This window comes from Panicum virgatum, chromosome 3K (assembly GCF_016808335.1).
Source record: "Panicum virgatum strain AP13 chromosome 3K, P.virgatum_v5, whole genome shotgun sequence".
Lineage (NCBI taxonomy): Eukaryota > Viridiplantae > Streptophyta > Magnoliopsida > Poales > Poaceae > Panicum > Panicum virgatum.
This window is the reverse complement of record NC_053138.1, coordinates 9,310,168-9,452,462: the sequence shown is the minus strand read 5'-3', so window position 1 is coordinate 9,452,462 and position 142,295 is coordinate 9,310,168. Positions and strand designations below refer to the sequence as shown.

Sequence of the window (142,295 nt, the reverse complement as noted above, 5' to 3'; positions counted from 1 at the left end):
GCACTTAGTTTTAATCTTATTTCAATTGCTCAATTGTGTGATCTTGGACTAACGTGTGCCTTTGACAAGAATGGTGTTGTAGTAACTCATGAAAAAGACAAGTCATTGGTATTCACGGGGTTTAGGCATGGCAACATTTACTTGGTGGATTTCTCTTCAAAGCAAACAAGTACCATGACATGCCTCTTCACCAAGTCTTCTCTTGGGTGGCTTTGGCATAGAAGAATTGCTCATATTGGCATGAGCAACCTCAAGAAAGCCCACAAGAGAGGGATGATCACCGGCTTGAAGGATGTCACGTTTGACAAGAACAAGCTATGTAAAGCATGTCAAGCCGGGAAGCAAGTTGCAACACATCATCCCATCAAGACGATGTTGTCTACCTCCAAGCCGCTCGAGCTACTACACATGGATCTCTTTGGTCCAACTACATACAAGAGCATTGGTGGTAACCTCTATTGCTTAGTAATCGTTGATGATTTTTCACGTTACACTTGGGTTATGTTTCTAGGCGATAAGGGTGAAACTCCGGAACTCTTCAAGACATTTGCAAGAAGAGCTCAAAGGGAGTACAACTCCCCAATTGTGAAGATCCGGAGTGACAACGGCACCGAGTTCAAGAACATGAAGATTGAAGAATGGTGCGATGAAGAGGGCATCAAGCATGAGTTTTCCGCCACCTACACGCCTCAACAAAATGGAGTGGTGGAAAGAAAGAACAAGACTCTCATCACCCTAGCTAGAGCAATGTTGGATGATTATGGCACGTCCGAGAAATTTTGGGCGGAAGCAATCAACACGGCGTGTCATGCATCCAACCGAGTGTATCCTCACCGACTCCTCAAGAAAACTCCATATGAGCTCATCACCGGGAAGAAACCAAATATATCATACTTTCGGGTCTTTGGTTGCAAATGCTTCATCTATAAGAAGAAAAGGCTCGGTAAGTTTGAAAGTAGATGTGATGAAGGTTTCTTTCTTGGTTATGCATCAAACTCCAAAGCATATAGAGTATTCAATCAAACCTCCGGGTTAGTTGAAGAAACATGTGATGTGGAGTTTGATGAATCTAATGGCTCCCAAGAGGAGGTTGTTGGCTATGAAAATGTAGGTGATGAGGAGATCGATGAAGCTTTGAAGAAGATGTCCATTGGGGATATCAAGCCGGAAGAGGTGCATGAAGACAATGATCAAGGGGGAGGACCTTCCTCATCTACACCAAGCACCTCCACGGCGCCCCAAGTGGATAAAGATCAAGAAAAAGATGATACACAACCTCAAGAAGATGTGCCAACACCAACAACCCAAGTTCAAGAACAAGAAGAGCAAAGTGTTCCACCACAAGCACAAGTCACTCATGATCCACCCCAACAAGCATCAACGCAAGTACCGCTAGTGAAGCATGGTCGCATCTCCAAGGATCATCCAATTGGTCAAATCATTGGTAGTCCTTCCAAGGGAGTAAGAACTCGCTCTAAACATGCTTCATTTTGCGAACATCACTCGTTTGTTTCTTGTATTGAACCCACTAGCATAGAGGAAGCGCTTGAGGACTCGGATTGGGTGATGGCCATGCAAGATGAGTTGAACAACTTCACCCGCAATGAAGTTTGGGTCCTCGAAGCTCCTCCAAAAGACAAGAACATCATCGGCACCAAGTGGGTCTTCCGGAACAAGCAAGATGAACATGGGGTGGTGGTACGCAACAAAGCAAGACTTGTGGCAAAAGGGTTTTCTCAAGTCGAAGGTTTGGATTTTGGTGAAACTTTTGCTCCGGTCGCAAGACTTGAAGCTATCCGTATCCTTCTTGCTTACTCTTCACATCATAACATTAAGTTGTATCAAATGGATGTGAAAAGTGCATTCTTAAATGGTGTTATTAACGAACTTGTTTATGTTGAGCAACCTCCCGGGTTTGAAGATCCGAGGAATCCTAACCATGTTTATAGGTTGCACAAGGCACTCTATGGGCTCAAACAAGCTCCAAGGGCTTGGTATGAGAGGCTTCGTGACTTCCTAATCATGCAAGGCTTCAAGATCGGGAGGGTGGACACCACGTTGTTCACAAAAGACGTCAACGGGGATCTTTTTATTTGTCAAATTTATGTTGACGATATTATCTTTGGCTCAACTAATGATTTGCTAAGCCATGAGTTTGCTACCATGATGTCTAGGGAATTCGAGATGTCCATGATTGGCGAATTGACCTTCTTCCTTGGTTTTCAAGTCAAACAAATGAAGGAAGGGACATTCATCCATCAAGAAAAGTATACCAAAGATATCTTGAAGAAGTTCAAGATGGATGAGTGCAAGCCAATCAAGACACCCATGGCAACAAATGGGCATCTCGACTTGGATGTGGACGGTAAACCGATTGATCAATCCCTCTATCGTTCTATGATAGGGTCTTTGCTTTACCTTACCGCATCTAGGCCCGATATAATGTTTAGTGTGTGCTTGTGTGCCCGCTTTCAAGCTAACCCAAAGGAGTCACACCTTTCGGCTGTGAATAGGATCCTTCGGTATCTCAAGCACACTCCTAGCATAGGCTTGTGGTACCCCAAAGGCGCTAGTTTAGATCTCTTGGGATACTCGGATTCGGATTTTGCCGGAAGCCGTGTGGATCGCAAGAGTACCTCCGGGGGTTGCCACTTGCTTGGGCGTTCTCTAGTTTCTTGGTCAAGTAAGAAGCAAAATTCCGTGGCTTTGTCCACCGCGGAAGCGGAATATATAGCGGCCGGTGCATGTTGTGCCCAAATCCTATATATGAAGCAAACCCTTTTGGACTTTGGTGTGAAACTAGATAGGATCCCACTCCTTTGTGACAATGAAAGTGCCGTAAAAATTGCCAAGAATCCAGTTCAACACTCTCGCACAAAGCACATTGATATTCGCCATCACTTCTTGCGTGATCACGAAGCCAAGGGGGACATTTCCCTTCAAGGTGTGAGATCCGAGGAGCAATTGGCGGATATATTCACAAAACCTTTAGACGAGAGTACCTTTGTTAGGCTAAGAAATGAGCTCAATGTGTTAGATGCGGCAAACGTCATGTAAGTTGCCATGTCATATAGAAAAATGCATACATATAGGACACTTGTCTAACCATGGTAAGATAGTGATGAGCAAGGGTTTAGCTAGAGGTGGTGGTCCACTTGTTTTTCCTCTAGGCTTGTAGAAAGGCTCATCATGAAGAAGCTTCCCGTGGGTTCAAACTTGACAAGTAGATCTTAATTTATTGTTATGCATTTCTTGTCATCTAGATGTGCACTTCATGTTTACTATACTTTCGCATGTGGTTGTAGTTTGCATCATCATTGCATGCGTAAGGGTCACAAAGGAGATCACTTGATGAAAATGAGACTTGTTTTCATATACAAGATCTTAATTCATGAAAAGTGAAAAGAGCAAAGTGTTAGGTGCGTTATTGCCTAGTGAGCAATGTCATGATGAGTTTGAAGCTTTCTATCTTCAATATTCCTATGACATGGCTCATACATTTTATTTGGCGTTTTGTCTCTCTTGCGGCTTTTCCTTGTGTTTGAAAAGAAATTTATTTAAGCAAGTGTGCTATCCTATTTATTTTGAGGGGTAAAGTCGCCTATGCAAGTCCATTAACTTGAGTTTATTTGAATTTTATAAGTTTATTGGACTTAGCATAGAAGAGTGAGCTGAGTGTGGGGTTTTTGGCTTCACCGGTTAAACCGACGTTCAATGGAGCATCATCATCGGTTTAACCGGCGTTACTAAGTTTTGTCTCAGCTCAGTCAAGTTTCAGGCGTTCAACCGGCGTATACAAAAGTCAGAGCATCGGATCAACCGGTGATAGTAAATGCAAATCAGACCTAGCAATCAACCGATGTTTTGATTTATCAACCGACGAGTATACTCTTGACATCATCGGTTCAACCGGCGTTCAGTTTCAGATCTGCAGAAGCCTCGGGTGAACTACACCGACGCAATCAACCGGTGATCAAAACCTAGGCGTCGGATCGACCGGCGTTAAGAAAAATCGTGGGCCCGCCTGTCATATATGTCTCTTGCCCGCGCTGCCGGCCTCTGTTTCGCCCGACTCTCTCACGCCGCCGCCGCTCGACTCGCTCCTCTCGCGCCGCCGCCTTCCCTCCGCGCCGCCACCACTCGCCGCCGCTCGCCTGCACGTCGAGTCGCCGCCGCCGCGCCCTCGCGCTCGCCCAGCGCCGCCCGTGCGCACCGGCGCCGCCCGCGCAAACGCTCTGCGCCGCCGCCTGCGCGCGTAGCCGCCGCCGCCGCCATCACGCCAGCCGCGCGCGCCTCCGTGCTCCAAGCGCCGCCGTGCTCCACGCCGCAGCCGCAGCACCACGCCGCAGCCGCAGCCCCACGCCGCAGCCGCAGTTCCACGCCGCAGCAGCACCCGATCAGCGCTCACAAGGTGCTCGACAATTTGCTTGTTCGAGATGGGTCGCGAGAAGAGAAAGGGAAAGGAGGTCGTGGTCGAGAAGCCCGCTCGCAAGCGGACTCGTGCAGAGAAGGAGGCCGAGAAGGCCGAGATGGTGGCCAAGGCCGCCGAGGAGCAGGCATCAGGCCGCGCTCGTCCGTTCCAGATCAGGGAGGACCCCAGAGGCAGAGGCAGAGGCAGAGGCAGGGGCATGGGCAGAGTGAGAGGTGCCAGGGCCACCAGAGCCGCGACAGCAGCAGCAGCAGAGTCAGATCAGTCAGATACAGCTGCAGATTCAGATTCAGAGGCAAAGCAGTCCGAGCAGTCTCAGGGGCAGAGCACACAGGAGTCACCGACTCTACGACGGTCTGGCCGCACTCGGCAGACATCCCCAGCAGCAGAGACTTCACCAGCGACCGAGCGTCGCACTGGACCGAGGACGCGAGGAGGTCACTAGCCACAGGAGCCTCGGAGGTCCACAGCTGCAGCAGCAGCAGCTCGTAGAGCCGAGGCCCTAGAGGCCGAGCGCGCAGTGTTCCGTATGGACACTGTTGTGCGTCTGGAGCCAGGTGTGCTGCTCCAGAACTTGACCCGAGCCAATGCGGCCAAGGTCAAGAGGCTCAGGTGGAGTGTTGACGAGGAGGTCTGGTTCCCGGTGACCCGAGATAGCAGAGTCGACAGGAGGTTCTGGACTTTGCTACAGGCCAGTTTCTACGAGACCTACCAGAGGCGGGGCCACCGGATCTTTCAGCACAGGGTTCTTGACTGGGTCTCACTGAGGACAGCCGCAGGGGGAGCGGATGTGAGAGCACACTTTGCTCACTTCAGAGGTCTGCCTAGACTGCTAGAGATGGAGCAGAACCGTTATATCGAGGACTGGGTCAGAGTGTTCTACGCTACAGCTTGGATAGCCCCCGAGCGCAGAGCCGTACACTTCATGTTTGGAGGGCAGGACTTTGGTTTGTCGAGGGCGACCATTGCTGGTATTCTTGGAGTTGACCTGGTCGACGTCTCGCTGCACGAGAGGGTTTACGGGGACTCAGATCCACCCCGCAGGGCGATGGTTGGCGGGATTGCTCCTTCTCACGAGGCGATCACTCAGTGCTTCCGCCAGCCGTTCCCAGCCTCTTACGCCAGAGTGCCGAGCTTGCTGACCCCAGAGGCTTACGCTGTTCACATGGCACTCCGGAGGACTCTGTTACCGAGGAGTGGCTACCCAGAGGGGTTTACGGGACTGCAGCAGCTCCTGCTTCTACACATCCTCACTCACGAGCCGTTTGACATAGTTGACTTTATTCTGGCTGAGATAGAGGATGTGATCACAGACGGGATGGGTGTGGTGCGACAGTTTCCCTATGCGCACTGGATCAGTTACATATGCTCTATGATAGTGCCAGCAGAGTCACCCATCAGTGCTCCTTACCGTCACGACGAGGCTCCCAGGTTCCCTGTCTACCGACCCACAGCTCCACAGGACAGGAGGAGGGGCAGACACGCAGATAGAGCAGCGATGGCTCGACTGTCACCGGAGGTTCAGGCACGAGTGGCAGAGGAGGATGAGGCACTCCTAGCAGCAGAGGCACAGCTTCCCGGGGGAGATGATGAGATTCACTGGTCTGAGCTTGAGTCAGACTCCTCCGACGACGTTGAGTACTTTCCTTCAGCTGCCCCAGCCAGTCACGATCACGAGGCAGGAGGTTCAGGACAGCCAGCACCTCCGACTTCAGCAGCTGCTACAGTCTCTGAGTCTCAGGTGACTCAGCCGTCCGAGCTCACTTCACTACTACAGCAGCTCGTGACCCAGCAGAGAGAGGACAGGCTTGCTCAGGAGGAGGCCAGGAGAGCCCATGAGGCCCAGATTGCTGCTATACAGAGAGAGGCCGCCCGAAAGCGGGCTGCGACCGAGGAGCGTTTTGTCGGGCTTATCGACAGAGTTTCACAGAGGACAGACGCTCAGTTTCAGCAGATGCAGCAGGGGATGATGGCGATGTTCGGGATGATCTCACAGCTTTACTCTCACACCGGACTCGCCCCGCAGCAGCCAGGACAGTCAGGCCTTCAGGGTGTTGGAGCACCTCAGCTTGCCGTCACACCAGCTCCTCCTCCTCCAGCTCCTACTGCAGCTCCAGCTACCTCAGCGACACCGGAGACCACGTTCTCGATGTCAGCACTCTTTGGGTCTGCCGGTCGTCCGCTCTTTTCACCACTGCCGGCGACCACACTCTTTCAGGACTCACCGCCAGCGGTTCAGTCGGTCGCCCTCCCCTCCTCACTTCAGGCAGCACCTTCAGGGGGAGGAGCAGTAGAGGAGTCCCTGCTTCCACAGTCGACGCAGCCGGCAGCCTCAGCAGTCACCTCTTCAGATATTGATACTTCTTCTGCTGACCCGGTTACGACTTCTACGGATCCTCTACCAGGCAGTGCCAGCACGAGAGCCTCCACGACAGTTACTCCCCCAGTGAGCTCAGACCCAGACCAGCAGCTTCCGTCTGTCACCGAGGGTGAGAGTTCTCCGTCCGACGACGACGACCCGGACCGCTTCGTCGCCGTACCACGACAGCACGACCCGTAGCTCGCCTTTTGGTGCTTTGATGCCAAAGGGGGAGAGGTGTTAGGGTGAGCACCAGAGTTAGGGGGAGGGTAGAGCTAGAGAGAGCTCGTAGTTATCAGGACTTTGATTCTTTGTATCACATTTGGTGTTAATTCATGGATATGTACATTTGTCGCTTGAGTATGCCGTTCTTTGAGACATATCTATGGATTTCGTTTGAGCCGTTGAGCTCTTTGGTCCTGCTTTCGAGTTTGCTTGTGTTTATCCTGCTTTATCTTTCTCGCTCTCTCGTTATTTATGTTTGTGTTGTCATCAATCACCAAAAAGGGGGAGATTGTAAGCATCTAGGCCCTCAAGGTATGTTTCGGTGATTAATGACAACCATTATTGTAACTAATGAGTTTGTGCAGCTTAATAGATCATTATCGCTCATTTGGTTGTATGACAAAAGAGGCCCCTCAATTTCAGTTATTCTAAAAGGCGATCTCCGTTTTCAACTTATATATGTCAAGGCTAAGGATCTTTCTAGTCCTAAGTGTCACAAGGTTGAGAAGGACACTTAGGTTAGTATAGGTTTATAGTTTTATAGTGATCGCACTATTAAGAGGGGTTAAGGCTTAGTAACTTGAGCATGGACATGGTCATTTGAAAATGGATGCACACTATGGTCACTCAGGTTTCTAGAAGTTCAAATAAGTGGTTCTCAAACTATATCTCAAGAATATTTGGATTTCATTCAAGACTCAAATCAGAAAAGACAAAATCAGAAAAAGTTCTATTCACCGGATTAACCGACGCTCTCAATTTTCTATACGTCGGTTAAACGAAGTCAGCAGAGTCTGGACAAATTCAATACACCGGTTAAACCGACGTGTTTGAATTTAACGTCGGTGCATTAGTCCAGAGTTGGTTTTTCCAGGGCAATTCAAGTTCTATTCACCGGATTAACCGACGCTGTTTGAATCAAGACGTCGGTGCAATTGACCAGTGAGATGGTTTTTTCAGAGGAATTCAAAAGTTGTACTCACCGGTTAAACCGACGATAGGTTTGAGTTAACGTCGGTGCAGTTGTCCAGAGACTTGATTTTTCAGTGGTTCAGTGGACAACTACACTCACCGGTTAAACCGATGCTACGTCGGTTAATCTGCCCCAGTTGTAACGGCTAGTTTTCAGAAAAGGCAGTGTACATTCACCGGTTAAACCGACGATGACAATGGGGGATACGTCGGATTAACCGGCGCTACGCAGTTTTCTGGCAGCTTTTCTCCAACGGCTCTATTTGTGTGAGCTGCCTATATATACCCCTCCAATGGGTCATTTCGCCCACTCTTGACACCAGGCAACATCCAAACACTCATACCATAGTCAAGAGCCACTTTGAGCTTCATCATTCACATACTTGTGCTTTCAATCAATCAAGAAGCAAGATTAAGGACTTGAGTAGAGAAAAGCTAGTGTGCATCCATTCTTGGTGATCGGTTCTTGCTCAAGTGAAGGCCTTAGCTTGTTACTCTTGGTGATTGGCATCACCTAGGCGATCTTGGTGATCGGGGTGTTTCTCGCGGAGCTTGCCAAGGATTGTGGGAGCCCGGAGAAGAAGATTGTACGTGGCTTGAGCTCCACCACGCCGGGATGGTGAACGGAGACTCTTAGTGAGCGCCCAAGTCTCGGTGACATGGGAGGTGACAAGACTCTTAGTGAGTGTCACAACGTGGACTAGGGGTGTGTGCCAACACATCGACACCACGGGAAAAAATCCGGTCGTCTCTTGTCCACTCTCTTTATTCAAGCATTTTCTTTCATGCAATTTACTCATGAGCTTGACTTAGAGATCATAACTTAGCTCTACCTTGCTAGGCTTTACTTTGTTTTTATCTCTCTTAGCTTGTGTAGGTAGTTTAGTTATCCGGTTGGTGAATTGGTGCCCTACTAGTATTGCATAGGTTAAGGTTGCTTTACCTTGCTTTAGAATTTGAAAAAGGCCCAATTCACCCCCCCTCTTGGTCCATCGATCCTTACAATTGGTATCAAAGCCTCGTTGCTCATTTGGATTATTAGGCTTCACCGCCTAGAGCTATGGCCAAGATGGGTGGTTCGCCGCCTCACTTCGAGGGCAAGAACTTTGCCTATTGGAAAGTTCGCATGGCCGCATACCTTGATGCGATTGCCCCCGAAGTGTGGTTGGCCACTAAGACCGGATTCACCGGAACTCCCACCGCCGAGCAATTAAAATGGAATGCAAAGGCTAGAAATGCAATTTTCGAAGCCATTAGTGAGGAAGTCTTTGCTAGAGTAAATGGCATGGACTTAGCAAGTGATATATGGAAAGAGCTAATTGAAATTCATGAAGGCTCCACAAAAGTCCGTGAACAAAAATATCACTTGTTTAGAGCTAAATATGATTCTTTTAAAATGCTTGCTCATGAAAATTGCAATGATATGTATTCCCGCTTGAATGTCATTGTCAAGGACATTAATGCTCTTGAAGTTTCCAAAATTGACAGTGGCTCCATCAACCGCAAGATTCTCATGCTCCTTCCGAAGCCCAAGTACAACATTATCAATGCTATGCTTCAAAAGGAGAATCTTGATACAATGGAAGTGGGAGAGCTTGTGGGCGAAATTCGCGCTCATGAAATGAGTATCCTTGGTATGACAGAAGAGCCAACAACAAGCAAATCAATTGCTCTCAAAACCAAGGTCAACAAGCACCGCAAGCTCAAGATGATCAAGCAAGAATCTAGCTCAAGCAATGAAGAAGAAGATCATCATGAAAGCTCATCCGATAATGAAGAAGATGGGGAACTTGCTCTCATGATGAGAAAGTTCACACGCTTGAGCGACAAGATAAAAAAGAAGGGTTACAACTTTGACCCCAAAAGAAGGATGTTCCGGTATAGGGAAGATGTCAAGTACAAAACATGCTACAATTGTGGGGAAAAAGGACACATCTCTCCCGATTGCCCCAAGCCGGACAAGAGAAAGAAGGATAACAAAGGCAAACATCGCCATGATTCAAGCGATGATGAAGAAGATGAGAAGAAAAACAAGAACAAGAAGCTTGAGAAGAAGAAGAGCCATGACAAAAAGACCAAGCTCTTCCCAAAGAAAAGGGGCAACACCAAGAGAAGCTTCTTGGTGGAAAAGCAAGAGTGGGTGACCGATGTTTCATCAAGCGAAGAATCAAGTGATGAAGAAGACATAGTCACCATCGCTCTCACAAATGAAGAACCATCACTACCTCCACCTCCAATGTGCCTCATGGCCAAAGGTAACTCTAAGGTATGTGAGAGTGAAAATGATAGTGATGATGAGCTTGACCCTAATGAGTTTGCTAATCTCATTAATGAGTATACATCCGTCATCAAGAGGGAAAAGGGCAAAGTCAAGGTTCTTGAGAGCACTCGTGCCAAGTTAGAGCTTGCCCACTCCGATTTGCTTGGCAAGTACAATGACTTGCTCAAAAAGCACAATGAGTCACTTGTACTTGCTAAGCAAGTTGAAGAGAGCCACAAAAAGCTTAAACAAGAGCATAGGGAGTTGGCTCACAAGTATCAAGAACTTGAATTTGCCTATGAAGCAATTGACCCAAGTCTTGAGAACTTTGCTCATGAAACTATTGAGAAGGTCAATGCTTCTACTTCATGTGATGACCTACTCATTAATGCAAATGCTACTAATGCTTTGCCCGAGCTTACACCTTCTAGGGAAAAGGAATTGATGGATCAAGTGGCAAGCCTCAAGAGTAGTGTGGAGAAGCTCTCAAGAGGAGAATACATCCACAAGGAAATTCTCTTCAACAATGCACGTGACTATGGCAAGAGAGGTCTTGGTTCATTTCCGGAGCCAAATCAAGGCACTACTCCTTCTCCGGAGATCAAGATTAGCTTCATCAAGGAAGTTGGATCATATTGCCAACATTGCCAAGTCACCGGGCACCACACTAGGGAGTGCACTTTACCATCACGTCCTCTTCCTAAATTACCCAAGAATTACTCTTCAATGTTTGAAAATAACCATTTTCTCTTGAGTAAAGTGAAGGGCAAGGTGAAGGCTAAATTCATTGGCAAACTCACTAAGGAGTCAAAGAAGAAGCTCCCCAAGCAACTTTGGGTCCCAAAAGCTCTTGTCACACATGTGCAAGGCCCAAAGCTTGTTTGGGTTCCTAAAACTCAAAAGTGAATTCTCATGTGTGTAGGTGAACTACAAAGCCGGTGGAAAACATTGGGTACTTGATAGCGGTTGCTCTCAACACATGACCGGCAATGATAGCATGTTCACCTCCCTTGAAGACCCCGGCGATCATGAACACGTCACCTATGGTGATAACTCAAGGGGAAAAGTTTTAGGTTTGGGTAGAATAGCAATTTCTAAAGATTTATCTATTTCTAATGTTTTGTTTGTAGAAGCACTTAGTTTTAATCTTATTTCAATTGCTCAATTGTGTGATCTTGGACTAACGTGTGCCTTTGACAAGAATGGTGTTGTAGTAACTCATGAAAAAGACAAGTCATTGGTATTCACGGGGTTTAGGCATGGCAACATTTACTTGGTGGATTTCTCTTCAAAGCAAACAAGTACCATGACATGCCTCTTCACCAAGTCTTCTCTTGGGTGGCTTTGGCATAGAAGAATTGCTCATATTGGCATGAGCAACCTCAAGAAAGCCCACAAGAGAGGGATGATCACCGGCTTGAAGGATGTCACGTTTGACAAGAACAAGCTATGTAAAGCATGTCAAGCCGGGAAGCAAGTTGCAACACATCATCCCATCAAGACGATGTTGTCTACCTCCAAGCCGCTCGAGCTACTACACATGGATCTCTTTGGTCCAACTACATACAAGAGCATTGGTGGTAACCTCTATTGCTTAGTAATCGTTGATGATTTTTCACGTTACACTTGGGTTATGTTTCTAGGCGATAAGGGTGAAACTCCGGAACTCTTCAAGACATTTGCAAGAAGAGCTCAAAGGGAGTACAACTCCCCAATTGTGAAGATCCGGAGTGACAACGGCACCGAGTTCAAGAACATGAAGATTGAAGAATGGTGCGATGAAGAGGGCATCAAGCATGAGTTTTCCGCCACCTACACGCCTCAACAAAATGGAGTGGTGGAAAGAAAGAACAAGACTCTCATCACCCTAGCTAGAGCAATGTTGGATGATTATGGCACGTCCGAGAAATTTTGGGCGGAAGCAATCAACACGGCGTGTCATGCATCCAACCGAGTGTATCCTCACCGACTCCTCAAGAAAACTCCATATGAGCTCATCACCGGGAAGAAACCAAATATATCATACTTTCGGGTCTTTGGTTGCAAATGCTTCATCTATAAGAAGAAAAGGCTCGGTAAGTTTGAAAGTAGATGTGATGAAGGTTTCTTTCTTGGTTATGCATCAAACTCCAAAGCATATAGAGTATTCAATCAAACCTCCGGGTTAGTTGAAGAAACATGTGATGTGGAGTTTGATGAATCTAATGGCTCCCAAGAGGAGGTTGTTGGCTATGAAAATGTAGGTGATGAGGAGATCGATGAAGCTTTGAAGAAGATGTCCATTGGGGATATCAAGCCGGAAGAGGTGCATGAAGACAATGATCAAGGGGGAGGACCTTCCTCATCTACACCAAGCACCTCCACGGCGCCCCAAGTGGATAAAGATCAAGAAAAAGATGATACACAACCTCAAGAAGATGTGCCAACACCAACAACCCAAGTTCAAGAACAAGAAGAGCAAAGTGTTCCACCACAAGCACAAGTCACTCATGATCCACCCCAACAAGCATCAACGCAAGTACCGCTAGTGAAGCATGGTCGCATCTCCAAGGATCATCCAATTGGTCAAATCATTGGTAGTCCTTCCAAGGGAGTAAGAACTCGCTCTAAACATGCTTCATTTTGCGAACATCACTCGTTTGTTTCTTGTATTGAACCCACTAGCATAGAGGAAGCGCTTGAGGACTCGGATTGGGTGATGGCCATGCAAGATGAGTTGAACAACTTCACCCGCAATGAAGTTTGGGTCCTCGAAGCTCCTCCAAAAGACAAGAACATCATCGGCACCAAGTGGGTCTTCCGGAACAAGCAAGATGAACATGGGGTGGTGGTACGCAACAAAGCAAGACTTGTGGCAAAAGGGTTTTCTCAAGTCGAAGGTTTGGATTTTGGTGAAACTTTTGCTCCGGTCGCAAGACTTGAAGCTATCCGTATCCTTCTTGCTTACTCTTCACATCATAACATTAAGTTGTATCAAATGGATGTGAAAAGTGCATTCTTAAATGGTGTTATTAACGAACTTGTTTATGTTGAGCAACCTCCCGGGTTTGAAGATCCGAGGAATCCTAACCATGTTTATAGGTTGCACAAGGCACTCTATGGGCTCAAACAAGCTCCAAGGGCTTGGTATGAGAGGCTTCGTGACTTCCTAATCATGCAAGGCTTCAAGATCGGGAGGGTGGACACCACGTTGTTCACAAAAGACGTCAACGGGGATCTTTTTATTTGTCAAATTTATGTTGACGATATTATCTTTGGCTCAACTAATGATTTGCTAAGCCATGAGTTTGCTACCATGATGTCTAGGGAATTCGAGATGTCCATGATTGGCGAATTGACCTTCTTCCTTGGTTTTCAAGTCAAACAAATGAAGGAAGGGACATTCATCCATCAAGAAAAGTATACCAAAGATATCTTGAAGAAGTTCAAGATGGATGAGTGCAAGCCAATCAAGACACCCATGGCAACAAATGGGCATCTCGACTTGGATGTGGACGGTAAACCGATTGATCAATCCCTCTATCGTTCTATGATAGGGTCTTTGCTTTACCTTACCGCATCTAGGCCCGATATAATGTTTAGTGTGTGCTTGTGTGCCCGCTTTCAAGCTAACCCAAAGGAGTCACACCTTTCGGCTGTGAATAGGATCCTTCGGTATCTCAAGCACACTCCTAGCATAGGCTTGTGGTACCCCAAAGGCGCTAGTTTAGATCTCTTGGGATACTCGGATTCGGATTTTGCCGGAAGCCGTGTGGATCGCAAGAGTACCTCCGGGGGTTGCCACTTGCTTGGGCGTTCTCTAGTTTCTTGGTCAAGTAAGAAGCAAAATTCCGTGGCTTTGTCCACCGCGGAAGCGGAATATATAGCGGCCGGTGCATGTTGTGCCCAAATCCTATATATGAAGCAAACCCTTTTGGACTTTGGTGTGAAACTAGATAGGATCCCACTCCTTTGTGACAATGAAAGTGCCGTAAAAATTGCCAAGAATCCAGTTCAACACTCTCGCACAAAGCACATTGATATTCGCCATCACTTCTTGCGTGATCACGAAGCCAAGGGGGACATTTCCCTTCAAGGTGTGAGATCCGAGGAGCAATTGGCGGATATATTCACAAAACCTTTAGACGAGAGTACCTTTGTTAGGCTAAGAAATGAGCTCAATGTGTTAGATGCGGCAAACGTCATGTAAGTTGCCATGTCATATAGAAAAATGCATACATATAGGACACTTGTCTAACCATGGTAAGATAGTGATGAGCAAGGGTTTAGCTAGAGGTGGTGGTCCACTTGTTTTTCCTCTAGGCTTGTAGAAAGGCTCATCATGAAGAAGCTTCCCGTGGGTTCAAACTTGACAAGTAGATCTTAATTTATTGTTATGCATTTCTTGTCATCTAGATGTGCACTTCATGTTTACTATACTTTCGCATGTGGTTGTAGTTTGCATCATCATTGCATGCGTAAGGGTCACAAAGGAGATCACTTGATGAAAATGAGACTTGTTTTCATATACAAGATCTTAATTCATGAAAAGTGAAAAGAGCAAAGTGTTAGGTGCGTTATTGCCTAGTGAGCAATGTCATGATGAGTTTGAAGCTTTCTATCTTCAATATTCCTATGACATGGCTCATACATTTTATTTGGCGTTTTGTCTCTCTTGCGGCTTTTCCTTGTGTTTGAAAAGAAATTTATTTAAGCAAGTGTGCTATCCTATTTATTTTGAGGGGTAAAGTCGCCTATGCAAGTCCATTAACTTGAGTTTATTTGAATTTTATAAGTTTATTGGACTTAGCATAGAAGAGTGAGCTGAGTGTGGGGTTTTTGGCTTCACCGGTTAAACCGACGTTCAATGGAGCATCATCATCGGTTTAACCGGCGTTACTAAGTTTTGTCTCAGCTCAGTCAAGTTTCAGGCGTTCAACCGGCGTATACAAAAGTCAGAGCATCGGATCAACCGGTGATAGTAAATGCAAATCAGACCTAGCAATCAACCGATGTTTTGATTTATCAACCGACGAGTATACTCTTGACATCATCGGTTCAACCGGCGTTCAGTTTCAGATCTGCAGAAGCCTCGGGTGAACTACACCGACGCAATCAACCGGTGATCAAAACCTAGGCGTCGGATCGACCGGCGTTAAGAAAAATCGTGGGCCCGCCTGTCATATATGTCTCTTGCCCGCGCTGCCGGCCTCTGTTTCGCCCGACTCTCTCACGCCGCCGCCGCTCGACTCGCTCCTCTCGCGCCGCCGCCTTCCCTCCGCGCCGCCACCACTCGCCGCCGCTCGCCTGCACGTCGAGTCGCCGCCGCCGCGCCCTCGCGCTCGCCCAGCGCCGCCCGTGCGCACCGGCGCCGCCCGCGCAAACGCTCTGCGCCGCCGCCTGCGCGCGTAGCCGCCGCCGCCGCCATCACGCCAGCCGCGCGCGCCTCCGTGCTCCAAGCGCCGCCGTGCTCCACGCCGCAGCCGCAGCACCACGCCACAGCCAGCAGCCCCACGCCGCAGCCGCAGTTCCACGCCGCAGCAGCACCCGATCAGCGCTCACAAGGTGCTCGACAATTTGCTTGTTCGAGATGGGTCGCGAGAAGAGAAAGGGAAAGGAGGTCGTGGTCGAGAAGCCCGCTCGCAAGCGGACTCGTGCAGAGAAGGAGGCCGAGAAGGCCGAGATGGTGGCCAAGGCCGCCGAGGAGCAGGCATCAGGCCGCGCTCGTCCGTTCCAGATCAGGGAGGACCCCAGAGGCAGAGGCAGAGGCAGAGGCAGGGGCATGGGCAGAGTGAAGAGGTGCCAGGGCCACCAGAGCCGCGACAGCAGCAGCAGCAGAGTCAGATCAGTCAGATACAGCTGCAGATTCAGATTCAGAGGCAAAGCAGTCCGAGCAGTCTCAGGGGCAGAGCACACAGGAGTCACCGACTCTACGACCGGTCTGGCCGCACTCGGCAGACATCCCCAGCAGCAGAGACTTCACCAGCGACCGAGCGTCGCACTGGACCGAGGACGCGAGGAGGTCACCAGCCACAGGAGCCTCGGAGGTCCACAGCTGCAGCAGCAGCAGCTCGTAGAGCCGAGGCCCTAGAGGCCGAGCGCGCAGTGTTCCGTATGGACACTGTTGTGCGTCTGGAGCCAGGTGTGCTGCTCCAGAACTTGACCCGAGCCAATGCGGCCAAGGTCAAGAGGCTCAGGTGGAGTGTTGACGAGGAGGTCTGGTTCCCGGTGACCCGAGATAGCAGAGTCGACAGGAGGTTCTGGACTTTGCTACAGGCCAGTTTCTACGAGACCTACCAGAGGCGGGGCCACCGGATCTTTCAGCACAGGGTTCTTGACTGGGTCTCACTGAGGACAGCCGCAGGGGGAGCGGATGTGAGAGCACACTTTGCTCACTTCAGAGGTCTGCCTAGACTGCTAGAGATGGAGCAGAACCGTTATATCGAGGACTGGGTCAGAGTGTTCTACGCTACAGCTTGGATAGCCCCCGAGCGCAGAGCCGTACACTTCATGTTTGGAGGGCAGGACTTTGGTTTGTCGAGGGCGACCATTGCTGGTATTCTTGGAGTTGACCTGGTCGACGTCTCGCTGCACGAGAGGGTTTACGGGGACTCAGATCCACCCCGCAGGGCGATGGTTGGCGGGATTGCTCCTTCTCACGAGGCGATCACTTAGTGCTTCCGCCAGCCGTTCCCAGCCTCTTACGCCAGAGTGCCGAGCTTGCTGACCCCAGAGGCTTACGCTGTTCACATGGCACTCCGGAGGACTCTGTTACCGAGGAGTGGCTACCCAGAGGGGTTTACGGGACTGCAGCAGCTCCTGCTTCTACACATCCTCACTCACGAGCCGTTTGACATAGTTGACTTTATTCTGGCTGAGATAGAGGATGTGATCACAGACGGGATGGGTGTGGTGCGACAGTTTCCCTATGCGCACTGGATCAGTTACATATGCTCTATGATAGTGCCAGCAGAGTCACCCATCAGTGCTCCTTACCATCACGACGAGGCTCCCAGGTTCCCTGTCTACCGACCCACAGCTCCACAGGACAGGAGGAGGGGCAGACACGCAAATAGAGCAGCGATGGCTCGACTGTCACCGGAGGTTCAGGCACGAGTGGCAGAGGAGGATGAGGCACTCCTAGCAGCAGAGGCACAGCTTCCCGGGGGAGATGATGAGATTCACTGGTCTGAGCTTGAGTCAGACTCCTCCGACGACGTTGAGTACTTTCCTTCAGCTGCCCCAGCCAGTCACGATCACGAGGCAGGAGGTTCAGGACAGCCAGCACCTCCGACTTCAGCAGCTGCTACAGTCTCTGAGTCTCAGGTGACTCAGCCGTCCGAGCTCACTTCACTACTACAGCAGCTCGTGACCCAGCAGAGAGAGGACAGGCTTGCTCAGGAGGAGGCCAGGAGAGCCCATGAGGCCCAGATTGCTGCTATACAGAGAGAGGCCGCCCGAGAGCGGGCTGCGACCGAGGAGCGTTTTGTCGGGCTTATCGATAGAGTTTCACAGAGGACAGACGCTCAGTTTCAGCAGATGCAGCAGGGGATGATGGCGATGTTCGGGATGATCTCACAGCTTTACTCTCACACCGGACTCGCCCCGCAGCAGCCAGGACAGTCAGGCCTTCAGGGTGTTGGAGCACCTCAGCTTGCCGTCACACCAGCTCCTCCTCCTCCAGCTCCTACTGCAGCTCCAGCTACCTCAGCGACACCGGAGACCACGTTCTCGATGTCAGCACTCTTTGGGTCTGCCGGTCGTCCGCTCTTTTCACCACTGCCGGCGACCACACTCTTTCAGGACTCACCGCCAGCGGTTCAGTCGGTCGCCCTCCCCTCCTCACTTCAGGCAGCACCTTCAGGGGGAGGAGCAGTAGAGGAGTCCCTGCTTCCACAGTCGACGCAGCCGGCAGCCTCAGCAGTCACCTCTTCAGATATTGATACTTCTTCTGCTGACCCGATTACGACTTCTACGGATCCTCTACCAGGCAGTGCCAGCACGAGAGCCTCCACGACAGTTACTCCCCCAGTGAGCTCAGACCCAGACCAGCAGCTTCCGTCTGTCACCGAGGGTGAGAGTTCTCCGTCCGACGACGACGACCCGGACCGCTTCGTCGCCGTACCACGACAGCACGACCCGTAGCTCGCCTTTTGGTGCTTTGATGCCAAAGGGGGAGAGGTGTTAGGGGGAGCACCAGAGTTAGGGGGAGGGTAGAGCTAGAGAGAGCTCGTAGTTATCAGGACTTTGTTTCTTTGTATCACATTTGGTGTTAATTCATGGATATGTACATTTGTCGCTTGAGTATGCCGTTCTTTGAGACATATCTATGGATTTCGTTTGAGCCGTTGAGCTTGGTCCTGCTTTCGAGTTTGCTTGTGTTTATCCTGTTTTATCTTTCTCGCTCTCTCGTTATTTATGTTTGTGTTGTCATCAATCACCAAAAAGGGGGAGATTGTAAGCATCTAGGCCCTCAAGGTATGTTTCGGTGATTAATGACAACCATTATTGTGACTAATGAGTTTGTGCAGCTTAATAAGATCATTATCGCTCATTTGGTCATATGTACAAAAGAGGCCCCTCAATTTCATTATTCTAAAAGGCGATCTCGGTATTCAACTCAATTTATGTCAAGGCTAAGGATCTTTCTAGTCCTAAGTGTCACAAGGTTGAGAAGGACACTTAGGTTAGTATAGGTTTTATAGTTTTAGTAGTGATCGCACTATTAAGAGGGGTTAAAGCTTAGTAACTTGAGCATGGACATGGTCATTTGAAAATGGATGCACACTATGGTCACTCAGGTTTCTAGAAGTTCAAATAAGTGGTTCTCAAACTATATCTCAAGAATATTTGGATTTCATTCAAGACTCAAATCAGAAAAGACAAAATCAGAAAAGTTCTATACACCGGATTAACCGACGCTCTCAATTTCATACGTCGGTTAAACGAAGTCAGCAGAGTCTGGACAAATTCAATACACCGGTTAAACCGACGTGTTTGAATTTAACGTCGGTGCATTGGTCCAGAGTTGGTTTTTCCAGGGAAATTCAAGTTCTATTCACCGGATTAACCGACGCTGTTTGAATCAAGACGTCGGTGCAATTGACCAGTGAGATGGTTTTTTCAGAGGAATTCAAAAGTTGTACTCACCGGTTAAACCGACGATAGGTTTGAGTTAACGTCGGTGCAGTTGTCCAGAGACTTGATTTTTCAGTGGTTCAGTGGACAACTACACTCACCGGTTAAACCGATGCTACGTCGGTTAATCTGCCCCAGTTGTAACGGCTAGTTTTCAGAAGAGGCAGTTTACATTCACCGGTTAAACCGACGATGACAATGGGGGGTACGTCGGATTAACCGGCGCTACGCTAGTTTTCTGGCAGCTTTTCTCCAACGGCTCTATTTGTGTGAGCTGCCTATATATACCCCTCCAATGGGTCATTTCGCCTACTCTTGACACCAGGCAACATCCAAACACTCATACCATAGTCAAGAGCCACCTTGAGCTTCATCATTCACATACTTGTGCTTTCAATCAATCAAGAAGCAAGATTAAGGACTTGAGTAGAGAAAAGCTAGTGTGCATCCGTTCTTGGTGATCGGTTCTTGCTCAAGTGAAGGCCTTAGCTTGTTACTCTTGGTGATTGGCATCACCTAGGCGATCTTGGTGATCGGGGTGTTTCTCGCGGAGCTTGCCAAGGATTGTGGGAGCCCGGAGAAGAAGATTGTACGTGGCTTGAGCTCCACCACGCCGGGATGGTGAACGGAGACTCTTAGTGAGCGCCCAAGTCTCGGTGACATGGGAGGTGACAAGACTCTTAGTGAGTGTCACAACGTGGACTAGGGGTGTGTGCCAACACATCGACACCACGGGAAAAATCCGGTCGTCTCTTGTCCACTCTCTTTATTCAAGCATTTTCTTTTCATGCAATTTACTCATGAGCTTGACTTAGAGATCATAACTTAGCTCTACCTTGCTAGGCTTTACTTTGTTTTTATCTCTCTTAGCTTGTGTAGGTAGCTTAGTTATCCGGTTGGTGAATTGGTGCCCTACTAGTATTGCATAGGTTAAGGTTGCTTTACCTTGCTTTAGAATTTGAAAAAGGCCCAATTCACCCCCCCTCTTGGTCCATCGATCCTTACAATTGGTATCAGAGCCTCGTTGCTCATTTGGATCATTAGGCTTCACCGCCTAGAGCTATGGCCAAGATGGGTGGTTCGCCGCCTCACTTCGAGGGCAAGAACTTTGCCTATTGGAAAGTTCGCATGGCCGCATACCTTGATGCGATTGCCCCCGAAGTGTGGTTGGCCACTAAGACCGGATTCACCGGAACTCCCACCGCCGAGCAATTAAAATGGAATGCAAAGGCTAGAAATGCAATTTTCGAAGCCATTAGTGAGGAAGTCTTTGCTAGAGTAAATGGCATGGACTTAGCAAGTGATATATGGAAAGAGCTAATTGAAATTCATGAAGGCTCCACAAAAGTCCGTGAACAAAAATATCACTTGTTTAGAGCTAAATATGATTCTTTTAAAATGCTTGCTCATGAAAATTGCAATGATATGTATTCCCGCTTGAATGTCATTGTCAAGGACATTAATGCTCTGAAGTTTCCAAAATTGACAGTGGCTCCATCAACCGCAAGATTCTCATGCTCCTCCGAAGCCCAAGTACAACATTATCAATGCTATGCTTCAAAAGGAGAATCTTGATACAATGGAAGTGGGAGAGCTTGTGGGCGAAATTCGCGCTCATGAAATGAGTATCCTTGGTATGACAGAAGAGCCAACAACAAGCAAATCAATTGCTCTCAAAACCAAGGTCAACAAGCACCGCAAGCTCAAGATGATCAAGCAAGAATCTAGCTCAAGCATGAAGAAGAAGATCATCATGAAAGCTCATCCGATAATGAAGAAGATGGGGAACTTGCTCTCATGATGAGAAAGTTCACACGCTTGAGCGACAAGATAAAAAAGAAGGGTTACAACTTTGACCCCAAAAGAAGGATGTTCCGGTATAGGAAGATGTCAAGTACAAAACATGCTACAATTGTGGGGAAAAAGGACACATCTCTCCATCCCCATTGCCCCGCCGGACAAGAGAAGAAGGATAACAAAGGCAAACATCGCCATGATTCAAGCGATGATGAAGAAGATGAGAAGAAAAACAAGAACAAGAAGCTTGAGAAGAAGAAGAGCCATGACAAAAAGACCAAGCTCTTCCCAAGAAAGGGGCAACACCAAGGAAGCTTCTTGGTGGAAAAGCAAGAGTGGGTGACCGATGTCTCATCAAGCGAAGAATCAAGTGATGAAGAAGACATAGTCACCTATCGCTCTCACAAATGAAGAACCATCACTACCTCCACCTCCAATGTGCCTCATGGCCAAAGGTAACTCTAAGGTATGTGAGAGTGAAAATGATAGTGATGATGAGCTTGACCCTAATGAGTTTGCTAATCTCATTAATGAGTATACATCCGTCATCAAGAGGAAAAGGGCAAAGTCAAGGTTCTTGAGAGCACTCGTGCCAAGTTAGAGCTTGCCCACTCCGATTGCTTGGCAAGTACAATGACTTGCTCAAAAAAGCACAATGAGTCACTTGTACTTGCTAAGCAAGTTGAAGAGAGCCACAAAAAGCTTAAACAAGAGCATAGGGAGTTGGCTCACAAGTATCAAGAACTTGAATTTGCCTATGAAGCAATTGACCAAGTCTTGAGAACTTTGCTCATGAAACTATTGAGAAGGTCAATGCTTCTACTTCATGTGATGACCTACTCATTAATGCAAATGCTACTAATGCTTTGCCCGAGCTTACACCTTCTAGGGAAAAGGAATTGATGGATCAAGTGGCAAGCCTCAAGAGTAGTGTGGAGAAGCTCTCAAGAGGAGAATACATCCACAAGGAAATTCTCTTCAACAATGCACGTGACTATGGCAAGAGAGGTCTTGGTTCATTTCCGGAGCCAAATCAAGGCACTACTCCTTCTCCGGAGATCAAGATTAGCTTCATCAAGGAAGTTGGATCATATTGCCAACATTGCCAAGTCACCGGGCACCACACTAGGGAGTGCACTTTACCATCACGTCCTCTTCCTAAATTACCCAAGAATTACTCTTCAATGTTTGAAAATAACCATTTTCTCTTGAGTAAAGTGAAGGGCAAGGTGAAGGCCAAATTCATTGGCAAACTCACTAAGGAGTCAAAGAAGAAGCTCCCCAAGCAACTTTGGGTCCCAAAGCTCTTGTCACACATGTGCAAGGCCCAAAGCTTGTTTGGGTTCCTAAAACTCAAAGTGAATTCTCATGTGTGTAGGTGAACTACAAAGCCGGTGGAAAACATTGGGTACTTGATAGCGGTTGCTCTCAACACATGACCGGCAATGATAGCATGTTCACCTCCCTTGAAGACCCCCCGGCGATCATGAACACGTCACCTATGGTGATAACTCAAGGGGAAAAGTTTTAGGTTTGGGTAGAATAGCAATTTCTAAAGATTTATCTATTTCTAATGTTTTGTTTGTAGAAGCACTTAGTTTTAATCTTATTTCAATTGCTCAATTGTGTGATCTTGGACTAACGTGTGCCTTTGACAAGAATGGTGTTGTAGTAACTCATGAAAAAGACAAGTCATTGGTATTCACGGGGTTTAGGGCATGGCAACATTTACTTGGTGGATTTCTCTTCAAAGCAAACAAGCACCATGACATGCCTCTTCACCAAGTCTTCTCTTGGGTGGCTTTGGCATAGAAGAATTGCTCATATTGGCATGAGCAACCTCAAGAAAGCCCACAAGAGAGGGATGATCACCGGCTTGAAGGACGTCACCTTTGACAAGAACAAGCTATGTAAAGCATGTCAAGCCGGGAAGCAAGTTGCAACACATCATCCCATCAAGACGATGTTGTCTACCTCCAAGCCGCTCGAGCTACTTCACATGGATCTCTTTGGTCCAACTACATACAAGAGCATTGGTGGTAACCTCTATTGCCTAGTAATTGTTGATGATTTTTCACGTTACACTTGGGTTATGTTTCTAGGCGATAAGGGTGAAACTCCGGAACTCTTCAAGACATTTGCAAGAAGAGCTCAAAGGGAGTACAACTCCCCAATTGTGAAGATCCGGAGTGACAACGGCACCGAGTTCAAGAACATGAAGATTGAAGAATGGTGGCGATGAAGAGGGCATCAAGCATGAGTTTTCCCGCCACTTACACGCCTCAACAAAATGGAGTGGTGGAAAGAAAGAACAAGACTCTCATCACCCTAGCTAGAGCAATGTTGGATGATTATGGCACGTCCGAGAAGTTTGGGCGGAAGCAATCACAACACGGCGTGTCATGCATCCAACCGAGTATATCCTCACCGACTCCTCAAGAAAACTCCATATGAGCTCATCACCGGGAAGAAACCAAATATATCATACTTTCGAGTCTTTGGTTGCAAATGCTTCATCTATAAGAAGAAAAGGCTCGGTAAGTTTGAAAGTAGATTGTGATGAAGGTTTCTTTCTTGGTTATGCATCAAACTCCAAAGCATATAGAGTATTCAATCAAACCTCCGGGTTAGTTGAAGAAACATGTGATGTGGAGTTTGATGAATCTAATGGCTCCCAAGAGGAGGTTGTTGGCTATGAAAATGTAGGTGATGAGGAGATTGATGAAGCTTTGAAGAAGATGTCCATTGGGGATATCAAGCCGGAAGAGGTGCATGAAGACAATGATCAAGGGGGAGGATCTTCCTCATCTACACCAAGCACCTCCACGGCGCCCCAAATGGATGAAGATCAAGAAAAAGATGATACACAACCTCAAGAAGATGTGCCAACGCCAACAACCCCAAGTCCAAGAACAAGAAGAGCAAAACGTTCCACCACAAGCACAAGTCACCCATGATCCACCCCAACAAGCATCCACGCAAGTACCGCTAGTGAAGCATGGTCGCATCTCCAAGGATCATCCAATTGGTCAAATCATTGGTAGTCCATCAAAGGGAGTAAGAACTCGCTCTAAACATGCTTCATTTTGCGAATATCACTCGTTTGTTTCTTGTATTGAACCCACTAGCATAGAGGAAGCGCTTGAGGACTCGGATTGGGTGATGGCCATGCAAGAAGAATTGAACAACTTCACCCGCAATGAAGTTTGGGTTCTCGAAGCTCCTCCAAAGACAAGAACATCATCGGCACCAAGTGGGTCTTTCGGAACAAGCAAGATGAACATGGGGGTGGTGGTACGCAACAAAGCAAGACTTGTGGCAAAAGGGTTTTCTCAAGTCGAAGGTTTGGATTTTGGTGAAACTTTTGCTCCGGTTGCAAGACTTGAAGCTATCCGCATCCTTCTTGCTTACTCTTCACATCATAACATTAAGTTGTATCAAATGGATGTGAAAAGTGCATTCTTAAATGGTGTTATTAACGAACTTGTTTATGTTGAGCAACCTCCCGGGTTTGAAGATCCGAGGAATCCTAACCATGTTTATAGGTTGCACAAGGCACTCTATGGGCTCAAACAAGCTCCAAGGGCTTGGTATGAGAGGCTTCGTGACTTCCTAATCATGCAAGGCTTCAAGATCGGGAGGGTGGACACCACGTTATTCACAAAAGACGTCAACGGGGATCTTTTTATTTGTCAAATTTATGTTGACGATATTATCTTTGGCTCAACTAATGATTTGCTAAGCCATGAGTTTGCTACCATGATGTCTAGGGAATTCGAGATGTCCATGATTGGCGAATTGACCTTCTTCCTTGGTTTTCAAGTCAAACAAATGAAGGAAGGGACATTCATCCATCAAGAAAAGTATACCAAAGATATCTTGAAGAAGTTCAAGATGGATGAGTGCAAGCCAATCAAGACACCCATGGCAACAAATGGGCATCTCGACTTGGATGTGGACGGTAAACCGATTGATCAATCCCTCTATCGTTCTATGATAGGGTCTTTGCTTTACCTTACCGCATCTAGGCCCGATATAATGTTTAGTGTGTGCTTGTGTGCCCGCTTTCAAGCTAACCCAAAGGAGTCACACCTTTCGGCTGTGAATAGGATCCTTCGGTATCTCAAGCACACTCCTAGCATAGGCTTGTGGTACCCCAAAGGCGCTAGTTTAGATCTCTTGGGATACTCGGATTCGGATTTTGCCGGAAGCCGTGTGGATCGCAAGAGTACCTCCGGGGGTTGCCACTTGCTTGGGCGTTCTCTAGTTTCTTGGTCGAGTAAGAAGCAAAATTCCGTGGCTTTGTCCACCGCGGAAGCGGAATATATAGCGGCCGGTGCATGTTGTGCCCAAATCCTATATATGAAGCAAACCCTTTTGGACTTTGGTGTGAAACTAGATAGGATCCCACTCCTTTGTGACAATGAAAGTGCCATAAAGATTGCCAAGAATCCAGTTCAACACTCTCGCACAAAGCACATTGATATTCGCCATCACTTCTTGCGTGATCACAAAGCCAAGGGGGACATTTCCCTTCAAGGTGTGAGATCCGAGGAGCAATTGGCGGATATATTCACAAAACCTTTAGACGAGAGTACCTTTGTTAGGCTAAGAAATGAGCTCAATGTGTTAGATGCGGCAAACGTCATGTAAGTTGCCATGTCATATAGAAAAATGCATACATATAGGACACTTGTCTAACCATGGTAAGATAGTGATGAGCAAGGGTTTAGCTAGAGGTGGTGGTCCACTTGTTTTTCCTCTAGGCTTGTAGAAAGGCTCATCATGAAGAAGCTTCCCGTGGGTTCAAACTTGACAAGTAGATCTTAATTTATTGTTATGCATTTCTTGTCATCTAGATGTGCACTTCATGTTTACTATACTTTCGCATGTGGTTGTAGTTTGCATCATCATTGCATGCGTAAGGGTCACAAAGGAGATCACTTGATGAAAATGAGACTTGTTTTCATATACAAGATCTTAATTCATGAAAAGTGAAAAGAGCAAAGTGTTAGGTGCGTTATTGCCTAATGAGCAATGTCATGATGAGTTTGAAGCTTTCTATCTTCAATATTCCTATGACATGGCTCATACATTTTATTTGGCGTTTTGTCTCTCTTGCGGTTTTTCCTTGTGTTTGAAAAGAAATTTATTTAAGCAAGTGTGCTATCCTATTTATTTGAGGGGTAAAGTCGCCTATGCAAGTCCATTGACTTGAGTTTATTTGAATTTTATAAGTTTATTGGACTTAGCATAGAAGAGTGAGCTGAGTGTGGGGTTTTTGGCTTCACCGGTTAAACCGACGTTCAATGGAGCATCATCATCGGTTTAACCGGCGTTACTAAGTTTTGTCTCAGCTCAGTCAAGTTTCAGGCGTTCAACCGGCGTATACAAAAGTCAGACCATCGGATCAACCGGTGATAGTAAATGCAAATCAGACCTAGCAATCAACCGATGTTTTGATTTATCAACCGACGAGTATACTCTTGACATCATCGGTTCAACCGGCGTTCAGTTTCAGATCTGCAGAAGCCTCGGGTGAACTACACCGACGCAATCAACCGGTGATCAAAACCTAGGCGTCGGATCGACCGGCGTTAAGAAAAATCGTGGGCCCGCCTGTCATATATGTCTCTTGCCCGCGCTGCCGGCCTCTGTTTCGCCCGACTCCTTCACGCCGCCGCCGCTCGACTCGCTCCTCTCGCGCCGCCGCCTTCCCTCCGCGCCGCCACCACTCGCCGCCGCTCGCCTGCACGTCGAGTCGCCGCCGCCGCGCCCTCGCGCTCGCCCAGCGCCGCACCGTGCGCACCGGCGCCGCCCGCGCAAACGCTCTGCGCCGCCGCCTGCGCGCGTAGCCGCCGCCGCCGCCATCACGCCAGCCGCGCGCGCCTCCGTGCTCCAAGCGCCGCCGTGCTCCACGACGCAGCCGCAGCACCACGCCACAGCCACAGCCCCACGCCGCAGCCGCAGTTCCACGCCGCAGCAGCACCCGATCAGCGCTCACCAGGTGCTCGACAATTTGCTTGTTCGAGATGGGTCGCGAGAAGAGAAAGGGAAAGGAGGTCGTGGTCGAGAAGCCCGCTCGCAAGCGGACTCGTGCAGAGAAGGAGGCCGAGAAGGCCGAGATGGTGGCCAAGGCCGCCGAGGAGCAGGCATCAGGCCGCGCTCGTCCGTTCCAGATCAGGGAGGACCCCAGAGGCAGAGGCAGAGGCAGAGGCAGGGGCATGGGCAGAGTAAGAGGTGCCAGGGCCACCAGAGCCGCGACAGCAGCAGCACCAGAGTCAGATCAGTCAGATACAGCTGCAGATTCAGATTCAGAGGCAGAGCAGTCCGAGCAGTCTCAGGGGCAGAGCACACAGGAGTCACCGACTCTACGACCGTCTGGCCGCACTCGGCAGACATCCCCAGCAGCAGAGACTTCACCAGCGACCGAGCGTCGCACTGGACCGAGGACGCGAGGAGGTCACCAGCCACAGGAGCCTCGCAGGTCCACAGCTACAGCAGCAGCAGCTCGTAGAGCCGAGGCCCTAGAGGCCGAGCGCGCAGTGTTCCGTATGGACACTGTTGTGCGTCTGGAGCCAGGTGTGCTGCTCCAGAACTTGACCCGAGCCAATGCGGCCAAGGTCAAGAGACTCAGGTGGAGTGTTGACGAGGAGGTCTGGTTCCCGGTGACCCGAGACAGCAGAGTCGACAGGAGGTTCTGGACTTTGCTACAGGCCAGTTTCTACGAGACCTACCAGAGGCGGGGCCACCGGATCTTTCAGCACAGGGTTCTTGACTGGGTCTCACTGAGGACAGCCGCAGGGGGAGCAGATGTGAGAGCACACTTTGCTCACTTCAGAGGTCTGCCTAGACTGCTAGAGATGGAGCAGAACCGTTATATCGAGGACTGGGTCAGAGTGTTCTACGCTACAGCTTGGATAGCCCCCGAGCGCAGAGCTGTACACTTCATGTTTGGAGGGCAGGACTTTGGTTTGTCGAGGGCGACCATTGCTGGTATTCTTGGAGTTGACCTGGTCGACGTCTCGCTGCACGAGAGGGTTTACGGGGACTCAGATCCACCCCGCAGGGCGATGGTTGGCGGGATTGCTCCTTCTCACGAGGCGATCACTCAGTGTTTCCGCCAGCTGTTCCCAGCCTCTTACGCCAGAGTGCCGAGCTTGCTGACCCCAGAGGCTTACGCTGTTCACATGGCACTCCGGAGGACTCTGTTACCGAGGAGTGGCTACCCAGAGGGGTTTACGGGACTGCAGCAGCTCCTGCTTCTACACATCCTCACTCACGAGCCGTTTGACATAGTTGACTTTATTCTGGCTGAGATAGAGGATGTGATCACAGACGGGATGGGTGTGGTGCGACAGTTTCCCTATGCGCACTGGATCAGTTACATATGCTCTATGATAGTGCCAGCAGAGTCACCCATCAGTGCTCCTTACCGTCACGACGAGGCTCCCAGGTTCCCTGTCTACCGACCCACAGCTCCACAGGACAGGAGGAGGGGCAGACACGCAGATAGAGCAGCGATGGCTCGACTGTCACCGGAGGTTCAGGCACGAGTGGCAGAGGAGGATGAGGCACTCCTAGCAGCAGAGGCACAGCTTCCCGGGGGAGATGATGAGATTCACTGGTCTGAGCTTGAGTCAGACTCCTCCGACGACGTTGAGTACTTGCCTTCAGCTGCCCCAGCCAGTCACGATCACGAGGCAGGAGGTTCAGGACAGCCAGCACCTCCGACTTCAGCAGCTGCTACAGTCTCTGAGTCTCAGGTGACTCAGCCGTCCGAGCTCACTTCACTACTACAGCAGCTCGTGACCCAGCAGAGAGAGGACAGGCTTGCTCAGGAGGAGGCCAGGAGAGCCCATGAGGCCCAGATTGCTGCTATACAGAGAGAGGCCGCCCAAGAGCGGGCTGCGACCGAGGAGCGTTTTGTCGGGCTTATCGACAGAGTTTCACAGAGGACAGACGCTCAGTTTCAGCAGATGCAGCAGGGGATGATGGCGATGTTCGGGATGATCTCACAGCTTTACTCTCACACCGGACTCGCCCCGCAGCAGCCAGGACAGTCAGGCCTTCAGGGTGTTGGAGCACCTCAGCTTGCCGTCACACCAGCTCCTCCTCCTCCAGCTCCTACTGCAGCTCCAGCTACCTCAGCGACACCGGAGACCACGTTCTCGATGTCAGCACTCTTTGGGTCTGCCGGTCGTCCGCTCTTTTCACCACTGCCGGCGACCACACTCTTTCAGGACTCACCGCCAGCGGTTCAGTCGGTCGCCCTCCCCTCCTCACTTCAGGCAGCACCTTCAGGGGGAGGAGCAGTAGAGGAGTCCCTGCTTCCACAGTCGACGCAGCCGGCAGCCTCAGCAGTCACCTCTTCAGATATTGATACTTCTTCTGCTGACCCGGTTACGACTTCTACGGATCCTCTACCAGGCAGTGCCAGCACGAGAGCCTCCACGACAGTTACTCCCCCAGTGAGCTCAGACCCAGACCAGCAGCTTCCGTCTGTCACCGAGGGTGAGAGTTCTCCGTCCGACGACGACGACCCGGACCGCTTCGTCGCCGTACCACGACAGCACGACCCGTAGCTCGCCTTTTGGTACTTTGATGCCAAAGGGGGAGAGGTGTTAGGGGGAGCACCAGAGTTAGGGGGAGGGTAGAGCTAGAGAGAGCTCGTAGTTATCAGGACTTTGTTTCTTTGTATCACATTTGGTGTTAATTCATGGATATGTACATTTGTCGCTTGAGTATGCCGTTCTTTGAGACATATCTATGGATTTCGTTTGAGCCTTTGAGGGTCCTGCTTTCGAGTTTGCTTGTGTTTATCCTGTTTATCTTTCTCGCTCTCTCGTTATTTATGTTTGTGTTGTCATCAATCACCAAAAAGGGGGAGATTGTAAGCATCTAGGCCCTCAAGGTATGTTTCGGTGATTAATGACAACCATTATTGTGACTAATGAGTTTGTGCAGCTTAAAGATCATTATCGCTCATTTGGTCATATGTCAAAAGAGGCCCCTCAAATTTCATTATTCAAAAAGGCGATCTCGGTATTCAACTCAATTTATGTCAAGGCTAAGGATCTTTCTAGTCCTAAGTGTCACAAGGTTGAGAAGGACACTTAGGTTAGTATAGGTTTTATAGTTTTGTAGTGATCGCACTATTAAGAGGGGTTAAGGCTTAGTAACTTGAGCATGGACATGGTCATTTGAAAATGGATGCACACTATGGTCACTCAGGTTTCTAGAAGTTCAAATAAGTGGTTCTCAAACTATATCTCAAGAATATTTGGATTTCATTCAAGACTCAAATCAGAAAAGACAAAATCAGAAAAAGTCTATTACACCGGATTTAACCGACGCTCTCAATTTTCCATACGTCGGTTAAACGAAGTCAGCAGAGTCTGGACAAATTCAATACACCGGTTAAACCGACGTGTTTGAATTTAACGTCGGTGCATTAGGTCCAGAGTTGGTTTTTCCAGGGAAATTCAAGTTCTATTCACCGGATTAACCGACGCTGTTTGAATCAAGACGTCGGTGCAATTGACCAGTGAGATGGTTTTTTCAGAGGAATTCAAAAGTTGTACTCACCGGTTAAACCGACGATAGGTTTGAGTTAACGTCGGTGCAGTTGTCCAGAGACTTGATTTTTCAGTGGTTCAGTGGACAACTACACTCACCGGTTAAACCGATGCTACGTCGGTTAATCTGCCCCAGTTGTAACGGCTAGTTTTCAGAAGAGGCAGTGTACATTCACCGGTTAAACCGACGATGACAATGGGGGGATACGTCGGATTAACCGGCGCTACGCAGTTTTCTGGCAGCTTTTCTCCAACGGCTCTATTTGTGTGAGCTGCCTATATATACCCCTCCAATGGGTCATTTCGCCTACTCTTGACACCAGGCAACATCCAAACACTCATACCATAGTCAAGAGCCACCTTGAGCTTCATCATTCACATACTTGTGCTTTCAATCAATCAAGAAGCAAGATTAAGGACTTGAGTAGAGAAAAGCTAGTGTGCATCCATTCTTGGTGATCGGTTCTTGCTCAAGTGAAGGCCTTAGCTTGTTACTCTTGGTGATTGGCATCACCTAGGCGATCTTGGTGATCGGGGTGTTTCTCGCGGAGCTTGCCAAGGATTGTGGGAGCCCGGAGAAGAAGATTGTACGTGGCTTGAGCTCCACCACGCCGGGATGGTGAACGGAGACTCTTAGTGAGCGCCCAAGTCTCGGTGACATGGGAGGTGACAAGACTCTTAGTGAGTGTCACAACGTGGACTAGGGGTGTGTGCCAACACATCGACACCACGGGAAAAAATCCGGTCGTCTCTTGTCCACTCTCTTTATTCAAGCATTTTCTTTCATGCAATTTACTTATGAGCTTGACTTAGAGATCATAACTTAGCTCTACCTTGCTAGGCTTTACTTTGTTTTTATCTCTCTTAGCTTGTGTAGGTAGCTTAGTTATCCGGTTGGTGAATTGGTGCCCTACTAGTATTGCATAGGTTAAGGTTGCTTTTACCTTGCTTTAGAATTTGAAAAAGGCCCAATTCACCCCCCCTCTTGGTCCATCGATCCTTACAATTGGTATCAAAGCCTCGTTGCTCATTTGGATTCATTAGGCTTCACCGCCTAGAGCTATGGCCAAGATGGGTGGTTCGCCGCCTCACTTCGAGGGCAAGAACTTTGCCTATTGGAAAGTTCGCATGGCCGCATACCTTGATGCGATTGCCCCCGAAGTGTGGTTGGCCACTAAGACCGGATTCACCGGAACTCCCACCGCCGAGCAATTAAAATGGAATGCAAAGGCTAGAAATGCAATTTTCGAAGCCATTAGTGAGGAAGTCTTTGCTAGAGTAAATGGCATGGACTTAGCAAGTGATATATGGAAAGAGCTAATTGAAATTCATGAAGGCTCCACAAAAGTCCGTGAACAAAAATATCACTTGTTTAGAGCTAAATATGATTCTTTTAAAATGCTTGCTCATGAAAATTGCAATGATATGTATTCCCGCTTGAATGTCATTGTCAAGGACATTAATGCTCTTGAAGTTTCCAAAATTGACAGTGGCTCCATCAACCGCAAGATTCTCATGCTCCTTCCGAAGCCCAAGTACAACATTATCAATGCTATGCTTCAAAAGGAGAATCTTGATACAATGGAAGTGGGAGAGCTTGTGGGCGAAATTCGCGCTCATGAAATGAGTATCCTTGGTATGACAGAAGAGCCAACAACAAGCAAATCAATTGCTCTCAAAACCAAGGTCAACAAGCACCGCAAGCTCAAGATGATCAAGCAAGAATCTAGCTCAAGCAATGAAGAAGATGATCATCATGAAAGCTCATCCGATAATGAAGAAGATGGGGAACTTGCTCTCATGATGAGAAAGTTCACACGCTTGAGCGACAAGATAAAAAAGAAGGGTTACAACTTTGACCCCAAAAGAAGGATGTTCCGGTATAGGGAAGATGTCAAGTACAAAACATGCTACAATTGTGGGGAAAAAGGACACATCTCTCCCGATTGCCCCAAGCCGGACAAGAGAAAGAAGGATAACAAAGGCAAACATCGCCATGATTCAAGCGATGATGAAGAAGATGAGAAGAAAAACAAGAACAAGAAGCTTGAGAAGAAGAAGAGCCATGACAAAAAGACCAAGCTCTTCCCAAAGAAAAGGGGCAACACCAAGAGAAGCTTCTTGGTGGAAAAGCAAGAGTGGGTGACCGATGTTTCATCAAGCGAAGAATCAAGTGATGAAGAAGACATAGTCACCATCGCTCTCACAAATGAAGAACCATCACTACCTCCACCTCCAATGTGCCTCATGGCCAAAGGTAACTCTAAGGTATGTGAGAGTGAAAATGATAGTGATGATGAGCTTGACCCTAATGAGTTTGCTAATCTCATTAATGAGTATACATCCGTCATCAAGAGGGAAAAGGGCAAAGTCAAGGTTCTTGAGAGCACTCGTGCCAAGTTAGAGCTTGCCCACTCCGATTTGCTTGGCAAGTACAATGACTTGCTCAAAAAGCACAATGAGTCACTTGTACTTGCTAAGCAAGTTGAAGAGAGCCACAAAAAGCTTAAACAAGAGCATAGGGAGTTGGCTCACAAGTATCAAGAACTTGAATTTGCCTATGAAGCAATTGACCCAAGTCTTGAGAACTTTGCTCATGAAACTATTGAGAAGGTCAATGCTTCTACTTCATGTGATGACCTACTCATTAATGCAAATGCTACTAATGCTTTGCCCGAGCTTACACCTTCTAGGGAAAAGGAATTGATGGATCAAGTGGCAAGCCTCAAGAGTAGTGTGGAGAAGCTCTCAAGAGGAGAATACATCCACAAGGAAATTCTCTTCAACAATGCACGTGACTATGGCAAGAGAGGTCTTGGTTCATTTCCGGAGCCAAATCAAGGCACTACTCCTTCTCCGGAGATCAAGATTAGCTTCATCAAGGAAGTTGGATCATATTGCCAACATTGCCAAGTCACCGGGCACCACACTAGGGAGTGCACTTTACCATCACGTCCTCTTCCTAAATTACCCAAGAATTACTCTTCAATGTTTGAAAATAACCATTTTCTCTTGAGTAAAGTGAAGGGCAAGGTGAAGGCTAAATTCATTGGCAAACTCACTAAGGAGTCAAAGAAGAAGCTCCCCAAGCAACTTTGGGTCCCAAAAGCTCTTGTCACACATGTGCAAGGCCCAAAGCTTGTTTGGGTTCCTAAAACTCAAAAGTGAATTCTCATGTGTGTAGGTGAACTACAAAGCCGGTGGAAAACATTGGGTACTTGATAGCGGTTGCTCTCAACACATGACCGGCAATGATAGCATGTTCACCTCCCTTGAAGACCCCGGCGATCATGAACACGTCACCTATGGTGATAACTCAAGGGGAAAAGTTTTAGGTTTGGGTAGAATAGCAATTTCTAAAGATTTATCTATTTCTAATGTTTTGTTTGTAGAAGCACTTAGTTTTAATCTTATTTCAATTGCTCAATTGTGTGATCTTGGACTAACGTGTGCCTTTGACAAGAATGGTGTTGTAGTAACTCATGAAAAAGACAAGTCATTGGTATTCACGGGGTTTAGGCATGGCAACATTTACTTGGTGGATTTCTCTTCAAAGCAAACAAGTACCATGACATGCCTCTTCACCAAGTCTTCTCTTGGGTGGCTTTGGCATAGAAGAATTGCTCATATTGGCATGAGCAACCTCAAGAAAGCCCACAAGAGAGGGATGATCACCGGCTTGAAGGATGTCACGTTTGACAAGAACAAGCTATGTAAAGCATGTCAAGCCGGGAAGCAAGTTGCAACACATCATCCCATCAAGACGATGTTGTCTACCTCCAAGCCGCTCGAGCTACTACACATGGATCTCTTTGGTCCAACTACATACAAGAGCATTGGTGGTAACCTCTATTGCTTAGTAATCGTTGATGATTTTTCACGTTACACTTGGGTTATGTTTCTAGGCGATAAGGGTGAAACTCCGGAACTCTTCAAGACATTTGCAAGAAGAGCTCAAAGGGAGTACAACTCCCCAATTGTGAAGATCCGGAGTGACAACGGCACCGAGTTCAAGAACATGAAGATTGAAGAATGGTGCGATGAAGAGGGCATCAAGCATGAGTTTTCCGCCACCTACACGCCTCAACAAAATGGAGTGGTGGAAAGAAAGAACAAGACTCTCATCACCCTAGCTAGAGCAATGTTGGATGATTATGGCACGTCCGAGAAATTTTGGGCGGAAGCAATCAACACGGCGTGTCATGCATCCAACCGAGTGTATCCTCACCGACTCCTCAAGAAAACTCCATATGAGCTCATCACCGGGAAGAAACCAAATATATCATACTTTCGGGTCTTTGGTTGCAAATGCTTCATCTATAAGAAGAAAAGGCTCGGTAAGTTTGAAAGTAGATGTGATGAAGGTTTCTTTCTTGGTTATGCATCAAACTCCAAAGCATATAGAGTATTCAATCAAACCTCCGGGTTAGTTGAAGAAACATGTGATGTGGAGTTTGATGAATCTAATGGCTCCCAAGAGGAGGTTGTTGGCTATGAAAATGTAGGTGATGAGGAGATCGATGAAGCTTTGAAGAAGATGTCCATTGGGGATATCAAGCCGGAAGAGGTGCATGAAGACAATGATCAAGGGGGAGGACCTTCCTCATCTACACCAAGCACCTCCACGGCGCCCCAAGTGGATAAAGATCAAGAAAAAGATGATACACAACCTCAAGAAGATGTGCCAACACCAACAACCCAAGTTCAAGAACAAGAAGAGCAAAGTGTTCCACCACAAGCACAAGTCACTCATGATCCACCCCAACAAGCATCAACGCAAGTACCGCTAGTGAAGCATGGTCGCATCTCCAAGGATCATCCAATTGGTCAAATCATTGGTAGTCCTTCCAAGGGAGTAAGAACTCGCTCTAAACATGCTTCATTTTGCGAACATCACTCGTTTGTTTCTTGTATTGAACCCACTAGCATAGAGGAAGCGCTTGAGGACTCGGATTGGGTGATGGCCATGCAAGATGAGTTGAACAACTTCACCCGCAATGAAGTTTGGGTCCTCGAAGCTCCTCCAAAAGACAAGAACATCATCGGCACCAAGTGGGTCTTCCGGAACAAGCAAGATGAACATGGGGTGGTGGTACGCAACAAAGCAAGACTTGTGGCAAAAGGGTTTTCTCAAGTCGAAGGTTTGGATTTTGGTGAAACTTTTGCTCCGGTCGCAAGACTTGAAGCTATCCGTATCCTTCTTGCTTACTCTTCACATCATAACATTAAGTTGTATCAAATGGATGTGAAAAGTGCATTCTTAAATGGTGTTATTAACGAACTTGTTTATGTTGAGCAACCTCCCGGGTTTGAAGATCCGAGGAATCCTAACCATGTTTATAGGTTGCACAAGGCACTCTATGGGCTCAAACAAGCTCCAAGGGCTTGGTATGAGAGGCTTCGTGACTTCCTAATCATGCAAGGCTTCAAGATCGGGAGGGTGGACACCACGTTGTTCACAAAAGACGTCAACGGGGATCTTTTTATTTGTCAAATTTATGTTGACGATATTATCTTTGGCTCAACTAATGATTTGCTAAGCCATGAGTTTGCTACCATGATGTCTAGGGAATTCGAGATGTCCATGATTGGCGAATTGACCTTCTTCCTTGGTTTTCAAGTCAAACAAATGAAGGAAGGGACATTCATCCATCAAGAAAAGTATACCAAAGATATCTTGAAGAAGTTCAAGATGGATGAGTGCAAGCCAATCAAGACACCCATGGCAACAAATGGGCATCTCGACTTGGATGTGGACGGTAAACCGATTGATCAATCCCTCTATCGTTCTATGATAGGGTCTTTGCTTTACCTTACCGCATCTAGGCCCGATATAATGTTTAGTGTGTGCTTGTGTGCCCGCTTTCAAGCTAACCCAAAGGAGTCACACCTTTCGGCTGTGAATAGGATCCTTCGGTATCTCAAGCACACTCCTAGCATAGGCTTGTGGTACCCCAAAGGCGCTAGTTTAGATCTCTTGGGATACTCGGATTCGGATTTTGCCGGAAGCCGTGTGGATCGCAAGAGTACCTCCGGGGGTTGCCACTTGCTTGGGCGTTCTCTAGTTTCTTGGTCAAGTAAGAAGCAAAATTCCGTGGCTTTGTCCACCGCGGAAGCGGAATATATAGCGGCCGGTGCATGTTGTGCCCAAATCCTATATATGAAGCAAACCCTTTTGGACTTTGGTGTGAAACTAGATAGGATCCCACTCCTTTGTGACAATGAAAGTGCCGTAAAAATTGCCAAGAATCCAGTTCAACACTCTCGCACAAAGCACATTGATATTCGCCATCACTTCTTGCGTGATCACGAAGCCAAGGGGGACATTTCCCTTCAAGGTGTGAGATCCGAGGAGCAATTGGCGGATATATTCACAAAACCTTTAGACGAGAGTACCTTTGTTAGGCTAAGAAATGAGCTCAATGTGTTAGATGCGGCAAACGTCATGTAAGTTGCCATGTCATATAGAAAAATGCATACATATAGGACACTTGTCTAACCATGGTAAGATAGTGATGAGCAAGGGTTTAGCTAGAGGTGGTGGTCCACTTGTTTTTCCTCTAGGCTTGTAGAAAGGCTCATCATGAAGAAGCTTCCCGTGGGTTCAAACTTGACAAGTAGATCTTAATTTATTGTTATGCATTTCTTGTCATCTAGATGTGCACTTCATGTTTACTATACTTTCGCATGTGGTTGTAGTTTGCATCATCATTGCATGCGTAAGGGTCACAAAGGAGATCACTTGATGAAAATGAGACTTGTTTTCATATACAAGATCTTAATTCATGAAAAGTGAAAAGAGCAAAGTGTTAGGTGCGTTATTGCCTAGTGAGCAATGTCATGATGAGTTTGAAGCTTTCTATCTTCAATATTCCTATGACATGGCTCATACATTTTATTTGGCGTTTTGTCTCTCTTGCGGCTTTTCCTTGTGTTTGAAAAGAAATTTATTTAAGCAAGTGTGCTATCCTATTTATTTTGAGGGGTAAAGTCGCCTATGCAAGTCCATTAACTTGAGTTTATTTGAATTTTATAAGTTTATTGGACTTAGCATAGAAGAGTGAGCTGAGTGTGGGGTTTTTGGCTTCACCGGTTAAACCGACGTTCAATGGAGCATCATCATCGGTTTAACCGGCGTTACTAAGTTTTGTCTCAGCTCAGTCAAGTTTCAGGCGTTCAACCGGCGTATACAAAAGTCAGAGCATCGGATCAACCGGTGATAGTAAATGCAAATCAGACCTAGCAATCAACCGATGTTTTGATTTATCAACCGACGAGTATACTCTTGACATCATCGGTTCAACCGGCGTTCAGTTTCAGATCTGCAGAAGCCTCGGGTGAACTACACCGACGCAATCAACCGGTGATCAAAACCTAGGCGTCGGATCGACCGGCGTTAAGAAAAATCGTGGGCCCGCCTGTCATATATGTCTCTTGCCCGCGCTGCCGGCCTCTGTTTCGCCCGACTCTCTCACGCCGCCGCCGCTCGACTCGCTCCTCTCGCGCCGCCGCCTTCCCTCCGCGCCGCCACCACTCGCCGCCGCTCGCCTGCACGTCGAGTCGCCGCCGCCGCGCCCTCGCGCTCGCCCAGCGCCGCCCGTGCGCACCGGCGCCGCCCGCGCAAACGCTCTGCGCCGCCGCCTGCGCGCGTAGCCGCCGCCGCCGCCATCACGCCAGCCGCGCGCGCCTCCGTGCTCCAAGCGCCGCCGTGCTCCACGCCGCAGCCGCAGCACCACGCCGCAGCCGCAGCCCCACGCCGCAGCCGCAGTTCCACGCCGCAGCAGCACCCGATCAGCGCTCACAAGGTGCTCGACAATTTGCTTGTTCGAGATGGGTCGCGAGAAGAGAAAGGGAAAGGAGGTCGTGGTCGAGAAGCCCGCTCGCAAGCGGACTCGTGCAGAGAAGGAGGCCGAGAAGGCCGAGATGGTGGCCAAGGCCGCCGAGGAGCAGGCATCAGGCCGCGCTCGTCCGTTCCAGATCAGGGAGGACCCCAGAGGCAGAGGCAGAGGCAGAGGCAGGGGCATGGGCAGAGTGAGAGGTGCCAGGGCCACCAGAGCCGCGACAGCAGCAGCAGCAGAGTCAGATCAGTCAGATACAGCTGCAGATTCAGATTCAGAGGCAAAGCAGTCCGAGCAGTCTCAGGGGCAGAGCACACAGGAGTCACCGACTCTACGACGGTCTGGCCGCACTCGGCAGACATCCCCAGCAGCAGAGACTTCACCAGCGACCGAGCGTCGCACTGGACCGAGGACGCGAGGAGGTCACCAGCCACAGGAGCCTCGGAGGTCCACAGCTGCAGCAGCAGCAGCTCGTAGAGCCGAGGCCCTAGAGGCCGAGCGCGCAGTGTTCCGTATGGACACTGTTGTGCGTCTGGAGCCAGGTGTGCTGCTCCAGAACTTGACCCGAGCCAATGCGGCCAAGGTCAAGAGGCTCAGGTGGAGTGTTGACGAGGAGGTCTGGTTCCCGGTGACCCGAGATAGCAGAGTCGACAGGAGGTTCTGGACTTTGCTACAGGCCAGTTTCTACGAGACCTACCAGAGGCGGGGCCACCGGATCTTTCAGCACAGGGTTCTTGACTGGGTCTCACTGAGGACAGCCGCAGGGGGAGCGGATGTGAGAGCACACTTTGCTCACTTCAGAGGTCTGCCTAGACTGCTAGAGATGGAGCAGAACCGTTATATCGAGGACTGGGTCAGAGTGTTCTACGCTACAGCTTGGATAGCCCCCGAGCGCAGAGCCGTACACTTCATGTTTGGAGGGCAGGACTTTGGTTTGTCGAGGGCGACCATTGCTGGTATTCTTGGAGTTGACCTGGTCGACGTCTCGCTGCACGAGAGGGTTTACGGGGACTCAGATCCACCCCGCAGGGCGATGGTTGGCGGGATTGCTCCTTCTCACGAGGCGATCACTTAGTGCTTCCGCCAGCCGTTCCCAGCCTCTTACGCCAGAGTGCCGAGCTTGCTGACCCCAGAGGCTTACGCTGTTCACATGGCACTCCGGAGGACTCTGTTACCGAGGAGTGGCTACCCAGAGGGGTTTACGGGACTGCAGCAGCTCCTGCTTCTACACATCCTCACTCACGAGCCGTTTGACATAGTTGACTTTATTCTGGCTGAGATAGAGGATGTGATCACAGACGGGATGGGTGTGGTGCGACAGTTTCCCTATGCGCACTGGATCAGTTACATATGCTCTATGATAGTGCCAGCAGAGTCACCCATCAGTGCTCCTTACCATCACGACGAGGCTCCCAGGTTCCCTGTCTACCGACCCACAGCTCCACAGGACAGGAGGAGGGGCAGACACGCAAATAGAGCAGCGATGGCTCGACTGTCACCGGAGGTTCAGGCACGAGTGGCAGAGGAGGATGAGGCACTCCTAGCAGCAGAGGCACAGCTTCCCGGGGGAGATGATGAGATTCACTGGTCTGAGCTTGAGTCAGACTCCTCCGACGACGTTGAGTACTTTCCTTCAGCTGCCCCAGCCAGTCACGATCACGAGGCAGGAGGTTCAGGACAGCCAGCACCTCCGACTTCAGCAGCTGCTACAGTCTCTGAGTCTCAGGTGACTCAGCCGTCCGAGCTCACTTCACTACTACAGCAGCTCGTGACCCAGCAGAGAGAGGACAGGCTTGCTCAGGAGGAGGCCAGGAGAGCCCATGAGGCCCAGATTGCTGCTATACAGAGAGAGGCCGCCCGAGAGCGGGCTGCGACCGAGGAGCGTTTTGTCGGGCTTATCGATAGAGTTTCACAGAGGACAGACGCTCAGTTTCAGCAGATGCAGCAGGGGATGATGGCGATGTTCGGGATGATCTCACAGCTTTACTCTCACACCGGACTCGCCCCGCAGCAGCCAGGACAGTCAGGCCTTCAGGGTGTTGGAGCACCTCAGCTTGCCGTCACACCAGCTCCTCCTCCTCCAGCTCCTACTGCAGCTCCAGCTACCTCAGCGACACCGGAGACCACGTTCTCGATGTCAGCACTCTTTGGGTCTGCCGGTCGTCCGCTCTTTTCACCACTGCCGGCGACCACACTCTTTCAGGACTCACCGCCAGCGGTTCAGTCGGTCGCCCTCCCCTCCTCACTTCAGGCAGCACCTTCAGGGGGAGGAGCAGTAGAGGAGTCCCTGCTTCCACAGTCGACGCAGCCGGCAGCCTCAGCAGTCACCTCTTCAGATATTGATACTTCTTCTGCTGACCCGGTTACGACTTCTACGGATCCTCTACCAGGCAGTGCCAGCACGAGAGCCTCCACGACAGTTACTCCCCCAGTGAGCTCAGACCCAGACCAGCAGCTTCCGTCTGTCACCGAGGGTGAGAGTTCTCCGTCCGACGACGACGACCCGGACCGCTTCGTCGCCGTACCACGACAGCACGACCCGTAGCTCGCCTTTTGGTGCTTTGATGCCAAAGGGGGAGAGGTGTTAGGGGGAGCACCAGAGTTAGGGGGAGGGTAGAGCTAGAGAGAGCTCGTAGTTATCAGGACTTTGATTCTTTGTATCACATTTGGTGTTAATTCATGGATATGTACATTTGTCGCTTGAGTATGCCGTTCTTTGAGACATATCTATGGATTTCGTTTGAGCCGTTGAGCTCTTTGGTCCTGCTTTCGAGTTTGCTTGTGTTTATCCTGCTTTATCTTTCTCGCTCTCTCGTTATTTATGTTTGTGTTGTCATCAATCACCAAAAAGGGGGAGATTGTAAGCATCTAGGCCCTCAAGGTATGTTTCGGTGATTAATGACAACCATTATTGTAACTAATGAGTTTGTGCAGCTTAATAGATCATTATCGCTCATTTGGTTGTATGACAAAAGAGGCCCCTCAATTTCAGTTATTCTAAAAGGCGATCTCCGTTTTCAACTTATATATGTCAAGGCTAAGGATCTTTCTAGTCCTAAGTGTCACAAGGTTGAGAAGGACACTTAGGTTAGTATAGGTTTATAGTTTTATAGTGATCGCACTATTAAGAGGGGTTAAGGCTTAGTAACTTGAGCATGGACATGGTCATTTGAAAATGGATGCACACTATGGTCACTCAGGTTTCTAGAAGTTCAAATAAGTGGTTCTCAAACTATATCTCAAGAATATTTGGATTTCATTCAAGACTCAAATCAGAAAAGACAAAATCAGAAAAAGTTCTATTCACCGGATTAACCGACGCTCTCAATTTTCTATACGTCGGTTAAACGAAGTCAGCAGAGTCTGGACAAATTCAATACACCGGTTAAACCGACGTGTTTGAATTTAACGTCGGTGCATTAGTCCAGAGTTGGTTTTTCCAGGGCAATTCAAGTTCTATTCACCGGATTAACCGACGCTGTTTGAATCAAGACGTCGGTGCAATTGACCAGTGAGATGGTTTTTTCAGAGGAATTCAAAAGTTGTACTCACCGGTTAAACCGACGATAGGTTTGAGTTAACGTCGGTGCAGTTGTCCAGAGACTTGATTTTTCAGTGGTTCAGTGGACAACTACACTCACCGGTTAAACCGATGCTACGTCTGTTAATCTGCCCCAGTTGTAACGGCTAGTTTTCAGAAAAGGCAGTTTACATTCACCGGTTAAACCGACGATGACAATGGGGGATACGTCGGATTAACCGGCGCTACGTAGTTTTCTGGCAGCTTTTCTCCAACGGCTCTATTTGTGTGAGCTGCCTATATACCCCTCCAATGGGTCATTTCGCCCACTCTTGACACCAGACAACATCCAAACACTCATACCATAGTCAAGAGCCACTTTGAGCTTCATCATTCACATACTTGTGCTTTCAATCAATCAAGAAGCAAGATTAAGGACTTGAGTAGAGAAAAGCTAGTGTGCATCCATTCTTGGTGATCGGTTCTTGCTCAAGTGAAGGCCTTAGCTTGTTACTCTTGGTGATTGGCATCACCTAGGCGATCTTGGTGATCGGGGTGTTTCTCGCGGAGCTTGCCAAGGATTGTGGGAGCCCGGAGAAGAAGATTGTACGTGGCTTGAGCTCCACCACGCCGGGATGGTGAACGGAGACTCTTAGTGAGCGCCCAAGTCTCGGTGACATGGGAGGTGACAAGACTCTTAGTGAGTGTCACAACGTGGACTAGGGGTGTGTGCCAACACATCGACACCACGGGAAAAAATCCGGTCGTCTCTTGTCCACTCTCTTTATTCAAGCATTTTCTTTCATGCAATTTACTCATGAGCTTGACTTAGAGATCATAACTTAGCTCTACCTTGCTAGGCTTTACTTTGTTTTTATCTCTCTTAGCTTGTGTAGGTAGTTTAGTTATCCGGTTGGTGAATTGGTGCCCTACTAGTATTGCATAGGTTAAGGTTGCTTTACCTTGCTTTAGAATTTGAAAAAGGCCCAATTCACCCCCCCCTCTTGGTCCATCGATCCTTACAACAAGATAAATAATCTCTATGTCAGAAACATAGAGTAGATCTTTATAGTAGGCAATGTAAATTGCTGCCTAAGCACGGTCTCTGGGCAGAATAATTCACAAGGAATTAAACGCAGCCTTTGCTTAGGACTCTACTATCTTGTGTAATAGCAAAACAATATGATGATAAAGAGCAATCCAAAACCTTTTTTTTATTAAAAACACAACGTAGGTAATCATCATGTTTCAGAGAAATAAGATGTAGACCTCTCAGTAACAGGTGATTAGATCACTGCTATGGCACGGTCTCAGGGCAAAATAATTCACAATGAATTAAGCGCAGCCTTTGCCATGGACTCTATTACCTTGTGTTAATTAATCAAAATAACCAAGATATGTATATAGCAAATTTTTTAATCCATTAAAGATGAATAATCTTTAATGATATTCATGTCTTAGTTAAATTGTAACTAAGTTACTAGCAAATTTAACTTGTATGTGGTGCAAAAATGTGTTTTGGGTGCACCAATATACCCGATTCTATTACAAAATTACAAATGTAACATATATGTTAGTGCAAAACAAGGGGTTGGATGCACCAACATAGTTCAATTGAATTATCAAAGTCACATATGTAAAGAACATAATAGAATCAAGATGGCGTTGTAATATAATATAATCAAACCATAAAATATATTATAAAGTCAATATCCAAGCAACAACAAAGCACAAAGTGCTATAGTTAGTTAGTAGCATTAATTATGCAAAATCCCGTAGGATCAAAGCAAAAAAAAATATTTCCTACATTAGCCCTCGTAGCAAAAATGGTTTGACAGCCATTTTGCCCTATTGACTTAGCCTCACATGAGCCTAATTATATTCAATCTTAATTAACTATTAATTAATTAAGAGAATTCGATTTTGTTGCAAGTAAAAATATTTGCCAAACAAAATTGACAAACTATGTATATTTAGACATGAATAAATTTCTGGTCTTTGAAAGAAACCATGTATAGAGTAAAAATTCTACCATACTGATTAGATCCATGATGAAATCAGGAAATCATAGACATTAAAAAATACGTCTAAATATTAACATAGTAAATTAATTGCAATATATTATTATGATGTTATTTATGAGAATCGATGCGTTTCAGTAAAATATTTATTTACAATAGGTAAATAATTTGCATCATAATTTATTTAGATCAGAGCAATTATATAAGGTATAAATGCAATATATATTGCAGTGTTATATGGAGGGCTAAACAGAATAATTTAGGGCCTCAAATATAAATATGCAGAACTAAATAATCTAAAACATAAATAGATAAAGTTTTAGGAGCCATTTTATAATTCTGCATGGAAGAGAGAGGGGATGGGCTTGGCTTGGCGCGGGCGGCCTGTTGCTGGCCCATTGACTCGGCTCGGCCCAAGTAGGAAATGAACCGTGTGTTTGGTTCTAGGGTCGAACTGGGTCGGGACAGGTTCGACCCAGTTGGACCCATGTTTGGTTAGGGGGTTCATATGGGTCGAGTTCAACCTGGAGGGGAATATACCCACTAGATGCGGGTCAGGGTGATTCCTTCAAAACCAACGGACCACTCCGACCCACTTCCCTCCGCGCCGTCACGTGCGTCGCGCGTGAGCCTTCAGCCACCCCCAATCCTTATCCTCACCCTCACCCTCCCATGCACACCCCCGCTGGATCTCGCGAGTCGCGACGCCCCTCTCTGGCAGGCGAAGCTCCGCCTCCCTGCTGGTGCATCCCCGCTCCCTCCCCTTCTCATTTTTCCTGGCTGCGCCTCCCCCTTCCCTCCTAGCTCGCGAGCTGAACCGTGCCGCCCCTGTTCTTCCCTGCAGGCGCCGCCCCTCCCCGTCTCCCCTGCCCGCGCCGGCCTGGCGGACCCGTCCCCTCCCCTCCCTCGCCGCGGCGACCTAGTTGCACCGGCCCTCATCGTCGTCACCGCATCTCCAGCAAGCCGGCCTTCTCCTCCACCACCGAGCATCAATGAGCCGCGCCATCCTTCTTCCGCCCCAAGGTAAGCAAATCCAAACCGATTTGCTGATTCTCATGTGTGGTGCTTGCTAGATTTGGAACTAATTTTGCTACAACAATGGGTATACATGTATATGTTTCTAGATTTGGAACTATGTCGTACCTATATTATTGTTGTTGTCATTGTTATGTTGTAGATGGATAAGAAGACCAAGGCTGTAATTTGCGCTGCTGTTGCACACATGTTGTTATCAATGGTGGCCGTGATTATTCAGTCTAGAAAATGTAAACGGGGTGAAAGGACTGCTGGTATTACCTATGGGCCTATGGAGGAAAGGGATAGGATGAGAATAGAATACCTAAACAATAAAATTTGGAGGGATGACACAGTTTGTGTGAACATATTAAGACTTAATAGAGACAAGTTCTTTCGGTTGTGCAGTCTTTTTAGAGATCGTGGTTTGCTTAAAGATACCATTCATGTGTGTGTTGAGCAACAAGTGGGCATGTTTCAAAATATAGTGGGACACAACCTTAGGAATAGGTTAGTTGGAACTAATTTTGATAGATCGGGAGAAACAGTTAGCCGTTATTTCAACAAAGTACTCCATGCTATTGGTCAGTTTAGGGGGGGGGATTAATTAAACCCCATCTTTGGACACTCCAAGCAAAATTGCAGGGAACTACAGATGGGATCCAAGCAAAATTGCAAGTCAAGAACCATTTGAAAGCATGGTAGAAAAGGTTTGCAAAGATGACTTAAGAAGTTGAGTGTTGTACTATTTGATGAAGATAATTGCATGATTACTCTTGACGCTGAGCACTACAATAACCATATTCAGGTAATCTATACTCCATTTTATCATCATTAGGCTCATGCTGAATTTTCAGATTTTGTTGACTAATATGTAGTACATTCTAGGATCATAAGGCTGATGCTGAGTTCTTTAGCAAGCCCCTCCTGCACTATAGACAGATGGAAACAATATTTGGAAATAGCATGGCCACAGGAAACTTTGCAAAGGACTCAAGTGCACCTCTAGGAAGAGACGATAATGATGCTGACAGCCAAGAGGCGGAGGATACTGGATATGATGCAAGTGAAGGTACTACTCAAGGGGCAACATCTAGTGCTAGCAGACCCAGCAAGAGGGCAAAGTTAGCTGAAATCGAAGAGGAGGGGCTGATTGGTGCTGTCAAAAGTGTAGGTAAATGTTGGAGTAATGGGCTTGGCCCATTTATTCTAAAGCAATAAAAGAATTTAAAGCCCACTATTAATGCTAGGGAATCAATGTTTAATTCCGTACCGGAAATTGAGGAGGATCTCAACCGACTTAAAAGGTGGACTTCTTGTACACCACTTGTGAAGCCGGTAAGAGGAGGACGGTGAACCACACGCGCGCGCGCGCTCGCTCGCCTCGCCGGGCCGGGCCGGGGCCGTGGCCGTGGCCGTGGCCGTGGCCGTGGCCGTGGCCGAGGCCGAGGCCGAGGCCGAGGCGAGGCGCGGCGCGGCGCGGCCGGCCGGGCGGGCGGCGCGGCGCGGCGCGGCGCGGCGCGGCGCGGCGTGGCGCGGTGTGATGTGATGGCTATTTTGCCGTTGACAGCAATTAATCGTGCGATTAAACGTGCAATTAAATCTGTAATTAATGGCCATAACCGCATCACCTAAATGACTCTGATGGTGTCCAGGTTCAACGAACCTGAGCACCTGAGTCACTATATAAGGAGTGCCATGCCCCTCATCCATCCTACACCAGAGCACTGAGGCAACTCGGCTCCTCTCTTCTCCCTCTCCAGTTGCAACAACTGAGTTCCCCAACGCTAATCTCTGCGCGCACAGAATTAGCGTGAGCAGGCCTCCGAAACCTTGCTCGCCTTGAGATCCTGCACGGGATAGGCGGGCAATCAGGTTTTTGGGTAACGCTTTAGCGTGACTGCTCAAAAATACTAAGGCTTTGCCCGATTGTACGACTACTTCCTGGTGGACGAGCCGAACAACTACGTCGACTACATTCTGGTGGCCGAACGACTACGTCGACTACATCTTGGTGACCGTTCGTGGGACTGCACTGCGAACATCTTCCTGCACCGATTTAGTTCGACTACTTCGACTGAGGCCAACCGAGTAGATGTCTACTCCAGTTGGTAACAGCGCAGCCAATGCCTCCGGCAACGGCCCCGCTTTAGGGTACTCCCTAAAACTTTGGTTATTTATATTGTTTATGCTTATATGTGTGATAAGTATAAACATGTTCACATGTTTTCTTTTACTCCTTAAAGTCATAGAAATATTGCTAGTTTATACATCTAATTTTGGAATTAAAATATACCGAAAATTGCCTAGATATCTAACAATCCAAAAACCTGATTGTGTTAATAGGCTTTCGGTATCTAGCTTTGCTGCATCAATCAAACCATCACCTTTTGATGGTTCAAATTACAAACGTTGGCAAGAGCGGCTTATACTGTGGTTAACACTATCGAGAGTGATCCATGTGAAAGAGGGTAAGCCTGAACAATTCTCTCCAGAGGAAGGGAGTGCGTTCGATGAGGCTGATATCCTCTTTCGAGGCTTGATCATTAGTGTTCTCGGTGATAACCTGGTGGATTCTTATATCCGGCTGCCAACTGGCAAAGCTTTGTGGGATGCTCTTGAGGCTCAATATGGAGTATCTGACGCCGGGAGTGAGTTGTATATCATGGAGCAGTTCCTTGAGTACAGGATGGTCGAAGACCGTTCTGTAGTGGAACAGGCTCATGAAATACATACTCTGGCAAAAGATCTCAAAAATTGCAGCAAAGAGTCCCCATGTGTGTTACCCAATAAGTTTGTGGCTGGAGGTATAATCTCTAAGCTGCCACCTTCTTGGAGGGACTTTGCTACTTCTCTAAAACATAAGAGACAGGAGTTCACAATAGATGGACTCATAGGGACTCTTGATGTTGAGGAGAAGGCGAGAGCAAAGGACATACGTGGGAAAGGAGTTGTTGGTGCTTCAAGTGCCAATCTTGTTCAGAAGAACAACTTCAACAAGAACAAGAAAAAGCCACCGCAGAACCAACCAAAGACTAAGAAGACAACCACTTTTAAGAAGAAGAAGAAGACGGGAGCTTGCTATGTATGCGCTAGTACGGATCACTTTGCTGCAAAGTGTCCGAACCGCAAAGGCAACAACTCCGCCAACATGGTTATTAGCGAGCCTGGAGGAACTTCGGGGTACGGTAATTTATTACCTACTGTTCTTTCAGTCTTTGGTTCACCCGAGTGGTGGGTTGATACTGGTGCTAATATTCATGTTTGTGCTGATGCTTCTTTGTTCTCTTCTTACCAGACCGGCGGGACTTCCTCCTTGCTGATGGGGAACGGATCACATGCGCGTGTTCTTGGTGTTGGTACGGTAAATCTGAAGTTTACTTCGGGGAAGACCGTGCAGCTGAAGAACGTGCAGCATGTCCCCACCATCAAGAAGAATTTAGTCAGCGGCTCTCTACTGTGTAGAGATGGTTTCAAATTAGTCTTTGAGTCCAATAAATGTATCTTGTCTAAGTTTGGTACTTTTGTTGGAAAAGGTTATGAAAGCGGAGGTTTGTTCCGTCTTTCTTTGTCAGATGTTTGTAATAAAATTGCATACAATGTTATTAACGTTGATGAAACAAATGTTTGGCATTCGAGGCTTTGTCACGTTAATTTTGGTTGTATGATGCGCTTAGCTAATTTGAGCTTAATTCCAAAGTTCACTTTTGTCAAAAATTCTAAGTGTCATGTATGTGTTGAATCAAAACAAACTCGTAAGCCTCATAAGACCGCGGAGGCAAGGAGCTTGGCACCCTTAGAATTAATTCATTCCGATTTGTGCGAAATGAATGGAGTGTTGACAAAAGGTGGTAAAAAATATTTCATGACTTTGATTGATGATAGTACTAGATTTTGTTACATCTATTTGTTGAAGTCAAAAGATGAAGCTTTACACTACTTTAAAATCTATAAAGCTGAAGTAGAAAACCAACTTGAGAGAAAGATCAAAAGAGTTAGGTCAGATCGTGGTGGCGAGTATTTCTCAAATTTATTCACTTTATTTTGCGAGGAACATGGTATTATTCATGAGAGGACGCCTCCCTATTCACCTCAGTCAAATGGGGTTGCCGAAAGAAAGAACCGCACTCTAACGGATTTGGTTAACGCCATGTTAGATACAGCGGGACTTTCCAAGGAATGGTGGGGTGAGGCTATATTGACTGCATGTCATGTCCTAAACCGTGTTCCTACAAAGAATAAAGAGATAACTCCTTTCGAGAAATGGGAGAAGAAAAGGCCAACACTGTCATACTTACGTACATGGGGTTGTTTGGCAAAAGTGAGTGTGCCAATAACCAAGAAACGTAAGCTTGGACCTAAAACTGTGGATTGTATCTTTCTAGGTTATGCTATTCACAGCGTTGGATATAGATTTTTAATAGTGAAATCTGGAGTACCTGACATGCATGTTGGTACTATAATGGAGTCCAGAGATGCTACATTTTTTGAAAACATTTTTCCCATGAGAGATGAAACAAGTTCATCTAGGCAAGAGTTCATCAAGGATGATGGCTCTGCTGAGCCGATAGAACACAATGAACATACACTTGTAGAAAATTCTGAGGAGGATAACAATGATGCTCCGAGAAAGAGTAAGAGACAAAGGACTGTAAAGTCTTTTGGTGATGATTTCATTGTATACCTCATAGATGATACACCCAGAACCATTGAAGAGGCATATTCATCTCCTGATGCTGACTATTGGAAGGAAGCAGTAAGGAGTGAGATGGATTCTATTATGTCTAATGGAACCTGGGAGGTCGTTGAACGTCCTTATGGATGTAAACCGGTTGGATGCAAGTGGGTGTTCAAGAAAAAGCTTAGGCCAGATGGTACTATTGAAAAGTACAAGGCTAGGCTTGTGGCCAAGGGTTATACACAAAAAGAAGGAGAAGATTTCTTTGACACTTATTCACCAGTTGCCCGATTGACCACAATTCGAGTGTTACTTTCCTTGGCAGCCTCTTATGGTCTTCTCGTTCATCAGATGGACGTTAAGACGGCTTTCCTCAATGGAGAGTTAGAAGAGGAGATCTATATGGATCAGCCGGATGGGTTTGTATCAAAGGGTCAAGAAGGAATGGTTTGTAAGTTGTTAAAATCTTTATATGGTCTCAAGCAAGCGCCTAAGCAGTGGCATGAAAAGTTTGATAGAACTTTGACCTCTGCCGGCTTTGTTGTGAACGAAGCTGACAGATGTGTGTACTATCGCTATGGTGGGGCTGAAGGAGTGATTTTGTGCTTGTATGTGGATGACATACTGATCTTTGGCACTAGCCTTAATGTGATTAAGGAAGTCAAAGAGTTTTTATCTCAAAATTTTGAGATGAAGGATCTGGGAGAAGCTGATGTTATCCTTAATATAAAGCTGGTAAAAGAGATCAATGGTGGGGTGATTCTTACACAGTCTCACTATGTGGAGAAGGTGTTAAGTCGCTTTGGTTATAGTGACTATAAACCTGTCTCAACACCATATGATGCCAGTTTAATTCTTAGAAAGAACAAAAGGATAATGCGAGATCAGCTGAGATATTCTCAGATCATTGGTTCATTAATGTATTTAGCGAGCGCTACAAGACCTGATATCTCGTTTGCTGTAAGCAAACTGAGCCGGTTTGTTTCAAACCCGGGAGATGATCATTGGAAGGGTCTTGAAAGAGTAATGCGCTATCTGAAGGGGACAATGAACTATGGAATTCACTACACCGGGTACCCAAGGGTACTAGAAGGGTATAGTGATTCAAATTGGATTTCTGATGCTGATGAGATAAAGGCCACAAGTGGATATGTGTTTACACTTGGTGGTGGAGCTGTTTCCTTGAAGTCTTGCAAGCAGACCATCTTAACGAGGTCAACTATGGAAGCAGAACTCACAGCATTAGATACCGCCACTGTTGAGGCTGAGTGGCTTCGTGAGCTCCTTATGGACTTGCCGATAGTTGAAAAACCGTTACCGGCAATCCTAATGAACTGTGACAATCAAACGGTAATTGTCAAGCTGAATAGTTCAAAGGATAACATGAAGTCATCTAGACATGTGAAAAGGCGGTTGAAATCTGTCAGAAAATTGAGAAACTCCGGAGTTATAGCCCTGGACTATGTTCAGACGGCTAAAAATCTGGCAGATCAGTTTACAAAGGGTCTTTCACGAAATGTGATAGACAATGCATCTATGGAATTGGGCTTGAGACCCACGTGAGTCATTCTATAGTGGAAACCTGTCCTATGTGATCGGAGATCCCGTGAATTAGGATGGTGAAACAAAACTAAAGTCTGACTGTGAGAAGAGAACCTTTGTGAAAAGGGCTCATTCCGTGTATAAGGTGCATTTCTCTTCTAATCTGTATGGCAGGTTGGTCTATACCTTAATGTGTGCCAGGTGGTTTCTTTTAAACAAATGAGTTGTTTTCTTGAAACAAAAGATGTTGTCCTACAGAACATCTGAAAGGAACACACCTATATGAGTTTGATCACTGGTCATGGTCTATGAGAATTGGGTATTCTCTAGAAACTCATGAAGGGCCTGGAGTATGACTTATAAGCTCCAAACCGCGGGGATGCTTTTGCAGCCTAGTACCAGTGTAGGGCTCTGGTCAAACTTGTTTGCACAAAACTGGCAATTCAAGGCATAGTCCATTGCACAGTTGTGAATAAGTGTAGCCTTTGTCCTAGATGGAAGTTCAACTTAACAGTCTCTGTCGAATACTGGTATATCAAAGAGAGAATGAGGGTATTTCTAGTGTGGCTTGAATTTCTTGGTGGGGATTGTTGGAGTAATGGGCTTGGCCCATTTATTCTAAAGCAATAAAAGAATTTAAAGCCCACTATTAATGCTAGGGAATCAATGTTTAATTCCGTACCGGAAATTGAGGAGGATCTCAACCGACTTAAAAGGTGGACTTCTTGTACACCACTTGTGAAGCCGGTAAGAGGAGGACGGTGAACCACACGCGCGCGCGCGCTCGCTCGCCTCGCCGGGCCGGGCCGGGCCGGGCCGGGGCCGTGGCCGTGGCCGTGGCCGTGGCCGTGGCCGTGGCCGTGGCCGAGGCCGAGGCCGAGGCCGAGGCGAGGCGCGGTGCGGCGCGGCGCGGCGCGGCGCGGCGCGGCGTGGCGCGGTGTGATGTGATGGCTATTTTGCCGTTGACAGCAATTAATCGTGCGATTAAACGTGCAATTAAATCTGTAATTAATGGCCATAACCGCATCACCTAAATGACTCTGATGGTGTCCAGGTTCAACGAACCTGAGCACCTGAGTCACTATATAAGGAGTGCCATGCCCCTCATCCATCCTACACCAGAGCACTGAGGCAACTCGGCTCCTCTCTTCTCCCTCTCCAGTTGCAACAACTGAGTTCCCCAACGCTAATCTCTGCGCGCACAGAATTAGCGTGAGCAGGCCTCCGAAACCTTGCTCGCCTTGAGATCCTGCACGGGATAGGCGGGCAATCAGGTTTTTGGGTAACGCTTTAGCGTGACTGCTCAAAAATACTAAGGCTTTGCCCGATTGTACGACTACTTCCTGGTGGACGAGCCGAACAACTACGTCGACTACATTCTGGTGGCCGAACGACTACGTCGACTACATCTTGGTGACCGTTCGTGGGACTGCACTGCGAACATCTTCCTGCACCGATTTAGTTCGACTACTTCGACTGAGGCCAACCGAGTAGATGTCTACTCCAGTTGGTAACAGCGCAGCCAATGCCTCCGGCAACGGCCCCGCTTTAGGGTACTCCCTAAAACTTTGGTTATTTATATTGTTTATGCTTATATGTGTGATAAGTATAAACATGTTCACATGTTTTCTTTTACTCCTTAAAGTCATAGAAATATTGCTAGTTTATACATCTAATTTTGGAATTAAAATATACCGAAAATTGCCTAGATATCTAACAGTAAAGACCTTGCAAATGCTATACAAATGGTTGCTCATCCGGATGACCTGCCACCAGACCTATTTCCAATGTTGCAGAGCATGCCTGGTTTCAATTCAGCCCACATATCTTATTACTTCCATTATTTGGTTGCGAACCCTAGCATTGGTAGAGCTTTCTACGCCCTGCCATGAGAGAACAAGTTAGATTGGGTTTCAATGTACATCGCTGAGAAGTTTCCTGGACAATAATGACGATTTGGATGAGACACATGTTTCTTTTGTTGGGCTTTGTACCCTATGATGTGTAAGCCTTAACCTTATATCTTGTAAGGCTTGAATTTGACGTATTGCCTTGAACTATATATACTTAAGTAAGGCTTGAACTTGCTATATCCTATATTAGTTGTGGCAGCTTTGTAATATGATTTAAGGAAGGTTTGTACCGTGAACTAGCTATATTATTATGACGTATGATACTGCAATTTCATTACTACTATTTGAATCATGTTGTGTCTTATGGTTTCAACTATGGTAAACTCACCAAGAAGGTGACCATATTCCCTGATCAACCCTCATCTCTCCATCCAAACAAGAGATGGAGTCACTCTAACCCACTTTGTCCTTGCAACCAAACAAAAAACTAGGTCCAACTCAATCCAATAACCAAACATGAAACTAGGTCTGACCCAACCCTGAAATCAGGAATGGACCCAACCCATCTCCAAACCAAACACATGGGAAGAGAGGGGCGCGGTTCGGGTTGCATCCAACCCCCACCCCACGAACGGCCGCCGCCTGCCCAGGGGGCGCCGCCTCTTCCTGCCCTTGGAGCCCGCCGACGCCCCATGGTGCCACCGCCGCCGCCCCTTGGTCGCCGCCCCTCCAGCCCTTTGCGCCGCCGCCGTCGTCGGGGCCTCTTGCCGGCTGCACCGCCGCCGATCTTTGTGCGCCGTCGCCGGCCGTTTGGGCGCCGCCGCCGGCTGCTTCAGCACCGCCGCTTGCGTGCCTCCCAATGCTGCCGGCGAGCGCCGCCTTGCGCCGCCGAGTGCAGCGCCATGGAAGGCGTCGTTCTGTGCTGCACCGCCGCCTCCATTTATCTTCTATCTTGGCTCCGCGTCGTGCCCCCATGGCTTGCTGCCGGCCTCCGGACCGGAGAGCCCCTGGGTGGCGGGGCGCGGCGGTGCACAGCCGCGACGCAACCGAGTGGTGGGTGGATGCCGTCTCTGGTGGTGCGGGGATCCTCGTCGATGGCGAGTACCCTGGTGGCCTGGCATCCAGTGCCCCTGGTGATTGGTGAAGCGGCGTTTGCGACCAGATCGGCTATGAAGTTCCGCAGGGTGATGGCTATGGCCTCTGGCGAAGAAGCGTCCGCTCAAGTTGCGGAAGCAGGAACCAGGGCGACGTCCAGTTTTTTTCGAAGTTTAGCCTCGTGGCCTTGTTCTTCTCAGCGGGTGCAAGTTCCAAAGTTGTGAGGCCAACAGGCCTTGGCCTTCTCCAGCGCTCAGTTCTTGGCGAGAGGGTCGACTCGGCGAGTTCTTGTCTCAGTTGGTTAGAACATCGTGCAGATAACGTATTGTAAATGAAAGTGAAAATATTGTCCTCTCTATTGATTGATTGTGTTTATATACAAGACCAAGAAATAAGAGCCCAAGGGACATGTCTCTTTGGGTTGACCCATTCATGAATAGTAACTTCATAGTGACATCATAATGATATCATTAATTTAATTAATTACTTAATTATAGAATTGATCACTAATTCCTAATTCTTTCATAACAATGATGATCCCTCTCGCCGGCACCTGGAGCTCAGGCACGCACAGGGTATGGTAGGACGTCTGAAGCTCAAAGATGCCTGCTGGATACGCGCTGAGCGCTAACAATAAGATAACACTTTCGTCAAAAGAAAAACAATAAGATAATACTGTAAGAAGCTACATGCAAGTGTCTTGCAAATTAAAGGTAGGTAGCTAGCTAGCCGCTGCTTCTCTTCACATGCGTGGTTTTTTGTAGGATGCCAATCATTGATGATGGAGGAGGATCAGTGGCTGATAAAAGAACAATAATACATCGGATGCTTCCGTCCCCTCGTTGGAAGGCACGATGTGAATTCTTATCTCCGTGTCTCCGATCCTTGGGGCAGCCCTGCCTTGCTAATTATTTTTGACTAGTCTATCAACCCGTGCTCCCGCACGGGCTATTTAAAAATATCTAATAATTATCTATCTCACGCTCTCTTTAACCAATTAAATATTCTAATATAGTATTATAAAGATACATATTTATCATTATGTAATTATAATAAATGTAATAGATTTAGTTACTAACAATATTTTCTCACTTTGCATCATACTTCTATATATATGTTTGATATGTATTTAATTGAACACTTTGTTTGAGCTATGTGAACAATATGAAAATTGGTATTCTTATCTCTTCTCTTATACATGAATATATGGTGACACACATTATGATTAGTATTTTTATATAAATAATAACATAAATAATTTACTAATAATGATAGAAATAGTAATCTAAAATTTTATATTGATGCGCTTTAAGATTTTATTATAATGATATAATTTTGATTCAGATTTAAGGTTTATTTTAATTTTATATTATGATATCATTGGATAATATATACAAAAATTTAGGGGGTTATTTGATATTATTTTACAATGGCATAAGTTGGTAATTACATGAAGATTAGGGGGTTACTTAGATTATTTTTTTATAATGGCAGAAGTGGGTAATTTAGATACATGTGTAGGTGGTTACTTTAGTTTATTCTCATAATGACAAAGGTGGGTAATTTATTAGAAAAGATAATAGATCCAATGGCTATTATGATTAGAGTTATCGAATTGATGGCTAGATATTTCTGATTTTTTTTTGAGAATTTGTTGGATTTATCTATTTTTTAGACTATCCACCTAAGATCCTAGGTGGTATCACCTGAAGACTTCAAAAGGAGCCTCCAATTAGTAATAGTAAGATTGTTCGATCGATGGTGTTATTATATATCCTTAATTTTAATTGCTTTGTTTGTTTAGTTTTCATACCATGCATGGCATACTTAATTATTATGCTTGTACTCCCTACATTATTCAAATAATTCGTTCAACTTTTCTGATACCAAATTTGACCACTTGTCTTATTTAAAACAAATTTTAAAATATTTTTTTTATTGTGATATACTTTATTAATAAAAGTTCTTCAAGAATAACTTAAATTTGACTATATTTGCACAATTTTTGAATAAGAAAAATGATCAAACTAAAAGAATCAAACGAATTATAATTTGGAATGGAGGGTGTAAGTGTCTTTTGGTAGCTTTCGTTCTTTTGATGTTTATAGGCTGTGTTTGTGAATTGCATGCAGATTGGTCTTTCAAAAAAGAAAGAATCCAAGACAATAGGCTGTGGCGCAGGTACGTGTCAATCAACCATTCAACCTTATTACTCGTTGACATCGATCTCGATCTCCTGCCGTTGTGCGCTCTGCGGCGTTGAAACAAACATCACGAACTGAACTCGCAATAATTATTCCCTTTTCCCTGTTGAATGAAAGTAAACACCGACCGGATTTGTATATGCACACGCAGTGCAGGTACAGTGGGGGCTCAAGGGTCAACCAGTCTATCACATCAGGCGAACCTGGAAAACCAAATAAATGGCATCGAAGAATACGTGGTGGGCGGGGGATCGATAGAAGAACAGATCGACCAGACCACTTGTCAAGATAGCAACGCAGCGCTGCTGCTGCTGCTGCGTGGCCACCCGGCCGGGAAGCTACAACCGCACGTGTCCGGGAGACGACCAGAGAGAGGCAGCAGACGAACGTTGCAGGTAGCTACGACGTGGCGCGCCTGCCGCGCCCCGTAACAAAGGCATCATCTCCCCGGCCGGGGGATGGCTAGCTAGCAGGGCGGCTATCTCACCAGTCGTCGTCGTCGTCGCCCGCGCGCGTGCGGGGCGTGCGGCCCTTCACGTGGGGCGTCGACCTGATCTCGGCCTTATCACCACCCACCTTCATTCTCGCCAGCGATCGAACCTCGACTGGCCGGGCCGTCTCGTCGCCGACGGGGACGCGCCGAGAGAGACGGGCGCGGCGCCGGGAGCCCGTGGCTGGCGATCGATCGATCGATCGTGAGGCGCGGCACGCAGGGAGCCGAGGAATCTCGCCGGGTGGGCCGGCCGGCACGCGTGTGGCCGTCGATGGGGACTAACGCGCCGCGCTAGTCGAGAGGAAGGATGGCACACTTATGCGCCGTCATTTTCGTACGGCCCCGAAAGGGGATCGAGCTGCCGGCCGGCCGGCCTGCCGACCACTTATGCCTATTTGCACAAGCGAGCCTGCCGCGCCACCCCTGCGCTCTGCGCATCTCATTCTGGGCTCCGTGCAAGAATCTTTCGTAGTTTCGTACATGTTCATCAACAAGATGCATGGCCTATAGATCGTTGCTGTACTACAGCGGCCGATCGATATCGAGCGATCGCACGCGCTGAAACTGAAGCGCGACCATCCGATTTACTTTGGCGCGCGGACCACATGTACAAGGTAGGTGTCCAATGGGTCATCAGTCGATCGTGCTGTCAGCAGCTGACTAGCCGAGTGATATCCATCGATCGATTCTCTGGTCCTTATTCCTAGTACTACCTCTCGTCTCTTTCGTCGTCCTGTCGGGAGATGCCCTTCGTTCGCTTTCTCAATCGGGCTCACACGGCTTAGTGGCTTACCTCGGCTCTCTTCTCGTCCTCCGCTTCCATGTCTGGTTTGAAAAATCGGGTGATGCGTTATCTTCTTGCTCTTTACCTTTTAATTTGATAATTGGATTTGTGGAATGGAATAGGTTGATCCTTCACCATCTCATCCCTCATAATGCACATGGCTAGCTTAATGATGACAAATAAGTTCATCCCGCCAAATGTAATGGGATCATGTTCTAGGTAAAAAGCTTGGAAAATAATGGTGAGTGGTATAAACTCACATAGCAGAGTCCGCTCCTCCAAAAAAAAAAAAACAAGATAATCTCCCCCCTATATTTCTCCTTTTCCACCTGGCCACGTGCTCCTCTTAGGCAAGAATGGAAGGTAGGTTGTAGGAGGAAGATGCCACGAAATGGCTATATATTGTGCTATTTGTGCTGGCGGTTACTTAAGTGGCCCGCTAGAGGAAATGATGTCCAATTCCTATGGCGATTGCTTAAAGCCGCCAGCAAAGATGGATCAGTGCCACTGGTCTGTAAGCGGCCGGCCACCTACCCATTTGTGCCGGCTGTTGGGCAAAACCAACCGCCAGCTCCCTAAGGCCAGTCTCAGTGGAAGTTTCATAGATACAGATAACCGTGCCAGATGAGTTTTATGGTGATGAAACTCTTCTCGCATCCCATGAAATTCCATGCTTCTCTCTCCTTGTCACATCAGCAAAATTGATGACATTTAATATCATGAAATCCTCCATGAAACCTCCATTGAGACTGGCCTAAATGGGAGGCGCCACCTGTACTAGTGAACTCATCATTTTAAGGTGGTTTCTCAAACACCATATAAACTTAATTACCATCTGATATACTTTCGCCATGAACCACGGGTTGAGATGAATCAAGCTCAGGCAGGAGAGCATTCTATTCTTGCTCATATTCCTCGTGACCCACATCTCTCTATCCACTATCCTCTGAGATATCCTTCCATCGCTTTCCTCCATGGAACTAGCGGCTCGCACTTCTCCTCCACCAGTCTCCCTATGCTAATGTGACCAATTTGCCTCGTCATCGTTGCATAACATACTGGTGATGTGGCTCATGTCACCATCGTCGTCATGGCGTGTGGCGTATCATATCAGCGGTAGTAGAAGAGGCAAATGCGTAAGCAGAAGATCTTTGACTGAAATTTCTTGAAAGCATATTTAGTCCAACAAACTAGAGTTGAGGCATGGAGATGCTCGTGAGTTGAACTAAGAAAAGAAAAAAGATTGATTTGAAAATTTCGATTCCATGACTCAACGACGTTGAGCCTAATTCAATTCACTGGATTCCATGTTGAACGAACGTCTTGATTTCAAGGTAAAAAAAAGTTTGGACTTGATTTTTGTACGAAGTTTTGAGGTTCAGTGGGAGATTTATCATTAATGAATGGGATGAAGTGGGCGTTGGCAAGCACCTCCCGAAATTTATTATTACTTCTTTGCACATATATATTGAAGACAACAATTTGGTACTTTGGTTTGTGTGTATAGTCAAGCTACATATTTTTTGCTGTGTGGAAGTAATGTTAGTACAATTTTTTCCTTAAGCCATAGTTGAAGTTAGTGAAAAGTTCAAATTACACCCTCGAACTATCGCAAAAGTCCGATTTTTAAACTTCAACTATAAAATTGGATAACATAGACTAACTGTCGAAACCAGGCAAATTCAGCCCTTAGGTGGTTTTCAAGATGGTTTTGTATTTTTTTTTAAATTAAAAAAACTAATTAGATCTAAAAATCAAAACTAATTCATTTTAAATACAAAATTTTTGAAACTAATACCAATTTTTTTCTAAAAATATAACCTATCTATTATTGCTCTATTTGAGTCTTGGTTATTCAAAAATAATAGACATAACTATAAGAAACCAAATATTATAAAAATAAAAAATTGAATCTGAATAATTGAGAAGTATCGTGACAATAGATAGGTTAAATTTTTAGAAAAACTTTGATAAACATTTCTTATTTTTTGATTTAAAATGAATTAGTTTTTTTAGATAAAAGAAACATCTCCGGCTTCTGCAGCCGCACACAGCCAAATTTTTACAAATTCTCAGCACACAAGCTGATAAAATAGAGTGAAGAGTATACAAACGACTTAAGGAATTAAAAGCAAAATCTATTATTGATTCTCCACCCATTCTTGGGAAAGATATCCAAGGCGACGACCTCCAAGGAATTAAAATGAATTAGTTATAATTTTTAGTTTAAAATTGAATATTTTTAATTCTCACAAAATGGAAAACTAACTTCAAAACCACCTAAGGGGTTAAATTTGTCCGGTTTCAATAGTTGGATGTCGTTTGTTTTCCGGTTTTATAGTTGAAGATTGTAAATTGAATTTTTATGATAGTTTAAAGTTGTAAACCGGACTTTTCTCTTGAAGTTACTAGAGAAGTTAAATTTGGGGATCGAACTAAAGCCAGTGTCGTTGATATTTTGAAATGAAGGGAGTAGAAAACGCGAAAGCGACACTTCACTACGGTATGATGTAGCTCCTGTACTAACAGAAAGCAGTAAATCTTCCTAGGTGAAATTTGTCCACGCGGCTCATGCTAATGCAACGCAATAAGGCACCTATAGTGTGCACCAAAAGCGAACCGTGGATCAAGAAAATCGAACAGAGTACATAGTCGCTGTCGGCGTTTGTGTGTCAAAATAAAAATCGCATTCTGCAGAAGCGTCGAACCGAGACGAATAAAGAATTGGACGTGCCCAGCAAGAATACGGAGACGAACAGGGTGCGGGCTCACGGGCAAGTGCAAGACCTGACACGTGGACTAAGATATGCGGTTTTTCTTGAGTGGTGGGCCCATCCACCGATGCTCACGATGTGGACTGCGAACGCTCGTACAGGTTGCAGATTACAGAGCAAAATCGCTGAGACACTGGAGGCGCGCCAATGCACGGAGCAAAAATGATCCCCAGTGCAAGCTAAGCGAGAGGAGCACGCAGCTTTAGATCCTCCGCTGATCCGCCTGGCCAGCAGGACACGGCTTCGTCCCCACAGCGCCGTACGCGCCTGGCCGCCGGCCGGCCGGCTTTTGATCCGCGCGCGCCGTGGCGCGGCGCTGGCCGCTGGTTTCGCCGGGCGTTCACGTGCTCGCTCGCGTCGCGGCGGTCGCTGGGGGCCTGTGGGCCGCCGCCGGGACAGACAGCGCACACGGGCACGGCCCGGCCGGACCACCACCACCACCGGCACCGACCCGCCCCCGCCGTCTTGTTCCGCCGACGCAACAGCGCCGGGGCAAGGCAAAGGCAAAATCGTCTGCGGCGCTACGCTGGGTGGCCATCCTCATCAGCCCCCACAACTCCTTGTCCTCTGGGGCACGGCGCGCGGGCGAGGCATGGTCCGGCGCTCTGGTCCCCGGGCCGGCTGTCGCCGTCGCCGTCGGTCCAAACGTTTGCGCTGTATCTGCATTGCATCCATCTAGTACTGTGGAGTGCCAGTAGTATCTTGCAATTTCTTTTTATTCCGAGCACATGACTGTCTTTGTGCGCAGCATGTTTGCATCTACCCTGCTATCTTGAACACAGTAGCTTTGAACGGAATAATCCGAGAATTCCTTTGAAATTTTACACCAAACGTTTTGGTTTTTCTCCGCTTGTGGGGAAAGATCTCCTGTTCAAATTAAAGGCCTGCAACATCTTGTTCGGGCTGCAGTAACTTGCAACCCTTTTCTTTTGGCGTGGCTTCCATTTTTTCTTGATGGCTTAACTTGAGCTATATATATGCGATCGGAGCCTATGTCGTTCTATATACGAAGAAAAAAAAAGAGAAAAGACTTGAGTAGGTTGGGCCATATACGACATGAATGAGCTGGGCCTTAACCAGTCCAAATCCTTGACCCAACATGGTTAAAAGGCCCATTAATTTCGCCACTATCCATGAATGATGACGGAATTTTACAAGCCCACGTAGGATGGGCCCTCTTTCAAAACAATAGAAGGTACAGAATGAGCCTAACTCTAGCCCAATAGATACAGGACGCGAGACGATGTCCACACGGAGGGCCTTTGTGAGTGGTTACGTTTAAGTCCTGATTGGTTCCTCTTAAGTCACTGCTTATAAGCTGAAAAGTGAAATAAATAATTTATTTTACCAAACAGCACTAGCTTGCTATAAATTGGTACACTCCTGTTTAAAGCAAATAAGTCACCCCCTTCCCCCCTTTTTCCGCGTGGAACCCGCACTTAAAGCTATAAGGGAGGGGGGGGGTTTGGTAAAATATAAGTGAAGTAGGGGAGGTGGGTAAAACAGGATCTTTAATGAGTTTACAAGTCACCTATAACCAAACAGGCATGACTTATAAGTCACTAGTTTTTAGTCACCTAACTAACTAAGTCACTTGACTTATGGTAACCAAACATGGCCTTAATTAATTAGTTGGTCCTTGTGTGAGTAGTTGCACTTAATTAATTAGTTGGACTAGACCCGTTGGTGCCATGCAAGGTTTTTTAATATTCCCCATCTTGAGGAGGCTTTTCCATGCATATAAATCATTTTGTCAATTGTGCATATAATAATTTGCCTGCAATTTTCCATTGGCAATCATCTATGGCTGCCGAACATCTTATTTTTTCATCACTAGATAGGAGGCTGTTTGTCACATCACTTAAGTCCCATTTAGATCACCTAGAGAACTAGAGTTTAGTCCATGTCTATTTTTGTTAGACCTGGACCCTACGAATACAAGTAGTAGTAAACTCACGTACAAACTCACGCCTCACGCACGCACGCACACCTCTTGCATGCAAGCTAGACCCGTTTAGATCACCTAGAACTAGAGTTTAGTCCATGTCTATTTGGCTTTATGGACTAATAACTTTTAAGTGGGATACATATAGAAATATCATTTTTACCTTTGAACTATACTGTTGTTACGTTGTGCCTACATGCGCATAGTTTGGTCTTTTTGTAGGTTGGTTTAGTTCAAATTAGATGGATTTTGAGAAATAATTAATGGACTAAACTTTAATTAAGATGAAACTAAACTTTACTCCATCTGTTTAGATCAGACATGGATCCAAACTGGATCTTACTTGCCTTTTATTCCAACAATTTGAACCGTTTGATCTACCGGCCGGTGTGACTTTGCTGTAAATGAGCAGTGAAAAAGAACCCTCTGTGTCAATATTAAAACATCACACGCAATGTCCAATAATTGTATGCAGAACAGCAACAACTGCATGCCGAAAATATTGACCGGCGTGCTGCTGGTAAAATGCAAGAAAACAGTCACACTAGCAAAAAGTAGAATCAATCACATTATTGCTCACATCAGTACATGATTTGTCCCTTGCACCATCAATCATATATAATTAAATAAGTCAATATGTATAAATGATTGATCGTAGCTAGTATGGTGGTGTGTTTGTACCATTATTGGTCGTAGCTAAGGCTGTCACGAGCCAGCTTGGCTCGGCTTGACTCAGCTTGGTCTGCTGGCTCGTTGGCCTAACGAGCCAGCTCAGTTTCGGCTTGTTAATAAAATGAGCAAAAAATAATGGGCGGTTTAACTCGGCTTGTTAATACTTTAAGCTAGCTTGTGAGCCAGATGTAAATGTGGATTACCACCTAGACATAGGTGAAATACAAAGGGTATCACATTAATAAAAGTTCCAAAAAGTTTCAAAATGCACCGTGCATCGTGCACGCACAAACCCCAATCGACCAACACTTTTCTAATTATATTTATTTAAACTTCAATGACACAATGATAAAATTATTTTTTAGATTAAGGTAAAAAACTGGTCTTTTTATATTCATATGGAGGATATATAAAGCCAACAATAATAAAATTATAGACGGAAAATACTTTTTGAGGTTGAGCGGGTGGCCGTTTTAGCTAGCTAGGCTCTCTCGCCACCTATAACTCGGTTAGCATGGGAGCAGCTTGCGAGCTGGTTCGAACTAACTTGTTAATAAAATGATAGAAACAGCTGCTCGGCTCGTTGAAATCCATGGAGCTGAGTCGAGCCGAGGAGGCAGCTCACGAGTTTTGAGCTGGTCATCCAGCCTAGTCGTCGTAGTGATAGGGTCCTTGATGTTGCGGTCACGTCGCCCGGATACGCAACTCCTACTACTTTACTATATTTGTAATCTGATGTGTTAAACCCTTATATGATACATGCACCTCCTATACTAGTACTATTAATGTTATAAGCCGAGATGTTAAACTATCCAGTAGCTTTTGAACGTGCCTATCTTTTGCTGTCTCCAATGCCTTTGCACTGCAATCATCGGTGCCTATCTAGACGTACGTCTAGAGGAGGACAAAAAAAAATGGTACTATATCGAACCTGCCTGTAGTAGTTGTGAAATGTTTACAAAATATTTGATGTGGTAGTGATGAATAAAATACTCACTGCCATGTGGTCACTAGGAGAAACTAATATTGTTTTTATATGGGAGAAACTTTTTTTTTTAATTTTGGGCCATGCATATATGTTTCGATCTGCTTCACAACAAATGGACATTAAAAATACAGGTATATATACGCTTAAATAATCTGAAGTTGGTTGATATACAATCCCGGAGATCCATATATAGAGCTGTCTAGCAAATTAAGAAATGTCACTGGTTTTCGATCATGAACGCTCACCAAACAATAGTATACGTCAGATACATATATAGCGCAATCAAAATGGGTCCAGGGGTTTGCCGAATGGAGATCATGGTCACTCCAAGAAGGTGTGTTGATTCTCTAGTTAACCTAACCTATCCAAACTCGATCGCTTTCGATCTCAAACTTTTGCACTACTATCCTTCTAGCTTGATGGCACATGACTTGATCATATCCTAGCGGTTAATGATATCAGCTTATTATTGTCAAGTATTCATGCTTGCATATTTTCCATGACGTTGAAATTAGTTCAACCTCAATTGTATCGCTTCATCAATATGCTAGCTTATTATTATTAGCAACTTGCAAGCATCTGTGTGCACGTCCACACCACACTTTCACATATCACTTCACACTCTGTACTAGTGCATGCAATTTGCTAGTCAATCTCATGCAACGCTAGCTAGTTGCACACACCAACAAAAATTTCCAAGCCATCAAACTTATTTACAAAAAAAAAAGGTACCCACGCGCATGTATCTAGATATATTAATTATTCCACCGTTGCGCACTGCGCTAGTCAATTTTCTGTTTCTTCAGTGCCGCCGTTGCAGTTGATATGCTGATGTGATAGTGCAGAGTTGAGCCTGTCTACGATCTCCTCCGCTGTTATGGTGAAGCCCTCCTCCACCTGAAGTCAACAATTATTGGGGTTGCACGTACTGTACGTATTAGCACATATATAATGAGATAAAAGTAGTAAAAACAGAATAGATAAATTAAAGCTAATACCATGAGTAGAACCATCTAATTGAATGAACAGTCTTTTTCCATGAATACTACAAACTAATTTTCAACACAAATAAAGGTATTGAATAAAAAAACGCATTCCACTTTGCTTACGGCCTTGCTCCGTTTTGCTCTCCTGTAATCAGTAGTGGCCTCATGAGCGCTCTTAGGGTGTTGTACTAAAATCTCTTTGTGCTTAATATAAAGAATTAAAGATACACACAACTCTCCTGTGTATTCGAGAAAAAAAATAAAGGTACGGTATTGAATAGAAAAGCAAGCACTCACAAGATTGACATTGAGCGCAGTAGTACTTTGACGAGAAATGTCAACCTATATACTAGTAGATTTTGTCTCGCATATATTGTTGTGGTGTTACTTTGTAATTCTTATGCACCACAAACGCATATATGCACTCAATATTTTTTCATTTAATTGTATTTCCTATGTGTGTGCAGTTTTATTATATTGCTTATTACAGGAAACAGACACATAGTTTTTGCACACGCAAATAAATCTAATTGATTAATCTCACTATTACAGTAAACTGGTCTGACCAAACTATGTGGTCAGTGTCATTTTTCATAACAACAATTCTTATATAGATGTATCTGTAAACACTGTTATAGTATGGCCATACTAAATTAGTAATTAATAATTCAACCCTTTTCTTGCATTGTTATCACAAGCAAAGGAAAAAAATTTGGATTTTATATGGTACTTTTCAAGCCCCAAAGTTAAAATAAGTGCCTCATATGTGGATGTAGATTATATGTTTGCATTGACGTTGATTAGTTGAACTTGAACTAACCAATGTGAAGTATTATGGGATGGAGTGTTCAAATTCAGCAAGAGAAAATAGCATTTATCAAATTTCTTCAGTGCACGCATTCACACAGATATATCTGATACACACCAATAAATCTGTAGTGCTAGCTCATGAGACATTATCATATACAAGGGCCATGATTAAATCAGCACTCACCTTGTTCCGCTGTGTGCATAGGTTTCATGTTTATGGGAACGAATCAAGCTAGTAATGTATCTTAACCTCAACATGAAATCAAGATCCAAATTAAAATTTAGATTTGAATCATGCATGTTTTTGTTATTAAAACAACGTTCTGCTACTAGCTAGTAAAAACTAATTAGTTTTCTTACTCTTAAGCGACACGATAGAATTAGTGCACTAAATGCACTCTCGTTTTTGGCTAAGGAAAAGTATTATCACGACATGAACTAAAATAACATCAATGCATGGCAGAATTGCACCCCGTGAGCTTCGTGACACTAAGTACCCCAATTGTGTTTTTGCTACTTTCTTGCACTATTATTAAAACGCGTTCCTCCTAACCAGCAGCTGACTAGAAACATCATTCAGACATTTGGTACACCAAATTAAAAGGTTATCGATCAGCAGCTAGTACAGCTTGCTGATGAGATGCAATAATAATAATTCATCAGTGTCGAATTAATGCAGAAAACAACAAGCGAAAAGAAATGAAAGCAGACTTGCCTTGGCCGTGATGGTTATGATCACGGTGCAAGCCGAGAACGGCATGACGTTGGCATGGACGATGCTGAGCCCGAGATCCTCGACCTCGGCGAGCACCGTCACGGCCACCCCCTTGCCGCCCCCGCAATGGATCCTCACCATCGCGCTCTTCTCCGAGAACCGTGCCTGGATCTCTGGAAGAGCTGCTGGTTTGCCCGTCGCTGGTGGCCCCGACGCCGACGCTGCCGACGACGGGGAGCCATTCTCGTCGGGCGCCGCGACGGCGGCGTTGCACGGCTTCTTGACGCGCACCACGGTTTCGTTGCTCCTGGCGTTGCTGCCGGCGGCGGTGGCCTCCTCTTCCAGGGCCTTAAGCCGCTGCTGGAGCTCCTTGACGTACTTGGCCGCGTCGAAGAGGATCGTTGCCTTGTCCATCTGGTGAGTGGTAACAGGTTAATTAATTAGCAGTTGCATCACTATTCTCTGCAATCGATCTGTGCAGGGATTTGGTGGCTGGGGAGAACAAGGGCTGCAGTGTTCTTGGGGAACCTTTTTGAGGTCGGGGATGACAGTGGAGAGCTCGATCAAGCGTTTGTTGATCTTCTCCCGCCGCTTCCGCTCGGCGATGATGTGGTCTGGCGCGTACGACGCCGACGATGCGGCTCCCTGGCTTCTCAGGGAGGCTCTCCCCGTCGGCGGCGGTGACCCGTGGCCGTGGTGGGCCGGCTCAGGAAAGCTGCGTGGGGGTGGGGCGGCGGCCTCCTCCACCACCATGCCACCGCTGCCTGCAGGCTGCGCCGAGCCGGTGACGAAGTTCCAGCTAACCAACGGCAGGTTATTGGTGTTGCCGCTCCGCGGCGGGGCGCGCCTGAACGAGCTCGGCGACTGCGGCCAGGAGCCATGGCCATCCCTGGCCGCGGCTGGGGCTCGAACAGTAGTGCCGCCGCCGCCGCTGCCGTCCGTGATGTCGCCGTCGCCGGAGCTCCAGCTGTTGGCCGCATCATGGTGGGCTTCGTCGGCCGTCAGCTCCCGGACCATTTCCACGGCGTGGGAGGCGTCGCGGAGCGCTTGGAGCGAAGGGAAGGTTGCCTCGCCGCAGCCGTCGCCGACGATGGCAGGCTCCGGGTGCTCGTTCAGCAGCGTGTCAATGGCCCACTGCATGAACAAGCTCGAGTCCTCCATGTTGTGCACTCCCACCCGGAGCTCGATCAACCACACAAAATTTGTGCAATGCAAGCGATATGAAAAAATGACTCGATATAGCCCATTGTGGGGAGAGTTTCCCTTCGCTTTTTATACATGACACAAACTTTATAAAGTTGAGTAGTAGTCCCTCTCAATATCCCCTGTCACTAAATTAATTCCCATCCAAAAGTCAAGAACAGCAACAGTCAATACTGTAGTGAGTTAGTGACCTCTGTGATTACTCCCTCCGTCACTCCATTTTATGAAAAGTGCAATTTTAATTTTTTTAGACAGATTAATGGTGATTTGAAAAGAACTCCGTACCCTTATTTGTTTGTCATGATGTTAGTTTTAGCATGCAAGTCAAATCTAGCCCCTTAATTATACAGGTAGTTGAGATCCAATTTTTAGAATTGCACTCTTTGTGAGATTTTTTTTTCAAACACAAAATTGCACTCTTTGCTCCAGGCCATCATAGAACGCGACACACGGAGGTGAAGTATAGCGGCTGGTGATACGTTGATATCTTTCTTTTTTTAGTGGATGATACGTTGATATCACTTGCATGGTATCCAAATCATGAACAGGTACGGTGTCGAGGGATATTTTGGACAGGCATAATTATAGCCCATGCATTACTAGTATTTTTCCCTCCTCGCATGTTGATCATAACGATTTATTATTACGTGCAGATGCCTGATAATTTTTCAACATTTGATCCAAATCTCTTCAGCCGTCGATGGTGCCTTTAGATAGAGCAAGTCTCGGTTCAAAATTAAATTCACGTGGTGTTTGCTTCACCCTGCGTACACACTACACACACGCAGCACGCTGTGCAAATTTCGGCTCTGCTATATATTAGAGATCTTCATCAACACATGCAAAACATACCCGCCCTCGGCGGCGGCGGGGACCGGTGGGCCGGCTCAGGCAAGCTGCGTGGGGGGTGGGGCGGCGGCCTCCTCCACCGCGCCATGCCGCCGCTGCCAGGCTGCGCCGAGCCGGTGATGAAGTTCCAGCTAACCAACGGCAGGTTATTGGTGTTGCCGCTCGGCGGCGGGGCGCGCCTGAACGAGCTTGGCGACTGCGGCCAGGAGCCATGGCCATCCCTCGCCGCGGCTGGGGCTCGATCACTATTAAAAAACGATTTGCAGGAACGCTTCGATTTTTTTAGGGACGGACCAAAATGTCATCCGTCACTACAAATAGAGTGGGATTAGTGTAGCATCCAACCCACCCCTAGAAAAGCATTTTTAAGGACGGGCCACCCCTCACCCGCCCCAAAAATGAGCGCTATTTTCAGGGGCGGTTCATGGCGTCACCCGCCCCTAAAAAGAGCATTTCTAGGGGCGGGTGACGCCATGAACCGCTCCTAAAAATGGTGGCATTTGTAGAGGTGGATCATGGCCTCACCCTTCCTACATATGCATTTTTTAGGGGTGGGTAATGGCATAGCCCGCCCCTACAAATGGTTCCACACAAAAAAAAAAAATTCACAACTTTTTCATGTAATCTCGAATGAAGTCAAACTTTATATCAAAATTGTAGACAATGACGAGATATAAAACTTTGTAGTTGAAATCTTTTTCATTTGAGGTCACATAATGGTCCAAAAGATTATTATATAAGTTCTCTAATATCTATAACTATATAGTATCTCATATATAACTCAAGTCATACTTTGAGGCAATCGGGATTCCTTGACTTGCTGTTCCCGTGACTTTTGAGCCTATGTGGGCCGTCCGCTCTGAGTTGGATGGATAGGTTCATATTTTGCATGTGTAGATTAGTCCTGAGAAGTAGTTACATATTTTCTAACTCTTTTTATAAATAACTTAATAGAAAAAATCATAAATATAGATATTCAAATACACAAGTTGGCTCACGCAATCATGGAGGTTCATATCGAGTCGTATAGCTAATTAAGAAACATCACCGACTTGATTAAATATGAGTGCTCACCAAACAATATAATATACTGCAGCAGATACATAGCACAATAAAAATGGGTCCTGTGGTTTAGTTTTGCCGAAGAGATCGTGATTAATTACTCAATCAAGGTGTGTGTCGTCTATGTCTATGATCAAATACCCATCGCCATATCGATGTAAACTTCTGCCTTAACCTTTACTTGATTACCAAGATGCATGACTTGATCGGGATAGAGACCTCCTTGTCAATTCAATGATTTTTTATTATATGCTTGCACATTTCATGACGATAAAATTAGTGCTTACTTGTTGAATCATCGCGTCCTCATCATCATTAATTGCCTTAAGTAGTACATGCCTGTTTAAATTATTGTTCCCTCCTGTTCTAGAAAATATAAGTCCTAACTACTTGCTACATTTCTTCAAAAAAAAAATACAAACATTACGCTCCAATCTTGCTCATGTGTCATGTCAGTGAACCTAATTGCAGCGTGCCGTCTTGCAAACAGGCCACACACGTGTAAAAAATATTCCTCTTATATCTATATCAAACTCTTTTTTAGGCTGTGTGTCGTTTTAGGTATAAGTCGGGAAAATTTCAAGACGATTTATCACCTTTATGTATTGTGCTTGAAATCAATAAAATTTTCCTTTCTAAAAAAATTCTCTTATGGGTACAAACTGGGCCAGATCAGCAAGTAATGGGTCTTAAGCTTATGGCCCATGGATCACCGTTTCCAGAGTCCGGTCCAAATAAGATTCCTCAAAAGTTCTTAGGCCCAAATAGACCCTTCTCTTCACGCAGCGCGGCGGCGCCGACCGAGGAAGCATCGGGAGGGCACGGCGACGGCGGCGAGATATTACCGAGATGAAGACGGTCAGCCTAGGCGCCTCCAGGCCCTCCACCGTCAACTTCCGCATGTACGTCCTCTCCCCTCTCCTAAATCCTCTTCCATCAGAGAGAAACCCTCGGATCGATTGCTGCGGAGGAAGACGGGGGGCGGTGGCTGATTCGTTCCTCTCCGGCTCCTCCTCGCCGCAGGCCGACGAGGGACAACCTGGTGCCGATACGCGTCGACCTCGAGGTGGACGGGCAGCGCTACAGGGACGCCTTCACCTGGAACCCGCGAGGTGGCCTGCCTGCACCCATCTCCGCTTCGTGTCTTGCTTCATCCCCCCACTTGCCTTTTGCTTTGTCGCTCGGTCGCCGGATTGATTCCCTTGCCGCACCTGGCGCGCAGACCCCGACTCGGAGATCATCAGCTTCGCCAAGCGGACGGCAAAGGACCTCAAGCTGCCGGCCAATTTCGTCCCCCAGATGCTCCAGTCCATACAGGTGCCTCTCTCTCTCTCTCATCGTTTGTTGCTTGCTTGTCTTGTCTTGAAATGCTGCACCTTTGTTGTTTACTATTTGATCAATTGTATTACTGCAAACAGGGGCAACTTGCGGAGTTCCGCTCCTACGAGGGGCAGGAGATGCAGATCAAGGAGAAGATTGTGCCTCTCAAGGTTTGGTTAGCTTTTATCTGTCTAATTGTTGCACATCAGCAGACTGTTTCTGGGCCTCTTGTATTTTTATACTCAAATGAATGAAGTTTATGTATTCAAGTGATAGCTTATGTATGGTGAATCTGCAGATTGACCTCCGAGTGAACAACACTGTAATAAGAGACCAGTTCTTATGGGTATGTATGCGTGTATTTGTAAATTCTAGGAGTCCTCATGTCCAGAAGATTTGCTTTAATTCACCTGCATTTTTGGTGGTCAGGATATTGGCAACCTTGATAGTGACCCTGAGGAATTTGCGAGGATGCTATGTGACGATTTGAACATCACAGATCCTGAAGTCGGGGTATGCTTTAAATCATGAAATCTTAGTGGTCAGTGTAATGAACTTTTAATTCAGCTGAAGCAGCAGCTTTTATGACGAGGGTTTCCCATCTTAGCTGGCCCCTATTTACACATTTGCAGTCCCGCCTAATTGTCATACGGGTGCGGTTACTTGATGAGAAGAGCATGCATTAAACTATGTTGTAATTGCAAGTCAAGCAAACTGCCACTACTATTATTGCCAAATATTTCTAATTTTCGCTGGATGCAGAACTCGTGATTGGCTTAGTCGTAATTTGCTGTTACATGAATATGAATATTTCTTGCACTGCAATTATTTTCATTTAAATGCTTGTGCGCATTAGTTTCTGCAGCTTTGGTTTACGTTGACAGTCTTTTGTTTGATGTGCAGCCGGCAATAGCTGTTTCCATCCGTGAGCAGCTTTATGAGGTTAGATGAACTTTCCTGTGCAAATTCTAGATCACAATATCATGAAACTGCTTTGATGTTCCTTAGCGGCAGAACTTGGAAAAATTTGCTGCTTCACATATACTGTTAATCTTCTTTTTGGTAAGGCCTTCTAGTGAAAAAAAAAATACTTTGCAGATTGCTAGTCAGAGTGTCTCTGTTATGAGAGAGAAGCAATTGTCAAAGAAGGGAAGGCGAGCACCAGAGTTTTCTTCGAATAGGTTCGTGGAAGAATTTACTGTTTTACCTTTGAACAAATATCTAGGGTAGCTGGATAAATACAGATACTAATCAGCATATTCGAACTAAATGCTCTCCTTCCTGTTTTGTGTTTCCCTGTTTGTTATATGAAATTGATGTGGCCATGTTTTGCAGCAAAGCCGTGAACAACGCGGTGGACTTATTCAAGTATTTTGGCAGCAAAGGAAGCGTCATTCGGTGCGTTCTTTTCTTCTCGAAACATTGATCTGCTTAATGATTAGTGTAGTTGGGTTATGATAGTATCATTTATGTCATCTGGTAGGCATGTAAGGCAGGGAATTGGTCACTGACAATGTTCTCTTTGGTTTTGTACTAATACGCTACTAGTTTACAACAGTTTGGTCTTAAAACTCCCTTGCTTGTGCTTTTCCGTTTTGGTGTATCAGGAAAAGGAAGGAATGGTATCTGTATGAGCCTGTTGTCGACGTTGTAGCTAATGAGGAAGGTGGAAAAGAGGAGCCTAATAATTCTAGTAGGTGAGGAAAGAGCTGAGATGGAACATTTAATGCTATTTCTTGAAGCTGTTATTTTGTGTCCTTTACAATGCCATCCCCGTTAAAAGAAAAGAGGTGGAGAAAATAAAGATTCCTAGGTTGTGTAGTTTAGTTCGTAAACTTTTTTACTGCTAAAGGGACAACACAACTTTCAAATTTTCCGCAGGCCGAAGAAGCGAGCAGAAGAAGAGAAAGTCGCAAGTCTTCAATCCCTTTGATCCAGACATAGGACTGCAGTCTTGAAGAGGATTGTTGAGCAAGCTGCTGATTGCCTCTAACCACAAAGGGTTTCCAGCCGAACCCTGTCTGCCGTGGGGATGGTGCCTGCCTGACATTAGTCCAAGGATATGCATGGGTTAATTGTTGTTTGCATGTCTTAGTCTATATATGTATGTATACAGTGTGAGGGTTTATCCTGTGATGCCATGCCGCAACACCGTGACACTGTGTACTCCTTCAATCTTCAGTCACATGCATGCGAGGGATTATTGGCTGGCTGCCAACGCGTGTTAAGAGGCCACGTATGCTTGCACGACGAATTCGAAACCTTTGCGGTGTAGCAACGAATTAAGAAGCAGCAGGTGCGGTACTGCTGTAACGTTCAAATTTGTCTGAGTTGAAGGCAGGTTTGGATTCAACGAATAAGGGCCTGTTTAGTTGAAACGCAAATTTTTTTTGCGAAAGAATCTTACTAATTTGAAGTACTAAATGAAATATATTTATAAAAAATTTTGCACAGATGGGTTGTGATGTTTTTTTTGTGTTTACAGGATTTATAGGGTGTAAACTAAACAGGGCCTAAACCAAACAGCAATCTATAGCAGACCATGGGCCATCATCCCATGCCTTTCCGTACTTTTGTGTGCCATAACTCCCGAGCATACTAGGGTGGGCCTGAAAACCGTAGAATTCTAGGGATATTTAATTTTTGTACCACGATTGGAGGGTGCAACTAGGCAGCGTATCAGGTGCAAACCAATTTTTTCGTGCAAATTATATAAATTTCAATTTGAGTCATTGGATCAACATCGAAGGGGTATGAGGGATTGCATAATTTTACAATCTGGACCCCACTTGGATTGGATAATCACATTTTTGCAAATCTCCCCTCCCATCTTTTTGCGCCTCTCCCCTTAGATGTTGATCTGATGGTTTAGATTGAAGTTTTTATAGTTTGCATGAAAAAATTGGTTTACACCTGATATGTTCCTGTGCAACTAACCCCTCTCATGTTCATCCCTCTCAAAACAGCGACAATTCACATGCTGCCACTCATCTCGTAAGGATGTGAATAGTGCTGGGCCCTTTTCTTGCAAAGTATTGGCCCATCAGAAGCAGTAGTCTTCTGGCTGGCTTTCGTTTACGTTACAGTGATATATTATTGGCGTCCATCCTACGGGAAACAGTGTAGAATAATAGGACCAGTTTTAATGAAGGTTTTATGAAAAGTTTTAAAGTAGTAAATTCTATGCTAAATTATCAATTTTGTTGATATGCATGGAGAGGAGATAAGTATGGAGAGCGGTGGCAATTCATTGTGGGCATTAATGGGAACGTATCAGACGCAAACCAACCTCTATGTAAAATATAGAAATTTCAATCTGAGTCATTGGATCAACATCTAAAGAATATGGGGATGTGTAATTTTACAATCTGAACCTGCCCTTAAACTGGGTAATCACACTTTTACAAATCTCTTCTCTCACTTCTCTACGCCATCTCCTTGGATATTGATCTAATAGCCCGGATTGAAGTTTTCCTAGTTTGCACAAAAAAATTAGTTTACACCTGATATATTTCCTAAAATATTTTGGAGTATCATATTATGCAATACTAGTACGCCTTCTGCCGCGGGGAGTGTAGCCAATCCGATCCTTCCTTCCTCCCCTCCCCGGCCGAGCCGTGTCAGGGTGGCAGGCAGGCTGGCCCGCCATGCCGGTAGAGGGTACTAGCCCCGGCCGGCCGGCGGGGCAGCGTCGTCGTCCGGTCCGGGTAGCACTACCGGAAGGGAGGTCGCCGACGCCATCGCGAGGCGCGTGCCCTTGGTGTGAGGGTGCCTGGAAAGAGGGGTGCTTAGCAGCCAAGGAATTCCACTCCTGGCTACTAGTAGCATCTCCGGCGGCACACGCAAAATATCATCATTTCTTTGACTACCAGGGGGGCCCCCGCGCACCCCCGTGGCATTGATGTACTGGTTGGGAGGGAAGCAAAGCGAGACCGGGCTGCTCCGGTCGCCGTCGCGGGCAGGCCGACGTTAGTCACGCGGCATGCACGCGCGGCGCCGGCGCCCGGCCGCGGATCGCCGGATGGAGGCCACTTGTGCGCCGCGGCGGCCACCGTACGTGTCCTCCGCTGGTTTCTCCATCTCGTCCGCCTGTTCCCACTTACCGGCCCGGCCCCCCCAGGGCGCCACTCTCCCGTCTATAAATCGATCGGCCCGAGCCCCAAGAGGAGGAATCCAATTCTTCTTCCAACAAGCCAGAGACTGCGCGAGCCGCACGGCACTGACCGCTGAGCCTCATATCCAGCAGGAAAGAGAGACAGAGGCAGCAGAGAGCATGGCGGAGGGCAAGGCCAACTGCATCGACATCCTGATCGCCATCCTCCTGCCGCCGCTGGGGGTGTTCCTCAAGCACGGGTGCGGGCACGAGTTCTGGATCTGCCTCCTCCTCACCTTCCTCGGCTACATCCCGGGCATCATCTACGCCGTCTACGCCATCACCAAGTAGTACGAGTAGTATCGTCTTCTGTCTATGCTATGCCAGTGGGGATCCTGATCGAATCTGTCGATGAGTGCTCCACTTCATGTGTGTTCGTGCCATGATGTACTAGTGCTCCTGTTTAGTTTCGTCGCCCCCGCTCTTGTATTTATTTACCCGTGCTTTGTTGGTTGATTATATCCCAGTGCTGATTTCGCTGCTCACCATGTCTGAGCTTTTTTTTTTGAGAAACATCATGTCTGATCTTTTGTTGTTGTTGAGGATTTGAGGCGTACTCCTCTCTCTAGCTCATGGATCGCTGCAATCGATCAAGGTTACTGAAAATTATATGCTGTGATCAAGGCGCTTGCTTCATATCAGCGACAACGTGTCGATCCAACCGTGTGTGCAGCGGCACGCAGCAGTGGTTTCGTTTCTATGATGAAGTTGTCAACTTGTCGTCTCCGACGATCTTGTACGATGCAATCCATCGCCTTGTTCGGCTGGGAGATTCAGCCAGCCACAACAGTATTTTTCTCTCACGCCAAATCAGCCAGCCAGCCAGCAGTGTTTTTCTCTCACGCCAAATCAGCCAGGCAGCCATCTCTGCGCCGATTCTACTGACCGCGCTTCGTTCCGCAACCGTCAGAGCAAACACGTGTATAGTCGACGAAGCAGCAAGGACCTGACTAAAAGGCCGCGCCGTGCTCATGAGGAGTCCGCTCGGCTTACCGAGCAGCGCGACAGACGATTCCAGTTCGGAGTCGAGACGAGAAACGCGCCCTGAGAACGCGGTGCAAAGCTTGTTTCATCAGGCTTTCAGTTTCAGCTGCTGCCTACCCCCGGCCGTTTCAGATGGATTCAGAGTTTACCGCGACAAACAAACTCAGCAACCTTTTCTGCCAGCCTTGCCTTGCCTTGCCTTGCATCACATCATCATCTCTTTTGTTTGGACGCGGGCTGCCTTGCCCTGCCTAGGATCCCAACCAGACAACATTCGTGCTCGTGCGCCACGCCACTCACCAGCCTCTCTGTCTTCTCCTCCGGTTCCAGCTCCTGCTCCTGCACGCTCCGGTGAGGAGATGACACGAAACAGTTGCAGGCCGCACTCAGGCCTGGAAAAAAGGGGGGGAAATTCCAGACGGACCGGGCCGGGCCGGGCCGAATGACTCCTGAGTGAGGAGCGAACGACGGGGCAGCCGGCCCGATGCGCCGCCGGTCCGGTTGCTGACGCGGTTTTTTCTTTTTTATATTTTAAAAAAATTAAAATTTCAAAAATATATGTCCGTTTTGAAATATTTCAAAAATATACCCCGGTCGCCCTCCCATAGGGCGACAGGCCCAAAGTGTAATTTTTTTTTTCTTCAAATTTGCAACGAAGTCTCTGGAGAAAAAAAAAGCCCAGTCGCCCGTTGGGGGGGCGACAGGGGCCTGTCGCCCACCCCTAGGGCGACAGGGGCCTGTCGCCCGTTGGGGGGCGACATGTCTTTTTTTTTCCAGGGACCTATTTTGAGCTATTCGTGCGTGTATTCGTCATCATCGTCGGCAAGATCTCGGCCGCTAACTCCTACCGCACGTAACTTGTCCTTCATTAAATCACGGGAAAAAATCGCAAGAACTTCCCTTATTTCACGAGCATTATGGAACCCACAAACATAATAAGTTAACATCAATAATATCTATAGAAACAAATGACAAGTAACCTACCACAATCATAAACATCGGATACAAATAAGCGGTCCACAGCTATCTCATTACAAATAAACATCAGATACATCTAACCACCCCTAGGGCGTCGGACCCTCTTAGCCCTCTGCTGGGCACGGACATGTCCCTCGGAGTAGGTGAGAACATCCGGAGACCTCACCTGTCGCTCAGGACGCGCAAGGGGCTGTGGTGTCTGCTGCTGAGAGATCCCAAGTGGTGCTCCTCCTAGCTGTGAATACCCCAAGACATCGGGGTCACCTTGCGCGGCAGGCTCTTCTGGACTCAAGCTGTCGAAGTCGTCTAAGGTGAAGGTCTCGTTATCTGGTCGAAAGGAGGAAGAAGAAGGTCCGGCGCCCGCATCGGGGTAGAATCCTACGCAAAAAAATGTGGATGTTAGCGTACGCTCGTATATTTTGTCATGCCATGTAGAAACCGAAATACGAAACATAAACTAACCTGTGTAGGCCGGTATCTGTGGCCCCGGTACCATCCCTGGATACGGTCCGCCAACTGGTGTTGTCCCTCTAAACATTCCAGTATGGCCGAACGCAGTAGCTGGATCGTATCCTGTATGTGATATTAGTAAATATGTAGGAACACGTGATGCAATTTTAAAGAGATATGTACGTTACCTGCACTTGGGAAGAACTGCGACGTCGGCCCGTGCATGGTCGACGGACACGGGAACGACGACGAGGCCTGAGACGACCCGTGGCTGTCTTCGTACTGCACACGGCTTCCGAAGTTGTGCGCTACCTGACGCAACTGATCACGCTGCCTCGACCATGCCTCTGTCTGCTCAAACTGGGTCATTGGGGATCCGACACGTACCCTCGTCAAGTAAGTCGAGCAGTCCGTCTCCATCATGTTGCAAAGGCGAAGCTGCATCAATTAAGTAAAAGTACAGTCACAAACACATGAATTATCTTATGAATATGATTATATATATATATATATGCAAATATGATCAAGAGACTCACCGCGCCAGCTAGTGCCTCCACGTGGTGCCGGCCATAGCCATCCTGAGGCCTCGCCTGGTGTGGCTGCGGGTGAGTGTCAACAAAAACCAGACGAGCCCGAGTCCGGGGTAAGTACCAGGTGATGTAAGCCCTAAATGAGCTGTCTGTGTGTGGTCCTGTTGGATGGACCAAGAGCTCGTCTGCCCGTTCCCATTGGTCCACCCACGGTTGCATCTTGGTGAGCCAATCATCAGAGCACGGCAAGCCACTCCTTGACAACCTACAAAGTGGACCATGAAGAATCGTTAGATTCGACACGAATGTATGAGCCAAGTTCATTCATAATTACATGTGGTCCTGGCGACTGACACGCTCCAACGCGGTGGGCACCGGAAACTCCTGGCGCTGCCCAAACTGTCTCCTGACTCTCCAGGGGCAATATGCCTCAACCGCGATGTCATAAACCAGGACGGTGGAAGTAAGCCACACGCTCGCATTCGCGGAGCAGTGCGAAAACAGGCCTGCTGGTGCACGGGTAGCCACAGCCTCTGGGCTGTAAGGCTCCCGGATAACGTCCTCGGGCGTCAGCATGTCGAGCTCCGAAACAAACTCAGGATATGCGCGTCTAACCCGCGCATGTGCCCAGGACCTCTGCATTCCGAATAAGTAAAATTAAAATTGCGCTAATACATCATGTAACAATGAATAACAAAATTAGATTTGTTGCGAACGTACCTGACGCCAGATCCAGATAGTTCCCATAGTGGGCCTCTCGTCCTCCTCGTCGTCGTACATGCCTCCGTGGTAAGGCTCGTGGCTGACAAAGGGCCGACCAACGGCTAGCCTCTCGTACGACCAAAGCTGTAGCAGTAGTGGGCACCCTGACAGGATAGCGTTCCCATGTGTCTTCATGCAGCCGTCACAGAGTCCACGGTAAGTGGCTGCAAGTACCGCCTCACCCCAGCTGTAACGCTCTCTGAAATACTTCATGCACCTATATATGATGAACTCAACAATTCCCACAAGTGGAAAGGCACGACAAGAACGCATAACCATATTGAAACACTCTGCATGGTTCGTTGTCTGAATACCATACCGTATTCTGTTGGTATCATAAAGGAATGACCATTTCTCCTTAGGTGCACCTCAAATCCAGTGTGAAAATGGCTTCTCAATTGAATCCCTAGCCTCTGCAGCCTGACTCGTGCCTGCTCCTGATACCCTTACCTTCACTAGCTCTGCAGTCAACTGATCAAGCATCTGCCATAATGCATTGAATTTTCTCTGTTGATTTTGGGTGCACAACCTCTTAAACAGGTTCTTAAGATCCTTGTTCTTGAAGTGTTCATAGAAGTTTGCACCCATATGCCTAATGCACCACCTGTTTTGGACATCAGGCCATAATGGAGGCATTGTCGCAGTTCCACTTTGCAATTTCAGTATTGATTGCAGGATACCTGCATGCCTATCACTAATAAGGCACACATCTGGACGTGCAGCAACAACATGAATCTTCACTCGTTCAAGGAACCAATACCAACTGTCTATGTTCTCGTTCTCAACAAATGCAAATGCGAGCGGAACAATTTGGTTGTTGCAATCTACACCGATTGCGGTGAGTATCTGACATTTATACCTTCCAGTCAAAAATGTGCCATCAATGCAGATCACCGGAAGACAAAACTGAAATGCTCTAACACAAGCACATATGCAATAGAAGGCTCGTTGCATAATTCTTTGTCCCCTAGTCACGGCTAGTACAAGGTATGTGTCATAAAAGGTTCCAGGATTTCTAGCAGCAACCTGGGATAACATACGAGGTAGGTTATCATATGATGCCTCGTATGTGCCGAACCGCATCTCGAACACCCTTTGTTTAGCCCGCCATGCCTTCAAATAACTGATGGTGTACTGGTAAGTCTGCTCAATGTGTCGAACAATCATTTTTGGCTCATAATTTAGGTTGTCCATAATAAACCCATACATTTGCTTCGCAACAAAGTCGCATGATATAATGCGATGCGAGGAAAGAACTTCTGACAGCAAACAAGTGTGCTCTGTGACAATGGAACATTTCCAGTTTGACTTCCATTTTCCCTTGAATGCATGTACTCGCCATGGACATCCAGCATTCACACACTTCACCTCATATTCTTTACTGCCAGACTTTACGACTCTGAATTCTCGTTTCAATGAGATTGTCCATAGTCTCACAGCATCTTTTACGGCTTCAATGTTTGGATATGTTGCACCTTGCACTACCTCATTCCCTCTGTACTCCCACTCCTGATTTCGTACATCTTCTGCGACATGACTGCCAAAACCATGCTCTTTCCACTCTTTTGGCAATGAGTACTGCTCGTCATCAGATGAGTCCTCATATTCTTCCATCTCTATTGCGGTTTGGTCTTCTGCCTCCATCTCGTCCACAATGCTATGTATCCTCTCTCCCTCATCAGTAAGGCCCTGTGGTCCCATGTTTTGGTTCTCTGTCTCTTCTGACTCATGTTGGATACTCGGAGTTCCTTGATCTGCACAATGTTGGATTTCAACATAATTGGTCTCTCTTCGAATACTCGGAGTTCCTTGATTTGCACAATGTTGGATTTCATTTTGTGTCTTCTCCCGGATTTGAACAAGAATGGCCAGAGGCCACCCACGCTCTAGAGCTGCTTGCATGTACTTCTGCCAGTCATCAGTGCTGTGTATCATCATTAATTCCCATAATTCACTTTCTACCTCCCAATTAACAAGAGACTGGACAGTGATCACATGTGTCAATGGATCAACATGGAACCCACGCTGCAGCCACTTACATATGGAACCAAAACTCCTTTCCAGAGATTTATCTATGCCGCTAGATGTGCGCTTAAAGGCAGAAAGATCTACTCCATTTGGCCCATACATAACATTGTATTCACCATAAAATACTTGAAACTGCATCTTGCTCGACATATCTGTATATCACATAATACTTATCGAGTTATACTCTTTACTTCACTACCTTATTCAATAATCCGTAAAAACTAAGTATGAAATTCAACTACAACGTATAAGTATTCATAACTACGTGATGACACTCAAATTCTATACTGCATATGCCAAATTCTATTCTAAATCATAATTAATTTATAAACACGTCTCTAATAGTACTGCAATTGTAATAATAAATGCGTAGAACTAATTTTCTAAACTAATTCACTACTACGTAACTACAAACTAAAGTATCATTAAACTCCTACTTAAATGGTTCTACTATAGCACTAATTAAATTAAATTAATCATATTTAAATACGTAGTACTTAAATATAACAATATTTAAACTAAATGTACTAACCTACAGATCACAAGTGCTGAATTCGGCAGGGCTTCGCCGCTTTCCTTCTCCTCACTTCTCTCTTTTTTTTCTAGATTTTTGGTGGAATTTTCGGGCTCAAATGAGGAGAGAAGGGGAGGGCTGGCCCTTTTATAGGGGGAATACCCCCGGTCGCCCGCAGGGGGGGCGACAGGCCCCCCCTGTCGCCCGGGGGGGGGGGGGGGGGGGGGGGCGACAGGCCCCTGTGGGCCGGGCCCAGCGGCGGTCGCCCGTGGGCTGGGCGACAGGCCCCTGTCGCCCCCCCCCCCCCAACGGGCGACTGGGCCTTTTTTTCTCCAGGGACTTCGTTGCAAATTTGAAGAAAAAAAAATTACACTTTGGGTCTGGCGCCCTATGAGAGGGCGACCGGGGTATATTTTTGAAATATTTCAAAACGGACATATATTTTTGAAATTTTAATTTTAAAAAAAATATAAAAAAGAAAAAACCGCGTTGCTGGCCACCCTGCCGATCTGATATGGCCCCGCTCGCCGTCGCCGACCTGTGAATGAAACCCGCGACACTACACGGCGGCCGAATGTTCTCCCTGCCATCGGACATCGCATGCAGTGCGGACGGCACATAAAACTTGTTTCTTCTTCAGAAACAGACTCTGCTTCTGTCAGGGAGAAGAATGAATGAATTTCAGAATTTGGCAACAACTTCCCCTCTTTGTCAGGGTACAAATCAACACCAATAATGATCTTCGCATGCCCATCGCATTCTTGCTCGCAAATTCAGTACTAGCAATTCGTGCCATGAGACCTGAAGGTGTGTGTGGAGGGTCATGTGTGCTGGCCTCACCCTGTCCTGTCGACGTTGCGCTTGAGCTCTGGTTGATGTGTACTCGCTCGATCTGTCTTGATCAGCCATCTTAATTCTCAGAGCTTGCGATTATCAGAGTACTCGCATTCAACTATTTCGCCCGTCTGAATTTGTAAAACTTGTAAGCAACCCCAACTTTTATTGCCGGCAAGAGAAACTCGATCAGCAAGTAGTACAACAGAAAAGAGGCGGCAGCAGCAGCACAAATTAATGGCGGGCGACTAGGAGGAATAGGGCTCCTGGCGAGCGCAGTCGAGGTTGGGCCCGACGTCGACGCCGAGCATGCGGCAGTACCGCCGGAAGAAGCCGATCCGGTCCTCCACCGGCGCGGCGTTGCCGCCGGGCCCGCACTCGATCCCGCCGTTGATGATGTTGGTCGTCAGCCCGAACCCCGGCGCCCGGCCCGCCGCCAGGTCGCCGGGGCCGGGCCGGTAGCGCCCCACCATCACGTCGTGGCACGACGGCTTGGGCTCCCGCGGCGTCATCCAGAACCACAGCGCCGTCTTGAACGCCACCTCCGGGTCGCCCGCCACCACCTCCGGGTCCCGCAGCCCGTCGAAGCCCAGCGCCTTGCCCGCCGGCCCGTAGTTGAAGTTCCTGGCATCATGCGACCACCCCAAAACAAATGCAAATCTCGTCATCTCCTCCGTCGCCGGCGGATCGGATCGGAGCTTCCGGAGAGAAACGTAGGTACTACGTACCAGGAGAGCTGGATGGGGCCGCGGCCATGGTAGGACTTGCCGGGGAAGCACGGCCACTCGGTGCTGCTGGCGTCGCAGTAGTTGCTCGGCGGCCGGATCTCCTCCTTGAAGCAGAGGCCCCACGCGAAGGGCCCGTCGGGCGCCGTCGCCCACCCGCCGGTCGTCTCGTGGGAGATCTGCGCCAGGAACGCCGCCACCTCGCGCCTCCGGGTGGCGGCGCCGCCGTCGCCACCGAACTCGGGGAACGCCTCCGCCGCGCGGAGGAAGGAGGTGTAGTTGTAGAAGCCGCGCGCGGGGCAGGCGGCGTCGTCCTTGTGGAGGAAGAAGGAGCGGTACACGTCCTCCGTCACGATCGACGCCACGTGGCTGCGGCCGCTGCTGGGGAACAGGCAGTCCCACCTCCACCCCGACGACCACCACCACGCCTCCGCGACGCCGGCGTTGGAGACGATGGCCAGCAAGCCGGCTAGCAAGAAGATGGGACGAGGGAGGAACAGGCGCGCCATTGTTGTCTCAGCAATTGGTTACGACGACCGTGTGTGTGTATAGAGTTATAGACAGCGCTCGAGGAGTATGTGTGCAGGCAGCAGCAGGTGTAGCACGATCTAGGCGAGGACACACATGGCGTGCACGTGCGCGGAGGGCATCCCCCGGCCGCGCGGGGCGGCCGGATTGAGGCGACGGCGACCGGCGGCGCTGGCGGAATATATATAGCTCATCACCATCTCCCACCAGGCACAGTTGACTTTGATCATCTTGATCGGCCTTGCTACATTATTGGATCATGCATGAGAAGCGCTGCAGCAGTAAAGCATCTCAGAGCATCGATCTGTTCATGCGACAGCAAGTGTTGTATCCTTGGAATTTGGGCTAGGTCAATGGCGACCAACTGGGCATGCATGTGCTGCATGCTTGCATACATCGACAAGGGCTCATGGCCGGGCTGCTAACTCTGTTGATTTGTTTAGACAAAACAAGTAACTTTTGGACTATGTTATCTCCGATGACGGAAATGAAATGCTGCTAACTGTTGCAGTCGCATGTTGAATAAAGGAAGATTAGTGAGTGAAGATGGACAGAGAGCAGACAGCACGGTGGCCGGCTTGAGCAACGGTGATAAGAGAGACCTGCAGCAGGCTGCAGAGTGGCGGCCAGTGAGGCCAGAATCAGGTGATCGCTCCACCAAGGGCATTGAGGCCCATATGAAGTGGCAAGGCCTGTGCCCTGGGGCATTGAGGCCCATATGTCATATGTTCATTTTATTGCCAGCATGCTGTTTGCTACGCCAAATGCCAAAACATATATTATTACCCTTCAAAAAAAACATATATTATTACATCACTGAAGAATTGATGTGGTGATAACGGACCTTTGAACAATAGCAAGAAGCAAAACTTCGGAAGGTGAGCAAGAGATAAAAAGGCATGTCAGCACGGCACAAACTAATGTAAAAGCATCAGTTGCCATGTTTTCTACTCCCTCCGTTCCAAATTTTTAATCATTTTAGCTTTACTAGATAAATAGATTTATTATGCATCTAGACATAATATATCTAGATGCATAGTAAAAACTATACACGTAGAAAAGTCGAAATTACTAATAATTTGAGACGGGGAGTACCTACACACCTCCACCTGTTCAACTGCGTCTATTGGTTTTGGTTGATTTTGTGTATATATATATGGTGCACCCCCCCAAAAAAAATTTATTGTATATAGATCTAAGCTCCTAATACTTCCTCTTGTAAAAAATATAAAAATATATGCCATTTAAGATACTGGTATATTGTATGATGTAGCGCGATGTAATTTTAAAAAAGAATGTACTCCCTATGTTCCAAATGAATTTGCACTACCGGTATATTTCATTTAAGAATGTAATTTTAATTTTTAAAATATTTATCATTTAAGAATATACTACCGGTATATTTCGCCGTGTGCCATGGTTTTCCGTGTGCTTTACGTGTGGCGCGCGACAAAGTCTGATTTCGCCGTTTGCCCATGAATTTGCACACGGCGGTTAGCGTGGCACACGGCGAACTCTCGTTTCCCGATAGTGGATTAGTCATTGTGGCTTTTTAGAGATTCATAGGCATTGCTATGCATCTACACATATATTATGTCTAGGTGCATACCAAAACTTATGAATCTAGAAAAGCTAAAACAACCAACAATTTGGGACTGAGGAAGTAGTTGATAATACTTTTTGTATGATGAATTAAATAATAGGCTCAAAGCTGGGCCTTAGGACATGGCCTGATATGTGATATGTAGCCTCGCTACTAAAGTACCGATCCCTGGCCATTGGCTTGCTAGTTACATATATTGATTTTATGTATTCAATCCATTTTGACAATGGAGTAAGCTTAAATATTTTATGTTGCCAACATATGTGTTATTTATATATAAATGGTTATCAATACTATAATATTCTTTGATTGATTATTCTAAAATGACATAAGTTATGAATCAGAGGGAGTACATTTCTTCTGCTATATCAGAAAACTGAAAAAGGGTTTGTTGCATAAAATTCTTCCAAAGAAAATATAGTTTTGGCCCTCTGGAGAGTAGAAAATAAAGTTTTTTTAATCAGAAATTCGACCAGGGTGTCAAAATTTATTCTTGTTATTAAACGTAACCAAACAATTTAGACGTTACGATAATGCTGTCATTGAACATGTTGACACATCTCATGGATGGATGAGTGGTAGCAGTTTGGCGTCTTGTGATCTTTGACGCGCCTACATTAATGGTCAAAAGTGCTGCCTGAATATATACCTGCAAGCTAAGAAGAATTTCAATCTTTGCAGCCTGATTATACATCTAGTCGTCGCATCCAGCCAGAAAAACCAAAATCATTTTGATTCGCTCTCAGGCTAGCTCTTAATCCGTTCCATTTTTACTGATCCATAACTCCTTTCTGTTTTTGTCAGACAGACCACAGTTATGAAAGGAGGAGCCTTCTCCCTCTCGTCGCTCTCACACCAACGGCGCCCAACCTAGACGGCTACAAGCCTACAACACAGAACACACTTTTCCTCTTTGCATCCCCGGCCGATTGGGGATCGAGCGATTCCGATCCTAGGGTTCTTGCGCCATGCCTCGTGCTGGGAAAGTGAAGATCCAATGGATCGTGCAGAAGAGCGAGCGGCAGGCGTCCTTCCGCAAGCGCCGCGGCACCCTGTTCGACAAGGCGCGCGATCTCTCCATCCTCTGCCAGGTCCCTGCGGCGGTGATCGTCTACGGCAGCGGCGAGGCCCAGCCGCAGGTCTGGCCGGGGATCCAGGAGGTCACGGGGATACTGCAGAGGTACCGAGACCTCCCCGACTCCCTCAAGGAGGCGCGCCGGCTGGACAACGAGCTCTTCATGCGCCGGCGCACGGAGAAGATGAGGAGGAAGCTGGACAACTGCAGGGCCAGCGCCAGCCGGCTCGAGGTCAACCTCATCCTCAACGACATCAGCCTCGGCCGCCGCCGTGAGTTCGCCGATCTGCCCCGCGAGCTCACCGGCGCCGTCGTCTCGGGGCTGGACGCGCTAAGGAGTGTCACCGCCGACCGCGTCAACTTCCTCCGCTCGGAGGCTGCCCAAGCGGCGGCGCTCCCGCAGCAGCAGCTGGAGGAAGCTGTGGCTGCGGCGCTGATGGCGTTGCAAGAGTCACGGTCACCCATGGTGCCGCCAGTTGCTATGGCGCCGCCGATGGTGGCGAACGCGCAGCCGGCACCGCCGCAATCCGCGCTGGTGCCGCCGCCGCCGCCGCCGCAGCTGCTGCAGGAGGAACCGCCGATGGTGCCACCTCTTGCGATGGCGCCAGTGGTAGCTGGCGCGCCGCTTCTGCTGCCGGCGCCGGAGCCGGAGCCACCGGTGGTTCCACCTCTTTCGATGGCACCGATGGTAGCTGACGCGCCGCTTCTGCTGCCGGCGCCGGAGCCACCGATGATGCCACCTCTTGCGATGGCACCAGTACTGTTTGATGACGCGCCGCTAGACCTGCTTCTGCTGCTGCTGCCGGACCCGGAGCCGTTGCCGCCCCAATCTGAGCTGGTGGTGGCGCCGGCGCCGCCGCTTCAGGAGCCTCCAATGGTAGCTGAAGCTGAGGCGCAGCTTCTGCTGCCGGCGCCGTTGCCAGAGCCACCGATGATGCCGCCTCTTGCTATGGCACCCGTAGATGACGTGCCGATTGACCTGCTTCTGCTGCTGCTGCCGGACCCGGAGCCGGTGCCGCCGCCGCCGCAATCTGAGCTGGTGGTGGCGCCGGCGCCGGCGCTTCAGGAGCCGCCAATGGTAGCTGACGCGCCGCTTCTGCTGCCGGCGGCGGAGCCGGAGCCTCCGGCTGCCGCTGCTGGTGCGGTTGTTGACGAGCCCCTGGACCTGTACGCCGAGCCCCGGGATGGAAGCTTCCTGCTTGAGATGGCAGATGCCATCATGGACGACGGCAGTGGTCGCCAGGCCACATCTGAGGACGTGGATCGCCTCCTCAGGGAGTACGGCCTCGAGAGCTTCAAGCCCATGTAGAGGGCATCAGAAAATGCACGCGTTGCTGCCTGCACTATGAATCTCAGAATTAATCTATCCTGTAGTGTTTGCTTTGTTTGATTTCGTAGTATCAATGGTCGAGAGAACCGAGTCGATCGAGTTAGTGTGAGGTCGTCGGCGTCGTCGTCAGTCTGAGTATTTAGATCGAGTAGCCCTTGTACTATCCAGAATTTGAATTTCACAACAGTGTGTTCTATATCTGCTTTCTGTTCAATATATGTTTCATTCAGATCTATTCCTCTGGTGTTATGATAACCGTGTCGTTGTTCAGCGAAAAGAGTCTTGCAGTCTGAGCTTATCTACAGTGTACGACTACTGCATGCGTTCATCGATACAACACCACCACTACAGTTCGGTTTTCTGCCCTTTCTGGTGTTACTGGGTTAATTTCCCCATTCTTATGAACCAATCTCAGTTCATTTAACAGCTGCATCGATCCCATGAACAACCTTTCAGGCCCAGGCTCAACAGACAGAAAAAAAAAAGTTCTGTTTTTCAAGCTGGCCATTTGGCTGGCATTCACTGTCAGTAAGGTTTCGAGATCTGTCATATGCCTGATGATATGTTCTGCAGAGATGTAGCTACCACATGCACATCCGTTCACTCCACCGACGTAATAAGGCTGCAAAACTAGACTCCATATTGTTGCAGAAGTGAATGACCACCATCTGACGATCCCGCAAACTGGGTATGGAGTATCAAGTTCTCTATCCTTCTTCGCTCATTACTTCTCTTGAGATAACGTTGTTGACTTGTTTTGTGAAGGTCCACAGGATAATTTTCACTTCATTTGGAGCTTCCATGCATCTTCTCCACAATCGTAACCAATCGGAAATGGTTGCATTTCTTGCTGAACCTGACGCGCCCTGATGTCCATTCCGGCGATCATGCATTTCCACACCAAACTTTTATCCTGATTTCACCCAAAAAAAGGCACAGATACCATTTTATCATATATAACACTTATATCGGCCTTCTATTTGGGGATTTTTTTTTGTTTCTTCACCCCGCGTAGTGAGAAAATCTGATTAAAGGTGAGTGATGCTAGACTACTACATGCGTTCATCGATACTGTTCAAGTAAGGTGAGTGATGCTAGACTTCAGTGCAAAGGGTGGCTGGAATTTCAGAGGAAGACTGCAGGGATAGCAGCTGAAATTGATAGTTGTTTCAGTTTGCGTTATGACTTGTTCTTTTGAGCTATGTGCCGTGCAGTCAGCGTACTGCGTGTTTGTGTGCTTTTGGCTGTAGACACTCACCTGTGAGTTGTTGAGGCCGGGATTTTCCTTTATCTAAAAAAATGCGTTCATCGATACACCACCACCACTACAGTTCGGTTTTCTGCCTTTCTGGTGTTACCGGGTTAATTCCCCCATTCTTAATGAACCCAATATAATCTCAGTTCATTTAACAGCTGCATCCCATGAACAACCTTTCAGGCCCAGGCTCAACAGACAGAAAAAAAAAGGTTCTGTTGTTTAAGCTGGCCATATTCACTGTCAGTAATAAGGTTTCGAGATCTGTCATATGCCTGATGATATGTTCTGCAGAGATGTAGCTACCACATGCACATCCGTTCACTCACCGACGTAAGGCTGCATATTGTTGCATGACCACCGCCATCTGACGATCCCGCAAACTGGGTATGGATGTATCAAGTTCTCTATCCTTCTTCGCTCATTACTTCTCTTGAGGTCGAGGAACGTTGTTGACTTGTTGTGTGAAGGTCTTCACAGGATAATTTTCACTTCATTTGGAGCTTCCATGCATCTTCCACAATCGTAACCAATCCGAAATGGTTGCATTTCCTGACGCGCCCCTGATGTCCATTCCGGAGATCATGCATTTCCACACCAAGCTTTTATCCTGATTTCACCGGGGGGAAAAAAGGCAGATACCATTTTATCATATAATTATATCGGCCTTCTATTTGGGGATTTTTTTTTGTTTCTTCACCCTGTAGTGAGAAAATCTGATTAATCAATGCTAGCTATTTCCCAACATCCATCAACTGGACATGATAAGCTCATAAACTATTCTGAGATATTTTCCCCCTCTCGATTTAGTGATGAGTGGACATTATTTTGGGGGTGTTGCATAGTATTCTTTCAAACTACTATCCTTTGCAATTCTAGTGATGACTATGAAATTAAAATAGGTCTTTAATTTATCTGTTATAAATTCCCAGTACAGTTAAAGATGAAAATGAATTATATATTTCACATTTGCTGCACTGTATTTGTACCATTCACACAGTAGCATTTGAAGATTTATGATGCAACAAAGCTGATGATGATCAAGAAGGCTAACATATACTAGTTCAATTCAGAACCTCAAAAGGTGCCGCATGCTATAAAATGGAAAATACAAAAATATTTGATAGCTCCTGAACTGAATAGGGACACCTTAGCCTTTTATTCTCAGTAAACCCACAGGCAGTTCGCAAAGGAACAGGTAATAACGAACGTGTGAGGTGTGTAACACTAACACATGATAAGAATTTCTCAGTTCACAAAAAATAAAAGCTACACAATAAAAATAGAAATTAAACAGGTTCGAGGAAAAAGGGCATGCATGAACCGGTGATCTGGCCAGTGGTGCGAGAGGCCACGGACATCCTACAGAAGTACAGAGGTGTATATGTGAACCTGCGTGACTCGATCTGACTCTGCCCAGGAGAAGAACTCTCACGATTTTGAGGGCTCTGCACCAAAGTATTTACAACCACTACCGGAAACGGCACACGGCAAATGTGGGGAATAATCCCGTAGTGAACCTTCACGACGGGATGGGAAGCTCACCATTTACACTTTCACATCATATAGAAGATTTGTCTTCCGAGCCTTGCGCACAAGTCAATTCAGAGATGCACATGAAATTTGTTATGGACTGCAACAGCTTCATTCCTTTCCTCAAAGGGAACAGTCTAAGGCTGTAGAATGCTATAATGCAGTTTCATAAATAATTTAAATAATATATTTGCAATAAAATCTCTATAGTCTCAAATGGTGCCCTCGCTGAAACATTATACGCTCAGCACCCACCTATATATCTGATGTATTTATCCAGCGTTAAGTTCATTCGTCCTTAAGAAGTTCCATTACACTCTCAGCACCCATCTATATCTGATCTTTGGACAAAGCCTCTGCTGCATTGCATGCATAATTTTTATGTACAACACTTAACCCATGTTGTGAAGTTTTATGTTGTATCTCTTGTTCCGATAAAAGCTGCTAGCCATATCCTCGTAGTCGATTGTTGCACCCCAGCAACTCAAATAAAGCAACATATATATTATCATTTCCTACTCTAGCTTTTTGGAATCTAATCATCACCTGTTGGAACTCCTAACTTAAAAATGGGGTCATACATATATGTTTCAAGTTCATGAATGTGAGTTATTATATTAGAAGATTCATAGTTGCTGGATAAAATCATCAAGCAAAATAGCATTAGTAGTAGGAGACAATGGGCAACTCGGATTGCAAGAAGAGGAAAAGAAAAATCACAAGAGTCAGACACAAATAAAATCTGTTTAGGGCCTTCGAATCACCGGCCAGTAACATATATAGATACCGCAATTTTAAAGCAGCTCTAGTTCTAGTTCAATCAGCTGCAATTCAACCAAGTTAGATCCTCAAAAAAAAACAGCATAATATATATCTAATATTCTATATGCAGCTTTATATATTTTTTCATATATATAGGATATGCTATTTAATTTGATCAAGGTTTTCATAAGAAGTACCTAGAGTATAATACGGCTTTAATGTATTTTTTAAACTTAGCTTTAACGGTGATGTCACCTCCACCTCCAGCCTCCTAATACTCCTTCTGTCCCAAAATATAGCTACTTTTAATGTTCAAATTTTATCTCATAATATAGCTACTTTTAATATCCCAAGAGAATTTTTTAGTATGCGAGGTCTAAAATGCCCCTCCTTGCATGCAAATTAATTATGGTGTGAAGATCTGCATGCAAGCTAAATAGGAAAGCCTTAATCACTCTCTTAATTAGTGCATGGTAACTAAAGAAGGGTAATATAGACTTTTACTCTCCATCCTTAATCTGTCCGAAAAACTCTAAAGTAGCTATATTTTTACAGGACACAGGGAGTAAACTGCTCCAGGCGCAACCAGTCTCTTTCTCTGCTCTACGTTTTCCCACCACCTCGCCATCCTCATCACGATCCTGATCAGCAATGCCTTGATGTTCCTCCAAACGTACCTTGAAAACAAAGTTCATTTCTTAGTTTCCAAATTGACCACATTGTTGTAGCTGCCATCACATTCAGGTCAGCATAGGTTTCATTCCTGAGCCACCATTTTGCTACTGAATCACAATCGAGCCCAACCACTTCACAAGCATTAGAAATATAGCCCCAAATCAGCATTGCCACATAGCACTCAAACATAATATAGTGCACAGATTCATGTTCTGAGCAGAAAAGACTGGTTGTATCTATAAGACTTCTCTTCTCTTTTGGCCAAGTTATCTCTGGTTAAAAGTCTATTGTTATCTAATAAGAGCAAAAAAAACACACATGAATTCTAGGATGAACCCCCATTTTCCACATCACTGGGGTATAGACCTGCTTAATCCCATGAAAGCTAACAATAGCATATAATAAGGATTGCTCCGAGTAGACACCTTGGGAATTCAGCTCCCACATCTATATACCTGATGTAAATCTTTGGACAAAGCCTTTGCATTGCATGCATAACTTTTACATACTACACTTAACCCATGATATGAAGTTTTATGTTGAGCATCTCCTACTCTAGCTTTGGAATCTAATCAACACCTGTTGCTTTTGGAACTCCTAACTTAAAAATGGGGCCATATATATTCCAACTTCATGAATGTGAGTTATTAGAAGATTCAAAGTTGCTGGATAAAATCGTCAAGAAAAATAGCATTAGTAGTAGGTGAGAATGGGCAACTCGGATTGCAAGAAGAGGAAAAGAAAAATCACAAGGAGTCAAAGGGCCTTCGAATTATTGGTACATAGATACCGCAATTGTAAAGCAGCTCACTAGTTCTAGTTCAATCAGCTGAAATTCAATTAACTTAGATTCTCAAAACAACATAATATCTAATATTATATATTCAGCTTGGAAAATTTCTTTCCACACTCGCTTGTAGCTACTCCCACATGTGTATCTCATGATATATGACATATCTAATCAAACGAAAAGTATGTATGTGGAGTATGTGTTCATACTAGAATATCTATGATGATATATATGTTGGGTATGTGACTATACATAGAGTATATGGCCATACTTATTTTATATACTAATACTAAGGTATAATCATAGTATATTTAAAAAATAGGGCTGTTTTTGAATTTTTTCATGTATATACCTTTGAAGTATCTTAGAATAAGTATATGAACATACTCAAAGTGGTAAATGAGTATGCGGACATACATACGATGGTATACTGATGATGAGAGTAGCTACACGCGAGTGTAGAAAAAACTCGTCCATTCAGCTTTATCATTTTTCATAGGATATGCTATTACATTTATCAAGTTTTTTAGAAGTAGCACCTAAAGTATAATACAACTTTAGCGTATTTTTATGCTCAGCTAACTCTGATCTCACTTGTTTTTATTGGTATGGTTGTCGTCATTTGGCTAGAACATTTCTTATTGAACATAAACTACAAAACAAATATTCATAAACAAAGTAAAGGGGATGTAGACTATTTTGTCACATATTTAATTTCGTAGACAACAAAATACACTTTTATATGCACAAATCCTTTGTCAATGGGTCATGGCGCTTCAATTATAGGCCCTGATTGTACTCCATTAATAATACTTATACACATTATCTTATGTTCCAAATAAGAGATATTATGGATTTGTAAGTCATTTGCATTCAAAATAGTTGAAATTCGAATTTAATCGAGTGGCATCATCATCACCGGACAAGCAAGGTTCCACATCATGGTACTCAGTTACCATCATGGGGATACATGCGCTATTCCATTAAGATTTCTTCTACTTCTAGAAACCATTATAAATCAATATATGAAGCTTTACTTTAACTCGGCAAGCCAAATATTTTGACAAATAGGATTATTAATAAAACAAAAAAACATGCATAAAGGTAACAAAGGATATCCAATTACTCACATGGATGGAAATGATGGGCATCGATATTCGTCTCATGTAGATCATCATGTGCGTGTGGTAGCTTGGCCAGTCTCTCGTATATAGGCGTTCAAAGGAGTATTTTGTGTGCATGTTCGTAGGGTGATCAATTTGCATGTGTATGTGTGAACTTGAGCATGTGTGTTGTATTTTGCAAAAATAAAGAAAAAACACTGGTCGATCTATATGCCTGCAAGGACGAATATTCCACTCTCTTCATCACAGCAATTCATAGTACTAGTCTATCAACCCGTGCTTCCGCACAGACTATTTAGATATATCTAATAATTATCTATCTCACGCTCTCTTTAACCAATTAAATATTCTAATCCAGTACTACAAAGATACATATTTATTATTATATAATTATAATAAATGTGATAAGTTTAGTTACTAACAATTTTTCTCACTTTGCATCACACCTCCATATATGTTTGACATGTGTTTAATTGAACACTTCATTTGAGCTATGTGAACAACATCTCTTCTCTTGTACATGAATATATGGTGATAAACACCTTATGGTTAGTATATATGTTTATATAAATAATAACATAAATATTGTATTAATAATGATAGGAATAGTAATTTAGAATTTTATATTGATGCGCTTTAAGATTTTATTATAATAACATAATTTTGTTTCAGATTTGGGGTTGATTTTAACTTTTATTATCTTATAATTAGATAATATATATGAAAATTTAGGGGTTATTTGATATTATTTTATAATGGCATAAGTGGGTAATTTACATGAAGATTAGAGGGTTACTTTAGATTATTTTTTATAATGGCAAAGGTGAGTAATTTAGATACATATTTAGGGGGTTATTTTAGTCTATTTTCATAATGGCAAAGGTGGGTAATTTATTAAAAAAGATAACAGATCCAATGACTATTATGATTAGAGTTGCCGAATTGATGGCCAGATGTTTCTGATTTTTGTGAGAATTTGTAGAATTTTTCTATTTTTTTAGACTGTCAACGTAGGATCTTAGGTGGCTTCACCTGGAGGCTTCAAAAGGAGCTTCCAATTAGTAATAGTAAGATTTTCTTGACACATCACTGTGGCTGGAATATATTTTTTGTGTACCAGCCACGTGTCTAGATAAAATGAGGATAGGCGCGTATCCAGTTGTATCCCAGCCGGGAAATGAAAAAAAAAATCTCCTTTTGATTTGCACAGTCGCGTTCTGATCTCGCAGCCATTACTCCTTGCCAAGTTTTCAGCCCGGCTTCATTCCATGTTCGTCAGCCAGACAGGCTATAAGCCTATAAGATGACTCCCCTCTCCATCATCTTCCTCCCACCAACCGAGAGAAAACAACCCCTTTCTTTTCCTAGAGACCCTCTAGGGTTTATCTGTTGCGAAATGGCTCGCCTTCCCAGGAAGGTCAAGATCCAATGGGTCGCCCGCAAGAAAGCACAGGCCAGGGGCGTCCTGCTCCTGCAGAGGTACGAGGAGCTCCTGCGCCAGCGCATCGAGAAGCTTAGAGAGGAGGTAGGGAAGATCAGGACCGCCAACCACGAGATGAACATCCGCATCATCCTCCACGAACTCATCCTGGAACGCCGCAGCGTAGCCGATGTGCCCACCGGCGTCCTCCTCGACGTCACCGCGCTGGCGGAACAGCGCCTGATGCTCCTTACTGATGAGAGCGTCAACTTCCCCCGTGGCCTGGGAGCTGAGCCCCGCGATTGAAGTGGCGGCGGCGGCTGCTTCTAGGATACTGCTCAGGACGTGGGCGGCGTATTCTGAAGAAGCTTTCTTCAAGGCCCTTGTGTAAAGGGCTTCTACATCATTCGATCAGCCAGAAATAAGGGCTTGTTTCTCATCCAACAAGAAATAAGGCTTCTATGTTGTGTTTCGTTCATTTTCCTTTCAGTCGAGTAGTCGTGTGTGAGACTGAGTTAGCTGTCAATGGAGCCCTTACAACAGGGCTCTATCTCTATGTACTCTGAAATTTAATCAATTTCGTGAAAGTTGTAATTTATACATTGTGTTTTGTTCATTTGCTTTCAGTCAAGTTGTGTGTGTGAAACTGTGAATTAGTCGTCAATGGAGTCAGAGTCTACTTACACAAGGCTAAAACTCTGAATTTGATCAATTTCATGAAAATTGTGTTTTGTTCATTTGCTTTCAGTCGAGTCGCGTGTGTGAGTTAGTCATCGATGGGTCCTTACAACATGGCTCTATATATGTACTCTGAATTTGATTGATTTCATGAAAGTTGTGCTTTATACATTCTTTCTAGAGTTGATCTCTGATTGAGGATTTAAGGTGTGCTCTTTTCACATTAGCAATTACATTATTTTTTTCTTGAAATATAATATTGGTACACCAAAAATTTTATGTTCATTACACTTAAGTCTTATTAGGTTGGTGTACTCCTCCATTATTTGGGATTAATGGAGTGAAGTGCTGTCAAGTTATTAACGATGAAGTTCATTACTTCATTTTGATTGTTGCTAATATGCATCGTGTGGTAGTGCCAGCAGCATTTCGATTAATGGAAGCAAGAAAGTGCTTGGATCTCTCTGCTCTCACAGTACAATAGCAGCAGACAGGCATAAGAAATAAGGCGTTAGTTTCGATTCGCATACAGTTCAGACACGCATGCATGGCAGCCCATTCTCTCTATCCTTGTGAAGGGCTTCTATCTCAGCCAGCCAGAAATAAGTGCTGCATATGCAAGCCTAATGTTCAGGCGAATGTACAATCTATGTTACGCTTTTGTTTCATTTGTTTTGAGTCAAGTCGTGTGGAGTTTGTTATCAGCAATATAGTTAGAGCGAATAGAATATTCCTTTATGTATTCTGAATTTGATCAATTTTATGGAAGCTGTGCTTTTATAAATTCTTCTTTACAGTAGAAGATTTAATGTATGCACTTTTCACATGACCAGGAGGTTATGGTCACTACACTTAAGGCTGAAGTGAACTCCACTTATGATTACCGGAATAAAGTGGTGTCAAGATAACGTTTAAGTTTGTTACTTCATTCATTTTGCATTATCATTACATGGCATAAGCCATTATTAATCAACAACGAAGAATATATATTTAGCTCACATTGGAAACTAACATGTTGTGTGCAAAATGTTTCAACAAGTAGTACTATTATATAATGGGCTAAAACAAATTGCACCAAGCTAACAAACAAAGGTACCCAACTACACCCTTTGAAATGGGACATGCTAATCTCATGACTGCGTATGTTTATGGCTACATGTGGTATATGTGTGCATGGAACACTTTTCTCTTTGCACAGAGCATTCTTCAAAATTAAACTTCTTTATACACCTCCACACGTGTGGCATGAACATCTTTTCTATGCCATAGTGGTTTTTATATCCTGACATCTCACACCCTTACACCTCTCAACATTTTTCTCGACATTGTTTAGCCTTTATTATTTAGGCTAACTTGTGATCCTGTCAACGATGAGGCTTTCAGGTCCGTAACATGACCTTTCTCATGTTGCTCGTAACGGATTAATAATGGTTGACTGATCATGTAACCGACCTATCAATGATGAGGCCTTCAGGCCCGTAACCCGTCTACTTCCTCAAGGCCCCGTAATCTTCTGGGCTGGAAACGGATCTGGGATCCGTGGCGATTATTCCTTAACAGGCCGCACGGCCTTTAGGAAGGAAGGACCTGCTTGTAGACTACAGAAAGTAAGTTAAATTTGTGACCCAGGATTAATTTATTCACCGAATCGCGGCCCAACCTGTAGGCATTGGGCCACATCATCAGTAATCCAACAGAGAAGGTTTGGCCCACGGTACCCTTGATTTGGAGTTGTATGTTCTGCAAAAGTACATATGCTTTCTAAGTTTATTACAGAAATTTTCGAACTGTAAAGTTTGAAAGCAAGAGACTACTAAATGTTTGTGTGGGAGAAGAAAAGTGTATAGAAAAATTATACTGCTGAGTAGTTTTGTCTGAACTTTCAGTTTCCAATTGATCGATCATAACTTCTGAAGTCAACAACAATATTAGCAGTGCTGCAGTTTTTTATGTTCATCTCCACCCTCTATTTTTGTATTCACTTCAAATGTGCAGTAGGAACATTTGTGTGGGAGAAGAAAAGTGTATAGAAAAATTATACTGCTGAGTAGTTTATTTGAACTTTCAGTTTCCAATTGATCGATCTGAACTTCTGAAGTCAACAACAATATTAACAGTGCTGCAGTTTGATGTTCATCTCCACCATCTATTTTTGTATTCGCTTCAAATATGCAGTAGGCTAGTGAATAAAAAAATTGTAGCTCCATTATTTCAGCTGGATTGTAAATACGAGGGTCTGTTTTTACAATCCAGCTGGATAAATACAAACCCTTGTTTCCAGGCTGCTTGCCCTTTAGAATCGCTGTGTAGACTTTGAGGTCTGTTTATCCCATAAAAATTTCTTCAGCATAGCGGTAATTAAGGCTTTGACATGCCACATATAGGTGGTGGTGTTCTTAAGATAAAAGAGCCTTTTTTATGGTGAGAGTCAAAGATTTGAGGACTGTAAGAATATAGAAGTAAAGTAGTCGAGAGTCAAAACAGAAGCTAGCAAAGTTAGTGCAGGGACTGCAAAGCGGTTCAGATCTCTAAAAGTGGAGTACTCTATAAACTCATGCATCGGATGATGATGAATACATGCATCTCTGACACCAAAACAGAAAAATAAGAGGAAACAAAGCATCATGCATGGCCTCAAAAGCAGCAACACCTAAGCTAATGTTGCAGCGTCAGTCACTAAATCTCTCCAAGACAGACAGCACACCTTCATCACCATGACCCTTGTGTGCCAGCAATGGGGATTCAGACTCCGCCACCATTCGTGCTATGCCACACGAACTCAACTAAAGGAAAAATAAAAAAGTTTGAGAACTTGCATGCAGCCTCGGCAGCAGTTGATCTGCAGGTAAAAAAGTTTTTGATGTTCATCTCCACCCTCTATTTTTGTATTCACTTCAAATGTGCAGTAGGAACATTTGTGTGGGAGAAGAAAAGTGTATAGAAAAATTATACTGCTAAGTAGTTTATCTGAACTTTCAGTTTCCAATTGATCGATCTGAACTTCTGAAGTCGACAACAATATTAGCAGTGCTGCAGTTTGATGTTCATCTCCACCCTCTATTTTTGTATTCACTTGAAATGTGCAGTAGGAACATTTGTGTGGGAGAAGAAAAGTGTATGGAAAAGTTATACTGCGAGTAGTTTATTTGAACTTTCAGTTTCCAATTGATCGATCTGAACTTCTGAAGTCAACAACAATATTAGCAGTGCTGCAGTTTGATGTTCATCTCCACCCTCTATTTTTGTATTCACTTCAAATATGAAGTAGGCTAGTGAATAAAAAAGTGTAGCTCCATTATTTCAGCTGGATTGTAAAAACACTCATAATGCTACTCCCTTGTTTCCAGGCTGCTTGCCCTTTAGAATCACTGTGTAGACTTGAGGTCTGTTTGTCCCATAAAAATTTTCTCAGGATAGAAGTAATTAAGGCTTTGACATACCACATATAGGTGGTGTTGTTCTTAAGATAAAAGAGCGTTTTTTATGGTCCTTAGGTGGAAGCATCAAACTATACGACTAGATAGGGAGGTACAAAGAGTCAAAGATTTGAGGACTGTAAGAATATAAAAGTAAAATAGTCGAGAGTCAAAATAGAAGCAAAGTTAGTGCAGGACTGCAAGCGGTTCAGATCTCTAAAAGTGGAGTACTCTATAAGCTCATGCATCGGATGATGAATACATGCATCTCTGACACCAAAACAGAAAATAAGAGGAAACAAAGCATCGTGCATGGCCTCAAAAGCAGCAACACCTAAGCTAATGTTATGGCGTCAGTCACTAAATCTCTCCAAGACAGCCAGCACACCTTTCATCACCATGACCCTTGTGTGCCAGCAATGGGGATTCAGACTCCACCACCACCATTCGTGCTACGCCACACGAACTCAACTAAATGAAAAAAAAAAGTTTGAGAACTTGCATGCCGCCTCGGCAGCAGTTGATCTGCAGGTAAAGAGCTCGCGCTGCAGTTCGCCCGCAGTCGTCGTCGCCAAGAGCTTGCTTTGCAATGAATGGCTATGGCTGTGTTGTATGTACTGGTGGGTCGATCTCGTTCTCGTCATCAGGTCGTCATCGCCATGGACGGACGGATCGGATGGGTCTGTGGACGAAGCAAGGTCACGAGGCTGCGGCGCTGCAGATCCTGGCCTTGTCGAGCATGGACCACATGACCTGCACGTCCTCGTACGTGCACGCCATCACCTCGCCGTAGAGCTGCGACCTCTCCATCTCGCCGCTGTGCTCCATGGCTGCAGGCAAGCAGGTCGTCATCATCATGAGCACCAAGAGCTTCCATTGTTCATCGCTAGATCGTAATGGATGGGGAAAACCAAAAGAACTATGTATTTACCTGATGAAGGAGATTGGGGGTGGTGGTGGCGCGGCGTCTTCTTGCCGTCCCGCTGCGGGTTGAGCATCTTCCTGAAGGGCGTCGTGATGGTGCGCACCCAAGAACCCATGCTGAAATGCAGTCCGCTGCGTGCTACTGCTGCTCGATGCTGGTATCGTGGTACAGATAAAGGATCGGACTGTGCTGGAATGAATCGGTGTCTTTTGTGTATGCTGGTGGGATCGAACAAGTACTGTGCTGTGGTAAACAACAGCTACTCTGGCGGGGCCTTTGCGCCCATATATATACCCGTCCATGGCGAGAAGAGGAGAGAGAAATGCAAGGGAGAAAAAAGAAACAAAGAAAGAAAGAGTGAGGCGAGAGGAAGAGGAAGGTGGGAGGCAAGATCCGGAAGACAAGATTGGTGGGGGTGCACGTTGATGTCGACCCAAGAAACATAAATTTATTCGGCCTCAATTGAAAAGCAACTGGCGCCCCGGCCAAACCGGCCGCTTTGAGCCGTGGGATCGCCGGAGCTCCGGCGATCCGACGGCGCTCCGGGTCGGGTCGCGGACACGGTAGCGTGAGGCACATGCGTCCTGATAATGAGAAGAGAGAGAGAGAGAGAGACTGAGAGCCAGAGAGGGAATCGATCTTCTCTCTTTCTCTCCTTTAAATAAAATGTTTCTATAACGTTAAGTAATCATTCCCGTCACATTAGAGTATCGTTACGAGATACTACTACTACGTAGTGTATAGTTAATCTGAAAGTTGACAATTGGATCGGGAATGAGTTCCCGTGAAACCAAGGATCCCTGACGCTCCCGTGAATACTAAGACTTTGAATAATGATACGTGAACGGTTCGAAACAAAGATTGATCAACTCCATGAGATTTTACAGGATCATTTTGCAAAACAATTCTACTGTGTTTTTTTTGGGGTTTAGTTCTGGACGGTCTCACATCGCGATGTCTAGCAAGAGGATCGGACTTGTAAGGACATGCAGATGGACGCAATGGGAGTGCGAACAGAATGGTGGAGGTGTGGGGACGACAGGGCGCGCATGGCGGCACGTGCACCGGCTCCATCTTGAACGGATAGGGTGCTAAAAGGACAGAATCATGAGGTCGCATGCTGCAGGCGCACATGCACGGAGGAGCAGCAGCCGGAGCCGGAGCTGGAGATGGAGATGCGGGGCGGGGCCCGAGAGGCCGCGCCGCCCAGACCACAAGCCGTCAAGGCGAGGCGTGTGCTCGCCGGCGCCGGCCCCAGCCTCGCGCGCGCGATGCATGCACGCATGTTTCCCGCGGCAGAGCGGTGGCCACCTCTCTGATCAACGCGGCGGCCCCAGAACAGTGCTTCTGCTACACTGAAACCAGTCGGCTTTGACCCTTTGGCTGCTTGCGTTGTATGCAATGCATATGCATTCTCTCTCTCTCTCTCTCTCTCTCTCTCTCTCTCTCTCTCTCTCTCTCTCTCTCTCTCTCTCTCTCTCCTGCAAAAAAAGCAAGGAGGCCTAGAAAACCGCTCCGGGCGCCGGCCACCGCGGTGACGACCGGCCGGCGCCATCACCAACGGTTTCCCTCCGTGTCCGGTCTCAGCCACAACGAATCATGTGCGTGTTTATGTGCTCTGACAGAGTATCTAATGATGCACGAGACCAGAGGAAAAGAATTCAAGTGCTGATTAGGGAGCACAGGATTCGAGCACTCCTGTGTGGAGTGGTGGAGGACGACGTCGGTAGGAGTACAGTAGTATACTTATTTATACAAGTAGTATAAACAACCAATCAAAAGAAAAAAACATTGGAGGTTGCAAAACACAGCGACTTCTAAAAAAAATATGGGCGGAGATGCTCGTGCATCCATGTGATGGCCGGTTATTGTCTCCGGCATTGTCACATTGGCATGCATCGACGACTGGACTGATTGAGTACGCGCGTTCATACCATCAGATGCGTGTCACATGCATGGTCAGATGCATGAGAGCTCCATCCGGGGCTCGGCAGCTCGAACGCGCATAAAGAAATGGACCTGATGATGAGCATGTGTAAGCGGAAATCAACATCAAGCAGGCAGCAAGCAGAGCAGAGAAGTACTAGTAGTACTGATCAACGACTGAACATCTGAATATGATGCTACAGTTTTGATGGGCACAAAGTAAATTCAGAACTGCATGCTTTCAGAAAGAAAACCTGCAGAACTGGCTGAATCCATGCATCGGGCAGGCAGCGTAAACAAGTATACAGATTCAGACATGGACCACCGAGACTTTATCTAGCCATATCCTACTACTCTGTTTGTGCCGTCACCGGATGGGGAAAGCGAGCTCTTTGTTTGCGTTCACGTGACTCGCTCGAGTTCCCCAAGGCGGGGCGGCGCAGAAATGAAAATGTAGCAGTAGCATATGGAAGGAACAGAGATAGGCTGCCGTCGTGTGCCCGCCGCCGGCCAAGCATGTGCTCCATCACATCGTTACCCGGTGGCGCGTCGGCAGCGACCGGCTCGACTGCGCAGTCGGTACACCGGAACAAGCGAGCACAACGCAAGTTACGCAACCGTCCAAACCAACCAACCTAACCAGACGGGCCCGGCTAGCTAGCCCGCACGGCGCGTACGGTGCCGTGGTGCGGGCGGTGAGCTGGTGACCGACCACCGCACCGCGCCTCCGGCGGCCTGCGGCAGCTAGCAGTGCGGCCGCGGCGCCGCGTCGTCCCGCGCGCCGGCGAGCAGCATGCCGCGGTGGACCCGGTCGATGACCTCGGACGCCCGGCGGTCGATGTCGTCGTCGCCGCCGCTGCTTTCAGGCGGCGCCCTCGTCCACGGCGCAGCGCTCGCCGCTTGCTGCTGCTGCTGCTGGCTCCGCTGCCACGACGCTGCTTCTTGCTCATCTCTCCCCGCCGTCGTCTCCGCCGCCGCCGCGAAGCCGAGGAAGCCCAGCACGGCGGCGCGCTTCCTGCCCGCTGGCCTCCCCATAAGCACGTCACGCTCCGGCCGGAGCTCTCGCTCGCAAAACACTCACCGACCACGACGGGGAAACACTACTTGAAGACACTCTACTAGCTTGAGCGTGCTCTCTACGAGTAATAAGCAGTTAATTAAACTCTTGCTTGAGCACGGCATTACTGCTAATAAGACGTTTGCATTTATAGTCGCTGAGATCGAGCGACTTGATGCATATTGCTATTGCTGATGGTCGTCTGGTTCGGCGGCGACGACAGGTAGTAGGAGGGTTCCGATCGAATTTGCGCTTTTCGACAGCAGCCGGGTAGGCAGCAGGCCGAACCGAACGAATCCCTGACCATCCATCCGTCGCTGAAACCGTGTGGTACGGCCTCCTCCACACACTGGCCGTGCGTACACATCACATAGATTTAGGCCTGGGCCGTACTTCAGTTAGGTGCTGCTGATAGCTAGCTATTGAGCTAGTGATTGATCGGGTATGGGTGAGCATCGAGTAATCAAGGGGTTTAGTCGTCCTACCTACCTGGCGACCGAGAACATATGCATATGGGAGAACAACTAACCTGGCATGATTAATTATTCTCTTAGCTTGATGGGAGAGAGAAGTGGGAAGACAATCTAACTATTGTTGTGTGCCAAATGACAGAGACAACTGCACAAATAAATGGATAGATACGATTATTATTCCTGGGACAGCCTAATGCCCAGATTAGAGTATACATATGAACTCCGTTATCATGGGGAGCCCACTTCCTGACCTAACTGGAGCACAAAGCTCTTTTAATTTAATTTGCTGGTAATAATGATTACTTCTCGCCGGTGATTGCTGGGTTAACATTCGACAATGATAAATGCTCGCTCGACGTGCATACCTTTTTCTGACAAAAAAATTTAATAAGGATATGCTCGACATGTACAGTGATGTAGCACATGGGATGGACCGATTATTAGACGGTGCCACATGTGGTGGTCACAAGCTTTACCTTATCATCATCGTGCTCTTTTCTTTTCCAAAACACACGTAGACAACTTATAAACCCCCTTTACTGATTTAAGTTCTTTTTTAGCAAACTTTCGTGATTTAAGTACATGGGTTATCCTTTGCAACTTTATTTTTCTGAGATGCTTTGCAACTGAGAAGACGGAATAAATAAAGGTAGAGCAGGGAGGGAGGGAGCCAAAAAGAGGAATAAGCACAGCATGATGGGCCACAGGGCACGAGATGACGAGAGGGTGTAACAATTAGGCCCAGTGTTCCCTTTGGCGGCCCATTCAAGCCCAGCCCGATGCATGCCCAGATACATACGATGCGCACGTACAGCCCAAGCAAGCCCACTGACATCAACACCAGCGGCGGAGAGCAAGCAGCTGAGCCAGCCATGGTCAGCGCGCGTACGTCCTCCTCAGCTTCAGCTGGCGCTTTATTACCCTCCCCTCCCCTCGTTGCACTCACGCTCGAGGCTCGAGTTTGAGCACCCTTTCCAGTTTGCAGGGACAGGCGCTGCTTGTTGGCAGCGACGACGATGGCCGGCGGCGACCGTGCCAGCAATAAGGCTCCTCCGCCGACGACTCCCCCAGCGGGGGCGGACGAGGAGGGCGCCGTGGCGGACAAGGCCCTCCACGCGCTGGGCTTCGAGTTCACCACCATCAGCGCGCGCGAGGTCGCCGGGCGGCTCCCCGTCACCGCCACCTGCTGCCAGCCGTTCGGGGTGCTGATCGGCGGCGTGTCGGCGCTGGCGGCGGAGTCCCTGGCGAGCGTGGGCGCGTACATGGCGTCCGGGGGCCGGAGGGTGGCCGGCGTGCAGCTGTCCATCAACCACCTCCGCCCCGCCCGCCTCGGCGACCTCGTCCAGGCGCAGGCCAGCCCCGTCCAGCTCGGCCGCACCATCCAGGTCCACCTCGGTCCTTCCCCCCCCCCTGTTCATACAAATTCAAACTCCATGGGCTTCAATCTCATCGCCTGTATATGATAAATTTATTTGAAGCAATTCATTTGTCATGAGTTTGCTTGCTGCGATCGATCGGCATTCATAGAGTTTGCTTGCTGCGATCGATCGGCATGGCTGCTTCACCGAATTAATTAACAATCGGACGAATTAGACCACCTATTGTTTTAATTAGAAACGACGACGGCGGCCGGGAGTTCCGGGTCAGCGGCGTAACGTGGGCGATCACTTCGCTTGACCGTTGGTTCAGCTTCAACTGCTCAAGCTCAAGGTTGACCCGGTTCTCTGACGATTGTGACGTAACGTCAACACCTTCACAGGCAGCCATGGACAGAGACCATCATTAGCATATATAATTGATATCTTGAGCATACATACATATATATGGCAACCGCTGACTGCTGGCAGCTGATGAAACGTTTCGTGGTCCGTCTTGGCATATATATATGCAGGTCTGGGAGGTCCAGATATGGCGGGCAGATCCTTCCACGGGAGAACGCAAGGACCTCGTGTCCACAGCAAGAGTTACCATGCTAGTAGCCAACCCGTCGAGACCTGAGGAGATGACGAGCCATGAGGCCAGCATCAAGAAGCACGCCAAGCTCTAGTTTAGGGCGAGCATGCATCTATCTACGGGAAGTTTAGGGTTTTATTCAAGAGAAAATTGATTCATGCCACCACAACTCCGTGAAATTGGATTTCATGTTCAAAATCATGCCACTCAATGGCATAGATTTCAACATGAAATCCAATTTCAAGAAGTTGGAGTGGCATGAATCCAACTGACCCTTTATTCAAATGTGCTGCTTCGATCTTGTGCCGTGGTTGTGTTGTTGTTAAAAAGAAAGGCAATACTATTACTATGACTACGTTTCACCCTGATTGTATATATGAATAAGTTGGCATGAGAGACATATGTGTGTTCTTGAGAGAATTATTTATTGGCCTTAAAAAATGTTGTGCTTTGTTTCTTGGCTCCTTTTCTTTTGAACTTGGCTATTTAGCTCCAAAACAAGTTTGTTCAGTTTTTTGACCCTTTAATCACCTGCAGTTAGGTATGTAGTCTAATTATATTTAAACACATCAGTTTATCACTACTACAAAAAAAACATTAACCATGACTTTTAAAAATAGCCTCGGAGGCGGCCACAATTTTTAACTGTCTCGATTAGTGCCCTGCATTAACCAGGTGGTCATTTTTTATTAACTGAAGCGGTTACAGAAAATCGCCTCGCAAAATCGATTAACCGAGGCGGACACTACTAATATGACCACATCGGTTAATAGACATTAACCTAGGCGGTCGTCCTAACTTAATAACTGCCTCAGTTAATGGTTAACCAAAGCGGCCAGTGTAATTCAACCGCCTCAATAAAAAAGGTCCGGCCCGCTAGCTCAAATGGCTCAGTTGCGAGCACACGTATATATATAACTCTTAGGTTTGGAGTCTATATTTCTCACACTTTCCTTCTTCCTCTCCCTTTCCACAGCCGCCCCCGCCCCTTCTCCCTCTCAACCTCCCTCTCTCAGATCTCCCTATCCACAGCCACTGCGCCGGCCAGAGCTCGAGGCCGTGGCGTCCAGTGGAGGCGGCCCCACAGCGGCGGGGGATGGCGTGTGGCGGCCCCTCCACGGCCGCATGGGCGGCGGTCCGCGACCACGCGTGGCCGGATCCAGCGGTGGTGTGCGAGGTCGGCGGGGTGCCAACGCGGGCGTGCGGCGGCGGATTGGCCAGCCTGGCGGCCGGTGCAGCGGCGATGACTTGGCGGGCCCTAGATGGGTTCGGCAGGCTTTTTCTTTGTTTTTTTAATTTTTTATTTGGACTGAGACGGGCATGGAAACCACTTCGGTTAATGTCACGATTAACCGTGACGAGGGCTCCGAGGCGGTTGAAAAACCGCCTCGGTAATTTTTTTGTAGTAGTGTATATTTTTAGTGAAGAAAATAGCACCATAATGAAAATTTTCATGAATTTTTGGTTTTTTTACCCACTAATAAAATAATTTCTAGGTATTTATAGATCAATTTTCAGTTTTAATTACAAAAAATCACCGAAACATGGTAAAATAGTGAAAAATTCACTGGAGTCATATCCAAGCATGCTGGATCCAACAAAAATCACCAATATGCTATTTAAGCTACTGAAAAGTAGATATTACAATTAATAGAGAATAGTCGTTGCCCCGAAGGGAATAAGATTTTGTTTGGATCAAGTGTTAAGGGAGGAGAGAGCTAAACTTTAGCCTTAACTTATTTAAGAGTAAATTGCACCCACCATACAACAACTTATCAGGTGGGTGCAAATTGGTCCAACAACTTGTAAAATGCTCAATTTAGTGCAATAACTTGACAGGTGGGTGCAGATGAGTCCAAAAACTTGTAAAATACCCAATTCAATGCAATAACTTGGCAAATAGGTGTTTTCACAGTCCAAACATTACACGGCAATGTAACTAGTGCAAGGACTCAATAAAAAAATATATTTACGTTAGGACAAATTATTAAATATTATTTGACCATTGATTTTTGTGTTGCGCCTGCCTGGCAACGTATTTGGCAAGATAATAACCCTCAGTGTTTAGAAATTAATGTTATATCTTTACATTAATTATTTCTTATAGTGATTTAATTTTGATTAAAACTATTTAGTTTGACATTCAATATTGAAAAATTCACCCTCACTGTTTTTGATATCTTTGATTATATGCATTGTTAAGCTAAAATAGTCAATATGTTGATACAAACTATTGACACCTTTTAGGATCTTGGTACATATATTTTTAAAACCTGCTTTATCCATTAGAAAGGAAATGAGCCAAATAAAGTAATAAACAGAAACAACATGAGCATTGTTGAATACATGAGCAGAAGCGTAGAAGAAACCTAAGGTTTCAGGGTCTCTCTTATCGACTTTAGTGTTTCAGTGGTGCTAATGGTGTAATTCTAAAATTTGATTGAATTTGAACTAATAAAAAATTATTCATAGTTGAAAAGCAACAACTGGATCACCATGAATAATTTTCATTTATCAAATTTAAGAATTCTTGACATTCATCTACTGTGCTTAATATGTTGCTGTTGTAATGGTGGTTAAAAAAGATATTATTTTTAATAAAATCATAATTAATTTATTCTGAGAATAAAATTCTTAGCGTCCATTGCGACATGAAAATCTATGGTTAAGACGTGAATATACTGTTTATTGTTACCTGACGTTAGCAAATACATTGTCGTGTAACATTTGGACTGTGAATGCACCAATTTACCAAGTTATTGCACTAAATTAAACATCTTCTAAGTTGTTGGATCAATCTGCACCTAGTTGTCAAGTAATTGCACTAAATTGAGCACTTTACAAGTTGTTGGACCAATTTGCACTCAACTGCTAAGTTGTTGTATGGTGGGTGCAATTTACTCCTTATTTAAATGGGAGTGCTAATGGGGTGGGTTATATTATAGTCAAAATTTAAAAACTTTAGCACATGTAAGATATGTGCTAAAATTTAGCACTCCATCCTAGTCCATTAAAATACAGGGCTTAAGTAAAAAAGAAGGTATAAATTCAACCGATTTCCATCCAGGACCAGGAATCTGTCGACAGATGCATAACAGTAAATAAAATCTCTGACAAGCCACCTGTATAGAGTACACACACAATAGAAAAATTCAAAAGCATCTTCAAGTACCTCAGCTCGCTCGTTTTGCAAGTATAAACGTTGCTCGAGATCCCGCTATTATATTGCCATAGGGCATAAGCGCACAACCATCGTATAGTACCTCGAGTGGGAAGCGAAGGAGTAGGGCGACACGCCGCCCATGGCGCTGACCTTCGCCGTGCGCCGGCGCGACCCGGAGCTCGTCCGCCCTGCCCAGCCGACGCCCCGCGAGACGAAGCGCCTGTCCGACATCGACGGCGTGGAGGGGTTTCGCGTACAGACGCCGTGCATGTTCTTCTTCCGTGGCCTGCCGCGCGCCGACGCCGGCCCGGCGCCAGCTGGCGTCATTCGCAGAGCCCTCGCCGAGGCGCTGGTGCCTTACTACCCACTCGCCGGCCGGCTGCGGGAGGTGGAGGCGCGGAAGCTAGTCGTTGACTGCACCGGCGAGGGGGTGATGTTCGTCGAGGCTGACGCCGACGTGCGGCTGGTGGAGCTGGAGGCGGTGGGCCTGAGGCCACCGTTCCCGTGCGCGGGCCAGCTTCTGTTCGACGTCCAAGGCTCCGGCGGCTTGTTCAACTTGTTAGAACTAAGCTTGCCGATGAGCGGAGTGTGTGCGTTGTGTATGCGTGTGTGCTGCTTGGAGCGCGCCATGGGCGCGGGCGCGTCGCGTCCAGCGAGCACGAGGTGGCTCGGGCTGGTGCGGGCGATGCGGATGGCACGAGCTCCACGTGTAGGTGACGCAGTCGTGGGTCGTTGGTGTGGTGGCGGGCAGCACGGATGACCATTGGGCACGAGCGCACGTCGCGCGAGCGGAGCGCATCGCCCGGGCGCGAGAAGCGCGCAGCGTGCGGCCATGGCGGGATAGCCGGGCGCGGAGCGGAGCCGTGTGGTTATAAGAGCCACCACCCACCCCTGTGTAAGTGTGTCGAGTCGATATGTGAATGAAAGGCCAACATACAGGCCGCAGCGGCGGCCGGGGCGTTCGTCGCCGAAACACCGAACACCTTGTGTGCGTACTGTTCTTCTTCTTCCTTGCGTCCGCCGACGATTGTGAGCGCATGAGAGCGTCGCGAGGCGAGTGCGAGCTGGGAACGCGTGTTCGAGCTCGCCGTGGTTCCAACAATTGGCATCAGAGCCGGTTTCGACGGAGGTGCGCTGGTGGTGGCCGGCGGCGTGATGGCGTCGAGTGATGACGGTGCGGCGAGTTCGCTCAGCCGTGTGTCGGCCCGCGCGTGATCACCGGATGGAGGCGCTGGCAGTGGATCGTGTGTCGATCCTGCCGAGCGTGATGCGCTCGACGGCGTGTGTCACCGGAGCCAGAGAAGACGACGTTTGTCGCCGGATCGAGGAGCCGCTGGCGGAGAAGCCCAGCGTGTGTCGCTGAGGGAGTCGCCAGCGGAGAAGACGAAGTTCGGCATGTGTCGCCGAGAAAGCAGATGGTGGCGCACGGCGGCGACGTGCGGAGCGGCAGCCGTCGGCGACGTACGGAGCGGCAGCCGTCGGCGCGGAGGAGAAGCTGTGCGTGTGTGGAGCGCGACTGGCCGTGTGTGCGAGCCAGAATGCGGTGCACGCGTGTGTCGGGTGCGGAGGCGCGTGTGTGCGTGCAGCCATCGTAGGTGATTGTGTGGTGATCAAGATAGGCGTGTGTGCGCCGGACTGCGTGTATGCGCGCGCAGCATTCGCGTGGGCGATCGTCAGAGCGATCAGTGGAGCGGAGATCGTGTGGGCGATTGGAGCTGTGATCGTGCGTGTGATCGGGCGGCAGCAATCCGTGGAGTGATGCGCGTCAGTCGCGTGGAAGACGGTGATGGCGGAGTCGGGCAGGCTGGAGCCTTACAGCGCACAAGGAGCCGGCCCGGGAACGCGTGGACGTCGCGTGGACGTGGTGGCCGCACTATGCGGATCATGGCGAATGGCGGTGATGCGAAACACGGCGGCAATGGTGGTGCACGCGGTGCAGGAGACGACGCTGCACGCGGACGTCGGCGAGGATCCAGTGAAGCCATGAAGACGAAGGTGTCGCCACGTCAAGCTTAGGGGGTGATTGTTAGAACTAAGCTTGACGATGAGCGGAGTGTGTGCGTTGTGTATGCGTGTGTGCTGCTTGGAGCGCGCCATGGGCGCGGCCGCGTCGCGTCCAGCGAGCACGAGGTGGCTCGGGCTGGTGCGGGCGATGCGGATGGCACGAGCTGCACGTGTAGGTGACGTAGTCGTGGGTCGTTGGTGTGGTGGTGGGCAGCACGGATGGCCGTTGGGCACGAGCGCACGTCGCGCGGGCGAAGCGCATCGCCCAGGCGCGAGAAGCGCGCAGCGTGCGGCCATGGCGGGATAGCCGGGCGCGGAGCGGAGCCGTGTGGTTATAAGAGCCACCACCCACCCCTGTGTAAGTGTGTCGAGTCGAGATGTGAATGAAAGGCCAACATACAGGCCGCAGCGGCGGCCGGGGCGTTCGTCGCCGAAACACCGAACACCTTGTGTGCGTACTGTTCTTCTTCTTCCTTGCGTCCACCGACGATTGTGAGCGCATGAGAGCGTCGCGAGGCGAGTGCGAGCTGGGAACGCGTGTTCGAGCTCGCCGTGGTTCCAACACAACTGCCCCTTGATGCTCCTCCAGGTAGCGTTATTGAGGCCGTCAAATTCTGTGAAGATTTCCTACAGAATTGAAAACATGAAAGCATATATAGTTTCTGCAAAATCTATGTGTTTCCGAATCGAACCTATATTAAACCTAGCAGCTTCCTTTGCGGGCGTGCACCACGAGCTTGCAGAGTTTTGTAACATGATCGCTCCATCTCTAGGTGACCCGGCTGCTTTGCGGCGGCTTTTGTTATACTGTGATCCAAATTCTGGTGGGAGATTGTTTGGAATTTGGGCTTGGCCCATTAAGTATTTCAGTTATTCCAAATAAATCCCAAAGGCCCATGTGGTGCAAACTTTTAATCCCACATTGCTAGTAAAAATTGAGGAGACCATATGACTCTCCTATATATCTAACCCATAGGCTTCACCGGAGAACATTAATTCGATTATTCCTCTTGTAAGCCGCCGTTAGGCGTTGTAAACACACACCCGATATAGTGAAGTTCTTGCTGGCTGGCGCCCGTGATTTTTACCCTTCGCATTGTAGGAGTTTTCCACGTTAAATCCTTGTGTCTCTTGAAGTTTGATCTACCGATGTTGGACTACAAGACGAGGTTCTCGCTGTGGCAAGTCAAGATGAGAGCTATTCTGACGCAAACCAATGATCTTGATGAGGCGCTGGAAAAATTCGGGAAGAAGAAGAAGGATGAGTGGACCGATGAGGAGAAGCGCAAGGACCGTAAGACTCTTTCTCTTATTCAGCTTCATCTATCTAATGATATTCTGCAAGAAGTGCTGCAGGAAAAGACTGCTGCAGAATTGTGGCTGAAACTGGAATCGATCTGCATGTCGAAGGATCTTACCAGTAAATTGCATATGAAGTTGAAGCTGTATACGCTTAAGATGCAGGAGGGTGATTCGGTGATGGGTCACCTATCTGTCTTCAAGGAGATCGTTGCTGACCTACGGTCGATGGAGGTTAAGTATGAAAATGAGGACTTAGGTCTTCTCTTATTATGCTCTTTGCCAAGTTCTTATACAAGTTTTTGTGACACCATACTATTAAGCCGTGATGAACTAACCCTTGCGGAAGTTTGTGAGGCACTCCAGTCTAAGGAGAAGATGAAAGGCATGGTGCAGACAGATGGATCGTCCTCAAGGGGAGACGCCTTGCATGTTAGAGGCAGATCAGAGCAAAGATCATCCAGCGACAACAACGATCGTAGTAAGAGCATTGACGGTAGAGGCCACTTCCAGTCCCAAAGTCCCAAGAAGAAATTATTTTGTAAGTACTGCAAGAAGAAATCTCATATGATTGAGGATTGCTGGAAATTGCAGAATAAGGAGAAGAGGAAAAATAAATCTGATGGTAAGGCTAGTGTTGCTTCCGCTGGTGAAAACTCTGAGTCAGATTGTTCGGTTGTCTTTGCTGGTTGTGTTGCTGGTCATGATGAGTAGATTCTTGATTCTGCATGTTCCTTTCATAACTGAACTAACAGAAATTGGTTCAGTTCATATGAGTCTTTGCAAAACGGTGATTTTGTGGGCATGGGAGATGATAACCTGTGTGAGATTGTTGGCATTGGCTCTGTTCAGATCAAGACTCATGATGGCATGATTCGCACACTGAAAAATGTGAGGCACATACCAGGGATGAAAAGAAATCTGATCTTGTTGAGCACACTTGATAAAGAAGGACTCAAATGCACCGGTTCAGGTGAAGTTGTGAATGTATCTAAAGGTTCTATTGTATGTTTGCTGGGTGATCTAAATCCTTCAAATTTATATGTTCTCGGAGGTTGTACTTTGCATGGTTCTGTTTCTACTGCTAATGTTGCTAATACTGAACCTAATAAGACTGACCTTTGCCATATGCGTCTTGGATACATGAGTGAACTCGGTATGGCAGAATTGATGAAGAGAAACCTGCTGGATGGTTGCATTCTGAGTGGCAAGAAGTTCTGTGAGCATTGTGTATTTGGTAAGTACAAGAGAGTCAAATTCAATACCTCTGTTCATACCACAAAAGGTATACTTGATTATGTTCAGACTGATTTGTGGGGTCCTTCCCGTAAGCCTTCATATGGTGGTGCTCGTTATATGCTTACCATTATTGATGATTACTTTAGAAGAGTCTGACCTAATTTTTTGAAAAACAAAGATGATAGTTTTGCTGCTTTAACAGAGTGGAAAGTTATGATAGAAAGGCAAACTGAGAAGAAGGTCAAGGTGCTTCGCACTGATAATGGTGGAGAATTTTGTTCGGATGTTTTTGATGATTATTGAGGAAAAGAAGGCATTATTAGGCATACACCATCCCATACACTACGCAGCAGAATGGTGTGGCCGAGCGCATGAACAGGACCATTATCTCGAAGGCTCGTTGCATGCTGTCCAACGCCCGCATGAACAAGCGTTTTTGGGCTGAGGCTGCTAATACTGCATGCTATTTGATCAACAGGTCGCCTTTTATTCCACTCAACAAGAAGACTCCTATTGAGGTATGGTCTGATACACCTGCAGATTATTCACACTTGAGAGTTTTTGGCTGCACTGTTTATGCTCATGTTGATAATGGAAAATTAGAGCCTAGAGCTATTAAATGTCTGTTTCTTGGTTATGGTTCTGGAGTCAAAAGATATAAATTGTGGAATCCTGAAACTAAAAAGACTTTTCATGAGCAGGAGTGTTGTTTTCAATGAGTCTGTGATGTTTATTGACAGTCTGTGCACAGATGATACTTTAGTTGAAAAATTGCAGCCACAAGTTAGTGTGCAGGTGGAGCTTATGGATGAATAGGAAAATAAAGTTGTTGGTAATGATATTTCAGATAGTGTTTCTGATACTGTTCAGCACTCACCTCCAGTTTCACAGTCTAATTTGCAGCATGAGAAGGATGTAGATTTACCTATTGCTCTTCGCAGATCAAGGAGGAGTTCTGGACCTCCAAACCGTTTTATTGAGGAGTGTAATCTAACTTATTATGCTTTGAGTTGTGCTGAACAGGTAGAGGATGCTTGTGAGCCAGCAACATATTCTGAAGCCATTGATTCTGTTGATAAGGAGAAGTGGACCTCAGCTATACAGGAGGAGATGCAGTCTCTTCAGAAAAATGGCACATGGGAGATTGTGAGCTTAACTGAGAAAAAGAAATCTGTTCGCTGCAAATGAGTCTTCAAGAGAAAGGAGGGTTTGTCTCCTAGTGAGCCTCTAAAATTTAAGGCAAAGTTAGTTGCAAAGGGCTTCAGTCATATTTCTGGTGTTGACTATAATGATGTGTTCTCTCCAGTTGTGAAGCATAGCTCAATTCGGACTTTCTTTAGTATTGTTGCTATGCACGATCTTAAGCTTGAGCAGTTAGATTAGAAGACTGCATTTTTGAATGAAGAGCTTGAGGAGGAAATTTACATGGATCAGCCAGAAGGATTCATAGTGCCAGGCAAGGAGAATTATGTTTGCAAATTGAAGAAGTCCTTATATAGTTTGAAACAGTCTCCTCGTCAGTGGTATAAGAGGTTTGATTCATTTATGTTGTTACATGGTTTTAAAAGATCTGAATATGATAGTTGTGTTTACATTAAGATTGTTGATGACATGCTTATTGCTGCCAAGAGCATAAAAGAAATCACTACAATAAAGAAATTGTTGAGTAGTGAATTTGATATGAAGGATCTTGGTGTTGCTAAGAAAATTCTAGGTATGGAGATTACTAGAGACAGAAAATCTGGTTTATTATTTCTTAGTCAGCATAATTACAATAATAAATTTCTTCAGCGTTTTAATATGCATGATTCAAAACCAGTTAGTACTCATATTGCACCTCATTTTAAATTATCAGCCGCTCAGTGTCCTAGTTCTGATGAGGATGTTGAATACATATCAAAAGTCTCATATTCTAGTGCTGTTGGTTCTTTGATGTATGCCATGGTCTGCTCTCGCCTAGATTTATCATATGCTATGAGTTTTGTTAGCAGATACATGTCTAATCCTGGTAAAGAACACTGGAAGGCAGTTCAGTGGATTTTCAGGTATATCAGAGGAACAGTAGATTCTTGTTTGAACTTTGGGAGAACTGATTAGAGACTCATTTGTTATGTGGATTCAGATTATGCTGCTGATTTGGATAGGCGCAGGTCACTCACAAGTTATGTGTTCACTGTTGGCAGTTGTGCTATGAGTTGGAATGATACTTTGCAGCCTGTTTTTGATATGTCTACCACAGAAACAGAATATATGGCTATTGCTGAAGCGTGCAAAGAGTCAGTTTGGCTGAAAGGTTTGTTTGCTGAGCTGTGTGGAGTTGATTCTTGCATTGATGTATTCTGTGACCGTCAAAGTGCTATTGCCTCACCAAAGATCAGATGTTTCATGAAAGGACAAAACATATTGATGTCAAGTACCATTATATTCGTGATGTTATTTCACAAGGTAAATTGAAGGTATGCAAAATCAGTACTCATGATAATCTTGCTGATATGATGATAAAATTAGTTCCTGTAGCTAAGTTTGAGTTTTGCTCAAGCTTAGTTGGTTTGACAGCTTAGCCTAAGAGCCTACTTGGCGCTATAACTTCCATTCTTTGTTGTGTTCAGGTGATGATTTTGATATGCTACAAGAAGGAATTTGTCTCAAGGTGGAGTATGTTATATTGTGATTCAAATTCTGGTGGGAGATTGTTTGGAATTTGGGATTGACCAATTAAGTATTTCTGTTATTCCAAATAAATCCCAAAAGCTCATGTGGTGCAAACTTTTAATCTCACATTGCTAGTAAAAGTTGAGGAGACCATATGACTCTCCTATATATCTAACCCATAGGCTTCACCGGAGAACATCAATTCGATTATTTCTCTTGTAAGCCGCCGTTAGGCGTTGTAAACACACACCCGATATAGTGAAGTTCTTGCTAGCTGGCGCCTGTGGTTTTTACTCTTCATATTGGAGGGGTTTTCCACGTTAAATCCTTGTATCTCTTGAAGTTTGATCTTTGCTGTTTTTATTGTTTTATTCGCTGTCGCCTCTAAAAGCTTGTCTTATCGCTCCGCCTCGACCACACCATGTGCGACGCCATCGGCCTCGTCGAGTTCCTGTCCGCCGTCGCGGAGCTCGCCCGTGGTCTGCCCGCTCCCACGGTGTCTCCAGCATGGTCTCGAGAGCTCCTGGAGGCGCGGAGCTCGCCGCTCCCCCGCCCCGAACCTGACGCCGTGCCGCCGCCCGGCGTCATGGTCCTGCGGACGTTCACCTTTCGCCCAGCCGATGTCGAAGCGATCAGGAGTGGCCTCCCGCGGGGCCTCCGGGACACCGCCATGAGCTTCGAGGTGCTCTCGTCGGCTCTCTGGCGTGCCCGCACAGCCGCGCTCGAGCTGCCGCCGAACGAGGACGCGCGCCTGGTGTTCCTCGCCAACTTCAGGGGCGTGCCCGGGCTGGGCTTCCTGCCGGCTACTACGGCAACGCGTGCGTGCCCGTGCCCGTGCGGACCACCGTGGAGGCCCTGCTCGCTGGGTGACACGGTGCAGCTGGTGCGCGAGGCGAAGGCGACGGTGACCGCCAATTACGTGCGGTCCGTCGCCGTCGACCTGGGGGTGCTGCGCCGGCGGCCGTACAAGGCCATGGCGAACTCGTTTGTCGTGTCGGATAGCCGGCGCGCAGGGTTCCACTGCGTCGACTTCGGGTGGGGCGTGCCGGTGTACGGCGGCCCCTCCTCTGCGGAGTTCGGGGTTAGCTTCCTCGTCGCCGTCAGGAACGGTGACGGGGAGAACGCCGTGGCCCTGCCCATCGTGCTGCCGCAGCCGGCGATGGATCGTTTCGCCGTGGAGGTGGAGAGGTTGTTGAAGGGTCAATGCAAAGCGTCCCTTCAATATTTGGACTCTCGAATTACACTTGTGTAGTAAAATGCTTGTTCGCAGAGCTGTTTTTTTTTGAGAGAGCCGCAGAGCTGTTATTTGTCATTTGACTTTTCCTCTCAATTGCTTCCGTTGGTTGGACTAGGTCTTGGATTCATGTCATTATAATTATTGGAGTTGTGATACCTCCGGTGTTTAGAAAAGAAAAAAATCTAAATTACTCCCCTCAACTATAGCTAATATTTGGATAACTCTCTAAACTATCATTTGGTTTATTTTAATCCTCAAACTATACCTTTTCGTTCAAATTACACCCTAATACAATTTGTCTTTTTTATTTCTCCATGCATAGGTAGAGTTTTAAGTTGAAATTTTACAAGATGACAGTACATATCATGAAACAAAATACATCATAATTGTATATCATTATTTTGATAGGTTAAGATAATTAACAATAAATTAATCATTGGAGTTCAAAATTATATTAAAAATAATAGAAAAAAATTCTAACTATTTTAAATATTTATTGTGATATACACTACTATCCTACAAAATTTGAAATTAAAATTTAACTTGTGTATAAAGAAACAAAAAAGAAAAATTGTATTATGGGATAAAATGAACTAAATAGCATAGTTTAGGAGGTAAACTGAACCAGGTTATAGTTTAGTTAGGGAGCGGTCGCCGCCACCCGGGGTGGTGGTGGAGACGGCGGCCTTTAGGGTTTTAGGTTGCTGGGGATGGAGGGCGGCTCCTTGTACGGCGGCTATAAATGGAGATTGGGGGTGGCGGTGGAAGCGAGGTGGTGCGGGAGCGCAGCCGGCCAGATAGGGTTGGATCTCTAGTGAACGGTGGTCGGTGGCCGGGGCAACAAGGGGGGCCAGAGTCGAGGGCGCGTGCCTCGGCGGCGGTGGAGGGCGGCAGCGGGAAGCGCTGGCCGGGGTGGTGGTGGTGTAGGTGACGGCCTTTGGGGTTTTAGGTTGCCGGGGATGGAGGGCGGCTCCATGTCCGGCGGCTATAGAGAGAGGTTGGGGGCGGCGGCCCGGCGGTGGTGCGGCCGCCGGCAGAGTCGAAGTGGTGTGGGAGCACCGCCGGCTGGGCAGGGTTGGATCTGCGGTGAACGGTGGCCGGCGGCCGAGGCAAAAAGGAGGTCGGAGTCGAGGGCGTGTGCCGGATTAGCGTCGGCGGCGGCGGGGCGGCCTGGGTCCCGGTCGCAAAACTCTGCTTATATCTCTAGGGGAAGATCCAAAACTCTGCTGGGCCACAACACTGTACTATCGCGTTACATGATCAGCCCATACGGGTGTTCGTTACCTAGGGGCCTTGAACGCCCAGCCTATACCGCGCAGCGCTTTTTTCATTTTTATATTAAAAAAACAAAATTTCAAAAATATATGCCGAATAGGGAAATTTTCAAAAATGGGTGCCTGTCGCCCATCCAGTTGGCGACAGGACCTAAATGTAAAAAAAATTACATTTAGGTCCTGGCGCCCAGGGCGCATTAAACAGTAAACTTGTAAAATCGATATAAAATTGTAGAAAAATAAAAAAAATACAAACTCAACTGTTCTAGATTCTATGAAATAAGATCTACAACTTTTGTTTCATAAGTTTTTCATTTGATCAATGTATCTTGCTATATTTTAAATACCAGTTTAATACACTTTTATTTAAATCTCAAGATTCATCCTTTGGATGCATGTCATCTTTGGCCAGAGTGTTGTATATGGTGAGCATAGGCTTGTACAAAATTAGTAGGCCCAGAAAACATTTCTAGAATAATTTTTTAAATTAGATCTTGCAATATGTCTAGTTTAAATGGGTTATTTATCCATGCTGCTATACTGAGTATTAGAAGCCATAACTTTTACATTACCATTATTTTATTTCCTAAGAGCTATGAAAAAAGTTTGGTAATTTTTAGATAAGCACAACTAGATCAAATGAATTATTTCAGATTTTTCTAGGTACAAGAACTATTTTTCTTGATTTATATACATTGATCAAATGAAAAACTTTATGTAACAAAAGTTGTAGATATTATTTCATAGAATCCAAAACAGTTGAGGTTGTATTTTTTTTATATTTTTCTACGATTTTATACCGATTTTATAAAGTCACTGTTTAATGCGCCCCCGCGCCAGGACCTAAATGTAAATTATTTTTACATTTAAGTTCTGTCGCCAATTGGATGGCGACAGACACCCATTTTTGAAAATTTCCATATTCGCCATATATTTTTGAAATTTTGTTTTTTTAATATAAAAATGAAAAAAAAGGCGCCTATACCATCAAAAGCCCGTTGACGCGACGACCGGCTTCCGTTGGTTGGTTGGCTGGGTCTTTAATTATCTACTCCACCCGACCCAACGTCTCTGCCAGCGGTTCGCACTCGGACGGACCAAAGGGGGAGCTCTGGCGCCGAGAGCGATGGGCGGCGGCGGCGGCGCGACCGGTCCTCCTTCGCCGCCGGCAGAGGCCGCCAAGCCGTTCCAGGTGGACCGGGCGCTGCAGGCGCTGGGCTTCGAGTTCACCCGGGTCACCGCGGGGGAGGTCGCCGGCCGCCTCCCCGTCACCGAGACCTGCTGCCAGGTACGCCCGCCCGCCCGCCCGCCGGCGACGACGATTAGATATTTCCTCTTTTTTCTTTTCTTTTTTTTTACCCCGAACGTGATGAGTTGGGCCCACCGGGGTGCGATGCGCGCGCAGCCCTTCGACTGGCTCAACGGCGGCGTGTCGGCGCTCATGGCGGAGGTCACGGCGAGCATCGGCTGCTACGTCGCCTCGGGCTACCGGAGGCTGGCCGGTGTGCAGCTCTCCATCAACCACGTCGGCCCCGCGCGGCTCGGCGACCTCGTCGAGGCCACGGCCACGCCCATCCAGCTCGGCCGCAAAATCCAGGTACCGCCAGTAGCGATTGCTCCCTGTTGTGTCCATCTCTTGTTAGAAATTTTCAGGTACAGATTCAGGTTACGAATTCGACCGCCTCCCTTTTGATATTCCTGCCAAATTTTTTGCGCCGCAAACAATTACATTACATACATCCTCCGGCGAAAAAATTCTATCCGCCGTAGTTTAGCGAGAGATCAAATCGCTTGAGAGGTAACATTTTGAGCGTGTGCAGATCGAGCCATAGCTTCAGAGAAATTTGCGCTTCAGTTACCAGGCTTCACATTTGTTTGGCGACTAGTGGCCAACGGGGACCAGCCGACCAGGCTTGTTCCGGGTCAGTTGGGTCTGGACTCAGTGTTGGAAATGTTGACCCCCGCTGCCCAAGTTGGACCTTTTTCTGCACGGCAACCATTATCTCTGACGTGCAGCATCGTCCAAGGAGGGAAGGTGCCCGTATGGGGGCTCCTAGAAGAATCCAATCCCCTCAATTTCACTGTCCATTCAGCATAACCAGCAGAAATTGCAATAAATCACAATTACCAGAGACAACATGTATATCTGATGGTCGTCGCTTTTGTGGGAACCCCGTCTATCGATTTTAGCTTTCTCACCGTGTTTTAATGTTTTATGAGTGCGGGACTAACAACAACCAATGTGTGCATAGCTTGCCATTTGTTATACAACTATTTTTCTGTCACATTTCAAGTATGGAGTACTACCAACAATCAATGTGTGCATAGCTTGCCATTTGTATACAACTATTTTTCTGTCACTTTTCAAGTATGGCCATCTGTTATTTGTGCAACCTCTCGCTTAGTAAATCTCAAAACTCTTACTGAAAATTTCTGCGTTCTTAAAGGTTTGGGAAGTCCAGATATGGCGAATAGATCCTTCCACATCAGAGCGCAAAGATCTGGTCTCAACATCAAGGGTTACCTTATTAGCCAACCTATCGACACCACAAGTGATGAAGAAATATGAAGAAGGCCTCAAGAACTTCTCATCGAAATTGTAAAGGCATGCTGGTTACATATTCAAACATAAGCATGGAACGGAATATCTCTTGATCAACAAAGTCTGCCCTTTGTGGAAAGTGTCGGGTTCAGGGCACAATTTGTTAGTTGTTACTTGTATCGTAGCATATTTGCCAAACAGGAGCTACTGAGCACTGCAACAGCCAACAGGCTTTTTTTTAGCCAACAGTTTTTTTTTTTGAAGGAACAACCAACAGGCTTATGATGTTCATGTTTATGCTACTATGAGAAGCATGTATCATTTGATCAAGAATTTTAGGAGGAATAATAAGCTCGGGGCTGACATCTCACTTGGAGAATAATTCATGTATTCCCATATTTTGGCCATCCAGTCCGAGAACTTGTCTTAGGACTACCCTCGTTCCCAAATCTACTAATTGTGAGCCTCTTCCTGCATTGGTAAAAGGAGAAACAATGTTAACACCATTATGCAGCTAAATTTTGGAGAGCTTATGAAATGTATTACCTAAGGTCGTTTAGTTGGCTAGTTAAATCATTGATCTCCAAGAAGGACAGCTTTAGTAAAGATAGAGTTCCAGGTGCCTCTTCTGCCACAACTTTTGCCAACCTATTTGCTGCCGTTTTCAATTTATGCAGAGCCTGTTAAGGAAAAAAAAGGAATTTGTTTGACATAAGTATTCATTGTTGTTTATAAAAAAATAGTAACAATTATTTAGACGAGGCACTCACCCTGCATGCTGTAAACGATAAGATGGTAAATGACAGAAAGCAGCTCATCACCTGAAAAATAGGATCAACAAAGTAAATTGCAGAGTGTGCAAGAAATAAGTTGAAATTTGATTGTAAATAATGATGGATGCATAATTTCTTATTGTCGTGGTGCTGCAAACCACAGCCGGGTGGCGGAAGGCACCCGCCCTAGCCCAGAGGGTGTGAACTCGAGGGTTAGCTAGTCCCAGTTAGATCTCACTCAAGAACACGATGAACACAGCAAGATTTAGAGTGGTTCGGGCCACCGGAGCGTAATACCCTACGTCCACTGTGTGTTGTATTGCCCTCCCACGAGAGTGAGAGAGTTTTCGAGAGCTTGTGTGTTCGGAGAGCTTGTAGTGCGCAGCGAGCGCCTCCCTTTTATATCTCAAGGGAGGCGCGTACATGGCTGTTGGGTCCCCGACAGGTGGGCCCAACGATGTAGTATAAAATAACATACTGTTCATACATTATGGCGTCGCAGGCAAAGGAGATCTCTCTCCTGGAATCCCTTGCCTGCTCCTGGAGTCCCTCGTTCATCATGTCCAGGCGCTGTCTTGTCGGGACGATGCCAGACGTAGCTAGTGGCGTCGCCTGCCACGTAGCTGAACGGGCTGTGTAGCTTGCGGCGTAGGCGGCATGATGGAAAAGTGCCGTGCCAGTCGTATACATTTAATGCTGCAGACGGGCTCTGCGCGGGTGCGGCACAGGCGGCTGCACTGTGTACCTTGGTAATACGCGATGCACAATGAGGCCTGACAAAGGCTGTCCCCCGTGCCGCGGTGATAGAGCACGCCTCAACCATCCGCATTAAATGCGGTGGGTGGGCGAGTCTCCTAGCGGAGGACTCGCGCACGAGCCCGCGCCCGTGCCTCCGGGACACGTGGCGGCTCCGGACCCCCACGCGGTAAGGGGGGTCCGGATGGACGCAGGAGGTCCCGGACCCCTATGGGGGGGATCCGAGGCCTCGACTGTCAGCTCGGAGCTTCCCTTCCTTAGAGACACGTGGCGTCTCCGGACCCATCCCCAGGCGGGGAACGGGTCCGGGGCCGTTGGCCTGGTGAGGAAAGAGCCTGACCTGTGGGGCCTGGCTACTCCGTCCTTTGCACGCAGTTACGGATAACTACGCGGGTCCTGCCTTGCTGCAGTAAGAGTGGGTATCCCTGCTACAGGGTACCGACAGTGGCCCCCGGGCCCACCTTGGGGGAGCTACGAACCCGCAGGTGGGGCCACTACTGCGATTTGGCTCTGCATAGCTTGAAGCTTCTTACTGTAGGGGTCTTGACCGGCTTTGACCATCCATCGGGTTGTTTGCTGCCTCATCACATCGCAACGGCTTATTGACTCATGGCCCCCACGCACAGTGGTTCACCTAGTCACGCACGCGACGCTCGGCATTGTTGCGGCCGGAGTAAACGGATCATTTACCACCGGCGCAGTTCCCGAAAAGCTCGGCCACGCCAGCGTTTAATACGCGCACGTCAGCTCTGCTTCCGCCTCGCTCCGCGCGCGCGGGCGACGGTTCAGATCCCGTCTTTTCGCACCCTTGTTGGTTACCCGCTCACCCCGACAGGTGGGCCTGGGCCCCCATGTCATGGACTGGGCGGTTAACACCAGGCGCGGGCGTCGCTTGGGTTCCGGCGACGGTTCCGGGGTGCGCCGGTTGAGTCAGGCTTTATAATGGGGCGAACCGCATTCCGCGGTTACTTTCCCGCATTCGCCTTCTTCCTTCCAACCTTTGCGCCCTTTTGCCTTCGAGCTTTCCTTGCCCCTTTCTCCCCTACGCAGGCTGCTCCTCACTCCACCGAGAGATGGCGTCCCTTGTTCATCCCCGCCACTTCCAGACCGAGGGAGAGTTGAACACAGTGCACCGCCTACTTGGATGGAGTGCTCAGGAGACCGGCTGGGGGGGTCCGAGCAGGCTCGATTCCCCTTGGCAACCTCCGCGCCGGGGAGTTTGTGCTATTCACCTCGCACATCTCCACCGGCGTGGGACTGCCGATTTCTTCGTTCCTACTGCTGCTGCTGGAAGACTTCGGCCTCCAACTTCAGCACCTGACGCCCCACTCCCTCCTCCTGACGTCCATCTTCGTGCACTTGTGCGAGATGTTCGTGGGAGTGCGGCCCTGCGTCATCCTCTTCCGCTACTTCTTCATTCTGGTGAGGTCTGGAAGGAGCAAGGACGAAGTGGGGGGGTACTACTTCCAGATAAGGAGTGACCTGCTGACTCCTTACATTCCCGGCCTCTCTGGCGGGAAGTGGGAGGAGTGGCGCAGGGATTGGGTGGTCGCCACCACCGAAGCCAACGAGCGCCTCGCCGTGCCGACCGAGGGTCCCGCCTCCGACCGCGCAACCTGGAGGGCCAAGCCGTCCCTGCAGCCGGAATTCGACTCCATGCTGGGCAAGATCAGGTCGCTGGTGGAGAGCGGCCTCACCTCGTGGCACGTGCTTGGAGATTTCCTGAAGCGCCGGATCGCTCCCCTGAAGCAGCGGCCGCGTCCTGCGTGGAACTTCACCGGCCTCAACGACTGCAGCAGGACCCACCGCGGGGAGGGGAGCGACCTGACCTAGGAAGCCTTGGAGGTCCTGGTGCGGAACGTGACGGGAGACGCCTTCATTCCGGAGAACCTGATCCTCCCTCAGTGCATAGTCCCCCTCTGCGAGGACCCCGCGAGGGTGGTGGTGCTGGCTACCCTGCCAACTCTAGACGACGGGGGGCTGGCCCCACGCCAGATCGGAGGCGACCCGAACCGTGGGCTCCGGATCCCTGGTGCGTCCGGGGATCAAGCTACACTGAGCGCCGCGGGGTCCGGCGCCACCACGAAGGGGAAGCAGGCCGCGGCCAGCAGCGCCGCCACAGCTGGTTCTAGCCGGGCACAGAGCAGCTCCGGTGCATCGTTGGGAGATGCAGGCCGGCGCAGGCTACTCAGGGGCGACGGGACTCTGGTCTCGGAGTCCGCCGCAAGCGTCAGAGGACCTCTGAGGGCGCGGGCTAGGGTAGCTCCCGGGCTGCCGGCCCTCGCGGGTCCTCTGGGGCGACTGCACCACCACCATCGCCGCCGAGGAATTCCTCCCGCCAGCAGCAACAGCAGCAGCAGCAGCAGCTGCAGCGGGCGCGGGAGCGGCCACAGCAGCAATAGGTGCAACCCCAGGTCGCGCCCGTGCCGCAGCCATGGGGACAACAGCAGCAGGAGCAAGCCCGGGTTGCGCCTGCATCGCAGCTGCAGGAGAAGAGGCCGGGCCTCCGAGGACGCTGGGTGCCAGGTGCTCTATTCCCTTGTGCCAGGTGCTCTGCTTTTTGCTGAAGGCTTCTCCACTTTGTTGCCAGGGGTCGTCGCCCCAGCAGTTCTTCCACCATCGCCGGTTCGTCGGCTGGTACCCAGGCGTCCGCGGCCACGGCGTCGACGGCAACGGCGACGGCGGGTGCGGGACCCTCAGATACAGCGACCTATGCCAGCCTGGTGGTGCGCGATGTGATGCTGACAGGCGCGTCATTTCCAGACTCAGCAGCACGCAATGCTGCGGCAGCGGGGGCACATGTGGCTGAGGCAGCAGACGCAGCGGCGGCGGGGGCACCGGTGCTGGGTGCAGCCGCGCCCGACGCAGCGACGGCGGAGGCGCCGGCACTGAACGCAGCCACACCCGACGTGGCGGCGGCAGAAATGCCGGTGCTGGGTGTTGCCGCACCCAACGCAGCGATGGCAGAGGCGCGGGCGCTGGGGGCATCCTCGCCCGGCGCTGTGGCGGCTGAGATGCCGGCTCTGGGCGCTGCTGCCCCTGACGCTGCGGAAGCGGAGGCGCCGGTGCTGGGCGCAGCCGCACCCGACGCGGCGGCGGCGGAGGCGCCGGTGCTGGGCGTAGCCGCACCCGACGCGGCGGCGGAGGCGGCTCCGGTGCTGGGCGCAGCCGCATCCGACGCATCGGCGGCGGAGGCGCCGGTGCTGGGCACAGCCGCACCCGACGCGGCGGCAGCGGAGGCGGCGGAGACAAGTGCTGCAGTAGAAGCCCCCACCTCTAGCTCCGGTCCTGTTGCAGAGGAGGAGTTGGAGGTGGTCTTTGGCAGGCGGCTCCTGTAGCTCCAACTCCCGGAGGAGGACGTGACTCCCCTCCCCCAGGTGCTATTTCAGGTCCGGCGGTCGATCGAGGAGGCAACCTCCTCCGCCGAGGCGGCCTTCCGACGGGAGTGGACTGCTCTGGAGAGCGAGCGCCAGCGCCTCTCTGACTGGCACACCCGCCTGGAAGCGCATACGAAGGCTGAAGCCTCCCTTGCTGCGGAAACTAGGTCGAAGCTCAAGGCGGACCAAGAGGCCTACCGAGCCAACCTTAAGAAGGTGTTTGACCGGGAGTTCGCAGTGTCGAACAGAGAGAAAACCTTGGCGCAACGGGAGAAGGATTTCTCCCTGGAGGTTGTTGGCTTCGCAGCTCAGCGGTCCGACCTCGAGACTCGCCTCGCGGCTCAGCAGTCCGAGCTGGAGACTCGCAGCCAGGACCTCGAGGTCCGGAGGCAGGAGCTCGGCGTCTTCTCTGCGACTCTGCAGGGATGGCGCAAGTAACTGCAGGAGAGAGTCAGCCAGCTGACTGTCGACGAGGCGGATTTGGAGGAGGGCCCGAAATCCCTCGCCAAGCGGGAGGCCCACGCCACCGGCATAGAGAAGGAACTTGGGCGCCAGCGAGACTCGCTCAAGAAGTTGAAGGAGCGGGCGGAGCAGAGGGAGGCCGAGCTCGAGGAGAGGTCCCGCGAGCTCGAGGAAAGGTCCCGCGAGGTGGAGGTGGCCAAGGCGGCTCTGGACACTCGGGTGCAAGAGGCGGTCCAGGAGGCGGTCCGGAAGCACCAGGAGGACCAGCGCGCGGGAGCCCAGCGGATCGCTGACTGGGCAGCCGAAGCGAGCCTCGCACTGGTGCCATTTGGAATGAGCCCAATCTAGGTGGCGGAGCCGCCAGCTTCGATAGCTGACGCCCTCCCAGTGCTGAGTTCTGCTTCGGATAGGCTCCATCGTCTGGAGCCAGTCCTTGCTAGTCAGCTTGAAGCCAAGGGTCGCGAGCTGATCTGGATGGTGGCGGAGCACATCCTGACCTGCCTCCGGAGCCATGACCCGGCCATGTCGCTGGCGCCCGTGGTCAATGGCCCTGTAGCGGAGACGGAGGCCGCCGCTCGGGACAGCGTGCGAGAGGTCGTCGACTTCGTTGCCGCCTACTTCAAACGGGAACCTGCGGACCCTTGAGCTGGGCATTGTATCTTTTTCCTTTTGCACTATGTAACTAACATTGTACTAGCTGAAATTTTTTGAAATAGAAGAAACTTCAACTTAGCTGTTTGTTAGTTGCTGATTTGCGGTATACAGCACCCCGGCGCCCTGGCCCCCTGGTGGATAGGTTCAGTTGATTGGACCTGTCTGCCACGTGAGCCATAGAAGATACTCCGGACCTCCTTGGGCATAGGGCTGCATAGTTTGTAAGACGAGCAAGCGCCTTGTGTCCCTGTGTAGCATACAGAACTACAGGGAGAAGAATCAAATTCACTTATACAGTAGCAATGATACTGCAACTTAGCTGTTTGACGCATGCAGAATCCATTCATGATGTCTGGGACAAAGCGGATGCTCCGGGCCCCCTGAGAGATAGACTCAGTTGTTTTGAGTCTGACTACCATTGAGACTGGACCTTGATCTGCATGAAGGCTTTGAAGCGGATGCTAGGACCCCCTGGTAGGTAGGCTCAATGGTTTGAGGCTGGCTACAACCAGTCAGGACTTAACCTGTGTACCACTTCAAATTTACAGCTTAGTAGCAGGCCCGCGGGACTCATCCCTGACTAGTGCCAGGCTGGTACAAGGTCCGGGGCTCTAGATGCGCAGGTCCAGGCTGCTCAGTGCTTGTTACAGAGTGGTGGAGTGCGTAGGCTTAGGGTACGGGACCAGGCTAAGGCGCTACATAGGGCTCCGGACCACTCCAGGAAACAGCACGATCTTTCCGGACCTGGCTTCATCGTCCCAGGCCTCTCGCAGCAGTGGGCAAGGTCACTTTGTTGTACTCGATCCTTTGAGATATAGGACTGGACATGCCGTGTTGGACTTAGGAAACCAACTCTTGAGCTAGAACGGGGTCCGGGCCCTCAATTACCCGGCTCCAGGTACTAGAGTACTCGTTTCAGGGTGGTGGAGTGTGTAGGCTTTTGGGTACGGAACCAGCTAAGCGGCTACACAGGACTCCGGACCACCCCAGGAAACAAGCACCCGCTCTCCAGAGTAGGTCCCTAGGGGTCTGGACTCCTCTCCAGCAGCAAGAGGGTCCGGATCTGTACGGCAGTCCAGCAACTCAATTCAGATCTTAGTTGTAGCAACAAGAGTTGAGGTCCCCGCGGGGGTTAGAAAGGTGAAAACTTCGAGAATCGAAATGCGAAAATTAACTTGACACAAAGACAGAACTAGGTGAAAATCTTTCCTTTGCAATCTTGATGTACATGGCTTGCAGCGATGGATGCCAGAGGCCGGGTTTACGAGGTCGGACCTCTACCGTTCTGAGCCGCACGTTAGCCGACGGTGCGATGGATGCCAGAGGTCGGGTTTACGAGGGTGGCCCCCAACCGCTCTGGGCCGCACGGTAACTCTATCTTATTACAAAGGAAAAGTTTATTTTCCGGCTCTGCCTAGGTGTAAAACTTACGCAGATGCTCTATGTTACATGGGTTGGGCAGCGGCACTCCATCTTCTGTGGCGAGGCGAACGCATCCAGGGCCGGCATACCTCTGTAACCCTGAAGGGCCCCTCCCAGCTGGGGGAAAGTTTGTAGAGCCCTGCTCGGCTCAGGATCCGTCTGAGGACGAGGTCACCAGCCCGGAGCTCCCTACTGTGCACGAACCGTTGATGATAGCGCCGGAACGCCTGGTTGTAGCGTGCATTTCGGATTGCTGCTCGCCACCTTCGCTCATCAACGAAGTCCACGTCGTCACACCGCAGCTGTTCCTGCATGGATTCGTCAAAGGCCTGGACCCTTGGTGAGCCCAGGTGAATTTCTGGGGGAAGGCATGCTTCGGCCCCGTAGACCAGGAAGAACGGAGTCACCCCGGTGGCTCGGCTGGGTGTGGTCCGGTTGCCCCATAGTGCGCATGGAAGCTCGTCAACCCATTTGGCACCATGCTTCTTCAAACAGTTGTAGGTGCGGGTCTTGAGTCCCCTGAGGATCTCTGCATTCGCTCTCTCAACCTGTCCATTGCTGCGGGGGTGTGCTACGGACGCAAAGCATAGCTGGATGGCGATGTCCTCACAGTACTCTTGGAAGAGTCTGCTTTTGAATTGGGTCCCGTTATCCGCGATGATGCGGTTTGGGATGCCAAATCTGCACACAATGGACCTGAGGATTGCGACTGCTGATTTCTTAGTGATATTCACCACAGGGGTAACCTCCAGCCACTTGGTGAACTTGTCGATGGCGACATAGAGGAACCGGTACCCGCCGATAGCCCGGGGGAATGGTCCCAGGATATCCACACCCCACACAGCGAATGGCCATGAGGGCAGAATCATCTGCAGAGCTTGAGCCAGGGGTGTGTATTTGCTTTGCATGGAATTGGTATGCTTTGCAGGACCTTACCAGCTCAGCCGCATCCTGGAGTGCTGTTGGCCAGTAGAAGCCATGCCGAAAGGCCTTGCCAACAAGCGTGCGAGAGGAGGAATGACTTCCGCACTCGCCTCCATGGATCTCCGCGAGCAACTCACGGCCCTCTCCCTGGGAAATGCTCCGTATGAGGACACCGTTGGCGCCACGGCGGTAGAGATCCCCTTCTACCACCGCGTAGCGTTTAGCCAATCGGACTATGCGCTCAGCGGACACATCGTCATCAGGGAGGATGTTATCTTTTAGGTAGTCCCAGATCTCGGAGATCCATGCATCGGGAGCTCCCTGAGTAGGTGGGGATGGCTCTGTGAGGTCACTAGGATCCTCAACAGAGCACACGGCCCAGGTCGGGCACCATAGGTGGAGTGCTGCCGGGACCGCTGGCTTCGAGGTGCTAGCTTGATCCCCTTCACCTAGCTCGGCAGGCTGGGCGGTAGGTCTCAGCAGCCGTCTTTCGAAGACACCCTCGGGCACGGATGCCCAGGTAGATGCTCTCGCAGAGAGATCATCTGCTGCTGAGTTGTGCTCGCGGGGAACGTGTTGCAGTTCCAAGGCGTCGAAGTCCTTCTCGAGCTTCCTCACGTGTATGAGGTATGCCGCGAGCTGGGGATTGTTGCAGTTGCAATCCCCTCGGACCTGCTTGATGATTAGCTGGGAGTCCCCTTTCACCAGAAGCTGCCGGACCCCCAATGAGAGGGCTTGCGTCAGGCCAAAGATCAGAGCTTCGTACTCCGCCATGTTGTTGGTGGCCTTGAACTCAAGGTGCACCATGTATTTCAGCTGATCTCCGTTTGGGTCGATGAGGACCACACCAGCTCCGGCCCACTTTTCGCAGGGCGGACCCGTCGAAGAAGAGTGTCCAGTGGGGCTCGGTGAAGACTGGTGCCCTGATTTCCGGCTCCGGGGGTCCAGCGTTGACGACCGGACCCCCAGAATTGCTTGGGGATGGAGTCCACTCCGCTATGAAATCAGCCAGGATCTGGCTCTTGACTGCATGGCGTGGCTGGAAGTCCAGTTGGAACTCGGCCAGCTATGCCGCCCACTTGGCGATATTGCCTGTGGCGTTGGAGTTGTGCAGGATCGCTCTTAACGGGTAAGAGGTCACTACGACAACTCGGTGTGCCTGAAAGTAGTGGCGCAGTTTCCTGGACACAATAAGTATTGCATAGATAAGCTTATGCGTCTCAAGATACCTGGCCTTCGCCTCGTGGAGGACTTCACTGACGTAGTAAACTGGCTATTGGACGGTCCGGACCCTGGTTACCAGGTCCAGCTCGCCCTTATCCACCACATCAGGTCCTTGGGCCCCCAGCGGCTCTGGGTTCCTACTGGCACAAGGCTCCACCGGACCCCCTTGTGCGGGGTCTGGGGCTTCAGGCAGAGGTGAGGCTGACGGGCCCCCGTGTCCGGGGTCTGGCTCACCATCTTTGGCCGGGGAGACCCTGGTGTCCCCCTGGCGAGCTTGCTCCGTCCTTTCGGCGACCAGCACCATGCTGACTGCCTCCGCAGACGCAGCAAGATACAGAAACAACGGCTCACCGGGCTCTGGAGCCACCAATACTGGCAGCGAGGTGAGGTGCTGCTTCAGCTCCTGAAAGGCCTGTTCAGCCTCTTCGGTCCAAGAAAATGGACCGGACCTCCTCAATAGCTTGAAGAAGGGAAGGGCCCTCTCAGCCAACCTCGATATGAAACGGCTAAGAGCAGCAAGAGATCCAGTAAGCTTCTGGACATCCTTGATGCGGCCAGGAGGCCTCATCGCTTCGATCGCCTTGATCTTGGCTGGGTTTGCCTCGATGCCTCGATGTGAGACCAGGAAACCCAGCAGCTTCCCTGCTGAGACGCCGAAGATGCACTTCTCTGGGTTCAGCTTCGTGCGCGTGGAGGTGGAGTCCACGATCTGATCGATACACGGAAGAGGATAGGGGTCTTTAGGACATGCCTTGTTGAGGCTGGTGTAGTCGATGCACATCCGAAGCTTCCCGTTGGCCTTTGGGACGACGACCGGATTGGCCAACCACTCGGGGTGGTGGACCTCCTCAATGAAGCCGGCGTGTAGGAGCTTATGGACTTCTTCGCAGATGAAGTTCTGTCGCTCCACGGACTGCTTCCGAGGCTTCTAGCGCACCGGCGTGGCGTCGGGGTAGATCCTCAGATTGTGCTCGATCACTTCCCTGGGGATCCCGGGCATCTGTGACGGTTCCCAGGCGAACACGTCGACATTTGCCCGGAGGAAAGCGATGAGCGCGTCTTCCTATTTCTCCTCCAGGTTCCCTGCGATGCGGGTGGTCTTGGTGGAGTCCGCTCCAATTTGCACCGTCTTCACAGGAACATGGTCCGGATCGGACGGTTGGACCTTGGGAGCCTTTGCAGGCGCCTTGGGTTGCGAGGTGGATGGATCCTCCTTGGAACGTGCAGCCTCTGCCGCCAGAGCATGCAGTCTCTCAACTGCAGCGACAGCAGCGGTGCGGTCGCCCTGCACGGTGAGGACTCCGGCAGGGGTAGACATCTTCAAGACCAAATACCCGTAATGAGCAATGGCCATGAAGCGGTAGAGTGCCGGTCGGCAAATGATGGCGTTGAACGGGAGGTTCACCTCCGCAACATCGAACAGAACGCTCTCTGTACGGAAGTTCTCCTCGGTCCCGAACATGACCGGCAATGTGATGCTCCCCAGAGGGAACACCGGGTGTGGGCCCACTCCAGAGAATGGGCGAGAGGGAGTCAGCTTGGACTCCGGGATCTGCAGCTGCTTGAACGCTGCATAGCTGATGACATTGAGGCCAGCCCCACCGTCAATCAACACGTGATAGAGCCTTACGTTGGATATGACAGGAGCGGTGACTAGAGGTAGTACACCAGCTCCGGCCATATTCTCCGGGCAGTCGGATGGCCCGAAAGAGATGGTGGTGTTCATCCACCTCTGGTGCGGCGCCGCCTTCGGGACCCCCGGCTTCACCGAAAGGACCTCCCAGCGAAGGGTCTTCACGTCCCGTCGGGAGACAAGCTCCCAGCTTCCGCTGTACATTACGTACAGCTTCTTGCGGCGGTCGCCGTTGTCGGAATCGGAGTCATCGTCGTGGTAGACGCCCTTCAGCTCTCGAGTGGGGGATTGGTACCCCAGCTCCTTCTCCCCGGCGGCGGCCCCGCTGTCGGAGGCCTTCTCCTTGCCGGCCCGCTGGCGAGGAGGGGGTGAGCCGTCTTTGGAGGACTGCTCACGCCGCCTACTGACCCACTTCGCGAGCTTCTGGATCTCGCGGCAGTCAGCGGCGCTGTGGCGAGCGGTGGGATGCACTGGGCATGAACCTCCGCTTCCACCTTGCGGGCGAGGGCGTTTGCCATGTGCATTCTGGCCCCCAGCCGTTGCTGCCGCAGCTGGCGCTGCTGCTGCAACGACTGGTCCGCCAGATTGCGGTTCCCCGCGATTCCGGTTCTTGTTCTTCTTCTTCTTGCCACCGCCCTGAGCGGTAGCACCGGAGCCGCCAGCCTTGGCGTCTCCGTCTTGGGGGGCTGAGTGCCATGCACGACCCTCAGCGGCCTTGGCACACTTGTCTGCCAGGGAGAAAAGCGTAGTGATGCTTTCCATCTCGTGCGTCGCCAGCTTCTCGAGCATTTTCTCGTCACGTACCCCCTGGCGGAAAGCAGTGATAATAGATGCATCTGAGATACGAGGAATGGTACCCCGTACCTTGGTGAAGCGCGAGATGAAGGCCCGGAGCGTTTCTCCGGGTTTTTGCCTCACGGCGTGAAGGTGTGCCTCCACACCATGCTGCTGGTACGCACTGGCGAAGTTCGCTGTGAACCTCGCACAGAGCTCTTCCCAGGACTGGATCGTCCCAGGTGTGAGGTTCATGAGCCAGGACCGGGCTGGCCCAGACAAGGCTACATGAAAGTAGCTTGCCATGACGGCGCCGTTACCACCAGCCGCTGTGATGGCGGTAACGTACACCTGCAGGAACTCCGACGGGTTAGTGGTACCGTCGTACTTTTCCGGCAGGTGGGGGCGGAACTTGGATGGCCATGCCACTGCGCGGAGGTGCTCCGCCAGCGCAGCGCAACGCAACCCACCCCAGCAACTGGTGCGCCTGGCTGTATCCGGGCGTTCACCGGGGGCTTGGGTGCTACCACGTCCAAGTCGGCGTTGAGGTTGCGGCCCTCAATGTTAAGACGGCGCTCTCGCGCCCTCTCAACGGAGATGCGGGCATCCTCTCCCGCGCGCCGGCGGTTGAGCTCCGCCCGCAGGTCTTCTGTTCGTGCACCCCTCACGGTAGGGGAGCGCACGGACACCGACGCACCGCCCTGACGCTGGCGGTAGGGTACCACCGCATTGCCGGGCGGAGGTCGTTGCCCAGTCCTTGCAGAACTGGGGGAGGCCTGAGCCAAGTGGAGGAGACGGTCAACATCGTCCCGCCACTGCCTCAGGGTGTCTGGCGAGGCTGCTTCAGCCGGGGGGTTGCGAAGCAACTCCCTAGCCGCTGCCAGCGCTCCGCCGCTCGCAGCTTGTGAGGGGGCCCTTGATGGGCGCCCTGACTCTTACCGGCGAGCAGCGCGCGCCGCCGCCGACGGTGGCTGCTCCGCAGGCACAGTTGCCCCTGGAGCAGGAACACGAGGGGCGTGTGGCGTGGAGGACGCCACACCCTCCGTCATCTCTACGTCGTCCACACGAACCATGGGGACGAAGAAGAGATGAACTGCGACCAGCTAAATGGCCCCTACCTGGCGCGCCAAATGTCGTGGTGCTGCAAACCACAGCCGGGTGGCGGAAGGCACCCGCCCTAGCCCAGAGGGTGTGAACTCGGGGGTTAGCTAGTTCTAGTTAGATCTCACTCAAGAACACGATGAACACAGCAAGATTTAGAGTGGTTCGGGCCGCCGGAGCGTAATACCCTACGTCCACTGTGTGTTGTATTGCCCTCCCACGAGAGTGAGAGAGTTTTCGAGAGCTTGTGTGTTCGGAGAGCTTGTAGTGCGCAGCGAGCGCCTCCCTTTTATATCTCAAGGGAGGCGCATACATGGCTGTTGGGTCCCCGACAGGTGGGCCCAACGATGTAGTATAAAATAACGTACTGTTCATATATTATGGCGTCGCAGGCAAAGGAGATCTCTCTCCTGGAATCCCTTGCTTGCTCCTGGAGTCCCTCGTTCATCATGTCCAGGCGCTGTCTTGTCGGGACGATGCCAAACGTAGCTAGTGGCGTCGCCTGCCACGTAGCTGAACGGGCTGTGTAGCTTGCGGCGTAGGCGGCATGATGGAAAAGTGCCGTGCCGTCGTATCCATTTAATGCTGCAGACGGGCTCTGCGCGGGTGCGGCACAGGCGGCTGCACTGTGTACCTTGGTAATACGCGGTGCACAGTGAGCCCTGACAAAGGCTGTCCCGCGTGCCGCGGCGATAGAGCACGCCTCAACCATCCGCATTAAATGCGGTGGGTTGGCGAGTCTCCTAGCGGAGGACTCGCGCATGAGCCCGCGCCCGTGCCTCCGGGACACGTGGCGGCTCCGGACCCCCACGCGGTAAGGGGGGTCCGGATGGACGCAGGAGGTCCCGGACCCCTATGGGGGGTCCGAGGCCTCGGCTGTCAGCTCGGAGCTTCCCTTCTTTAGAGACACGTGGTGTCTCCGGACCCATCCCCAGGCGGGGAACGGGTCCGGGGCCGTTGGTCTGGTTACTCCGTCCTTTGCGCGTAGTTACTGATAACTACACGGGTCCTACCTTGCTGCAGTAAGAGTAAGTATTCCTGCTACAGGGTACCGACACTTATGCAACTACAACATCTACCGTCTGATTCAAGCTCTGTACGTGCACCAAACACTAACATGCACTTTACTATTCTCTTATCACTTGAATGATGATTTCTCTTCCTTTTAAGGTTACTCCTAATCACCATTTGTGACAAGAACAAAGCACACAGAATCCTACTTCGTCGTTTCCCCAGCACCACCAGGACCAAGACAAATCCGAAGGCAGCAGGCACAAGGAGAGGTGTAATACAGCAGCGAGAACGACGAGGAGCAGGGCGAGCCCCGTCTCCGCGTCCCTCCGGACGGTGGCAGCGGCGGGGAGCGGGGTAGCAGGAGGATGCGACTGCGCAGCCACGAGGCGCGGCTGCGGCTGCGGACGGTAGGACGAACCGGCACGGCGCGCTAGGATGGGGGAGGACCTCGAAGCGCAGGCTGGTCGCGGGACGAGACGGCGGCGGTGAGGGCGCCACGGAGGCAGCTGCGGCGCCGGCGGCGAAGATACGAGAGCCGGTGGGGAGCTCATGGTTGGTTGGGTGAGGCCGTGCCGGGTGGGCCGTCGCGGAAAAGTGGAGCAAAGCACGTGGTATGGGCCTAGGTGGCCCAGTTCCAGCACTGGGGATGATGAAATGCAATGTGAATTTAAACCAAACCCAAAACATGTCAAGGTCAGATTAGAAATTCATACTTCTCCAGCTTCTCGTCTCCATCGTAAGAAAATTTCCACCCTGTCGTCCTTTCGGCCGGCAGTACATCCTTGTTGAATCTTCACCGTAACAAAATCTACAGTACTCTGCAGCCTAGTATAGTTGCCATCAAACCGTTGGTATACCGTATACGGACAAGATACCGGGGAGACATTTTTTTAAAACAAAAAAATCTTCTGGTCTTCATTGCGTTTCTTACATAGTGAAGATGTCTGAATGATGGTTACGGACATGCTTGTCAATAATGGGGGAGGTGTTGCATACTGCTTGCCAATAATCAACTGGAGGTGGCGTAGCGTACCACACATTGCAGCAACAGCTTCACGCTAATCATCTGGCTCCATTATCTAATCAAAACTCCGCGTCAGGAGACAGTTCAGTTGATTATACCGGGTTACTGAAGATTATTGTCCGGATCATCACACCCATCGCCATCGAGTTTAAAATACCTGAACTGCCAGATTATCTGGAGGCGATGACAGCTTGAGCGCAACTTCGCAAGCCGGCCTGGCTCCTAGTATTTTGCAGGCGACATGCAATCCACTATCCCTTTGGTCAGCGCGATGCTGCTGGAGGATCTGAATCCGAATCGATCAGCTTAGTAACGGATGGGCCGTCCTAGCAGAGTTGCAGAGGAGTGGATCAAGCAGGCCGCGCTTAGAGCAACTCCAGTAGAGCTGTTAAATTTGGGTGAGCAAATGTCCATTTAGAAGCCCACTTTTAAATTATACTCATTCAAATATGGGCCTCCACTCCGGCAGGCTGAGGAAATTGAACTTCTATTTTTTCAACTGACAACTAGGCCCCACCTGTTCACAGCTAGATGTTCATGTAACTTTTGCGTTCTAAACCCTGGAATTCTATCTTTCCTTGCATCCAGGCCTTGGCTGAACTTGAGGAACAAGGGACACGGCGGGCGGCCTGTTTCCAGCGAACCTTGTCGCCGACGGTGGGCCCCGTGGGGGAAAACGGAGAGGAGGTCTCGGCACACCTTTAGGTGGCTTGGATTGGATCGGGATGGCCGGAGGAGGCGCATCCACAGTGAGCAAAGAGCAGCGGCAGTGGTGCTCGCCGACGGCAGCACTCCGGCGATGTTTGGAGGGGGCGCCCAGGTTGGGTACCTTCGGGAGGAGGAGGAAAAGGTTGTTGGGGCGCTGGATTTGGGAGGGAGAGGGCGGAGGCGCGGGGCGTCGTGCGGCTGGCGAGCGGCGGCACCAATGGTGGAGGGGGCGGCAATGGCGTCACGCGTGTCGCCTGCGAGTGGTGAGCAAAGCACCGGTGTGGGGGGGGGGGGGGGGGGGGGGGGGGCGGCGGCATGGGCGGGCGCGGCGGCGGCGGCGAGCGGCTGGGGATCGGGCCGGCCGCTGTCGCTCGGCCAAGGAAGTGAAAAAAATGGTGGGGCCCACAGTTGGCAGCCCAAATAGAGGACCACTGAATTGGGGGTGGGGGGAGAAATTTGAAAGACCTATCAAAATGGAAGTCCATTTGCTCCCACTGCTGGAGATTTATTTTTTATGTCTACCAACTAAATTTTTATATGAAAACTCATTTAGTCACTTCACTGAAGTTGCTCTTAGTAAAGAGCAGAGTAAGGTCCAAGGCGGCCCATTTTCAGCTGTGCTTGGATGATGCATCAGTGATGGGCGATGACACTTGCCCTCCAGCTCCCGGCGGCGCCTCTTCCAAATCCATCGGTATCCTAATTCCTGACCCCATCGCCGCCGTGCCGGGACAAACGCCATGTTTTTCAGCCCCCGTCGCGAGCAGTCGAGTCAGTTAGTCACGACGTCGCGTTCCCAGCTTGCATTGGAGTGCACAGCACAGCTGATCCTGCCGCCAGTGGTCCGGGATGATGGAGGGCGACGGCGATGACTCCGCTGGACCGGCGGCCGGACTACTAGCTAGAAATATCTACCCCCGGCACCGCCAGGGCAGTTGACGGACGAAGGCGACGAAGACGAAGCCTCGATCGTCGCCGTCGTCGTCGACCTGATCGATCGATCGATCTATCTGCGCATGACGACTCTGCATGGAGGCCGGATCGGACCTGGCCGGCATACATGGGTGCATGTCAAGGTCGGACAGCAAGTTGAGTTCTTTCGATCTCAACCTTCTTCGTCGGGAGAATATTAGCTATTCAATTCGATCCCCGTCATCTAGCGCAGTTGCCAGTTAGTGCACGGCCAAAAGACAGGGCAGACTTTGTCAACGGGATAACAGATTTTCCAAGGGAGAAATAAAATTAGGGAATCGTATACAGCTCTGCGTTGAAGCTAGTACCGCTACCAAATTTCAAGTCGCCTTCGTTCTCTCGTCAGCTTAGCTTCTTCGCTGAACTAACCTGTGTGAATGTGTGATGTATATATATAGGTCCTAAAATCCTAAATAGGTATGCATGCATGTCCTAGATAATCTAGGCCTTGAGATTGTTTTAGCTAGAAATTCTGATATAGCACAATTTGCTTCTTATTTTTGTTAGCTTGTTATTACTGCTGACTGATTGGCAATAGTATTATGGATTTTTTTGAGCTTATGGCTGGCCTCTTTCTCCTTCTCTCTCATTTAAGTGTGAGCACAATCGCATAATAGATAAGCTTACTGTCTGGCAACATGGTTTCCTATTCATATTCATAGTCCCCCCCCCCCCCCCCCCTTTTTTTGCATCTATCGCACCTATGACATCCCAGGCTAAGGCTTAATAATATTAATAAGATATTCGTACTAATAAATTGCAACTTTTTTTTGGAAGGCGATCTCCAAAGAACTCTGAGGTTAAGCATGCTCGGCCTGAATCAATTTGGGGATGGGTGTCCGACTCGGAAGTCTTCCGGGTGCGCACGAGTGAGGACAAAGTGTGCAGAAAGACTTGTATTGGTATGTGATCGAGGGCGGTCTATATCCTAGATAACTTGCCATATGTGTAAGCGGGTCCGGCCTCAGGGAGGCGGGATAATCTTAAGTTTGAGTTATGTCTGCAGCATCCCATGGGTTATAACTTCAAGAATTTAGTTTTTCTTTTACAATTTTTTTTAATTTATCCATAACTCCCGAGCACGGCTAGTCTCCCTCCCATCTTGAAACTTGGATGAAAAAAAAAATACCAATTACTATCTATCTAGCTGAGCATTGCGAGTCATCACGTACTGATCCTTCAATAATTAAACCATCTCGATATATATCTCCTTTGGCGGGCGATATTCACTCTGTTCGCTGTACTGGTGCTGGAGGCTGGTGCTGGAGTGGTGTGAGAGAAAAATATTGTTGGCTGGCTGTGGCTGGAGGCTGGTGCTGGAGCTATGTGAGAGAAAAATACTATTGGCTGGCTGGAGGAACCAAACAGCGAACAGAGTGATTGTAACGCCGTCGTCGACGACATTATGTGCTGTGGGGCCTGCCTACACAGACCCGGCCTTTCGCTTAAGACTTACTCCTGAGACAAGCTTATTTCCCCTCCCAAAAAGTCCAAGAGATCATACGCGCGCGCAGAGACTGCCGACGACCATGCGCAGCTAGCTAGCTCAATTAGGTCCTCACAAGTCTCTCTCCTTTGGCTTTTTCACTGGATGTACCGATCGATATCATATGACCTCTCGCATCCACATCTACTACTTGCGATTACCAGCCCAGTCCAGGCTCCGATCCAGAGTGCAAGCCTGGGCGCCGCTATCTTTTACCGGCTGAACGAAGAAAAGCCACCTACCTTTGGTAGACATTTTGGTCTCCCCTTCTTGCAGCTTCTCGCCTCTCTCTCTCTCTCTCTCTCTCTCTCTCTCTCTCTCTCTCTCTCTCTCTCTCTCTCTCTCTCTCTCTCTCTCTCTCTCTCCCCACGTACGTGCATGTCAACATGTCGTGCTCATGCATATGGCCATCACCTTTTTTCTCCCAGCCGGCCCGGCCTCTTGTTGCTTTCAACTTTAGGGGCCCTTCCCTAATTATGCCGCCTTTCCCTTTCTTCCCCTGGCAGCATCTATGGTTGCTTCTTGTTATTGACCTCATTTCCGTCGTCGTTTGCGACCGCGCGACGACCTCGGTCGATCCTTTCCGTGTCGTCTCATGCCTTTGTATGGTTCTCCATCGATCATACATCTCCGGCATTCCTTTTGAAACTACAAAAAAACAACTAGCCTGCATATATAAACATGTAGTCTTGCTTGCACAAATGAACACTTGACTTCATTCGCCTCTCCGGCCGCTTAGCTTGGACTTGTTAGAGGGGGGCTAGCTAGGGCTTGAATCCAAGATGTTAGAGAGAAAGAAAATCGTGCGCGGATAGATCCGTACTCGAATTTCTTCACCACCTTTACCTAATAATTCGAGACCCTTTCTACACCAGCTAGAAGTAGTTTGCCAAACAAGCTAGTCTTCTTCATTTATGTACACATGGTGAATCTTGACACGGATCAAACACAGACAATTTGCCACCCCTGGCCACTTGTCAACTTAATTTCGTTGGATGCATTACATTCGTGCATCACGTGACATGAAAGTTTGGAAGTTGCTGATCTCGGTCGCTCGTGTCGTACACTTTATGTCAACTTCTATAGTAGTGTACAAAGGTGGTTTGATCACGTTAATATGTATCCATGTATGTAGTCTTATTATTAGCTGCTCCAGTTCTCCTACTTGCAAATTCTTAAGCATAAAGTCAGCCGCCTTTGCCGTAGGTGATTGCTTTTCCATTTTTTTTTCAGTTGTTAATTAGCTTCCAAAATCCAGATCACATATATATGATGTGTGTGATCTTAGTTGTCTCTCCTTACAAAATAAATGAAAAGGAGATATTTTATTTCAATGGAATAGCTACCATAAAGTTCCTTGTATATATGGGTGATGGTGCAATGGCAAATCCAGGAATCGTATGAAGCCTGGATGAAGTCTAAGGCCAGTCTCAGTGGAGTTTCGCTAGAGTTTTATAGGTATTTTAATTTTGCTGATGTGGCGGAGTATATATGGGAAAAGAGAATGGAGAGTTTCATAGGATGTGAGAGAAGTTTCATCCCCATAAAACTCATCTTGCTCGGTTATCTAGTTTTTGCTCTAGGTAACTATGCAATGAAACCATACATTGAGATTGGCCTAATACAGTTATCTTCCTAATTAACTCCAACAAAAGAAGTTATGGACAAGAACAGCTAACCTCTTACATTTATGGCGGTGGAGCTCCTGTAGGCGCCCATGCTGCTGGACCCTTCTGGGTCCATCCATAGGCGCGTGGTGGACCTAGAAAGTTTATCTATGAAATTCCTAGGAAGGCAAAACAATTTACTAGTGGTAGATCAAGATCAAAGTTCCAGTTGCACTGTGTTGTCAATTATAAGTTCCCTCTCCGTTTAGGTGGCACTACACCAGGAAACTTTCTTTTTTGTTTGAGGGTCAAAATCTGCCACAAAAATTAGCAACACTGCATAGGAAAGTTTTCTTTTCTTTGAACAGAAATTTTCATTCCATTAACTCATCGACTCAACAAGATCGCTGGCCACCAGGTCCTCGAGGCCAACCGGCGTACCTTCCCAACACAAGAGGACATCCCAGGACACATAAAACCAAGCGCCGCAACACAAGTTTTAGGGAGAATAAGACTTTAAACTCACTAAATGATGACCTGATCAAACAATTTAGCTCATACACAATGCCACCCGTATCTACCAGTGAAAACATGTTTGTTTCCGGGCCGATTTCACCAATTGGGACTCTGTCTCTAGCACCATGCGCGTCATCCCTGCCCAGGAAAGTTTTCACATGGAAGCCACGTCAAAAGGAAACTAGGTTATTATTCAGAAAATATTTTTGGTAATGAACAACTAAGATATATAACCTTTTCTTTAGTCTTTCTAAATCTACTCTCTAAACGAATTGTTTTTTATATCTTTGTGCATAGTCTTGAAAGCGATTCACACTCTTCATCTTTAGCTAGCGAGAAATCCATAATAGAGGTCTATATATAGATATTCAATTGAAGAGACTGTTGGAAAATCTCTATTCTTAAAGATATAAAGAGTCTCTTGGAGATTCTCAATTGATAGATAAATTGAATTAATTTCCCTGATAGCTGGGCGCAACCAATTGAAAAAATTGGGTTTCCTTAGGCAACTAAACCCAAGGAAAAATCATCTTTTTGCCGACATCATGTACAGTTAGGAGAGAGAAGCAGAATGCAGAATCATCAAGGCTGAATTGGACCTAAGGAACTTTTGTGTGTGTGTGGGGGGGGGGGGGGAGTGGTGGGGGTGGGGGTGGGAGGGGGGTTCTAGATCTGGCTCCGTGGCATGAACATGGAAGAACAATTGGGGTTGACCAATTAGCCGAAATAAGACCATCAAAACATGTATCCAGAAACCATCGTGATTATTTAGCCTTTATCTTTTTAACATGAAATTTACATAATTTTCTAAATTATTTGGAAAACTTAGATATTTTGCATGTAATATATATAAGCTTCCATGTACAGGGATTGG

General features: G+C 48.1%; 8 protein-coding genes and 1 pseudogene across 9 annotated transcripts; 5 read left to right on the top strand and 4 right to left on the bottom strand.

The window, feature by feature from the left end:
• Window positions 1-46,072: 46,072 nt before the first annotated feature.
• On the top strand, window positions 46,073-53,242 carry LOC120700573. Its single transcript, XM_039984824.1, has 2 exons — window positions 46,073-46,310; window positions 53,076-53,242. The coding sequence occupies exons 1-2, from the start codon at window positions 46,073-46,075 to the stop codon at window positions 53,240-53,242; spliced, it is 405 nt and encodes a 134-aa protein (XP_039840758.1).
• An 11,451-nt stretch (window positions 53,243-64,693) lies between these two features.
• Window positions 64,694-67,936, bottom strand: LOC120697387 (transcription factor bHLH18-like). The gene is made up of 3 exons (XM_039980596.1): window positions 67,198-67,936; window positions 66,670-67,083; window positions 64,694-65,055 (listed from the first exon to the last, which is right to left on the bottom strand). Exons 1-3 carry the CDS (start codon window positions 67,828-67,830, stop codon window positions 64,945-64,947), a joined length of 1,158 nt encoding a protein of 385 aa, XP_039836530.1. The 5' UTR covers window positions 67,831-67,936; the 3' UTR covers window positions 64,694-64,944.
• A 2,575-nt stretch (window positions 67,937-70,511) lies between these two features.
• LOC120697386 (chromatin structure-remodeling complex protein BSH-like) lies at window positions 70,512-73,325 on the top strand. The gene is made up of 11 exons (XM_039980595.1): window positions 70,512-70,685; window positions 70,807-70,895; window positions 71,006-71,100; window positions 71,202-71,273; window positions 71,402-71,449; window positions 71,533-71,616; window positions 72,007-72,045; window positions 72,202-72,284; window positions 72,439-72,501; window positions 72,711-72,800; window positions 72,985-73,325. Exons 1-11 carry the CDS (start codon window positions 70,633-70,635, stop codon window positions 73,034-73,036), a joined length of 768 nt encoding a protein of 255 aa, XP_039836529.1. The 5' UTR covers window positions 70,512-70,632; the 3' UTR covers window positions 73,037-73,325.
• Window positions 73,326-82,472: 9,147 nt separating this feature from the next.
• On the bottom strand, window positions 82,473-83,717 carry LOC120701210 (chitinase 10-like). The gene is made up of 2 exons (XM_039985346.1): window positions 83,065-83,717; window positions 82,473-82,960 (listed from the first exon to the last, which is right to left on the bottom strand). The coding sequence occupies exons 1-2, from the start codon at window positions 83,568-83,570 to the stop codon at window positions 82,585-82,587; spliced, it is 882 nt and encodes a 293-aa protein (XP_039841280.1). The 5' UTR covers window positions 83,571-83,717; the 3' UTR covers window positions 82,473-82,584.
• Window positions 83,718-99,461: 15,744 nt separating this feature from the next.
• Window positions 99,462-100,512, bottom strand: LOC120701209. Its single transcript, XM_039985344.1, has 2 exons — window positions 100,182-100,512; window positions 99,462-100,080 (listed from the first exon to the last, which is right to left on the bottom strand). The coding sequence occupies exons 1-2, from the start codon at window positions 100,288-100,290 to the stop codon at window positions 99,950-99,952; spliced, it is 240 nt and encodes a 79-aa protein (XP_039841278.1). The 5' UTR covers window positions 100,291-100,512; the 3' UTR covers window positions 99,462-99,949.
• A 1,807-nt stretch (window positions 100,513-102,319) lies between these two features.
• On the bottom strand, window positions 102,320-103,263 carry LOC120701208. The gene has a single exon (XM_039985343.1). The coding sequence runs from the start codon at window positions 103,134-103,136 to the stop codon at window positions 102,846-102,848; it is 291 nt and encodes a 96-aa protein (XP_039841277.1). The 5' UTR covers window positions 103,137-103,263; the 3' UTR covers window positions 102,320-102,845.
• A 1,119-nt stretch (window positions 103,264-104,382) lies between these two features.
• LOC120701206 (1,4-dihydroxy-2-naphthoyl-CoA thioesterase 1-like) lies at window positions 104,383-106,025 on the top strand. 2 transcript variants are annotated; one of them, XM_039985342.1, is made up of 3 exons: window positions 104,383-105,016; window positions 105,523-105,718; window positions 105,860-106,025. In XM_039985342.1, the coding sequence occupies exons 1-2, from the start codon at window positions 104,648-104,650 to the stop codon at window positions 105,676-105,678; spliced, it is 525 nt and encodes a 174-aa protein (XP_039841276.1). In that variant the 5' UTR covers window positions 104,383-104,647; the 3' UTR covers window positions 105,679-105,718; window positions 105,860-106,025. The 2 variants fall into 2 exon arrangements, with proteins under 2 accessions (XP_039841276.1, XP_039841275.1); XM_039985341.1 differs by having other exon boundaries at window positions 105,523-106,025.
• Window positions 106,026-108,886: 2,861 nt separating this feature from the next.
• On the top strand, window positions 108,887-117,193 carry LOC120700572 (annotated as a pseudogene).
• Window positions 117,194-119,477: 2,284 nt separating this feature from the next.
• On the top strand, window positions 119,478-121,376 carry LOC120697385 (1,4-dihydroxy-2-naphthoyl-CoA thioesterase 1-like). Its single transcript, XM_039980593.1, has 3 exons — window positions 119,478-119,740; window positions 119,858-120,049; window positions 120,900-121,376. The coding sequence occupies exons 1-3, from the start codon at window positions 119,579-119,581 to the stop codon at window positions 121,053-121,055; spliced, it is 510 nt and encodes a 169-aa protein (XP_039836527.1). The 5' UTR covers window positions 119,478-119,578; the 3' UTR covers window positions 121,056-121,376.
• Window positions 121,377-142,295: the final 20,919 nt, after the last annotated feature.

Coding starts and splice junctions, on each gene's coding strand:
- LOC120701208 (XM_039985343.1), bottom strand. CDS start 103,136: ATGGGGAGGCCAGCGGGCAGGAAGCGCGCCGCCGTGCTGGGCTTCCTC.
- LOC120701210 (XM_039985346.1), bottom strand. CDS start 83,570: ATGGCGCGCCTGTTCCTCCCTCGTCCCATCTTCTTGCTAGCCGGCTTG. Junction 82,961..83,064: donor GGCCCCATCCAGCTCTCCTG/GTACGTAGTACC, acceptor GCATGATGCCAG/GAACTTCAACTACGGGCCGG.
- LOC120701206 (XM_039985342.1), top strand. CDS start 104,648: ATGGCCGGCGGCGACCGTGCCAGCAATAAGGCTCCTCCGCCGACGACT. Junction 105,017..105,522: donor AGCTCGGCCGCACCATCCAG/GTCCACCTCGGT, acceptor ATATATATGCAG/GTCTGGGAGGTCCAGATATG.
- LOC120697386 (XM_039980595.1), top strand. CDS start 70,633: ATGAAGACGGTCAGCCTAGGCGCCTCCAGGCCCTCCACCGTCAACTTC. Junction 71,617..72,006: donor TCACAGATCCTGAAGTCGGG/GTATGCTTTAAA, acceptor TTTGATGTGCAG/CCGGCAATAGCTGTTTCCAT. Junction 72,502..72,710: donor AGCAAAGGAAGCGTCATTCG/GTGCGTTCTTTT, acceptor TTGGTGTATCAG/GAAAAGGAAGGAATGGTATC.
- LOC120697385 (XM_039980593.1), top strand. CDS start 119,579: ATGGGCGGCGGCGGCGGCGCGACCGGTCCTCCTTCGCCGCCGGCAGAG. Junction 119,741..119,857: donor TCACCGAGACCTGCTGCCAG/GTACGCCCGCCC, acceptor ATGCGCGCGCAG/CCCTTCGACTGGCTCAACGG. Junction 120,050..120,899: donor AGCTCGGCCGCAAAATCCAG/GTACCGCCAGTA, acceptor GCGTTCTTAAAG/GTTTGGGAAGTCCAGATATG.
- LOC120700573 (XM_039984824.1), top strand. CDS start 46,073: ATGGAAACAATATTTGGAAATAGCATGGCCACAGGAAACTTTGCAAAG. Junction 46,311..53,075: donor TGTCAAAAGTGTAGGTAAAT/GTTGGAGTAATG, acceptor CTAACAGTAAAG/ACCTTGCAAATGCTATACAA.
- LOC120701209 (XM_039985344.1), bottom strand. CDS start 100,290: ATGGGTTCTTGGGTGCGCACCATCACGACGCCCTTCAGGAAGATGCTC. Junction 100,081..100,181: donor CCCCCAATCTCCTTCATCAG/GTAAATACATAG, acceptor GCTTGCCTGCAG/CCATGGAGCACAGCGGCGAG.
- LOC120697387 (XM_039980596.1), bottom strand. CDS start 67,830: ATGGAGGACTCGAGCTTGTTCATGCAGTGGGCCATTGACACGCTGCTG. Junction 67,084..67,197: donor TCATCCCCGACCTCAAAAAG/GTTCCCCAAGAA, acceptor ACCACTCACCAG/ATGGACAAGGCAACGATCCT. Junction 65,056..66,669: donor TCATAACCATCACGGCCAAG/GCAAGTCTGCTT, acceptor TGTTGACTTCAG/GTGGAGGAGGGCTTCACCAT.